This window comes from Oryctolagus cuniculus, chromosome 7, assembly GCF_964237555.1.
Source record: "Oryctolagus cuniculus chromosome 7, mOryCun1.1, whole genome shotgun sequence".
In the NCBI taxonomy this organism is placed as follows: domain Eukaryota; kingdom Metazoa; phylum Chordata; class Mammalia; order Lagomorpha; family Leporidae; genus Oryctolagus; species Oryctolagus cuniculus.
In genome coordinates, this window is record NC_091438.1 from 93,353,281 (window position 1) to 93,497,459 (window position 144,179).

Below are 144,179 nucleotides of genomic sequence, written 5' to 3' on the forward strand. Positions count from 1 at the left end.
TTATTCTTTAAACGTAATTTCCTTAGGACACCTTTGCAGAATAAGGAGAATATGAAGGCAGGGGTAGAAGATGAACAAGAATGGGTCAAAAGGGGCCGACACAACGGCGTTGGTGGTATAGTGGTGAAAATAGCTGCCTTCCAAAAGGGGCCGACACTCTGGTGCAGCAGGTAAAGCCTCGCCTGCAGTGCCAGCATCCCATATATGCGACGGTTTGAGTCACAGCTCTGTGCTATGCCCTTGGGAAGCAGTGGAAGATGGCCCAAGTCGTTGGGCCCCTGCACCCGCGCGTGGGAGACCCAGAAGATGCTACCAGCTCCTGGCTTCAGACGGGCACAGTTCCAGCCATTGCAGACAGTTGCAGGGCGAACCAGCGGATGGAGGACCTCTCTCTCTCTCTCTCTCTCTCTCTCTCTCTTTCTCTCTCTCTGCCTCTCCTTCTCTTTCTGTGTTACTCTGATTTTCAAATAAATAAATCTTTTTAAAAAAAAAAGAATGAGTCAGAAAACATGATGTAAGTTACCAATTTGTCTTCCAACAGTTATTTACTAATATATTTACTAATTTAATAGGTGAAAATGAATCCTCATTTTTGGCTTAATTTTCATCTGTTTATTAGCTGTACCAAAGATGGTCTTGCATGTATACTAAGTCTTTTTTCTGCTCATGCCATTTAAAAATTCACATTGAGATCTCAGAACTTCTAACATCAATTTCTATCTACATTATATAAAATACTGCTTTATCATATCTGTCGTATTTTCCCTTTCTCCTTATCTTTTAGTTTTTAGATTTTAGTACATAAATACAGCTTTGATACTTATGTATTCAAATCTGTAAAAGTTTCCACCTTATAGCAGAATATATTTTTAAAATGAAAGTTTGTTCTATCCCCTAGCTCATCTGGGCTATGCAATGAGAGATCTTATTTTCTTTGACTTGGACAGAGTAATTTATCCTAAAACACAAACTGCAGAACTAAGTTCAAATAGTAGAATAGAAAGTATGGGCTTGAATAACAGCCATCTTTCCAGAGCAGTCAGTTAACTAAAAAGTACTACTTGGAATCAGAGAAAAATGCATGCCTAGTACTTTCCAAATCTAAGAATCTTACCACTATTTTTTCTGGGAAATCTTGTACTTCCAAAAGACCACAGACCACTTGTAGGCCTTCCTAATAGTAGAGACATGATGCCAACCAAGCTTTGAAATTCATAGTATATAAATACAGGAGATAATAATCAGAGCAGGACAACCACAGGCCACAATCAACATGCTTACTCAATTGATTACCAGGAAGAAGGCAAAGCTATTCTAGAGTCAAGGCCAATCCATTCTTCTTGCCTTCTCTCCTATTACTTCCACCTACTAAATCATTCAAGGCCAGGTCATTAGCCCCTCTTTCTTCCATGACTGGTCTGTTAAATATAATCTCTCCTTCTGAAAACCTTATTGTGCATTCCATCTATGTGGTCCTTATCACAGAACCTAGTTGTATAGCTTTCTCTACATGTGCCCCAGTCTCTCCTGGTCATGACACACACCATTACCACCAGCAAAACCCTCATCAATACCAGACTACAGCAATGGCAGCCTACAAAATATCTTGCCCCTTGAATATAATGCCCACAAAATATTTTCTGAATATGTGAATTGATAACTTTGTCAATAAAGAGACTACAAATAGAACATGACATTTAGAGCATGATAATAAAACATGTTTCTTTAGCACAAAAGAAGTTCTCTGGGTAATTTTTTGTATCTGTAGTAACTGCTAACTCATAATTAACCATAAAAGGATTCAGAGCTTGATTTCTCCCCTACTCCTATATCTGCTAGAAGAGTAGATTGTACTTTTCTGGTATGAATTATTACAGAAAGCAAAATTTTTACCGGAGTGAGCTAAATAACAGAGAAGTGAAAATTATTCGTGTAACTTAGCAAGCATTTAAGCTAAAATTCATGTCTTTCAGCCTTTCCTTACTCTTTGATCCTGCTGCACAGCAGACCTTCCTTAAACCTCAATGCCAGGGCCAACACTGTGGTACAGTGAGCTCAACTGCCACTTGCAACACCCATATCAGAATTCACATTGGGGTCCCAACTGCTCTGCTACAGATCCAGCTTCCTGCTAATGCACCTGGGAAGGCAGCAGAAGATGCCCAAGTATTTGAGCCTCTGCCACCCATGTGGAAGACAAGGATGGAATTCCTGGATCCTAACCTTGGACTTGTTGAGCCCCAGCTGTTGCAGTCATTTAGGGAGTGAAACAGCAGGTGGAAGATATCTCTAGCTCTTCCTCTCTCTCTCTCTCTCCCTCTCTCTCTTTCCTCTCTCTCTCTTTCACTCTCTCTTATTCTTTCTCTCTGTGTGGCACTCTGCCTTTCAAATAAATAAATCCGCTTTTCCAAGTCAGACTGTATCCAGCTTTATTAAAAATTCTTTTCATAAACAACTGTGGTAGTGGTATTTCAGGTAGGACATGAGCAGAGAACCATGAACAATATACAACTTTCAAGTCCCTTTTGGCAATGGGCTGCCAAAATCAGAAAGCCACTATAAAACCCAATGGAGTCTTCGTTTTATGCTCTGAAAAGGGAAGGTTTTGAGTGAGAGCTGACATTTCACATTCAGCCTGTTGTTTAACAACTTTTCACAAGCCAATGCTGACTTTCAGGAAATGAGATGAAAATGGCAGAATTACCAATCTGAAGATCCACAAACTAGAAAGGAATTGCTGCTCTTGGGAGAGCTAGCATCTCAGTGGTGTCATTGTGAAGTCCAGATTGCCTGTCATGCTGGGAACGAATTTTGGAAGGTCAGGTCTCAACAGGTCTCTGGGTTTAAGGAAGTCTATGCTGAAGGCAGACAGGGAGGAGGAAGAGGACATAAAATCAAATACAATTTTTCCACACCACAAGGTTGTGTGCCCAGCTGGCAGTGTGTCCAAGGCAAGGGATCCCTCCTGGGAGCCTAGAGGAAATCTCTCAGAACTACAAGGAGGTGTTTTCCCCTCACATCAATCCAACCTCAGAAGCCATCTGTTAGCAACCTACACCCCTGATCCCAAAACAATGAAGTGTTCTGTGTGCTAACAACATAGCTTAAAAAACAAGTAAAACAAACTTCTGCATTTTTATAAAACTTGATTTAAAAAAACAGTATTTCAAACTCTATAGTCACCAGAAGTCCAGAGTTATCAAAAATGCACATACTTCCCTTGGCATCTCCTGCACCTGCAGCTTTCTGAGCCTGGTCTGTGTTGGCTTCTCCATTTTCTGCAGAGTTAATCCCATCCTTGCCAGCATCAGTTTTTCCTTTTCCCTTTGGGTACCTTCTCTCCCTTTGTGCAGGAGCATTTTTAGGCTGGCTTGTGCTCTGGGTTTGGAGGAACTGGTTAGCAAACAACCTGGTGGAGCTTCTCTGTGGTTGTCTTTCACCTTGGCCTTATCTCCTTTAGCATCCCCTTCAGGGCTTCTCTTGGAGATGTAGGTGGCAGCCAAGGCTGGGTGCGGGATGCAGTTTTGCATGGGCTTTGGTCTGTCCATGGGTCTTTCTTGCCTCTTTTTCTTCACCTTGCCAATAAATCCTTTTTAAAAAAGAAAAAAAAAAACCCTAAATGCTTGATGCAATTGTCTTCCTTGCTATGTAATTTTCTGTCTTATACCTAGATCACATATTTTTTCAGGTTTCTAGAATCTTAGAGAAGTAAAATTCTTCTCTGACTCTGCTCAGATCCTAAAGTCCTTCTTCACTATTTTAAGTTCCATAGTTCTTAAAGTAAATATAACTTTAATTTTCTCAACTTTTTCCTGAAAAGCTTTTATATTTTATGAACTTACGGCCCCATTCATAAGTAAATAATTAGCTTACCTAATTACTCTTCTTTAAACAAATATTTATAGAGTATCTACTATATTCTCGGGACTACCATCCACTGCTCTCATTACCAGTGGGACCAGCCAATCTTGAACTGCCGATCTTCAAAACCATGAGCCTAAATAAACCTTCTTATAAACAATATAAGTAACGTCTCTCGGGCACTGACAGTCTAGTTATACTAATGGTGATGAAAAGTGTGGGGAGCAACTCTGGACTAGACTAAGTTACTGGAATTAAGACTTATTCTATGCATCTGCTCTCCCACAATATGGTGCTGGGAGAGGAGGAAACAGCTTCTACACAGCTGCCTCCAGTTCAACCAATAAACAGCAGGACCTGCTCCTGATTGGAGGAGAGCAGCGTACTCGGCGTGTGGGTAGCAGAGTTGGGATTGGTGGAAGAAGACTATAAAGGAGAAGAGAGACAACATGCACCAGGAACATCTATCTGAAGGAACACCTGTGCAGCCCCCGAGAGAGCCGGCCGGCGGTGTGCCGCTCCCCCGCGGAAGTGGGGAAAGTGGCTAGGGGGAACCGCCCTTCCACGGAGGTGGAAGGGTCGGTAGCCAACCCGGGAAGAACCAGCAGCAAACCCGGGAAGGGCCGAGCAGACGAAAAAACAACGCAGGGTCCTGTGTCGTTCCTCCACGAAGATGGGGAGCGACAAAAAGCTAATAGAGTACACCTCTTACAAGAGCAGGACTCTGTATTCCAGAATTTGGAGCTTACTTGTAGTTCACGTTTCAAAATATTGGTCAGGGTAAATATGTTGCCTAGTAACTAAGAAACTGCTTAAGATCTGCCTCCTGACTACAGCTTCTTGCTCTTAGGACTTGTTAGGCCTTTGGGATGCAAGTGGTTAACTATACACCTGGTAAAACTGGGCCCAACTAAAATGACCCTAAGGACAACACGGTGGTAATTTTATTTGCCTAGGATTCTGCCAGTTTGACTATAACTTTTGCAGCCCCTTGTTAGGGACATCCTGGGCTGATAAAACTGTACATTGTAAATTATTGACTACAATAAACACCTGGCAAGAGGACTTTTGCCTGTTCATGCCCACTTTATCATGGTGGATGTGAGTCTCTGCAGATATGCACGGCCCTTTCCCAGACAAGGAGTATAAAAGCACAACTGCCCAACACTCAGTGTGAGGCTGAACTTCTTTTCACTCCACCCCTTGCAGTTTTAGTGTACTCTTTACCTCCTGTATTCCACTGTCCTGTTGGGTTACTGCCACCCACATGGCAGACCTAGATTGAGTTTATGGTTCCTGGGTTTAGCCTGACCCAGTCTATGCCATTTTTGGCACTTGGAGAATTAACTAGCAGATCAGAGTGCGCTCTCTCTCGCTCTCTCTCTCATAAATACATTTTTAAAAAGAATAAAAGAGAAAATACAGGCCAAGAGAAGAAACCAAGTCCAATAATAGAAGAGGGTGACAGGTAGAATAGATGTTTCCCAGAGAGGGGAAATGGTCCAAACAAAATGTTTATGTGTGTGTGTGCGTGTGCATGTGTGTGCATGCACGCGTGTGTGTGTGTGTGTGTGTGTGTGGAGATGGCAGAAGAAGAAAGTGGAGGGGAACAGAAGGAACATGAAAGGGAGAGAGATCATTAGAATCAGTTCATCCTAAATACCCTGGAAGTAATAGGGCACTTAGATATGGATGACTGCAAGAATGCCTAAGATCTAGGCACTATGCATTTGGCTTCAAGGACCCAGCAGAAACTCTGCCTTTGAAAGGAACATGTGTGATCTGGTCACAAGCCTCTCAGGAGTGACCATTACAAACTCCTGACCTCACCTCCATTTGTCCATACTACAGAAGTTCCCACTAGGGAACCCAAAGGAGAAAGAAAGAATCTCAAAAAAAAAAAAAATCTGAAATTGTCACTCTTGCCAACTTTAGAGCAACTAGAAGTCAGACTTCATCAGAAACAAATACGAAATGTCTTAGACCCTTTCTATCACGAACAATTCTTTTTATTATGTCAGCATTTACAACCAACTGTGTGAAGTGAATTCAGTTTAAGAACTAAGTTTTAACTAGTATCTCCTAGATTCTCTCATCATTCTAAATTCTTTCTTCACAATGCCATCCTCACCAGTCTCAGTATCCCATAGAGCTGGCCAAAATTCATTCCTGCCATTCCCACTAACAAATTTGAAACACTAATACAGCTCCAGCTCCTTCTTTCTTTTTTTTTTTTTTTTTTTTTTTACAGGCAGAGTTAGACAGTGAGAGAGAGAGACAGAGGGAAAGGTCTTCCTTCAGTTGGTTCACCCCCAAAATGGCCGCTATGGCCGATGTGTCACGCCGATCCAAAGCCAGGAACCAGGTGCTTCCTCCTGGTCTCCCATGCAGGTGCAGGGCCCAAGCACTTGGGCCATCCTCCACTACCTTCCCGGGCCACAGCAGAGAGCTGGACTGGAAGAGAAGCAACTGGGACAGAACCAGCGCCCCAAGCAGGACTAGAACCCTGTGTGCCTGTGCCGCAGGCAGAGGATTAGCCAAGTGAGCCATGGCGCCAGCCTCAGCTCATTCTTTCAGCCCTGATAATTGTAATTGCCCCCCTTGTATGTCTACTTGTTTTCATAGTGAGTTGCTTATTTCTTCTAGCAAGGGAACACAGCTTTCCGTAAACAAAAACAATGAAATCCTTTTCTTGCTTATTAGTTGATTACTTTCGGTAGAACACAAATTTCATAAGAAATGTCCATGAAGGAGGAAGAAGACAGGAACACAGTCAGCCAGATCAGACAAACTCACTCTGGTGAGCCATGTAATAGCAATTACTGGAGCCAAGCTAACCTTAAGTGCTGTGAACAAACCTAAAATATTTTATTTGAATGCATAACAGGCCTCTCCAGCAGTTTGAAATCCCAGATAACTGAAAGGAAAATTTGTCTTCATAATTACATAATTACCCCCAGAATGTCCATAGTGATGTAATCTAATAAGCTATCCATTATCACAAGTCATCATTGACAACGTCACTCATATGCTTATTTTCATGCTTGTCACCAGCAACTTATCATGGCAAATCCTTAGCATGTATTCAACTAGTTATTGGCAGCCCCTGCCCTGCATTTTGAACCTTTAATCTAAGCTTGGAGCTAAAGAATTTACTAAAAGGTATTGATATTTTCACCTAATCATAGGTTGTTTTGCACACTAGCCTCCAATAACATTTTCTTCTTTTTTTTTTAACTTTTATTTAATGAATATAAATTTCCAAAGTACGATTTATGGATTACAATGGCTTCCCCCACATACCGTCCCTCCCACCCACTACCCTCCCCTTTCCCACTCCCTCTCCCCTTCCATTCACATCAAGATTCATTTTCGATTATCTTAATATACAGAAGATCAGCTTAGTATACATTAAGTAAGGATTTCAACAGTTTGCTAACATTTTCTTCTGAGCAACATTGAAGTGAGGGAAATTTAGTAACACTACTACATTTAGTAAGTATAGAAATTATTTTCAAATCATCACTCATTTATCCTCTTTGCTATCATTATTTCTTTGTGAAATAAATGGCACAGAGAAGAGAAAGAGTAGGAAGAAAAGAAATCCTTGGGAAAAATGTGTTCTGTTTTGTTCTAGACTATCTGATTTTAATCCTCACAAAGATTAACTTCAAGATTGTCACCTCCCTTTTTCAACTGAAGACATTCAGGGTCAAGGCCTTTAAGCAGATAAAAGTGGAGCCCAAAGTCAGTAAATTCTCTTACTTTTTCCCCTTCACTTACTAGTCTAATAAGTGGTTGGAATAGAAGTTGGAAGCCAGGTTTGGACACTTCAAAGCTTACATACTATATGTTTGGATACCTCACAGAGGGCTGCTGTGGGAAACAATCCTAATTCTAGAACTTTCCATGCTTTACCATATACTTGAAAGTATCATTTTCTTATATAGATATTTGAAAGTATCTTTTCTTACCTAGATTTGATCAAATTTTTAGTATTGTCTCCACATCATTTCTCTTTTCAACACAAAAATACACACCAAAAGAAAACAATTTTTACCGAGAGTTTTGAAAGAGTTTTGAAAAAAAGCCCCACTACCTCACATGCAAAAAAACTGCCCTGAATCCTCTCTTTAGTTTTGGCAAACTCTAGTGTTTTAGCTGAAACCGTAAAGCAAACAGATCCCTGTGATGAACAACCTCCTAGAGCTATTTGTCACTGATAAGAGGCTTCTATAATAAATGACTAGAAACCACTTTTCCATTATAAAGCATTACATAAGTATCTTTGGACAAGAATGCAAAACTATGCCAAACTACAACAGAATGGCCCTTAGGAACAATGTAAGCAAAGACAGGATAAGCACAACCAGCCGCACTTTTGTGTATCTTTCCCAAATACCTAGTGGACTAACTAGGACTGTTGAACATTTTAAAGAGAATTTTAAAACCCATACCCTTCTTGGAGGCTTTAGATAAGGCTCCTTGATTCTTAAAAAAAAACAAACTCTAAGGAAGGTGAGATGAGAGGGATGCTTTGGACACAGATTTTACTGCCTAGAAAAGTAAGACCTCTTGGGCAGACAGTGCAGCTACAGTCAGAGGAAGACACACTATCAAAACATATAATTCAGCCCACAAGTTTAAAATGTTCCAGAACTTTTTCACATCTGTTCCAAGACAGACACTATTTAGATTTTTTTTAAGTTCTCCAAATAGGCAACCATGGAAAGAGGGATAAAAAACAATGCATTTTCCCCTATTTTTTGAGACCTAACCAAAAGCCAAAACAAAACCATCTTTTTTCTGTACAGGACTAGAGAAAGTGAGGCACTGAGCCTTCTGAGCTGGAGAACACAAATATATTTACTCCTTCAAGGACTGTTAATGAAGCATGTACTCTACACGAGTCATCATGCTGATGGCTGAGAAAACAGCTGAAAAACTTCATCCAGTGATCCAGCATTTCTGTCACCACCACCATTTTCTGCAGAAGAGACAGAAGTTCAGAGGTATTGAGGAAGCAGCCCAGGTGTGCCCTCCCTGGGATGCTGCTACTGTCCAGACTATGCAGAAAATTAGACTTCCCGTCAGGGGCACTGGAGGAATTCTAGGGGGATGGCAGGCCAAGTGAAGACCCAAACATGCTGACCTCCCCTGCAAATGAATAAATTCCCAATGACTTCTCCTGCAAATCAAGCCATTCTGAGCTCTACTCGAACACTGCACAACCACCAAAATAACTTCACATCTGAAGTCAAACCTAGTAAATTTTTTCATTGCCTTATTTATCACACTTTCGGCTCAGGTCCTTCACTCCACTTAGCTTCCACATTATCTATCCCACAAGCTCATGTCAGTCACTGTCTGAGTGGGTCCTCCCAGTCATTAATATACAATAGGCCCCTCTCCAGTCTTTTCTTTCATGCTACTTAACACAGTGTGGAATTTTATATTTATTTATGTATCTATGTGTTACTTATTTATATTTATTGAACATCTGTTTCTACTTTTGAATGAAAGCTCCATGCATCCAAGGACCATGATTTCGTTTTTTCCAAGCTCTTGACACAGAGACTAGACTATAGTAGAAGCTGAATTACTATTTATTTGTTAAATGAATGGATGTATTGAACTTCTATTCTACAGCAACAACCAAATATAATCACCACCCAACCACCTATTTAATGTGATACCTTAGTGGTAGAGGTAAAAATATCCTTTTGTCTATTTTTGTTTTTTTCCATGATTCTCACTTTCTAACCATAACATAACATAATTCATTTGTTATATTAATCACTTTTGGTCGTTTCCCACCACCACAATGTAAGCTCTACATGACCGAGGATGTCAAAGCCTACAACTGTGCCTTTCTCAGACGAGGTGCTAAACAATTATTTGCTAAATAAATAAAAGGATGGATAACCTCTCTTAACATTAAGCATTCAATGATACACTGTTTTGAGCTAATTCTATTGAAGTATTTATCATGTTACCTGAAGAGTTAAAATAAGGAGCATCAAAACACAGATATTTTCTTAATTCTAAAACCATCTCAATTATTAACTTGCCAAAAGAAACTTTTGCATGAACATTTGAATATCTCTTCTTAATCTATGGTCCTTATTATTTCTAAAACTGCTTATAGCTATTTAAACACGACTCAACTTCCAGGTTTATTTTTCTAATTAACTGATCTAGATACAACTTCAGATTTTTATCTTTATCATTTCCTTTCTATTAACTAAAGCATTATAATTTTAGAACAGGAAGAAGATTGTACTGGTCATCTGGTCTCTCCATCTCAATATCCAAGTAAGGGTACCAAAACTCAGGGAGTTCAAATTACTTTGCCAAGAGCATCCTGATGGTTGTTGTGCCAGAACTAAACTTCTAGACCTGCACTCAACAGCAGACTTTCAAAGGAGGTCCTGGGTATTCTGAACTATGCATGATAATCTTTTCTTGTCTCACTAAACTTTTTCTACTTCACTGTCATTTTTCAAGTTCTTTTTAAATATCATAAGGGTTTCTTTATTCTTCTTGAGATATCTTGCATAGCTAATGTTATCAAAGATAGATTCAACTCCTAGGTAAGCAGCTTTTCTCAAAGCATTTTGCTTCTGTGCTTAGTAGATGGAAATTTTGTAATGAAAATATCAAAATTTATGATGTCTAGAGTTTTGTGGCTTACTAAAGTGCAGAGTAGCTCAACTATGAGACTATTTCTTGAAGAAACTTCAATTTGACTATTAGCTTTAAAATACCATAAGCAAAACATGTACATGAACAGTATGACTTTGGAATGGCTTTAATATGTATCTTTCCTCACTGGGATTACTAAAACACGTCTGATAAGGAGTGAAGTTCACTTGATTTCATTCTCAAGCACTCAGGAATACTACAAAATTTGAATCTTACTAAGCTAATGCATTACTTTAACCTTTAATGCTGCAATGTATAACATTATTCTCATATATTTATATCCTACTCATGTTGATGTCCTTCTTTATTGAATTATGTTAACAAAAATCATTTTCAAGTGTACTATTCCATAGTTTTTAGTATATTCAATTTTGAAGCCGTCAGTACTACCTAATTCCATCATTTCATCATCCAGGAAGAAATGACATCTAAATAATCTCCTAAGTAAAATTAAAGGTATAGCTCCTAAGCCATTCCCTAACAGGAATTTGTCATTGTTGCTCAGTTGGTCTTTAGCACACTTGTTTCAAAATATCCCCGTAAGTTTAACTGTGGTTTTGGAACTTCTGCTAAAATAAAAGTTTTGCAAGCATTTTTTGGGAAGGTAAGTGTAAATGATTATCTTTCCCAAGTCACTTTCAGTTGTTAGGAATGTGGGGTTTTATATCCTAATAAATTATCCCGTACTAGTCATCCATTAACCCTAATATTCATTGAATAACTACTGGGTATTATGTGTCCTGATGAAATATCCAAAGTAACAAGATCAGTATGGGCAAGAGATATACATATATCAGCTGCTAAATTAGCATAAAAATCCAAAGGAAAAGCAATCAACATAAAACTCTTTCAAATTATATCTTTAATATCTCTCTTGAGAATTCAAGTGATCTGTCACTAACCTAATATTTACTCTAAATCTGTATGATTATAATATTATTTTAAAATTACTGTATAGATGGAACAATCTTGGTCCCAAAGACATTGATTGAAGTATACTAGGAAGCAATGTGAATACTGTGAATATTAAGTAAAGTGAAAAATGCCATTGTTCATGGTGTAATAGTTCCTAAATGAAAAAACATTGTTTTTGTTGTTTTTTGTTATTACATCTTATTTATTTCATATGGACTCCCTCTAAATTAGTACAAAATTATACATAGAATCTCATTAAGAAGAAAACAAAAATGTAACTCATTCTACCAGCGATATCAATTGAGTACTGAAATAAAAATACATTCAGCATCTTTTCCTTCAGGCAATCACTCTTACTCATTCCATAAGAATCTTGCCCAGTACATTCTTCCAGGAGAACCAACCTTACTCCTATCCTTCCCCCAACAGACCCAGGTCTTCCTCCATGAGATTACACTGTCATGAACAACTTGAACCACCATGAGTAATTTGGGTGTTCTTCACTTTTTCAGTAAATTCCAAATTTCTGAAAGAGTTTCTATAAGTAGCATAAAAAGAGCTGCTTAAAACAGCATAAATATATCAGTAACAATAATAGTATATAGACCTATCAAAAGAAATTTCTATTTAATGAGATTACCAAACTGCATCACCATCAAAGAATCCAAAGTACTTAAGGGCAATCAGCATGGAATGCTGAGCCAAACTTCTCCAGTGCTTGGGAGAACAAACAGCATGTTGAATTGCTTCAGCTCTCGCCACTTGATATGTATTCACAAACATCTAGCAATTCAGACAGTTACACAAGAGACAACAGAGGGATCATTTCTTTCTCAAGGATATGACAAGATTAACAAGGTTGCAACATAAGTTCACACAAAAGCAAGGCTAGGCCATGAACTGTTTCAGCAAGACAGAGTATGTGTTGTAGATTAGTCTTAATCAACACCACTATACTCAGCAAATGAAATAAATGTAATTATGACTCTAATAGAAGTTGACAAATAGAAGATAACTGGCTTCAACTGCTTTCATGTAGAGAATGCTTGATTGTTGTGTACTCCCAGTATGATTATTTTCTAAGTAGGGATGGGTTTTAAAATGTTCTTTCCCTTCTACAGCCTTTTGATTGATAATTTCCCTGTGTGAAGAGAAAGAACAGAAGACTCATGATGGGGCGTGATAAATAATTCTGCCTCTGCCCCAAGCCTGTACCTCCTCACATATATGGATGTGATCAGACAGATGGCAGACTCCTTCTTCAGCCATCTCAGCATCCACTTGTACCAATTGTGACTGTCATGTTGAAATTCAGGTGAGTTTGTAAAAATTTTCAGACAGATCATTAACATGCAGCACCAGGAATACTGGCAGCGATTATGAGGCAGTCAAGAAATTAGGTAGCTTGAAAGAAAATATTTTCTGAAAAGAATTGAAACCAACATAACATTATCAGTTTATTAATAAAAATCAGTCCTTTCATTTATGCTGCATTTATATGGATTAATGAAAGAACTAAGGAAAAAGACTTACAGAGTATATTTTACATAATTATAGGTGTATATATAATCAAATAAGAAAAATACTTTTGTATAAATGTAAAAATAAGGTAGACATTTGGTGCAGACTTGGGCTGCCACTTGGGATATCCCCATTCATTATCAAGTAATGAAGTTCAAGTCCTACTTCTGCTCTCCATTCCAGCTTTCTCTGCTAATGCACAACGTAGGAGGCAGCAGGTGATGGCTCAAGTATTTCAGGCCTTGTCACCATGTGGGAGACTCAAATGGAGTTCCTGAATACCTGCTGTGGCCTAGCCCCAGTCCTAGCTGTTGTGGGCATTTGAGGAGTTAACCAATGGATGGGAGCTAGCTTTCTGTTTTTCTCTCTCTATTCTCCCCCTCTTGTCTCTCTACCTCTCTCTTTATCTCTCTCTCTCTCTCACTTTATCTCTCTCCATTTCAGATAAACAAAATAAATAATTTTTAAGTAGAAGAGAGAATATTTCGCTTGCTTCATTTTTATTATAAAGTTTACTTCAAAACTACACTTAATTCTGTTCCATTCCTCTGACTCTACTAGTGAATTCCCAGAAATCTTGATACTTTTGAGCTTTAACTTTAGCGTATTTCTTAAGTCTCCTCTTAAAAAATGACGATGGTTTCACAAATGTGTTGTGTGTATATAGATATCATATATACAAACATATGAAAACTTATACATGTGTACGATTGAAATATGTGTAGTTAATTTCATGTCAATAAACATCAACAAAACTGATAAACTCTGGAAAAAAATAAGAAATTACCTTGCAGCCAATGCTGTGGCTTAGTGGGTAAAGCCGCCACCTGCAGTGCCAGCATCCCATATGGTGCTGGTTCCAGCCCCAGATGCTCCACTTCTGATCCAGCTCCCTGTTGATGTACCTGAGAAAGCAGCAGAAGATGGCCCAGGTGCTTAGGCCCCTGCAGCCACATGGGAAATTCAGAAGAAGCTTCAGGCTCCTGGCTTTGGACTGGCTCTGCTCCAGCCATTGTGGCCATTCAGGGAGTGAACCAGTGGATGGAAGATCTGTCTCTCTCTCCTTCTCTCCTTCTCTGTAACTCTGCCTCTCAAATACATAAATAAATCTTTTTTTAAAAAATGACCTTTTGTATGTTGATAATTTGTCCTATTATTTTCTTTAGTAAACTTTCTGTTATCTATGGAAACAGCAAAACTTTTAAATCACCTCTACAACTGAAGGAGCCATGACTTCCTTTCTTTACCAGTGACTCAAATAATGCACTGTTTGACTATTGGTTACAGAAATAACAATTGCTAGTAATAGTAATCTTGTTAATAATTTTCATTATAGTAATATTACTTAAAATTTCAGTTTCTGTTTAATCTCCACTGGCTCACTGGACAACATTATACAGTCCTGTTTCATTTACTTATTCAGTCATTCAACAATTGGAAACATAATGATGATCAGAAAATATGTTCCTACTTAGAAACAAGTAAGCAAATAACTGGAATAAGAGAAGCAGGTATCACGGTAAAGGTCTCTGGAGACCAAAGGGCAGAGAACAGAAGCACCACAAAAGTGATGGTCATTTACTCTGGGTGAGTGTGAAGCCCTACCTGACGAACAAGACTTCCTTCAGGTCATCACTCGCCAGGAGACTGGAAGGGAAGAGCGGAAACAACATGAACAAAAGATGACTTTAATTACCAATCTTGAGTTAAAGTAACACCATATGGAATTGATTGCCACATTGATTGCCACACGTTCATTCCAGCACTCAATGACTTGATGTATTTGGTATAACATCCTTTAAGACATCATTGCTGGCATTGTTGGTAATCACTCGTATATCCTCAATCCAAGTAAAAATTGGTAACAGTATGTTGGAAGTCTTATCACATTTTTAAATATGCACATCCTGTGACTCAGCCATCAATTTCCAAAGAATATTAAAGAAATAGCAGCATGGTTGCATAAATACTCATACATGAACAAAGATGTGCCGTGGATCAAAAATGTATAAATAGGGCCGGCACTGCGGCTCACTAGGCTAATCCTCCACCTGTGGCTCTGGTACTCCGGGTTCTAGTCCCAGTTGGGGTGCTGGTTCTGTCCTGGTTGCTCCTCTTCCAGTCCAGCTCTCTGCTGTGGCACGGAGAAGGCAGTGGAGGATGGCCCAAGTGCTTGGGCCCTGCACCCGCGTGGGACACCAGGAGGAGGCACCTGGCTCCTGGCCATGGCGGCCATCTGGTAGGTGAACCAATGGAAGGAAGACCTCTCTCTCTCTCTCTCTCTCACTAACTCTGCCTGTCAAAAACAATGTATAAATATAAAATTCTCATTCTGTCTTATTTTAATGCAAAGATTTGAAGAATTAAGAACTGGAATTATTATCACAAGTGTTCTTTCTTCCCAGGTACCCACATCAAGACCCCTCCCAGATAACTATTAATAGTTTGGTGATCCTGCTACTTATAATAGGGGGAAGAAAGGCAAATAAAATTGGAACAGAGATTGATTTACTTAGTGAATAAAAAAGCAAAAACCAAAGATAATATCATTTCCTGATTTCAAAATTTGCTTCAACTCTACAGTAACCAAAATAGCTAGCATACTGACATAAGGATTGTCATATAGATCAATGAAATAGAGTTAAGAGCCAAGAAATAAACCTTTATATCTATGGTCAATTGATTTTTTTAAAAAGATTTATTTATTTGTAAGTCAGAGTTACAGAGGTGGTGGGGAGGAGAGAGAAAGAGATCTTCTACCCACCAGTTCACTCCCCAAATGGCTGCAATGATCTCATCTGGGCCAGGCAGAAACCAGGAGCCAAGAGCTTCATCTGGGTTTCCCATGTGGGTGCAGGGGCCCAAGTACTTCCACTGCTTTCCCAGGCATATTAGCAGAGAGCTGGATTGGAAGTGGAGCAGCCAAGACTTGAACTGGTGCCCATGTGGGATGCCAGCACTGCAGACAGCAGCTTAATCTGCTGCGCCACAGTGTTGGATGCAGTCAATTGATTTCTTACACGGTTGTCATCACCAACCAATAGAAAAGAGCAGTCTTCAACAAATGGTGCTAAGACAACAAAATATCAAAATGAAATGGGACCCCATATACGAAATGAACTCAGCCAGCGCCGTGGCTCAATAGGCTAATCCTCCACCTTGCGGCGCCGGCACACCGGGTTCTAGTCCCGGTTGGGGCGCCGGATTCTGTCCCGGTTGCCCCTCTTCCAGGCCAGCTCTCTGCTATGGCCAGGGAGTGCAGTGGAGGATGGCCCAGGTGCTTGGGCCCTGCACCCCATGGGAGACCAGGAAAAGCACCTGGCTCCTGGCTCCTGCCAGGATCAGCGCGGTGCGCCGGCTGCAGCGGCGGCCATTGGAGGGTGAACCAGCGGCAAAGGAAGACCTTTCTCTCTCTGTCTCTCTCTCTCACTGTCCACTCTGCCTGTAAAAAAAAAAAAAAAAAAAAAAAAAAAAGAAATGAACTCAAAATGGATCAAAGACCTAAGCTTAAGAACTGAATAAAAGTCTAAACTTTATTTAAATCTTTATTCAAGCATAAAATTCTCAGAAGCAAATATAGTGACAAATCTTTATTACATTGGATTTGCCAATGATTTCTTAGATGTATCAAAAGTACAAATAAGGAAAGAAAAATGGGTATTGGACTTCAAAATTTAAAAGTTCTGTTCATTAAAGGACACAATTAGAGTAAAAAAAAAAAAAAAGAGAGCCCACACAAAGAGAAAAACAAGTACAAGTAAAATATGTAATAAATGTCCAATATCTAGAATGTGTAACAAATTCTCACAAATCAAAAACAGAAAGGAGAAAGACCCAATTTTTTTTTGCTTTATTTTTAACTTTTATTTAATGAATATAGATTTCCAAAGTACAGCTTATGGACTACATTGGCTCCCACCCCCATGACTTCCCTGCCACCCGCAACCCTCCCCTTTCCCGCTCTCTCTCCCCTTCCATTCACATCAAGATTCATTTTCAAATTTCTATATATACAGAAGATCAGTTTAGTATACATTAAGTAAAGATTTCAACAGTTTGCACCCACATAGAAACACAAAGTGAAAAATACTGTTTGAGTACTAGTTATAGCATTAAATCTCAATGTACAGCACATTAAGGACAGAGATCCTACATGAGGAGTAAGTGCACAGTGACTTCTGTTGTTGACTTTACAAATTGACACTCCTGTTTATGGCATCAGTAATCTCCCCATGCTCCAGTCATTAGTTACCAAGGCTATGGAAGCCTTTTGAGTTCTCCGACTCTTATCTTATTTAGACAAGGTCATAGTCAAAGTGGAGTTTCTCTCCTCCCTTCAGAGAAAGGTACTTCCTTCTTTGAAGACCTGTTCTTTCCACAGGGATCTCACTCACAGAGATCTTTCATTTAGGTGTTTGTTTTTTTTTTGTTTTTGTTTTTGTTTTTGTTTTTGTTTTGCCAGAGTGTCTTGGCTTTCCATGCCTGAAATACTCTCATGGGCTTTTCAGCCGGATCTGCATACCTTAAGGGCTGATTCTGAGGCCAGAGTGCTGTTTAGGACATCTGCCATTCTATGAGTCTGCTGTCTATCTCGCTTCCCATGTTGGATCACTCTCCCATTTATTTATTCTATCGGTTAGTATTAGCAGGCACTAGACTTCTTTATGTGATCCCTTTGACTCTTAGTCCTTTCATTGTGATCAATTGTGAACTGAAATTGATCACTGGGACTAGTGAGATGGCATTGGTACATGCCACCTTGATGGGATTGAATTGGAATCCCTGGTATGTTTCTAACTCTACCATTTGGGGCAAGTCAGCTTGAGCATGTCCCAAATTGTACATCTCTTTCCTCTCTAATTCCCACTCTTATATTTAACAGGGATCACATTTCAGTTAATTTTCAACACTTAAGAAAAACTGTGTATTAATTACAGAATGAACCAGTAGTATTAAGTAGAACAGACAAAAAAAAACTAAGAGGGATAATGTATTAAGTTGTTCATTAACAGTCAGGGCTGAGCTGATCAAGTCACCGTTTCTCATAGTGTCCATTTCACTTCAACAGGTTTCCTTTTTGGTGTTCAGTCAATTGTCACCCATCAGGGAGAACATATGATATTTGTCCCTTTGGGACTGGCTTATTTCACTCAGCATGATGTGTTCCAGATTCCTCCATTTTGTTGCAAATGACTGGATTTCATTGTTTTTTACTGCGGTATAGTATTCTAAAGAGTATATATCCCATAATTTCTTTATCCAGTCTACTGTTGATGGGCATTTAGGTTGGTTCCAGGTCTTGGCTATTGTGAATGGTGCTGCAATAAACATTAGGGTGCAGACCGCTTTTTTGTTTGCCAATTTAAATGAAATGACCCAATTTTAAAAACAGGTAAAGTGGCTGGCATTGTGGCATAACAGGTTAAGTTGCCACCTGCAATGTCAGTCTCCTTCATGGGAGAGGGTCCCTGCTGCTCTACTTCTGATCCAGCTTCCTACTAATGTATCTGAGAAAGCAAGAGAAGGCTGGCGCCGCAGCTCACTAGGCTAATCTTCCTCCTTGCGGTGCTGGCACACCAGGTTCTAGTCCCAGTCGGGGCACTAGATTCTGTCCCGGTTGCCCCTCTTCCAGGCCAGCTCTCTGCTGTGGCCAGGGAGTACAGTAGAGGATGGCCCAAGTACTTGGGCCCTGCACCCCATGGGAGACCAGGAGAAGCACCTGGTTCCTGCCTTCGGATCAGCGCGGTGCACCGGCCGCAGCGCACCAGCTGCGGCGGCCATTGAAGGGTGAACCAACGGCAAAAAGGAAGACCTTTCTCTCTGTCTCTCTCTCTCTCACTGTCCACTCTGCCTGTCAAAAAAATTTAAAAAAAAAAAAAAAAAAGAAAGCAACAGAAGATAGCTCAAGTTCTTAGGCCCCTGCACTTATGTGGGAGACCCGGATGAATCTCCTAGCTCCTGGCTTCACGTGGCTCCATGTGGTCCTTTGCAGCCATGTAGGGAGTAAACCATCATATGGAAGATTCTCTCCTCTCTCTGTAACTCTTATTTTGAAATAAATAAATAAATCTTAAAAAAAAACAGATAAAGTATTTGCATAGACATTTCTTCAAAGAAATTTTAAAAATAGCCAACAAATATATGAAAAGATGCTCAGTATCATTGGTCATCAGGGAAATGAAAATGCAAACCACATAAGGTACCCTTTCACCCACTGGGATGACTTTAATCAAGTAAATGTAAAATAGCAAGCATTGGGAAAAGCAGAAGAAATTGGAACCTTCAATAATATTGCTGGCAAAGATGCAAAATGTTGTTGGTGTTATGGAAAACAACGTGATAGTTCCCTAATAAGTTAAACATGGAAATACCATATGATTTAACAAATCCAACCCTGTATATTTACCTAAAAGAATTGAAAACCATTTTCCTAACAAAAAAAATGTAAATGAATGTTCATAATAATCTCATTCACAACAGCCACAAGGTAGAAACAACCCCAAATGTCCATCAGTTGACAAATGGATAAAGAAAATGTGGTAAATTCACACAATGGGCTGCTATTCAGTCAAAACAGTGAATGAAGTACTAATATATGCCACAATATAGATGAACCTCAAAAACATGTTGAGTGAAAGCTAAGTGAAGCCAGACACAATAGGCCATACACTGTATGAATCATTTACACAAATATCCAGAATAAGCAAATTCATAAAGCCAGAGAGATTAGTGGTTTCCAGGAGCTAGGAGGATTGGGTGCCTGGAAAGTGACTGTTTAATGGATATAGGGTTTCCATTTGGGAATGATGAAATTTTACAGAACTATGTAGGGGTGATAGTTGTACAACATTGCAACTTTGAAATGCAACTGTATTGTACACTTTTAAATGATAAAAGCAGTGATATTTTGTTATATATATTTTACTGCAATGAAAATTAAGCTAGAAAATATTGTAATTTATTATAGATCACAAAAAAGAAATATATAATTTATTAAATAAAAAATTCCTTAGTGTGAGACTGTGCATCTAACGTTGAAAAACTGAGGAGTCGATTCTTAATTTGTGTATGTGACAGACTCCTAATTATTTAGATACTCATGGAATAGAGAATAAGAGCCAGAGCAAGCCAGGCCGGCGCCGCGGCTCACTAGGCTAATCCTCCGCCTAGCGGCGCCGGCACACCGGGTTCTAGTCCCGGTCGGGGCGCCGGATTCTGTCCCGGTTGCCCCTCTTCCAGGCCAGCCCTCTGCTGTGGCCAGGGAGTGCAGTGGAGGATGGCCCAGGTGCTTGGGCCCTGCACCCCATGGGAGACCAGGAAAAGCACCTGGCTCCTGGCTCCTGCCATCGGATCAGCGCGGTGCGCCGGCCGCAGCGCGCCGGCCGCGGCGGCCATTGGAGGGTGAACCAACGGCAAAGGAAGACCTTTCTCTCTGTCTCTCTCTCTCACTGTCCACTCTGCCTGTCAAAAAAAAAAAAAAAAAAAAAAAAGAGCCAGAGCAAGCCAAAGAAGGATGCAGGAAAAGGTGCTATATCATGGCCTTGTGTGCTGCCTTGGACAATACCATCTGTTGGAGTATGAAACTTCAACAAAGCATAATTCAAACCTCAAACAAGATTTTCTGACTTCATTTTCTCATTCTTATACTTTCCATTATACATTCATTTTCTTTCTTTTTTTCTTTTTTTTTTTATTTGACAGATAGAGTTAGACAGTTCTCCCTCACTGTCTAACTCTATCTGTCAAATAAAAAAAAAAAGAAAGAGAGAGAGAGAAAGGTCTTCCTTCCGCTGGTTCATCCCCCAAATGGCCGCTATGGCCGGCACTGCGCTGATCCGAAGCCAGAAGCCACGTGCTTCCTCCTGGTCTCCCATGTGGGTGCAGGGGCCCAAGCACTTGGGCCATCCTCCACTGCCTTCCCGGGCCACAGCATAGAGCTGGACTGGAAGAGGAGCAACCGGGACTAGAACTCGGTGCCCTAATGGGATGCCGGTGCCACAGGCGGAGGATTAACCAAGTGAGCCATGGCGCCGGCCCCCATACATTGATTTTCAAAATGAGAATTACTTGAGAAGCTATTGCTATTTCCCCAGATTTAAATATCAGGAAGAAGAAATCTTTTCCTTTTAAATTATGAATCTAAGACATCATGCTATGGCAAAATAAAGGTTTCACATTTTCATTACACAGTCAGCCAGCTAAAATGTCTTCTACCACCTATACCTTGTCCCAAAGAGGTTCTGATTTTGAATATTCAAGGATATGCAGTGAATAGTCTATTGTAGGTGGCAAAACTTTTAGTGAAAGGAGTAAAATGAAGTTTTAATAAAAAATTATGGGGGCTGTCACTGTGGTGCAGTGGGTTAAAGCCCTGGCCTACAGCACCAGCATCCTATATGGGTGCCAAACCGAGTCCTGGCTGCTCCACTTCTGATTCAGCTCACTGCTAATGCACCTGGGAAAGCAGCAGAGGATGGCTCAAGTCCTTGGGCCGCTGTACTCATGTGGGAGACCCGTAACAAGCTCCTGGCTCCTGGCTTCAGATCAGCTCAACTCCAGCCATTGTGGCCATTTGGGGAGTGAACCAGCTACTGGAAGACCTCTGTTTCTACCTCCCTCTGTAACTCTGTCTTTCAAATAAATAAATCAAATAACTAAAAAACAAGTAAAGAAAAATCATGGAGTGGGCATTTGTTACAGTAGTTAAGATATCTCTTGGGATGCCTATATCCCTTATGAGAGTGCATGGGTTTGAGTCCAGGCTCTGCTTCCTATTCTAGCTTCCTGTGAATGTGCACCCAGGGATACAGCAGTGAGAGCTCGAACAGTGGGTTCCTGCCACCTCCATGGGAGTACATGATTAAGTTCCTGGCTCTTTGCTCCTGCCTGGCTCCACCCTGAATATTGTGGGAATTCAGGGAGCCTCCAGATAGGAGATTTCTCTATCTCTCCGCTTTTCAAATACAATGAAAATAAATTTTAAAATTGGGTCTTTTTCAGTTTCTGCCTTCTCTACTTACTTTCTGACCTTTAGCAAATCATTTACCCTCTCCTTCATTTCCTTATCCATCAAATGAAGAAATAATAGAACCCATCTCATATTATTACTATGATAATTGAATTAGTATACATAAAGAACAGTTTGGTATCTTTTTAATTTGGTGGTCATTATTATTGTTATTTTTGTTTACCTCAGAACCATAGAATTGGGAAGATAATGCAGACTTTTAGAAGGCAGATGAAACTATGGTGGGGACCTGGAGAATGAGGGCTTAGAATAGGTGACTTTGATCAGCTCTGCTGTAGGCAATAGGAGACAAAGGTAAAGTTATCCTTGAATTTCCCACACTGTTCAAACCAGACATAAGGGAGGAAGATGATTCATGGATTTGAGCCAAAGCCCAGGTTATGCATAAAAGTGAAATGCATTTTCCTGAGCTGTTTTCCCATCCTGAACAACCTAATGTATATAAGGCCAAAGATTTGAGATTTAGGCCCTCAAATGTCTTCTTGCCTACAACAAAACTTCTTGGCCCACTCCCAGGTGGTTAGGAGAGTAGAATGGTGTGCAGGAAAGCCTGACCGTTGCAGAAGTTGGCACTGGCTCTGTATTGACCACTACATGTATTGGTGTTATTTCCATTCTCCCTGTGTTTTTCTTTTAAGGCAGCGACTTTCCTCAAAATCACTGAAGATTTTTAAGGAAGTACAAGCAAAGCAATTAATGGGTTTAGTTCTCTGTGGAATCAGAGTGTTGAATATGTTTAATATGTTCGAAAAAGTCGCTCATCATTTCTTAGCTTCGCTTTTTTAAATTTTTTATTTTTTAAAATCTTAATTAGCTTTTAACAGATTCAATATTGTTTGTAGATACAATTCTGCCTTCCTCTTTTCTTCTCCCTTACTGTCTTTTTTTAATTTTTGAGATAACATATCTTAAATTTACATTACAATAAATAGGCTTGCTACTTCACTGAATAAGAAATTTTAGCAAATGAAAAACAAAAATACCCTAGTTTAGTGAGAATATAGACAATAGATATAAGCAATAATTGAATGGAAAAATGAACATTGCACCCATATTCAGTAAATTTTAAAGTAATCACAAGTCAGTAAAACTATAGTAGTATAACATTTTTAACCTTTGGTTTGACAAAGGTATAAAACAAAGTTTCACAAAACTGTATTTGCAGTAATACTGACACACACAGGCATTTCTTTCTTTCTTTCTTTCTTTCTTTCTTTCTTTCTTTCTTTCTTTCTTTCTTTTTTAAATTTTAACTCCCATATATAAGGCAGAACATGCAGTAAGTGTCTTTCTGTGTCTTGCTTATTTCACCCAACATGTTTCATAACATGAAACAAGATGCACCAATCTTGCTGCAAATGGTAGAATTTCATTCTTTTTATATCAGCTTCACTTCTTTTGCCTACAGTTATCTGTAACTATATGTTTATAAAATGATGTTCTCCTTTGAAACAAATACTTTGTAAATAGTAATTATCTGAGATCCTTCAATTTCTCCCATTTCTCAAACACAAGGGCATAATGGAAAAATAAAGCAAGTAGAGATTTGCATTTCAGAATGAGCAAATTTTAGTTCAAATCCGATCCGCTGTCAAGTAGATATGATACAGGAGGGGGTTGGATAACTTCTGTGCTTCTGATTCTTTATAGAAAATGCAGACAATAACAATTGCTAGGGGCTGGCACTCTGGCGTAGGAGGTTGGGCCATTGCCTGCAGTGCTGGAATCCTATGTGGGTGCCTGTTCAAGACCCAGGCTGCTCCATTTCCAATCCAACTCCCTGCTAATGCACCTGGGAAAGCCGATGAGAATGGCTCATTCTGTGACACCCACATGGCAGACCTGGCTGAAGTTCCTGGTTCCTGGCTTTGGCCTGGCCCAGCTTTGGATGTTGCAGTCATTTGGAGAGTGAACCAGCAAATAGAAGATCTCTCTCTCCCTTTCTATCTCTCAATGTAACTTTGACTTTCAAATAAATAGATAAGGGGCTGGCGCCATGGCGCAGTAGGTTAATCCTCCCCCTGTAGCACCAGCATCCCATATGGGCACCAGTTGTAGTCCTGGCTGCTCCTCTTCCAGTCCAGCTCTCTGCTGTGGCCTGGGAAAACAGTGGAGGATGGCCCTAGTTCTTGGGCCCCTGTACCCATATGGGAGACCAGGAGGAAGCACCTGGCTCCTGGCTTCGGATCGGTACAGCTCCGGCCATTGTGGCCATTTGGGGAGTGAACCAACGATGGAAGACATTCTCTCTGTTTCTCCCTCTCGCTGTCTGTAACTCTACCTCTCAAATAAATAAATAAATAAAATCTTTAAAAAATAAATAAATAAATAGATAAGCCTTGTTTAAAAAAACTGCTTTGCATAGCTTTTAAGTTTTTTTTTAACTTTTATTTAATATAAATTTCCAAAGTACAGCTTTTGGATTACACTGGCTTCTTCCCCCCATAACCTCCCTCCCACCCACAACACTCCCATCTCCCGCTCCCTCTCCCATCCCATTCACATCAAGATTCATTTTCAATTATCTTTATATACAAAAGATCAGTTTAGTATATACTAAGTAAAGATTTCAACAGTATGCACCCACACAGAAACACAAAGTGTAAAGTACTGTTTGAGTACTAGTTATAGCATTAATTCACACTGTACAATACTTTAAGGACAGTGGTTCACTCTTGAAATGCCCACCATATTCAGGACTGGGCCAAGCCAAACCCAGGGGCCAGGAACTCAGTCCTGGTCTCTGATGTGGGTAGTAGAGACCCAGATACTTGAGTTACCCCCTGCTGCCTCTCAGAGTGCACATTAGCAGGAAGCTGGAATGAGAAATGGAGCTGAGTCTGAAAACCAGACACTCTCATATGGGATGCAGGTATCTTAAGCAGTTCCTTAACACACCGAATATCCGCCTCTCGTGGATATGTATATGAATAGCTCAGGATGTAATAAGTACTTAATATATTTTAGTGTCATTTTCAATTACCTTCATATACTGAAGATCAACTTAGTATATACTAAGCAAGGATTTCAACAGGCTGCACTCACACAACCGCACAAGGTATAGGGTATTGTTCGACTTGTAGTGTTGTTTTTAAGTTTCATAGTAAAACACATTAAGGACAGAGATCCTATGTGGGGAGCATGTACCCAGTGACTCCCGTTGTTGATTTCACAATTGGCACTCTTATTTGTGACGTCAGCAATCACCCAAGACTCTTGCCATGAGCTGTCTAGGCTATGGAAGCCCCTTGAGTTCACCGACTCTGAACTTGTTTAGTCAAGGCCATATCACAGTGGAGGTTCCTTCCTCCCGTCAGAGAAAGGTTCCTCTCTCCTTGATGGCCTGTTCCTTCTGCTGGGGTCTTGTTCACCAGGATCTTTCATTTTATCCGCCTCTTTTGGATATATATGTGAATAGCTCAGGATGTAATAGGTACTTAATATATTTTAGTGTCTACTGTTGATAATAAATGGTTTTCTTGTCTTCCTTAATATTGAGACTTGCATTACTCTGTGTAAGCCCTTGTACTTCTTTTCTTATACAAAAATGAGTATCTTTGACAAATATAGATACTTTGAGAGGGCTATGTATAATTTTGTGAAATGTATTTCTGTTATGCTTAGACAGAAGTATTGTGTGTGGTAATAGATTTTTTTTCATTTGAATACATAACAAAAAAGCTGCAGGTGGGTGATTTTTTTGGCAAAAATCTGAATGTTAGAAGCTGAATTATGGGATCAGGCTGCAAGATATTAAATTGTGAAGAATGAGCTTTTCATAAAATATACTAAAGAGAAAAAATAGCAAATCTGCAATTGTTAGAAACTTTCTCTGTAAAAGATTAAGCATGCAAAAGATAAACAAGTAATTTTTTCTGAAAACTTACTGCTGGATGATCTTGCTGTGGCCCGGAAGGGCAGTGGAAGATGGCCCAAGTGCTTGGGCCCTGCACTTGCATGGGAGACCAGGAGGAAGCACCTGGCTCCTGGTTTCGGATCGGTGCAGTGCGCCTGCTGTAGCGGCCATTTGGGGGGTGAACCAACGGAAAAGGAAGACCTCTCTCTCTTATCTCTCTCTCACTGTCTAACTCTGCCTGTCAAAAAAAAAAAAAGGAGGAGGAGAAAATACTCCACTGGACATCATTCCCCTAATTTTATTTATAAGCTTTTATGTTCAGGGCTGGCACTGTGGCATAGAAGGTTAAGCCTCCTGCAGTGCCAGCATCCCATATGGGTGCCAGTTCAAGTTCTGGCTGCTCCAGTTCTGATCCAGCTCCTCGCTAATGCACCTGGGAAAGCAGCAGAGGATGGCCCATGTACTTGTGCCCCTGCCCTCACACAGGAGACCTGAAGAAACTCCTGGTTCCTGGCTTCGGCCTGGCCCAGCCCCAGCTGTTGCAGCCATTTGTGGGGTGAACCAGCGCATGGAAGATCACTCTCTTTCTCCTCTCTCTGTATCTCTGCCTTTAAAATAAATACATAGATTTTTTAAAAATTATAAACTTTATGTTTGTGAATTTTTTAGGTTTTAAGTTGTATAATCGTATCCACTGATGACAAACTCTGCAGCTGAAAATGCTGAATCAAGTAGCAGAATTTTAGCCAACTCAGCACCCTGTGTGTAAATACAGAATCCAGTGGTCTTACATTAAAATGGTCTTCATACATGGCCTTTTCCTTGGGTAATCTGAACAAGGAGATGGTCACAGAGATTAACTTTCATCCATGGTGAATTAATCTCGCTGCATTGACTGTCACTGTTTAACCAGTGTGTGATGGTGATAAGGTGTTTTCTCTGGTGAGACAAAGCTTCTGAAGCTGCTGACACCGAACAATTTCATCAACATTGAAATTTTATGATTGTGTAGCAATGTTGAAATATGCTAGGAGCAAACTGCAGTCACTACACTTCCCCTACACAGGAAATGTGAATACATGAAGTGGAGGAGGTAGCTGGCAGCCTTTGGACAAGTCTGATGACGCCCAGCAACCACAGTGCTCCATCAGGTGACAAATGAAAGATGTCTAGAAGCACATGGCAGATGCAGACTGGGATACATTTGAGAATCACTTATTGGTGTTGTCATTCAAAGAGTTCCACATTCATTGTAACTTACACAGCGCAAACTGAAGAATTCAAGAATTCTGAGCTGTCGGTACAGCAGTATTTCAACATTTGGAGGAAAGTTTAGAAGTATTTAGAAAAAAAAGAATTTGTATTTCTCATAACATCTACTGTGGACTAAATTGTATTCATATATTCAAATTCATATACCAAAGCCTTAGAAACGTGATGCTTGGACGGTATCTTCTGGTATTTAGAGATGAGGCTTCGGGGAAGGATTTAGGCTAAGATGAGGTCTGAAGAGGGAGGCTGGGTTTTCATGATGAGATTAGTGCCCTTACAAGAAGACACACAACAAAAATCAACTCTCTCTCTCCATCTCTTCATCTCTCCTTCTCTTGCCTCCTATCCCTCTCCCTTCCCCCTTTCTCATCCTCTCTCCCTCTTTCCCTCCATCTCATCACCATGAGAAGACACAGTGAGAAAGCAACTATCTACAAACCAAGAAGAGCCCTCAGCAGAAGCCAACCATGCTGATCTGTGAGAAATTCCATACTGTCAGAAAACAAATGCTGCTGTTAAGCCTCCCAGTTTATGATATTTTGTTATGGCAGCCGGAGTGACCAAGTCAGCACTTTCCCAAAGCATGCCCCAATTTTTAGTTCCCACCTCCACAAATAGTCTTGCTTCATCTATTGTGTCAGGCACAGTGCCCTCCAACCCCCACCAATCAGAATGCTGGGACCTTTCACCTCCTTTCTACCTGAAGATTTCTTTTTATTCTTTCTTCCCCTTTGAGTCCTGCTTTCTACCTAAAATGATACCCACTTATTTGATCATCATAACCTCTCAAAGTACTTAGCAGCTAGTAATAAATCTCCTGTTTCTAAGAACTTTTGCTTTTTGACCAGGAACTACCACAATGACTTTCTCCAAGAAGAAATTCCTTAATGGTGCAATTTTAGATATTGTGACAATTTACCTGGGAACAGATGCTTGGGTAAAACATATGTGCAAATGCCCATGAAGTCATACTTCACCTATGCACAAGGCCAACTTTAGCTGAACTGATACTCCTAGATAAGAAATTCATGCCTGAATATTTTCTTCCTTGAATTTTTACCTCCTTGAAAGATCCATTATAGGTCTACATTTAGAATTAGAGAAAAGAATGAAAATCATCTTAACACTTAAAGAGAGCTTTCACAGTCATTAATCTTTTTAAACCTCACAATCATTCAAATTTGAATAATACCATAACCAATGTGAATCTCATAAGGAAATTTACATCAGGAAATAGGGAGTTAACAAGGAAATGGATAAAATGAATTGGGTCTAAAGAGAGTATAGTGCTGGCGCAGAGTAAACATTTGAATACATATTGAAATAATGAATTAATACTCTCAAATCCTGTTGGGGTCTAATAGTAATACAGAAATCTACCTGTCAAAAGGCAAAGAAATGGAGAAGTGTAGGCAACTAAGGCCTCAGTACCAGAGCAGGAAGATCCATTTCAGGTGAAAACAAGAACAGAAACAAGACTAGTCGCAGTGGTTAGGGATTGACCACTAGTATCAAAAACTAGGTATCAGAAATCAGAAGTCAGGCTGCAGTACCACCAGTTGACTTAATTAAAAACAAATACCAAGACAGAAGAACAACTGAAACTTGAGCCCCCAGAATAAAGGTTAGATAGAAAGGCTGAATTGCAAACCTCACCCAGTGCTCCTTATATTAAAATTCCCCAAACCCAGATACAAGTCATGGAGCCCCATTATCAAATCACTCTCAGTAACTGAGAGGAAGTTCAAAACCAAGATGCAGAATATCTTCTGATTGGTATTGGGGGAACAGAGCAAATAGAGAGCAAGTTATGGGTAGAAGCAAGATGGAATATCAGTACTCTCATTTTGAAGAAGATGAGGCTAGGGTTTAGTAAAATTAACTGACTTGTGTAATACCACACAACCAGAAAGTGACAGATCCAAAAAAATACAACTCCAAATGGCAATAGTCAAATCCTAAAAGATTTGTTTAGCACAGGGGAACCTGTTAGCAAGTTTCAGCAGTGATTATTCTTTCAGTCCACAGTCATTATTCCAAAACCATACACACTGGCTACTCATGGTGTGACCCATGAATAGTAGCAGCAACCCGAAAACTCATTAGGAATGCAGAATCTTGCCCCAACCCAGAGCTACTACAACAGAACCTGGTTCAAGCAAGATTCCAGGTGAAGTGTGTGCATATTAAAGTTTGGGAATCACTACCTCACATTTCTCCTTTGCACATCAGTTTCTCTCTCCTCCTCCCATCTCCTTGGAGGAATAACACATGGCTTGGAAATAAAAATCACAAATCTGTGTCATAGGAGGAAAAGAGAAACTCAGAGCAGGTAGAATTTAGAGGAGATAAAGAACATCCAGCTGAAGAGAGTTGGGGGAGATGCATCTGACCTGATCTTTGAAGGAAGGCTTAGATCCACACAGGCAGTAGTGGGGGGTGTGGGATGTTCTTTGAAAAGGAAACAGAGTAAATGAAAACAACTCAGATATGAGAGTGTAGAACACATGGGGAAATGGCGATGGTTCTGTGTGGCTGGGAACAGGGTGTACAACAAGCAATAGAAATATGAGCATTCTTCAGAAAGCTCATGGAAAACTGAATTAAAGATGAGTCTACTTTGGTGCAAATCTTTTTAAATCCATGCATACATGGAGTCCTCAAAAAGTTATAGAAAATGCATTTTATGAGAAAACTGCATAGATTTTTAAAATGCTGTGGCAACAAATTAAGGTAACCCTTTTTTATTATTTGATAAGCAGATATAAAGAGAAACTGATAATCAGAGAAAGAGAGAGAATTCTCTTCAGCTGGTTCATTTCCCCAAATGCCTGCAACAGCTGGAGCTGTGCAGGAACTCAATCCAGGCATTCCACATGGTAGAAATTCAGCCACTTGGAACATCACTTGCTGCCTCCAATGTGCACATTAGAAGGAAACTACAATGCAGGCATGTCAAGTGGTTTAAACACCACACCAGACACCAATCTCTAAATTTACCTTTTAACTACATTTTCCACAAACATTTTGAATACACATTTGAAAGGAAAGCGGAGCATAGGAAGTTGATTAAATCACAGGATTTCAGGCTTTTTTGGCTAGGCAATGCGATACAATAAGGTTTTTGAGCAGAGGACTGAAAGTTTCTGAATTAAACTTTAAGAAAGTTAATTTATATCAGGTTATAGAAATAGAGGTGAAAGGCTAAAAAAGAAAACTTAGAATTCTTGTGGTAGATGAAAAATAAGAGACAAAACTTGGCTGAAGAATAAAGAGAAGAAGGAAGATTGAAGAGTCTTGGTGTGCTGATTACGCAACTCCTTTAGCATTTATGTATTCTTGCCACAGCACCAAATATAGGCAGAGACATAGAGTACAACTGTCTTTAAAATATGAGCATTTAAAAGCAACAGAATTTGCAGTGTCTGGCCCATTGTAAATTTTGCACTGAATATTGTCAGAAGGGTGTCTTTCTAAGCAACAGACTATTTGAATTGGATAACCAAGACCAGGGGAAAAAAAAAAAAAAAACCTACTCTTTATTTGATAGGTTTCTTCAACCGCAACTGCGCTTAACCCAGAAGAAACACAGAAATGTATACTCACCTTGAAAGTCCTCCAATTTAAATGACTGCCACAGCAAAGTTCCTTCCCTGCCCATTCATGAATGTAGAAACTCATTAAGATGTGGCTAGTGCCGAAGCACATCAAGTTAAGCCACTATCTGCAGCACCGGCATGCTATATGAACACCAGTCAAGTTGTGGCTGCTCCACTTCTGATCCAGCTCCCTGCTAATGGCCTGGCAAAGCAGCAAAAAATGGCACAAGTGCTTGGGCTCCTGCACCCAGGTGGAAGACCTGCATGAAGCTCCCGGCTAACCCTGGACATTACAGCCATTTGGGGAGTGAACCAGCAGATGGAAGATCTTTCTGTGTAACTCCGCCTTTCAAAAGATAAAGAATTTTTTAAAAAAACTCATTAAGAACAATTATCAGGATTACTTCTTAGCTATCTCTAGATTAGAGGTAATACTGATCTCCTTTGGGCTGCGTAATTCTTTTTTGGGATAGAGCTGTTCCAAAAACTACAGAATGTTTGGCAGTATCCCAAGCCTCTACCTGCTGGATGCCACTTGCAACCCATTACCATCCTACCCTCCAGGCCCTCCACAAATTATGATAACCAAAAATGCCTCTGGACAATGCTAAGATCCCACTGAGTGGGAACAAATTACCTCTGCTTGAGAATCCCTGCTGTAGAGTAGACCATATTGAAGGCATGTGACTCATATTGTGATGACGTGGATGCAAGAGGCCTGGGGATCACTTAAAAATCTGTGAATCCTGACATGTATTCCTTTGTGTTTATTATTTGGAGCAGTTTAACTTATTCAAACCATAAAACCACTAAATTCTACTATTTAGTTGATAATATCCACTCTGATGAGTTTTCCGAAGTGCCCCACAAAATTACACAGGATTTCAAGTTATCTCGGAAAATATCCACTTAGCCTTGGAAAATAGTATTGGAGTTCCCTGCCTTCAGGACATAGAGTACCTTTTTAAGGCATTGTTTGAAATGGCTCTACATATATAACAAATTAAAAGTTCCTTTAACAAGAATTCCAGAATGGTGAGTAAAAGCAGAAACAGGAAGCCTGCATTGTGGCACAGTGGGTAAAGCCACTGCCTGTGACCCCAGCATCCCACATCAGTGCTGGTTCAAGCCCCAGCTGCTCCATTTCCAATCCAGATTCCTGATAATGGCCTGGGAAAAGCAGCAGAAGATGGCCCACATGGGAGAACCGGATGAAGCTTTTGGCTCCTGGCTTCAGCCTGGCCCAGCCCTGGCTATTGCAGCCATGTGGGGAGTGCATCACTGAATGGAAGATCTCTCTCCCTCTGTCTCTGTGTTTCCCTCTCTCTATAACTCTGACTTTCATATTAATAAGTAAGTCTTTAAAAAAAAAAACAGGAATCAAGACTATATCCAACATAGCGGGAGTTATAGCTACAACAGGGCTAGAGAACTTGAGGAGAAATAAGTCCCATAAGAATGCCTTTTCGGCCGGCGCCGTGGCTCAATAGGCTAATCCTCCACCTTGCGGTGCCGGCACACCGGGTTCTAGTCCCGGTCGGGGTGCCGGATTCTGTCCCGGTTGCCCCTCTTCCAGGCCAGCTCTCTGCTATGGCCAGGGAGTGCAGTGGAGGATGGCCCAGGTGCTTGGGCCCTGCACCCCATGGGAGACCAGGAAAAGCACCTGGATCCTGGCTCCTGCCATCGGATCAGCGCGGTGCGCCGGCTGCAGCGGCAGCCATTGGAGGGTGAACCAACGGCAAAGGAAGACCTTTCTCTCTCTGTCTCTCTCTCTCACTGTCCACTCTGCCTGTCAAAAATAAAAAAAAAATAAAAAAAATAAAAAAAAAAAAAGAATGCCTTTTCATCAGATATGATTCACATAGCCTCACAACTGAAGAGTTTCATCCAAAGTTTTAAACACAATTCAGCAAGAGCCAAACCACACAGCTGAAACATTGAACTTCACATAAAGTGAAACCGAGAGAAGTTTTGCCAGCTCAGGCCAGTGCTACACTTACAAAGATGGTCAGATCAATTGGAAAACAAGCACAGAAATGGGCTTTTCAGCAATTCTGCATTATCTGGCCCTGGTTATTGGTCTTGCCAGGTCTTTGGTCTCATACTCAAGCACATGAAGACAGAATCCTTTGGGATTCTAGAGCGTCATTCATTTGCCTGTTATTTGGGGATGCTGAGTAAATAGCACAGCAAATCTTTCAAGTTATCTTAATGGTGATAGACATTAGAATTTGGGGAAAAAGAACAGTAACAGATCATTTTTTTCTAAAGAACTTAGTTGCAGTATTGTAATCTGTTTCTCATTATATTTGTGCTGTTCAAATCATGCATAGCCCATAAAATCTGAGAACAAGCCACACGTAACAAGAGTTGAAAAAGCATAATGGAGTTCCATACTCTCAAATTGATCATAGAAGGCAGTCGCAAAAACATACAACTCTTAATTGTCTCCCTCTGGATCAATATCTATCTATATTATTACAGATTTGTCTCCCTATCCAATTAGAAAAAATGGCAAATACTCAGAAAATAAACAACTATTATACTTGGACATTCAAATGCACAGATAAGGTGGATAGGTGACAGCCATAACCTTTTGGTATGGTCATGGCCACAGATAGGATGAGGCATAGAGTTACTAACCCCTCAAGTTCCATTAGGGGAAAAATACACACACACACACACACACACACACAAACACGCATACACACACGCACAGGACAGAGATATTAGTATCCCCTTGGCAGATTTTCTTTTCTTTTTTTTAATTTTTTGCCAGGCAGAATTAGTGTGAGAGAGAGGGAGACAGAGAGAACGCTATAGACAGTGAGAGAGAGAGAGACAGAGAGAAAGGTCTTCCTTCCGTGGGTTCACTCCCCTAATGGCCGCTACGGCCGGCACTGCACCCACCCAAAGCCAGGAGCTGGGTACTTCCTCCCAGTCTCCCATGCGGGTGCAGGTACCCAAGCACCTGGGCCATCCTCCGCTGCCCTCCTGGGCCACAGCAGAGAGCTGGACTGGAAGAGGAGCAAGTGGGACAGAACCCGGGTTGCCAGTGCCACAGGCAGAGGATTAGCCAAGTGAGCCACGGCACCGGCCAGATTTTCTGCATTATAAGTTTACTGTTTATTAACTTGAGAAGCATTTCTTGAATACCTACTGCATGTGAGATATGGTTCTTGGTTTAATGGCTAATGGTATAAAGGAGAAATAATAGATTCATTACAATGATTTAGTAGATGAGTATAAGAACATTAAGCACAGTAAGATGTGTTAGATAAGTTACTTTGGGGGTGTATAGTAAAAATTGGTTCCTGCTGTGGGATTAAAAGGAAGTTCCACGGAAAAGATAATTTTTGAGTTGGAATTTCAGGACCTAGTTCCAAAATATTCCAGTAAGAAGCCATCACCATTCCTATTGTCAAAATACTTCCAAGAGACATTTATTCCAAACTCTAACTTTTGCATTGCCTGTGTCCCCCATAGAGGGAAGCTCTTTGAGGGCTGGAGGGTGTCTGTGTTCTTTGTATTCCCCTGTCGATGCCCAACACAATACCTGTCAAAACTACTTAGTGAACATTATAGATTTAATCTGATCTGGAAATTGAGATGTTGTATTGACCATTGCTATTATCTGTGTGACTCCACGGAGTGAAGCTTGCTGCCCTTTGCTTCTTTTTTTAAAGATTTATTTTATTTATTTGAAAGGCAGAGTTACGGAGAGAGAGACAGAGAGAAAGAGAGAGATCTTTCATCTGCTGGTTCACTCCGCAAATGGCCACAACAGCTGGGGCTGGGTCAGATCAAAACCAGGAGCTTCATCTGGGTCTCCCACATGAATGGCAGAGACCCAAGTACTTGGGCCATCTTCTGCTGCTTTCCTGGGTGCATTAGCAGGGAGCTGGATCAGAAGTAGAGCAGCCAGGACACGAACGGGCACTCATATGGGATGCCAGCATTGCAGGCAGCAGCTTTACCTGCTACACCACAACACTGCCCCTGCCCTTTGCGTCTTAACTGGCTTTGGAGTTCCCACAGTCCGTCATGAACAATTGAGAACACAATCCCTGGCAATTGTATTGAGAAGGGGACATGGTTGCCCCACACCTCTAACACTCCATAAACCATTCTTACTGGTTTTCTTCCTTCACTCACTTCCCCTTGGGGAGATGAACTCGGTTATCAGCCTGATGGATTGGGGAATGACTGGGCATTCTGTCCGTTTTCTTCCTGGGAGCAGCCTGTTGGCACAGGCCTGTGCACATGAGAAGAGGCTTGTCTTCCTGCCGAGTTGCCAGGAATGTGTGGGGAAATCTAATTAACCCCAAGGTTCAATTCACAGGTAATTGGAGTCTCACACTAATCTTCCAGTCAACTTTTGTTATGTGTTAGTATCATCCTTTGTATTCTGTCTATTGCTGATAGGACATAAACATCACATAACTAGGAATATGTGTCTATTTTGTTCAATGATTATATCCCAGCTTTTAGAACAGAATCTAGTACATAATGTACAGTCAGTAAGCATTTGACTATTTGTTGAACAAATTTTTCATAAACTGATCAGGAAAGAGGAAACTGTTCATTGGCCTCCATCAGAGATGCCAAAACAGCCTCAAAAAGATATTCATAAATGTTTGTTGAGAACATAAATGACCCCCTCACTAATCACAGCTACTGTATATGTGGAAAAAAACTTCATCTTGCTCAAGGTATTTTCTAAAATATATGGCTTAATACATGAATGTTTCAGTAGTCTAACATAACATTTTTATTTTGCTAAAGAGGATATTGACCAGCCGGCGCCGCGGCTCACTAGGCTAATCCTCCACCTTGCGGTGCCGGCACACCAGGTTCTAGTCCCGGTTGGGGCGCCGGATTCTGTCCCGGTTGCCCCTCTTCCAGGCCAGCCCTCTGCTGTGGCCAGGGAGTGCAGTGGAGGATGGCCCAAGTGCTTGGGCCCTGTACCCCATGGGAGACCAGAAGCACCTGGCTCCTGCCATTAGATCAGTGCGGTGCACCGGCCGCAGCGCGCCAGCCGCAGCGGCCGTTAGAGGGTGAACCAACGGCAAAAAAAGGAAAACCTTTCTCTCTCTCTCTCTCTCTCTCTCTCTCTCTCACTGTCCACTCTGCCTGTCAAAAAAAAAAAAAAAAAAAAAAAGAGGATATTGTCCTTTGTCTAAATTATGTAGCAAGTGCTCAGAGTGCTAAAAGTCTAATTAGTAGCCAGGCTCTGTTCCCATTTCTAACCTGTGAACTATATTTAGCCAGGGATATCTATTCTCTTGTTCAGCCAGTCAAATGTATCTTCATGTGCTACCGGAGAATATATTATCAAAAAAAGTGAGAGTGCTTTCAACAAATAGGGGTCTTAATACTATTATGACATTCTGATCTAAAGGTTTCAATTTTGAACATAAGTAGCAAGAAGACAGGAACATGTACTTCTCAAACCTGATTTTCAGTGAATAATGATGTGAACAACCTTGTTATCTTGTTATCTTTTTGCTTTTATATAATTTGTTACTTAAGAAAAATTAGAAAAATGGAGATAGAAGGAAAATTACTTTTTTTCTTCTTTAGAAATGAATCATAAAGTAATTTTGTAAATTAAGACCAAAGTATCCAAGAATGAATTATCAGCAAAAATTTTTAGGAAAATTATTCCTGTTTTAACACACCTTTTTTTTTTAACATATTTAGACAAATTTAAGATCATTAAGTATTATTTTAAGCTTAGACTAATTTAAGATGCCCAAGTGGTCAAGAACTCTGATGCAATTAACCAAGGATCCTTAATGTCTTCATAAATTTAAAACTGACAAGGAACTCCAAGGTACAGATTTCCAGCTAAATATATATATATATATATATATATATATATATATAAAAGACCTAGTATAAGCTGCCTGATGGGACCGGCGCTATAGCACAGCGGGTTAAAGCCCTGGCCTGCAGCACTGGCATCCCACATAGGTGCCAGTTTGAGCCCTGGCAACCCCACTACAGATCCAACTTCCTGCTAATGCACCTGGGAAAGCAGAAGAGGATGGCCCAAGGCCTTTGGCCCCTGCACCCATGTACGAGACCCAGAAGAAGCGCCTGGCTCCCAGCTTCAGATCAGCTCAGCTCTGGCCACTGCAACCATTTGGGTAACGAACCGGCAGATGGAAGACCACCCCCTCCTCTTTCTCTAACTCTGGCTTTCAAACAAATAAAATAAAAAAAAATTAAAAAAAAAAGCTGCCTGATAACATAAATGATTCTAACAAGAAACTTTTTGGCTCAAAGTGAAAAGATATTTTCATTATTTTTTCCTTATGATAAAGCATTTTAAATGCATCATTTGTCTTTTCAATATATTCTTTGAGAGTCCAGATAGATAGCCAAAGATTTTTACCACAGCTCTAATATATTTAAATTACAGAGAGTTTGTTGTGGGGACTGAATGAATGGAGATCAAATAATCATCAGTTTGGGAAATGAACACTGAGTAATAAATACAAGGGGGCAAAATTAAAGCCATAAATTGAAGGGAATAAAATCATTTTCTAAAGTAAGACAAGACAAAGCCTAGGAAGGAAGATGAAGGACAAAGTAACTACTTCTACAATAGTGAGTCTATTGACATTGACCTGAGAAGACTGCTTCCCTGTCCTTCCCTCTGTCTCAGCAACAGCAGTAGCATTCCCTGATGAGCGCAGTGAAAATCATTTATAGAATCAGTAGCTTGCTGTATCTGGATTCATTCTTTTGGCTCAGCTATTCCTTAGTGTGTCTCTCCCTCTGCACTATGAGTAACTTTGGCCATTGAGCTCAGTAACACAAATAGGATTAGGCTTTGGCTGTGGGTGGATTAAAGATGTCCATGAATTCTTTGACAGTCCCTCCCCTAGAGAGGTGGGCTCCATGTCCCTTCCTCTTGAATAGTAAGTGTGTTTTCTGTCTGCATTGACCAGTAGATTCTGGAAGTAATTCTGGGACAGTTTCCAGGCCCAGGCATAACAGACTAGCAGCTCAATTTCCCACATTTTGGAACACTTACTCTTGGAACCCAGCAACATGCTTTCAGAAAACCCAAGTATCCCTATGGAGTGTCACAACCCTCATGGAGAGGGCCAGAGCCTCCAGCCTTCTTTCCCATCTGAGCTACCAAACAGCCAGCACCAACTTGGTAACCATGGGATAAGCCATCTTGGAAGCGATCCGCCAGCCCTAGTCAAAGTGCCCCCCGCTGACATCATGTCATGAGAAAGAGAACAGTCATCCCCACCAAGCCCTGCACAAATTGCAGATTTGTTAGCAAAATGAATAGTGTAGTTTTAAGCCACTAAGTTTTGCTGTGGTTTATTACACAACAATAAATAACCAGTACAGCTTTCTAGCAGAGTGAGCACATTTCATGTCAAGAAGGCATTTCGGAAAGTAGGTAAAGGTTGAAGGAGAAAGGGAAGCTTAACTTCTAGATGAAGTGAAGACATTCTACCCACCATCAACCTATCTATGTATTTCTCTGACTGATCTCTAGCATCTTGTCCTTCAATCTTCTGTTTTAATATTGTGAAAGAAAAAAAAATAGCCTTCAGCCAGAACCTTGTGTCCCTGGTTACATGTGGTTCGTTGAGTCATATGGCTGCTTAGACCTCAAAACATGAGAAACAATGACTAAGCTAAGCAACTGAAGAGAGGCTCACATATACCAGTCAATTTGTTCCCAGGATGCCTGTTTGCCATTTGTAGCGAGAGCCTCCAGAAAAGTTTTACAACAGAGGTGCTCCTTCAGAGGATGTTTAAACTGACCTATTTCGGTTCTAAATACCCAAAGACATTTATATGAGCAACTTACTAGACATTTGTGCATAGCTCACTTTCAGTGGCAAACAGACAAGAGTCAAGGTAACTCGGTAAATTCATTCAACTGCTTGTTTGGCATCTGCTTGTAGAAATAAAGGAAACTTCAAAAAGTTCCTGGAAAAATGAAATTAAAAAATAAATTTATTTTGGTGCAAAAAATTTTTGAAACCCAGGCACTTTTCTCATAAATGCAGTTTCCAAGAACTCGTTGAAGACTTCTAATGCTTGCCTCTCCTCCCCATTCATACCATGTTCTGAATTTCCTTTGACATGTCTTTTCCCACACAGCCCTGTAGCATGCACTTTTCTAGCCTCTGTATTTGTCTAAGCATGCCTGGAAAGAAAGAGCCAGGCTTCATAGACTTTGTATTCCTGGTTATTTTTTTTAACAGACATAAAAATTTAGGCTTATTTGTAGGGTACTATGTGGCGTCTCAACACATGAATACATTGAGTAATGTCCAATTAGAGTCATTGTATCTGTCTTCTCAAATATTTAACATTTCTTTATGGTAAAAACCACCCAAAATCATAACTTCTAGGGTTTTTTTTTTTTTTTGAGAGAGAGAAATACAGAGAACAATAACATTTTCTGTAGTAGGATTGCACTTAGACTTTATTTTATTTTAAAATAAATTCTTAATTGATAGGCTTAATATATTTACATCTATCATGATTACTGACATATTTGGAGTGATTTCTACCATCTTATCTTTCATTTTCTATTTGCCATCCCCTTTCTTTAATACAGTTTGTTCCTCTTGTCAGCTGTCTACTGGTTAGAGATTTCTATCATCCCTTTTCTCTTCTGAAACTTTCAAAGTTATGGATTATATCTTCTTATTGGATATTATTTGTAATTGTTAAGACATACTTGCGATAGAGACTAACTAACTGTTCATAGAAACCAGTACCCAAGGTGTCAGTTGTGGCATGGTGATTAAGTCACCCCTGGATGCCTACATCCCATATCAACAGTGTCTGGGTTCAAATCCTGCCTCCACTTCCAATCCAGCTTTTTGCTAATGTGTACCTGTGAGGCCACAAGTGACTGTTCACATGCTTAGATCCCTGCTTCTCCCATGAGAGAACTGGATAAAACTCTTAGCTCATGCTTAGCCTGGTCCAGCACCAACTGTGACAGGAATTTGAGTAGTGAACCGGAAGATAAAATATTCTCTCTGCATCTCCAGATTTATCCATTATCTCTCTCTCTCTCTCTCTCTCTCTCTCTCTCTCTCTCTCTTGTTCTGCTTTCAAATAAATAAATAAATAAACTTTTTTAAACAATTCTCCTCTCATGGTCACACTGCTAAGCTACATTTCTAAGGTTTCCCTGAAATTGAGTAGGTATGACTATGTGACTGAGCTATAGCCAAGACAACAGGATGTGTGTGTAGAACTGAGCAATGTCGGGGACGGCGCTGTGGCTCACCTGGCTAATCCTCCACCTGCGGCACCAGAATCCCTTATAGGCCCTGGGTTCTAGTCCCGGTTGCTCCTCTTCCAGTCCAGCTCTCTGCTGTGGCCCCGGGAAGGCAGTGGAGGATGGCCCAAGTGCTTGGGCCCTGCACCCACATGGGAGACCAGGAGAAAGCACCTGGCTCCTGGCTTCGGATCGGCGCAGCGCACCTGCCATAGCAGCCATTTGGAGGGTGAACCAACAGAAAAGGAAGGCCTTTCTCTCTGTTTCTCTCTCGCTCTCTCTCTCTCACTGTCTAACTCTGACTGTCCAAAAAAAAATTAAAAAATAAATTTAAAATGGCCAGCACCGCGGCTCACGAGGCTAATCCTCCACCTTACAGCACCGGCACACGGGGTTCTAGTCCCGGTGGGGGCGCCGGATTCTTTCCCGGTTGCCCCTCTTCCGGGCCAGCTCTCTGCTGTGGCCAGGGAGTGCAGTGGAGGATGGTCCAAGTGCTTGGGCCCTGCACCCCATAGGAGACCAGGATAAGCACCTGGCTCCTGCCATCAGGTCAGCGCGGTGCGCCGGCTGCAGCTCACCAGCCGCAGCGGCCATTGGAGGGTGAACCAACGGCAAAAGGAAGACCTTTCTCTCTGTCTCTCTCTCTCACTGTCCACTCTGCCTGTCAAAAAAATAAATAAATAAATAAATTTTAAAAAGATGTGTATCTTTATGAACAACATGATGAAATGTTTACTGTTCCCTCTCCATCATGCCCAAGATATGAATCACCTTTTTGTCTAGTATAGTCACACTATTTACACTATCTGCCCATTGTAGCCATCTTGGTAATCAGATCAACTGTTGTAGTATCACCATGCTGATGTTCAAGTCATCATTATTTTGCATAGTAAAGTCTCCACAGTACAAAGATAGAGATTCTCAAAATTTTATTATCATATTTTATTATTAGCTATCATCACTTATCCCTTACTATGTCTAATTTATAATTTAAATGTTATCATAGACACCTACTTCAAAAAAGTACATGGGATTGAATTGGAATCCCCTGGCACATTTCTAACTCTACCATTAGCAGCAAGTCTGAGTGAGCATGTGCCAAACTGTGCATCTCCTCCCTCTCTTATTCCCACTCTTATATTTAACAGGGATCACTTTTCAGTTAATTTTAAATGACTAAGAATAATTCTGTGTTAATTAAAGAGTTCAACCAATGGTATTAAGTAGAACAAAAAAATTCAATACCATCAAAGTGGGATGTACCATTGCCATCTTACTAGTCAAAGTGATCAGTTTCAGTTCATAATTGATCATAATGATAGGATTAAGTGTCAAAGGGATCACATAAACAAAACTAGTGTCTGCTAATACTAACTGATAGAATTAAAAAGGAGAAAACAATCCAACACGGGAAGCGGGATACACAGCAGACTCATAGAATGGCAGATGTCCTAAACAGCACTCTGGCCTCAGAATCAGCCCTTAAGGCATTCAGATCTGGCTAAAAAGCCCTTGAGAGTTTTGCAGGCATGGAAAGCTAAGACACTGAGGCAAAAAAATAAATAAATAAAAATAAAAAATGACCTAAATGAAAGATCTCTGTGAGTGAGATCCCAGTAGAAAGAACAGGCCATCAAAGAAGGAAGTACCTTTCTCTGAAGGGAGAACTTCCACTTTGACTATGGCCTTGTCTAAATTTGTGAACAAACTCAAGAGGCTTCCATAGCCTTGACAACTCATAAGAGCCTCGGGTGATTACTGATGTCATAAGTAAGAGTTTCAATTGTTAAATCAACAACAGGAGTCACTGTGCACCTACTCCCCATGTAGGATCTCTGTTCTTAATATGTTGTACTTTGCGAATTAATGGTAAAACTACTACTCAAACAGTACTCTATACTTTGTGTGTCTGTGTGGGTGCAGTCTGTTGAAATCTTTACTTAGTATATACTAAGTTGATCTTCTGTATATAAAGAGAATTGAAAATGAATCTTGATGAAGAATGGGATGGGAGTGGGAGTGGGAGATGGGATGGTTGCTGGTGGGAGGGAGGTTATATGGGGGAAAGCCACTATAATCCAAAAGTTGTACTTTGAAAAAAAATTTTTTTTCAAGTATCACAATGTTTATTGATAGATACAAGTATATAAAATCAGGGCATGAACATGACTTGATAAATTAAGTAGACTTAATTTCAATACTATAATAAGAGGGACCAACTCAAATTCTCACCATTTGTTTCACACCCACAAAAACCACTTCAAGGGCATTAACGATCTCTCAAAACTGATCAGTTTTGTGCAAGTAAACCATGTTTCTTTTAAAAAGACTTGTGCACTTGCCCAGGCTCAAGGATATTAAAATCTAGCACATAAAGCCCATGACTAGAGGTAGAAATACAGGCAATATACTATTACGGCAACAACCATCAATTACAGTTAAGAATTTTTCTGTAACAACCAAATGGATAATCAAATATTGCAACAACTCAAGTATTACTGAGCAAAGTGCATTTCTACAGTTTTCAGTGTTGCTATTCAGGTTTTTTAGCTAACTTAAAACAGCCTATGGGAAAATTTATATTTATTAAATAAAAGTTGAAAAAAAGGTAATAGCCACCATCACTATAAGCCAAAATATACTTTTCTTTTTCCCCCCAAAAAAAGTACATGTAAAGGTGGAATTAAAAGATAATGTGCACTTTCCACAAAATTTTGGAAGTACTCTAGTGTTTATTGGGGAAGAAACATATTATCCAGTATGCAGGGATTGAAGCTAACTGTGGTTCTAGGCATCCACTGAGGTCCTGGGATGTATGCCCTGCAAATAAAGGGGGAAGAAAGACCAAACAGAGTTAGATCCACATGTGTTGAAGATGTTTGAAAGTATGTACTTTCTCACTACACTTTTTAATGTTGTACTTATGAAATTCATATTCCTTAAAAATTAACCAACAACCGTCAGGACAAGAGCTAATCAAGTCACTGTTTCTCATAGTGTGCATTTCACTTCAACAAGTTTCCCCTTTGGTGCTCAGTTAGTTGTCACCGATCAGGGAGCACATATGATATTTGTCTCTTTGGGAATGGTTTAATTCACTTGATGTACAATGTAATACTTTATCCATTTTAGTATTTTTTTGTTCTAGTACCATTGGTTGAACTCTGTAATTAACACACCATTATTCTCAGGTGTTTAAATTTTAACTGAAAAGTGATCCCTGTTAGGAATTTGGAAAACATTATGTTGAGTGAAATAAGCCAATCCCAAAGGGACAAATACCATATGTTCTCCCTGATCGGTGACAACTAACTGAGCACCAAAAAAGAAACCTGTTAAAGTGAAATGAACACTATGAGAAACGGTGACTTGATCAGCCCTCACCCTGACTGTTGATGAGCAACTTGATATGTTATCCCTCTTAGTATTTTTTTTTGTTTGTTCTACTTAACACTTTTGGCTGAATACTGTAATCAATACACAATTCTTCTTAAGTGCTGAAACTTAACTGAAAAGTGATCGCTGTTAAATATAAGAGTGGGAATAAGAGAGGGAAGAGATGTGCAATTTGGGACATGCTCAAGCTGACTTACCTCACACGGTAGAGTTAGAAACATACCAGGGGATTCCAATTCAATCCCATCAAGGTGGCATGTACCAATGCCATCTCACTAGTCCCAGTGATCAATTTCTGTTCACAATTGATCATAATGATAGGACTAAGAACCAAAGGGATCACATAAACAAGACTAGTGTCTGCAAATACTAGCTGATAGAATAAAAAAGGGAGAGAACGATCCAACATGGGAAGTGAGATACACAGCAGACCCATAGAATGGCAGATGTCCTAAACAGCACTCTGGCCTCAAAATCAGCCCTTAAGGCATGTGGATCTGGCTGAAAAGCCCATGAGAGTATTTCAGGCATGGAAAGCCAAGACACTCTGGGGGGAAAAAAAAAAAACTAAATGAAAGATCTCCACGGGTGAGATCCCAGTGGTGGAAAGAACGGGTCATCAAAGAAGGAGGTACCTTTCTCTGAAGGGAGGAGAGAACTTCCACTTTGACCATGGCCTTGTCTAAATATGATCAGAGTCGGTGAACTCAGGGGGCTTCCATAGCCTTGGCAACTCTTGACAAGAGCCTAGGGTGATTACTGATGCCATAAACAAGAGTGTCAATTTGTAAAGTCAACAACAGGAGTCACTGTGCACTTACTCCTCATGTAGGATCTCTGTCCTTAGTGTGCTGTACATTGAGATTTAATGCTATAACTAGCACTCAAACAGTATTTTTCACTTTATGTTTCTGTGTGGGAGCAAACTGTTGAAATCTTTACTTAATGTATGCTAAACTGATCTTCTGTATATAAAGAGAATCGAAAATGAATCTTGATGTGAATGGAAGGGGAGAGGGAGAGGGAAAGGGAAGGGTTGCGGGTGGGAGGGACGTTATGGGGGGGAAGCCATTGTAATCCATAAGCTGTACTTTGGAAATTTATGTTCATTAAGTAAAAGTTAAAAAAAATTAACCAACAAAAAATACACACAGAAAAAAAAGTTTACAGAATTTTGGCTACAATATGTGAACCATTTGAAACAAGTGGGTGTGGGGAGCAACTCGGACTAGGTTAAGTTACTGGAATTAAGACTTATTCTATGAATCTGCTCTCCCACAATATGGCGCTGAGAAGGGAGTAACAACTTCTACGCAGCTGCCTCTCGCCAATTTGATTGACTGAGCTGCAGGAGCTAATCTTGCTCCTGATTGGAGGAGAGCAGCGTACTCGGCGTGTGGGTAGCAGAGTTGGGACTATAAAGGAGGAGAGAGACAACATGCACCAGGAACATCTATCTGAAGGAACACCTGTGCAGCCCCCGAGAGAGCCGGCCGGCGGTGTGCCGCTCCCCCGCGGAAGTGGGGAAGGTGGCAGGGGGAACCGCCCTTCCACGGAGGTGGAAGGGTCGGTAGCCAACCCGGGAAGAACCAGCAGCAAACCCGGGGAGGGCCGAGCAGACAAAAGAACAGCGCAGGGTCCTGTGTCGCTCCTCCAGGAAGACGGGGAGCGACAGTGGGCTAGAGCCTAATTATGAGAACACTTTTATGGACAATATTCCTGTCTCACTACATTGAGAACACTGTTATCTCAGTTGATGAACGTGGTTTAAAAAAAAAAAGACATGAAGACAAAGAAATAAACTATATTAAGAAATAAACTATATTAAGCCACTGAGTTTCAACAGCAAGCTATTTAATTAATACTTTACTTTTCATTGTTTTCAATTTTCATTGAAAAACTGGACCTCTGGAGTATCTCTTTTTGTATATTACACAATAACTGAACATGACTTTTAATTGGACTCATTTCTCATCACATTATTGTTATTTAGAGCTTGTAGTCACATTCTTTTTAACACAGAAAGTTATTTCATAGTCATTCATTGTATTTATTCACAGATTTTAGCAAATTCTGTTTTCACTGTTGATCCTATATTCTTTTCCTGGGTTCACTTTTCAACTTATTAAGGTATAAATAGTTCCTTTCATGAGTGTCTATTGATAGTATCTTTCTTATGTTGTCTTTACCCTCAATGATGGCTAAGCCAATATGAAATATAGATTCACAGCCTTTTTTCTCTCAAACTTTTAGAGATATTATTCCCATCATCTGGGATTGTTGCTGATAAGAATTCTTCCAGTGATTAAATCTGCCTGCCTTACAAGACCCTACTTTACGCACTTGTCCTACCTTTGCTAGCCAATTTCCTCTTTGTAATTCTCCAACTCCAGTACCAAGTTTTATTTGAGCACACCAAGCCCTCTGTGCCTCACATCTTTTTCCCACCCAATCTCCATTGGGAATGTTTTCTTAGCCTTTTTACAGTTGGTTTCTCCTCATTATCCAACTCTCGTTTCAAATATCACCTCCACAGAGTGAGCTTTCTCATAGAGTTTCCAAATTGAGCGAAAATACAGGATCTCCAACTTATATTTAAATTTCTTATAACTAATAACTAGTATTTCGTATAAGTAAACCTTGTACAATATTTGAGACATACTGCTGCTAAAAGAAATCATCATTCATCTGAAAATCAATTTTAACTTTTAACCCTTTATTTTATCTTGTAACTCACTTTCTTGAAAACCTGATTAAAAGTATCCCCCTTGCAGTCCCAGCCCCCTTCCATTAAATCCCCTAGTTCTATGTTCCCAGCTACTTTGCTGAGTATTTTCATTGTTTGCTCATTGTTTTCTTCCTCTATATATGTTTCTATACTGATATCATATTCAAGCTCCCTATCTCCAACAAATTTCTTTCTATCATGTATATTCTTTCCAGGCTTCTTCCAGTACAGTCTAGATACTTTACTGAGATTGAGTCAAACACATCAATCTATAACCTACAAATCTGTTCATTCTCCCAGACTATCCAAAGAAAACCAAAATTAGAGGTTTTTCCCCCCATTCATTGATAAGTGTTTATCAAAAAATGACAGGGAGACGGGCCTTCTACACATGGCACCACTGAAAAAAATCATAAAGTGAATTTCACAATTAAAATAAAAACCCCTGTACATCAGAAAATACTATACAAAAAAACTTAAGCTAATAACAAACTTTGGAAAATATTTGAAATTTAATATCATAAATATTTGATATCTACACATACATGCTTAGAGTTCTTAAAATTAGTTGAAAAATATAAATAGGAAATGTGCAAGGAATAGGAAATTGGAGCCAGCACTATGGCAAAGTAGGTTAAGCCTCTGCCCAAGGCACCAGCATCCCATATGGGCACCTGTTCATATCTTAGCCGCTTCTCTTTGATCCAGCTCTCTGCTAACAGTCTGGGAAAGCAGTGGAAGATCACCCAAGTGCTTGGGCCCCTAAACCCATGTGGAAGACCCAGAAGCAGCTCCTGGCTCTTGGCTTCAGAGCGGCCCAACTCCAGCTGTTGAAGCCATTTGGGGAGTGAACCAGGAGATGGAAAACCTCTTTTTCTGTCTCTCCCTCTCTCTCTCTGTAACTCTGCCTCTCAAATAAATAAATAAATCATTAAAAAAAAAGGATAGGAGGGGCCCATGCTATGAGCATAGCAGGTAAAGCTACCCCCTGCAGTGTTGGCATCCCATTTGGGTACCAGTTTATATCCTGACTGCTCCTCTTCCAATCCAGCTCTGTGCTAATGGCCTGGAAAAGCAGTGGAAGACGGCCCAAGTGCTTGGGCCCCTGAACACACGTGGGAGACTCAGAAGCAGCTCCTGACTCTTGGCTTCAGATCAGCCCAACTCTGGCTGTTGAAGCCATTGGGGAGTGAACCAGCAGATGGAAGACCTCTTTTTCTGTCTCTCCCTCTCTCCCTCTCTTCCTCTCTCCCTCTCTCTCTCTCTTTCTCTCTCTCTCTCTCTGTAGCTCTGCCTCTCAAATAAATAAATAAATCTTTAAAAAAAAAAAAACAGTGGGAGGGGCCCATGCTATGAGCATAGCAGGTAAAGCTGCCCCCTGCAGTGTTGGCATCCCATATGGGTGCGGGTTGGAGTCCCAGCTGCTGGACTCGCCCACTGAGAGTTACTTCAGTGAGCCCAAGCTGTTGATAATCAGGTATATGTTGCCACAGCCTCTCCTGCCAGGGATGACAATGCCTCTTGTGTTGCATGGGAAACAGCACCATTGGGAACACTTGGGGAGACGTCCTAGCAAAAGCTGGAAACAAAGGAACTATCCTGTATTCAGACATAGACTTGCAGAAATTAGCTGAAATACCCCAGCAAATTCCCAGTTTTAGACAGAAGCAGACCTCTATGTGGAGGTGAAAAAACGTTACGGTTTACATTTCCAACATGTCATGCAGCATGAAGATATGATTCTGAAACACAATCAACTCCCTGCTGAAATCATTAATGGATATCCTTTTCCTTCCCAGAGTGCTCTCTGTTAAGAGGATGGAGCCTCAGCATACTGACATCTTCCACACCATATTAAATAGTTGCAAGACTCAGGCTGGCTTCAAAGAGCAGAAGGAAGAAGGGCTGGCTCAGAAGCTTCTTCCAAGGTTATGTTACCTCCGAGCAGTTGACTGAAGTATCTCAGAAACCTAGTGGTTGGTTCACATGATAGAAATGTATTTATGTCATGAACCTTTTATCTTTCTTGTTGGAATTGGAAGCCATTGTCTAGAAAACTTTGGTGCTGTCATTTTCCAAGCAGTATCTTAAAGTCACATTTTTTGATCCCTGAGTAGCTACAAGAACCAAGGTGATAGGTTCTTGGAGTTTGCAAGAGGAAGTGGTAGGCCCTCCTTTCAAATCCTAGAAGGAGCTGGTGATTCAACCTGGACCCTCTGCTCTTGCAGGAAGACTGAGTGAACAGTGAGCCCCATGGGAGAATGCCAGTGTGGCCTTGGGTGAAAGCAGCTTAGTAGGGATCTCTGGAAGAGATTTTGTTGATAGAGTTGAGTGTATGAAAGTCTTGTCTTTCTTTTTGGTTTTCTTTCTGATAACACTTTCTACCTCCATGAACAGAAATCATTGATCATAGATTTTCTTTTTTGTTCTGAATCTTTCAACACAATTAAAAATTAAGTACTATAATGAGTTTTTATATGCATATGTTACATTTGGTGGTGGACTAGAAAAACCAACTGTCTGAGAAAAAGCCCTGATTTTGTAATAGCTTTTGTTGATTTCTGTGATGGTACTACTTCACCCTGTAGTACGCTATCAGCCTGACACTTCTCAACACAGAGTTGGGAATAGAAGAATAGATGTGTACAGTTGGCTCTTGTGAGCTCATGCAATCCTGCTGTAGTGTCCTACTGCTTTTATATATACATAGAAACATTTACCATTTTAGAAAATAAAACTGATAAAGTTTTAAGATAAAAGATGCATGAGTACGCATTGCATCAGCTATAAGAGTGAAGATACAGGTGCCATTTAACTTCTGAAAAATGACACTGTCTTCACAGTGAAAATGACAAATGACTTTTTAAAAAAATTTATGTATACAATTTGATAAAATTTGATACACACACATGGATGAACATGGCTACCACCCCTTACAGTTGCCTTGTACACTTTTATAATCTCACTGGTTATTCGTCTATCCCAAGTTAACCACTGATAAGTTTTATCACTAAAGATTAATTTGCATTTTCTAGAATTAAGTAAAAATGGGATCATGCCATGCATAATTTTTCATGCCTTCTTTCCCTCCTCATAATTATTGGAAAAAACATCTGTGTATGCATTAGTAATTCATTCCTTTTCATTGCTAAGTTTTATTCCATTGAAAGGCTATGCCATAATTTGTTTATCCTCTTACTTTTATGGGCATTTGAGTTGTTTCCAGTTTGCAAATGAAACATCTAGAATTATTACAAATAAAACATCTAGAAACAAAAAAATAAGTTGGCTGTACAAGCATGGATTGATTTCTGGAGCTCCTATTCTGTTCCATTTGTCTACTCATCTGTTTTTTTGTTTTGTTTTTTGCCAATACCAGGCTGTTTTGATTATAACTGCCCTGTAATATGTCTTGAAATTTGGCATTGTGTTGCCTCAGGCTTTGTTGTTGTTGTATAAGATTTTTTTAACTATTCAGTATCTCCATTTAGATCATTAACATTTATTTTAAAAGGCCAGGCACCCTGTAATTGGGTGCATATATATTTATTGTAGTCACATCTTCCTGATGAGTTGATCCCTTAATCATTACATAGTGCCCTTCTTTCTCTCTTTTAATGGTATTCATGTTAAATATTTTTTCTGATATCAGAATGGCTAGATCTGCTCTTTTTTGGTTTCTGTCAGCTTGGAATATCTTTTCCATCCTTTCACTTTGAGTCTGCATGTATATTTGTTGCTGAGATGTGTTTCTTTTAGACAGAAAATAGATGGGTCTTGTTTCCTAATCCATTCAGCCAGTCTGTATCTTTTAACTGGACAGTTGAAGCTACTTACATTCAAGGTGACTATTGATAAATAGCAATGTGGTCCTGCCATTTTTTTGTAAATATTCCTATGGTTCACTTTGTATTTCCTTTGTACTTTTACTAAGAGATTTTCTGCCCTCACCTTCTTTCATAGTGATGACCTTGTTTCTGTGTTTCTGTGTGGAGCACATCCTTGAGCATCTGTTGTAAGGTTGGATGAGTGGTGACGAATTCTTTCAATTTCCTTTGTTATGGAAGGTCTTTATTTCACCTTCATTCATAAAAGAGAGCTTTGCAGGGTACACTATTCTGGGTTGACAGTTCTTTCTCTTAAGACTTGAACTATGTCACCTCATTGTTTTCTAGCCTGTAGGGTTTCTGATGAGAAGTCAGCTGTGAGTCTAATTGGGGATCACCTGAAAATAATCTTGCATTTATTTCATGCACTTTTTAGACTCTTTCTTTATGTTTCACTGTGGAAAGTTTGACTACAATGTGTCATGGAGAAGATCTTTTCTGGTCATGCCTATTAGGAGTTCTATGTGCTTCCTGTACTTGAACATCCCTTTTCTTTCTCCAAATTGAGGAATTTTTCTGTAATTATTTCACTGAATATGCCTTTTAATTGATTCTCCCCTTCCACATCTTCAGGAACTCCTAAGACCCCTATCTTGGTTCGTTTGATAGTATTCCATAAATCTCCAACACTCTTTTAAGTTTTTCTAATTTCTTCTTTTGTTTGGTCTAAAATTTTCAGAGATTTTTCTACTAACTCAGATATTCTTCCATTGCCTCACCGAGTCTATTGTTAAGGATTTCCTCCACATGTGTTGGGAGGCTGGGGTACCTCACAGTCCTATGTGACTGCACAGCCCTCTGTCAATCCTCCCCGCCAGACTCAGGCATCTCATCTTTGCTGTTTGCTGGGCACACAGACACAAGCTGGTGCAACTATTACATATTCCAAAATGGCACTCGCCCATCTCAGCCAGTTATAGGGCACTGTTGTCAAGGGGATGGGAGAGAAATGTGCCACTTTTTTCCTCTAGGTTGGCAGGGCTCCAGCCTGGACTCATGCCAGGCTCTCCCCACAGCTATATCACCAGTGGCTTGGGCAGCTGGTCTCACCTCACTCTCCAATGCTGGCTCTGAGACTCTCAGCTTCTGGGGTCCTGTGTTGTTTCCATGCTCATGCTGCATATCCTCATCCTCCACATAGAACCACAGCATCCCTCTTCTTTCCATGGAGTTTCCACTGCCATTTTCTCCATAACTCTTACCTGAGATGTACTCACTCCATTTTTTTAAAACTATCTTCCCCTATCCGAGAGCAGTAAGTACCCTCCCTGTTCTACCATATTGGACTCACCAATAATTTTTTTTTTTTTTTTTTTTTGACAGGCAGAGTGGACAGTGAGAGAGAGAGACAGAGAGAGAAAGGTCTTCCTTTTGCCGCTGGTTCACCCTCCAATGGCCGCCGCTGCAGCCGGCGCACCGCGCTGATCCTGGCAGGAGCCAGGAGCCAGGTGCTTTTCCTGGTCTCCCATGGGGTGCAGGGCCCAAGCACCTGGGCCATCCTCCACTGCACTCCCTGGCCATAGCAGAGAGCTGGCCTGGAAGAGGGGCAACCGGGACAGAATCCGGCGCCCCAACCGGGACTAGAACCCGGTGTGCCGGCGCCGCAAGGTGGAGGATTAGCCTATTGAGCCACGGCGCCGGCTCGGACTCACCAATAATTACTCTAAACAATCCTTACTTACACTTTTCTTTCTATAATAATCTTTTTCATAGTTTTACTTGAACAGATTTTTTCCCTCCTGTTCTATAGATCTCAAATTCTTAAGATAAAGGAAATTATTCCAGTAAAAATAAAGGAAAAAGGATTCTAAAGAGACTGAAAAACTTAAAATTCAAGCTCAAGATGCAGTTGAATAGACATTTTTGTGCCAAATTAAAAGAAGTGAAGTAACTCTAGTGTTGGAATGATTATATAAAAATAAAATACATGAAAGATTAATCCATATCTTCCAAACAGGAGCCAACAATAAGAAACATGAAACTTGAAGGAGACCACATCTATAAGGATTAAAGGAAATATTCCATTACCATCCCAAGATAGAAGTAACAAATCAAGTTAGCTGATAAATTTCTACTGAAAAATAAAGAAGTATCTGGAACCATATGGCAGAGATAACAAAAGAATATTTTATAGTACTAAGACAGTTATTGACATGTATCAGATAAACAAAAACTAAATCCTACAATATTTCACAAAATATTTTGCATCATTATTTCATCTTTCAAAAACCAGGTAAAGCATGTTACCTTGAAATAAAAGAATTTGTTGGGTTGCTAAGACTAAGCTTTCAGTATAGAACTCTGTCCAAGTTTAGCTAACCTAAATCCTGTGTTTATGACATCACATTACTATCCCAGACCATCGCTTGGAAATCAATATTGATAAATTGGTAAATGAGTTTTTAATCTGGTCCCAAGTTTCTTACCCACCACCTCTCCCATACAATACTTCAGTTGTAGGTGGCACACACACACACACACACACACAGGGAAATCAGTCAGAATGAAAAGTGGTCTCAAAGTTGACGTGGTTAATCTTGGACGCATGATGGGTTTTGTTGCATTTTTTCCTAAGCAAGCCAGTTCTTTTGGTAAGAAAATTCACAATCAGCTTTCTTGCTAAAGGTTCCAACATTACTCTATATTATTCAGGCTCTTGGATAATCTGAGCCAAGCACTTCATGAATGAGTCTTTACTGAATTTATTATCCAGAAAGTGGACATATTTTTGCCTAAATAATTAAATTACAGCCCAAAGATATCACATTAAGTATGACCATGAAAAACATACAAGTCAGTGTTTACATCATGTTCATTAATGAAGTAATGAAATAATATATAGTTTAACTTAGCATAAGTAACATTGGTTTTAAGACTAATATCTTATTAGTTCTATGCCGATTTCAGACAAGGTCATACTGTCTCATTGGAGTGTTGATTTTTTTTTAATTTGTAAGGAAAGAAGTTATGTGTTTCAGGGCCATGCTACACTACATTGTCTGAAAAAGCATTATTTGGCCAGCAGGTTATGCTGTCTCTTGTGTAACACTGCAGAGTGCCTGGCAGAGAATGTTCTGAGCCCTGAGTTGAAAAGAAAGTTGACAGCAAGGACATCTGTTCTTGCTGAGTCTACTTAGGCAGCAGAAGACAGCCATGCTCTGCTTTTCTAGCACTTGCCTTGTCCTATCAGGATGATCTGAGATTTTCATCAGAGCCCAGCTCCCTGGAACCTAAATTCAAAATTCTAAATCTCTGTGGAGAACCCCAGGCTTCGAACAAAATTTCTAATACTGTTATGCCAAAGAAAAGCTGTTTTTAATCTAGTACTTTCACAAACAACATTCCTTTTATGTGGTGCTGATAAAGTGCCAAATTCTGTACTTCTGAGTACTGTTTTTGCAATATACAGGATCAGATTCTGTGGTGAGGAAAAGCTCCTTTTTACTTTTGCCATGACTAAGGATATTTTTCCTTAACTAAATTGTATATAAAATTTTTCATTCCTATAAAAATTTTCAGGTCCTTTCATCCTGCCCCACCCCCTGATATGATATAGGGAGAAGAACACTAGACTTAAAATCAAGAGTCCTGGATTCTGATACCTGTTCTTTCATTAAGTAGCTATGTAACCTTAGAAGTCGCTTAACTTTCCTTGCCTCCCAATAGACCACCAAGAGAGTTCAGACTATATCCATGGTTTTCAAGGAGTTATCCTTATAGAGGCCATGTGCTCTGGAGAAGTAAAGGCTTGTCTTCCATGAAGAAGAGCCCGTCAGGAGGGGAGGAGGGAGAATCAGAAGGAGAAAAGTAGAAGAGGAATAGAGGGAGGAGTAGAAGAAAAGGTTAGAGGGGAAAACAACAAATAAACAGGAATAGGAGAAGGAAGAAATTATGCTACCTAAGGATTTATCTATTGCTTTTATCTCTGTTATGAATTGATACGGTTCATAAGGTTGTACATAAAATTTTATTTTGTATTATAGAAATAGTCTGGCTGATGAAAGAGGGAGAATGATCTCTGAAAGTCTTAATGGCTTTGAAATTCATAAAGATCATGACAGCAACCTTCAGTTACCTTTTATTTCCTATCACCTATGTGTCAGGCAATGGGCCAAGTCCTTTCTGTCTGCTATTTCATTAAATCTTCATGTCAGCTCTGCAAACTGTATATTCATTGTTTCCATTTCTCTTTCTTATGGCTAGAAGCTCGTGAGATAAGTGTCAAGGAGTTATACCATCATCTGTCAGGCACAAGGACCATACATTTTCTATCCTACCTACAGAGTTCCACATTTGAGTTAAGTTAAAATCAACCTTTAAGAAGTTAATTGGAATATTAGCAGGATGTGGCAGGCAGAATAATACCCTCCCACAAATGCCCATACTTGCACAGGTTCTGGGGATTTAAGTTTTCTGAAGGTTCATGGTTGCCATAAAATAACTAATGTTGCAAATTAACCCAGGATAATTTAATTAGACCCTTTTTTTAGATTTGGTTGTTAATTAATGACTGCTGCTGAAAATTTTCAGGCAGGTAAGTGTTAACTATTTCCCCAGTCTTGCTATAGTTTGTTATGAAATAATCAACATGTTTTAGACCAATTTGGGCCATACAAAGAGACATTTGTTAAACAAACATTTATTAATCAGCTGGCACAAAATACTTCATACATCCAGTACTGATGAAGTTTGGGTTTCTGAAGTTTTTGATGCTCTGATACCACTTTGCAAGAATGGTTCTGTCAAGAAAAAAAATGAAATTTTGGAGGCAGGGTTCTGCTTTTCTTACAGTTGATAAGAGGCAACTAGAAATCCCCCTGGGTCTGGCACTGTGGCATAGCAGGTAAAAGCTGTCAGCTACAGTGCTGGTATCCCATATGGGTGCCGGTTCGAGACCTGGCTGCTCCACTTCTGATCCAGCTCTCTGCTGTGGCCTGGGAAAGCAGCAGAAGATGGCTCAAGTGCTTGGGCCCCTGCACTCATGTGGGAGACTTGGAATAAGCTCCTGGCTACTGGCTACAGATCGCACAGCTCCAGCTGTTTTGGCCAACTGGGGAGTGAACCAGTGGATGAAAGATCTCTCTCTCTCTCTCTCTCTCTCTCTCTCTGTGTGTGTGTGTGTGTGTGTGTGTCTCCTTCGCTCTCTGTGTAACTCTGACTTTCAAATAAAATAAATAAATCTTTAAAGAAAAGAAATCCCCAATAACTAGACAGAAGACCGTTTGGAGGTGAAGCCATGTTGAAGGGCTAAGGCTAACAGTCTCACTAGGTTCTTCTCTGCTGTCCAAGAGCAGTGGCGGTCTCTAAAACATTTGAACTGATCCACATATCTTGAATACTTTAAATTCATCATGATAATATATCTCTAACATTCATTTGGCTATCAAGCCACTGATTTCTACAATAAATTCCTGTTTCAACATGAATTATGATAACCAATAAAATGCCTGTGGATGATCAGTGATACTGGTATCAGAAGCACTTATAGGAGGATGCGCAGCTAGCTGGGTAATGTCATTTGGTCTGGCCCCACCAAGATAACTACGGAGAGGACTTGAAATTCAGCAAATCCATAGCAGGCTGATAATATTAAGCTGATAATTTCATATGGCTAGTGAGGGATGTTATAAATATCCAAATGGCCCTTGGCAGAAAAAAGTTCCCTAAACCTGAAAGTGTACCTGGCTCATAATCTGACCTAATATATGCACTACCATGCTGTCTTTGTTAAAGCCATTTAAAGAGTTACAGACAACTACTCAATATTACCTTGCTTATTAATTTCCTATTGCTATTATAAAAAAATTACCACACACTTAATGGGTTTAAAAATGCAAATGTATTATGTTATGGTTATGTAGGTCAGGCAAAATGGCCTCACATGCTAAAATCAAGGAACTGGAAAGCCTGAAAACATTGTGGAGGTTTCATGGGCGAATCTGTTTCTTTGTTTCTTTCAGGTTCTAGAGGCTACCCTCATTTCTTGGCTCTTTATCCCATTCCTCCTCCTTGAAAGCCAGCCAATGGCTGGTAGAGTCTTTCTCATGCTGTATCACTCTGGTTCTCTGCTTTCTTTCCATCTCTTTTTTTTAAAGTTCAAAAAAAATTTTTTAAATTGTAAATTGATTTTTAACAGATTCAATATAGTTCATAGACACAATTCTAAAAACATAAAATAACTGAAAATAACTCTTTGTAAAAAATAAGAATGGAAATGACAGAGGGAGAAGGAAGGAGGGCGAGGGGGAGTGTAGGGTGCAAAGTATCACTATATTATTGAGTCTGCATATACAAAATACGTAAAATTTGTATACCTTAAATTTTAAAAACTAAATAAAAAATAAAAAAGAATATAATGATATTCCCTTTTTCTTTCTTTCTTTCGTTCTTTCATTCTTTCTTGTTTTTGTTTTTTTCTTTAATTTTCCCCATCTATTCCTCTGAATTTTTCTTTGTAAGGGAATTTGTGATTACATAATATTTACTGAGATTATTCAGAATAACCACCTTAACTGAATCACATTTGTAAAAATTCTTCCACAGGTTCTGGGGATTAGAGTCTTACTGCTCATTTGCCACAGTAAAGATGTGTTGAGTTACTAATAAGATATACAATGGTAAATGGTGAAAGGCTATTATTTATTAGCAATGGAAAGATATCTGGACTTTCTTTCACTGAACTACATTTTAGTGATTTCAGGGGAAGAAATGTGTCATAGATCTTCATCACAAAACAAGCACCTCTGAAAGTATCCCCCAAAACTGTAAATACAACTGTTTAAGATTTAACCATCTACTATTGGAAGTAGTGAGACCATCAGGATTTGGCCAATGTTCTCAGTAGAAAGTTTCTACACGGTTTACAAGCATAAAAATCAAAAATACACAAAACGTTGTCAGGGAGCATGAAGGAGGTAAAGAAAAACAGACAGCCAAGAGCTAAGAGATAGGGAAATCTGGCACATGTGAAGATTTGCCGGATTTTAAATAACCACTTATTCTACCAGTCTCATGCACTTCTGAGGGAAAAAATCAGAAAGGAAAGCCAAGTAGGATAAAATATATTTGACAGAGCCTTCATCAGTGTGAAGGCCTACTGACATTTAAGAAAGCATGAACATGGAGTAGATGGTAGAGGACATGATAAATCAGATTTTCACACACATTTGAAAACCACCCTAACAAATATTTCTTTGCAACATGCTGTTTCAATTCTCCATTCTCTGTAATATTTTTGAGGGGAAGTTTCCAGGCAAAATGCCTTATGATGGCTACCAAGAGGCCATATGGAAATGATGAACAGAGTGTCTCTGTTTGCTTCCACACACATGAACCAGTCTAAATGATTTGATTAATTTTGTCAGACTTCTCAGTGGAAAGGAGAAACTGTAGAGTCAGTTGCTTCTTTGTTTTGTTTCATAGTATGTTAGGGTAGGAGGAACCTGAAAATCCATCTTTTCCAGCCCCTTTATTTTACCAAGAAAATAATTTGCCCAACATCACATGAACAATTACAGGCAAAATGAAACAATCATTGAATATCACCATTGTTCTATCATATTTATTTGATGTACTTATACTATTTGGATATTTGCCTTTTATTAATTTACATAAAACGGTTGGTATATAAGATAGCAGCCCACAGAAAAGTCATTTCCTAATTCATTGGCATTTCAAAAAAACAACAAAGGATATTTCCATTGTTGAGACAGCTCTTTTCTTCTATTCAAATATTACAAGTCACATGATGTTTCCCACTTGCCTGCCTTTGCCTTTAATCTTCTATCTGCCTGGAATTTCAGGAACCCAGTGCTCTGCCTGACCTACTCCCTTCCCCACAAAGGCCCAGGTCACTCATCAGCCCCTATGAGAAGCCTTCCCTGAACAGCCCCAGACAGTGAAACAACTGCACACCCTCTCCCTGCCCACATATAAGGGAGAATATGCGGTATTTCTCTTTTTGTGTCCGACTTGTTTTACTCAACATAATGTCTCCCAGTTTCATCCATTTTTATGCAAATGACAGGTGTCTCTCCATTCTATTGATTATTTCCTTTGCTGTTCAGAAGCTTCTGAGTTTGATGTAATTTCATTTGTTTAGTTTTCATTTTGTTGCCTGTGCTTTGGGAGTTTTATCCAAGAAATCATCAACTATACCTATATCAGTTACATCACCAATATCTTGAAGTGTTTCTCCTGTATTTCATTTAGAAATTTCATACTCTTGGGTCTTAAATTTAGGTCTTTGATCCATCCTGAGTTGGTTTTTGCATATGGTGAGAGTAAGGATCTAATTCATTCTTCTGCATATATACATCCAGTTTTGCCAGCACAATTTATTGAAGAGAGTATCCTTCTCTGATGTATGTTCCAGGAACTTCTATCAAAAATCAATTTACCACATGTACAAGGATTTGTTCCTGGAATCTCTATTTTATCCCGTTGATAGAATAATGTCTCATCCCCAGGACGTTAGCAAGGAGCTGGATCAGAAATGTAGCTGGGACATGAATCAGTACCACACTGGATGCTGGCTTCATGTGCAGCAGCTTTACCTAGTACACCACAATGCCAGCCTCCTGTTTTGTTCTTAGGAGAACAAAATGCTTCCTTGTTTCTTCATGTTTCCTGTGTGTCCCTACATCGACATCTGCACATCTTGTATAATAGCCCCTTCTATGTTATGAAATATTTTTGTTAGTAAAGTTTTTTGTTTAGATAGAATGCAGACTATCACTTGCCTTGTTGCTTTGCTTTGGCTTTCATTGTAAGTGTCCCAGAAGTGTAACCTCTGAATGATGTCTTTAGTTTTAATCAATGTCAGCAGTAGCTATAAGTGCCACAAGTTATTTGGTCTGCAGCATTTCATGGAGGTAGAAGTATGACTTTGAAATAGATGTAAGCTCCCTAGGGTGTGTATCTTACATTCCCATAGAGTTAGGTGTCATTCACTAGGGTTTGGGATATCCAGAGACTTGTTTTTGATGCTGAGGGACACAGAGGGTACTGTCACCTTATAAATTCACTGATCAAGTCTGAGTGACACTGGGGTTTGTGATACCAATATCTATAGCTCTATGACTGTGTTTTGTGGATGCCACCTTCCCCAGGTCATGCTGAGAGAGTATGGCTGGTCCTTGTGGCTTAAGGCACCAAAAGCCCTGGTACCAGAACTGGAATATGTGAAGGGAATCCTACTTCCATCTTACAGGGTTGACTACTACAAGATATTCTGGGGATTTTGCCCTGGCAGATGTGGGTCTAGAGAGACGGAATGTGCAGGCCAGGTCTTCCCTAAGTTCCACAAGGTAAATTCCAGTGACTCTGAAATCTGGTACTAATAATCACAGTCCTGGTGCTGTAGGATGCTGTGGAATCATTACCCAGTTCTCATAGGGTAAGAGTCAGTTGTTTTGTGGATTGCGGAATGGTAGCCACCAGCCTGAAGCACAGGAATGCAGGTAGAGCTCTCCAGATACCACAAATGCATGCAATTTACTCCAGTGATTGTAACACCAAAACATCAACAGTCCCAGAATTGCAAGGCACGGATGGAACTACCCACAGTTCCCTTACAACATGCAAGGATGATGCTTGGGCTTGTGCCCAAAGCTCCCAGCACCATGAGCTGGGAGGTACAGAGAGAACTTCCTCAGTTCTGATTCTCTTGGGTTTTTTATTGGCTGCTGCTGGTGCTAGCCCCCAAGAAGCCAAGGAGAACCCCCAGGATCAAGCAGAGTGAGCAAACAAACATAGTTCTAGGGCTTGTGACCAGAATTCCCACTGCCACAGAGCCTAGGGAGTCTATTCTCTACCCTGGGAAGTGCCTTCTCTCTGACTCTGGTAGCTTCTGATTCAGTGAGGCTGCTTTTTATTCCTTAAGTCAGAACAGAGTTCAGCAGCGGCTCTACCACAGCAAATTGGAGTCTGGCGCTTTGGGGAGATTGAAGCAATGTGGGTTCTGTTTTCAGAGCAAAGTAGTCAACTCTCTAAGCTACATTTGAGGACAGTGAGGACTGTGGAATTCTGCCACAGCTAGGATTGCCAGTCCATATTGCTGGTGAGCAATGGCACTTGCTTAGCTTTTGCTGAGAAGTTGGCATTCTTGGCTGGGACCCAGTAAGGTAGGAGTTGCAGCTGCTGACAGTGGTAGCAGTATCTCTATCCTCTCTCTCTCTCTCTCTGCTGGCTTATGGAGTCTGTGTACCCTTTGTCACTTCTTTGCTAAAAATTCCCCCCAATAGGTCCTGTGGATATTCAGAACTTCCTTTGTTCTTCTGGTATTTTTCTGGGGCCTTAAATGAGTGTGGCTGCTTTCTACTCAGCCATCTCGGATTCTCTATATCTTATTATTAATAATATATGCTTTATTTTAATAAAGAAGCTATATACCCATGTGATTTATTCTTTTTTATGTCTTTATTTCTACATTTACTTCAATGGGTAATACAAAGATTTATATTGTGATTCAATGCTACTTGTTCTGATATAATTTTCATTGATTTTCCCATATTCATTTATGCCTAACAAATATAAAAGAGGAAACTGAAACAACTTCAGGAACTATAATATCATCTTGCTTTCCTGGCTGGTATTGTAAAAATGTCCCCAAAACTTTTTGAGACCCTGTAACCATCCTATTAAAACGACAAATATTTTTTTTTTCTAATTGAAAGCACGTATATAACTTGTTTGCCTTCAAGAGGAATGCTGTGGCCCTGGCTCCTCAACCAAAGTACATAATACGAGATTGTGAATTATTGGAGTCCTGACTACAAATGTCCGTCCATCATTCCCTGAAAGCAACTGAATCAATAATGCCAATCACTTCGATTTCTGGGCTCTGAATCCCAACATCAAGTTATGTTGATCAAAAAATTTAGAGGCCAATGTTGTGGCATAGCATATGTGTCACTGGCAATCCATGCTGGAATGCCAGCTCTAGTCCTGGCTTCTCTGCTTCCAATCTAGCTCCCTGCTAATGTGCCTGGTAAGGCAACAGAAGATGGCCCATGTATTTGGGCCACTGCCACCAATGTAAGTGTTCCTTAGCTCTTAGCTTCAGCCTAGCCAGCCTCAGCTGTTGTGGTCATTTGGGAAATGAGCCAGCAGATGGAAGATCTCTCTTTCTCCCCATCTCTTCATCTCTATCTGATGTTCTACCTTTCAAATAAATAAAATAGATTTTAAAAAATAATACTCAGTCTTCATCTTAAAAGTATGTAAAAAGCTACTGTCATTTGACATTTAAGTATTAATATTACCTGTAACATATTATTAAAGCTCAGTTGTCATAACAAAGTACTGTAATTGGGTGGCTTAAGCAGAGAAATTTATTAAGTCTGTCTAAACCAGGAAATCTAACATCAAGGTCTGGTATTATTCAGTTTTTTATAAGGGCTCCCTTTTTGGCTTGCAAATTGTTGCTTTCTTGCTATGTCCTAACATGGTGAAGAGGGAAGGAACAATCTCTCTGATTTCTCTTCTTTTTTTTTCAAATTTATTCATTTATTTGAAAGAGTTACACAGAGAAAGAAGGAGAGGTGGGGGGTGGGGAGCAGTCTTCCATCCACGGGCTCACTCCCCAATTGGTTGCAATGGTTGGTGCTGCGCCGATCCGAAGCCAGGAGCCAAGGAATTCTTCCAGGTCTCACATGTGGATGCAGGGGCCCAAGGACTTGGGCCATCTTCTACTGCTTTCCCAGACCATAGAAGAGAGCTGGATCAGAAGTGAAGCAGCCAGGACTTGAACTGGTACCCATATGGAATGCTGGCACTACAGGCAGTGGCTTTTACCCACTATGCCATAGCACCAGCCCCGATATCTCTTCTTATAAAGACACTAATGCCATACTGAGTGTCTCATCCTTGAGACCTCATCTAATATAATAACAAAGACTTCATCTCCAACTACCATCACATTGAAGGTTAGAATTTGAACACATGAATTTTAAGACTCAAAAATCAGCCCATGACAACCATTATCAACTGCCTCAACATCAGTCTTTTTGTACTATCCAAATCCAAATCAAATAAGTCACTGTCAAATCTATGTCAGTAGTGTCTTTCCAAACTAATATCAAGTCCATCCCCTATTGCCGATGTTTTAGTTCAAACTCTTGTCTTCTCAGATCTCTAACTTTCTGATGTACTCCATTACCCATACTACCTCCAACATCATCTTCCTTCTCTATTTTGAAACTTCACTTGGCTTCAGGTTTCCTATAGATTACTCATAAAATTATTCATCAAAGCATTCAAGACACCCCACAGCTTGGAACCAACCTGTTTTCCAGCATTACCATACTTTGTTCCCTACCTCTTATCCTCCAGCCAAACAAAACTTCCTATCATAGCTCCCAAACAAATCACACTTTTACTTTCTCATTCTTTTGTTCTTGGTCTTCCATATCTATGCATTCCCCACCTATCAATTCCTGTCATCCTTTTAAACTTGGCTCAAAATGGACATCCTTGAAATGTCATCTCTAGTATCCATAAGTATCAAGTTCCTTTTCTGATCCCTCAGGTTTTTGCTCAATACTGTTGCAATATTTGTCACAATGAATGGTAATTATCATTCGACATGTTATGTTAATGAAATACAAAGAATTTTGCATCTCTGTATTTGTGCTGGACTCCTTTATACTGACACTAAATACAAAAAAAAATACATCTTTATTCTACTTTGTGTGAAACATATATTATAGACTATGTAATGGAATGTCCTAATGAACAGACACCAAGCCAAAGATAAAATTTATACTTTTTCGGTTTTCTTTTTCTCTCCTTTAGCAAAATAAGTGTCTGCTGCAGCAATAGTGTGTGTGTGTGTGTGTGTGTGTGTGTGTTAAATAATATATAGGTCAAAAAGTTTTGAAGGTTACTAAAGATAGCTTCCTTTGAGAGGTGGGAATAAATGGAATAAAATAACCCAGTAGACTAAGGGAAGGAATACTAGTTTTCAAGGGGTTCTATGAAAAAATTGTCACAAATTTGGTGGCTTACAACAGGAATTTTTTATATCAAAATCTAGGAGGCTGGAGTTCTGAAATCAGTTTCATTGAGTCAAAATCAAGGTTACAGCTGAGCAGCACTCCCTCCAAAGACTCTAAGAGAAAATCTGGTTTTTGCCTATTCTAGCTTCTGGGGGATTCTGGCATTCCTTGCCTTGTGGCCACATTACTCCAAATTCTGCTTCTATGGTCATATTGTCTTTTCCTCTGTGTGTTTCTTTTAAATCTTCTCCCTACCTCTTACATGAATATATGCAATGACATTTAGGATCCTGCTGGATAATCTAGGAAAATCTTCTTTTCTCAAATCACTAATCATACCGGCAAAGACCCTTTTTCCTTATAAGTTAACACTTACAAGCTCCATGTATTTGAATCTTACATTTTTGTGTGTCATTGTTCAGTCAAATATAGAATTTTTTAATCCTTGATTAATAGAGAAAAGTAGAAACAGGTGTCATTACCAAAAATTGCAGACTAAGGAATTCCAAACTTCTATTGCTCTGCAAAATCAATGAATAAGCTATCAAAAACGTCAGAATCACCTTTTTGGTACTCTTGAATGTAATAAAAATGCATAACATACAAGGAATGCTTAGTGAACAAACGAAGCTGCTAAACTTCAGTGTTTAAGGAAACCTCTGTTAAATCACTAGCTGATACTTCAGTGCTCACACATAACAAAGAACAAAGCTAGTACAAAATTAGTTTTAAAAGTCACTGAACAAATAACAACAACCCACAAGTCACACAGAAAGAAAGGGAAAAAATTTGATTTCTGGAACTGTTACTTTATATTATTAAAATGTTGAGCTTTCAGTATAAAATAAACCACAAGATATTTAAGACAAGAAAATAGGGCTCATTCATAGGAAAAGGTAAGTTAATAGATACAGTCCCCATAAAGCCCAGATGTTGGACTTGCTAGACAAAGGCTTTAAGTCAACTGTCTTAAATATACTGAAAGAGCTAAAAGAAATATTCACAAATAACTGAAGGAAATTAAGAGAATGATGTCTCTTCTAAATCAGAATACCAATAAAAAGATAGACATCATCAAAAGGAACAAAAAAGCAATTATGAATTTTAAAAGTACAATAACTAAAATGAAAAATTCACTAGAGAGGTTCAAGAGCAAACCTGAGCTAGCAGATAAAAGAAGTAGCAAGCTTGAAGATAAGTCAATTGAGATCATCCATTTGAGAAGGAGAAAGGAAAATGAATGGTGAAAAATGAAAAGGCCTATGAGACATCAGCAAGCATACTAACATACACATAATAGGAATCCCAAAAGAAGTGGAGAAACAGAAAGAGGAGGAAAGAATATTTATGAAAATAATGGCTTAAAACCTCCTGAATATGATGAAAGACCTGAATCTGCGTATCCGAGAAGCTCAATGAACTCTAATTAGAGTAAATTCAAGGAGAACCATACCAAGGCTTATTATAAGCAAATTGTCAAGGAAAAAGACAAAATTTTGAATGTAGCAAGATGGAATAATATTGGCTTTTGCATTTACCTATATAACTACAATTACTCATGCTCTTTATTTCTTCATGTTTTTGAGTTACTATCTAATAACCTTTAATTTTTTTTAAAGATTTATTTATTTACTTGAAAGAGAGAGAGATCCTCCATCTGCTAGTTCACTTCCCCGAAGGCCCCAACATCCAGGGCAGGGCCAGGCTAAAGCTAGGAGCTAGGAACTTCTGGGTTTCCCACATGGTTGCAGGGGCCCAAACACTTGGGCCATCTTCCACTGCTTTTCCCAGGTCATTAGCAGTGAGCTGGATCAAAGGTGGAGCAGCCAGGACATGAATCAGAGTCCATATGGGATGCCAGCATCATAGGCAATGGCCTTATCAGCTACACCACAACACTAGCCCCTTTAATGACCTTTAATTCTCCTGGGGCAGTTCTACTGGTAATGAATTCCTTCAGTTTTTGTTTACCTAAGAATGTAATAATTTTACTTCATTTTTGAAGACTAATTTTATCATACATAGACTTCTAGGGCTATAATTTTTTTCTTTCAGAACCTAGAATTGTCATTCTGCCCTACTCTGACCCTCATGTTTATGAGACTATCACATCTTCTATGGATCTATGAATCTCTTTTTGACATTAGCAATCACCAAAGTCAAATTGTCCTATTATTAAATGTAACTAGAGGGACCGGCACTGTGACACAGCAGATTAAAGCCCTAGCCTGAAGCGCCGGCATCTCATATGGCTGCCAGTTCTAGCTCTGGCTACTCCTCTTCCAATCCAGCTCTCTGCTATGGCCTGGGAAGGCAGTGGAAGATGGTCCAAGTCCTTGAGCCCCTGCACCCACGTGGAAGACCCAGAAGAGGTTCCTGGCTCCTGGCTTCAGATCTGTGCAGCTCTGGAAGTGGCGGCCATTTAGGGAGTGGACCACCAGATGGAAGACCTCTCTCTCTCTGTCTCTACCTCTCTCTGTAACTCTATCTTTCAAATAAATAAAATAAATATTTTTTTAAAAAATGTAACTTGAGAAATAGAAACTTAAGAGAGAGAGTAAGATAAGTCTTCAATGCTTCTTTTATCCAGCCACCAGTTATGTAAAAATTGGTGTAACCAGTAACCTCTTTCTATATAATATAGAGGAAAAAAAAAAAAAAAAGGTTGTGGGAGGAGGTTGGTGAAGAAATGGCTCAGTGTTCTGTTTGTCCACATGTCATTATCATGCTCATCCACCAGGGAGACACAACTGAGATTAGGAGCCATACCCTCCCAAATTCAGGAAGAACCCCTACACTGCCTGTCAAATTGCTTCCACTGGTTCTTCCTCCTCTCTCTCTTCCAAGAGCAATCTAAAGTTTTGCCTCTTGGTTTTCATTGCTTTGCTTCCCTATTTTTCTTGGTGGTAGTAGCGGCGATGGTGGTGGTAGCCTGACAAAGTAAATATAAAGGTGATTTGACAGTAATTTTGGTATTTATCTCTGGTTTTGATAAAAAAAAAAAAAAAACTAAGACATTTCTTAAAGGCTAATATATAGAGCACAGGAGTAAGAACTATATGAAGGGGCCAGCGCTGTGGCACAACAGGTTAAAGCTGCCACCGGCAGTGCTGGCATCCTATATGGGTGCCAGTTTGAGTCCCGGCTGTTCCACTTCAGATCCATCTCTCTGCTATGGCCTGGGAAAGCAGTAGAAGATGGCCCAAGTCCTTGGGCCCCTGCATCCATGTGTGGGACCTGGAAGAATCTCTTGGCTCCTGGCTTCAGATCGGCACAGCTCCAGCCGTTGCGGCCATCTGGGGAGTGAACCAGCAGATGGAAGACCTCTCTCTGTGTCTCTACCTCTCTCTGTATATCTGTCTTTCAAATAAAAAAAAATAAATCTTTAAAAAAAAAGAAATGTATGAAATGCCTACCATTTATGTAGATTCCAGGACTACCTCAGGCCTATTAATCATCCTGTCTCTATAACTGCTTTGGTTTGAACCAGATTTAGCTCTCAAAGTTACACAGCTGTTTAAACAATAGTCATAGATTAACGGTAATAAGAGACTGAAAACCTAATCCTAAAACGGTGTTTGGGAGGAGGGCCTGGTAGAACGGCATTAGGTCAGTGGGAGCATGCCTTCAGAAGGTAGTTCCCATGAGAGGTTTGGTTATAAAAATGGAGTTGGGCCTCTCTCTCTGTCTCTCTTTCCTGGCTCACCGTGTGACCTTCCTTTGCCTGGACTAATGCCCCTTTGTCATGTAACACTGCACCACCTCGGGACTCTGCCAGCAAGAACACAGTCACCAGATTCCAAACCAAAAGGACTACCCAATCTTGGATGGTGGGCCTCCAAGACTGAAAACTGAACTAAACCTCCTTCCTTCATAAGTACCTTGTCTTAGGTATTTCATTATAGTAATGGAAAGCTGACTGATAGATTCTGGAATCAGTATACTTTCTCTTACTTCATAAGTCATCCTAGTAAACACTAAAATTTGAATCTAAGGCAAAAGGCAGAAAAAAAAGGCAACCTTATAGACAGCTTTTTTGTTGTCCAATCATCAATCAGACCCATTGGGTTTTAAGTTCATAAAGAACAAAAATCAAGTATTTATTATATTATTCACTTACCACTCTTTCATTGATGAGTCAATTCTTCATCCAAAATACTTTTGTTAAGCACTTACTATGTGTCAATCATTGAATTAAATTTTAAATAAAGAACAATGAATATAAGATAATCATGTTTATTTAAATGATAAAAATTGAAAGTCTTGAAAGCCAACACATAATATTTTTATTAATATTAATAAGTCAACTACTTATATATCATTCCAAATAAGGTAAATAAAAATAGTAATTAAATAAGACCATATAACAGGTCTTATCAATGTTTCATACTAAATTCCTAATAGAAAATGAGCATATTTTGTAAATAAAAAAGAAAATGAGCATGCTCCATTTATGAAATCAGTGATCACCCTAAACACATCATAGGGATAATGCTAACTTGCTCTGCACCTTATATTGTGAAAGATAGTTGCTTCTCACCCAGAGATCTTCAACCACTATTTCTGGACTACATAAAGCCCACTTATTTCCAATATTATCCTGCTGGGAGTCATTATCCTGCTCCCCACCCTACTTCCACTGAGAATCACATGTTCATGGGTTAAATTTAATGGAAAATATTATTCTTTCATTAATATTTTTCACTTTAATTCCTAGAATGCTCCAAAAATTGATTCATTTTTTAAAGAAATTTTATTTATTTATTTGAAAGGTAGAGTTACAGACAGTGAGAGACAAAGAGAAGTCTTCCTTCTGTTGGTTCACTCCCCAAATGGCTACAATGGCCAGAGCTGTGCTGATCCGAAGCCAGGAGCTTCCTCTGTGTCTCCCACATGGGTGCAGGAGTCCAAGGAATTGGGCCATCTTCTACTGCTATCCCAGGCCATAGTACAGAACTGGATTGGAAGAGGAGCAGCCAGGACTAGAACCAGCGCCCATATGGGATGCCCATGCTGCAGGTGGAGGATTAAGCTACTGTGTCACAGCACTGGCCCCAACACAAATTGATTCATTTAAGTGAAGCACAGTCTGTGGAGGAAATCAGTGGCAACTTCTTCTACAATATGGAACGTTGATATTGATTTAGCAATTATATTAAGCTAAGTGCTTTACAAACATTATCTCATTGAGTGCCCAAACATCTCAATGAGATAAGTAATAGGAATATTACTAAACCCACAATATTGAATTTATTCTAAGAATCATGAGATAACCTATAACAAAGCTCAGTTAGAAAACAGAGAAGCCAAGATTTAAAGCCAGATTATTTTTAAGTCATAAATCATAACCATTCCAGTGTTTCCATAACTAATTCCTTTAACTGAAGCACACAGTATTAATTATTATCTACATTTCACTCAACACCAAAAAAATTTTTGAAGAGTAAATAGAATATCACCAGGTTTGGTGTATATGCTAAATAAATTTCAGTATCCTTTTTATTTTTTTAAAGTGCATCTTTTTAATGTTTTTTACACCTTAAAATAATTCCCTTGCTGACTGCAGACATGAAGGCTGTTTGGCAGTATTCAGAAAAATCATAGTAATGACAGTTTTCCCACTTAGTCTGTAGTCTTCAATAATGATTAGAAGTTACTGCTGTCAAACAAGTAAGACTGCATTTATGCATCCATCATTTTCAGGATTGTGTGTAACCTGGGCATATTTCCCCCATATAACCTTGCCTCCTTGTGTCACAAGACCCAATTCACTCACATTCACCTCAATGACAGTACCTTTGGTAACTACACCCAAAGTTGTGTATAATGGGATGATGGATTCTTTTTTACACCAAGTATTGGCAGACAGAAGGTGGCTTTCAGTTCTGTATGTGTTACATGGGTCTTCTTAAAACGTAAGCCCACTGGTCCAATTTTCTTGTAAAGCCATCTCCAACAAAGCAGACTTTGGTAACCATCCTCTTCCATGCCTTCTTTTTTTCTTTTTCCTATGCAAATAACTTTTAATACTTCTGTTTCTCCTGGGGCATGAACTTTAGGAAGAGGGACTTCCCATTTTCCCGCCTTCTCTTTTCATTTTTGTTTAATCATATTGGAAAGTACTTTAGCTCAGGACTGTCCCTCTCTGTCCAGCAGATAGGCAGGCACTGCTCCCTTGGGAGTCTTTTCATCATTCTTTTGTTTGGTGTTTCTCTTCTCATGAAACTTGATAGTCTTTTTCATCTGTATTTTCTCAGCATGGCGCCGCTTATGGTAGAGCTTGGCCTTCAGACCAATCATCTTTTTCGCTTTCTTTGAACGTTCATGCGCCTCCAGACTTTCCTTTTTTCTCTTTTTCTCATGGTAATCCAAACGGTACCCATAGCGTTTATGGTGTAATTCAATATATTTATTTTGTGGCTTGGTGATGGCATTAGAACCGCCAGGTACAGACTCCTGGGTGCAAAGAAGTTCCCAACTTTCAGGGCTCAGAAACCCACGAGACAACTCCCGTCAGTATCCTTTTTTTTTACTTTTTTTTAATGAATATAAATTTCCAAAATACAGCTTATGGATTACAATGGCTTCCCCCCCATAACATCCCTCCCACCCGCAACCCTCCCTTTTCCCTCTCCCTCTCCCCTTCCATTCACATCAAGATTCATTTTCGATTCTCTTTATATACAGAAGATCAGTTTAGCATACATTAAGTAAAGATTTCAACAGTTTGCTCCCACACAGAAACACAAAGTGAAAAATACTGTTTGAGTACTAGTTATAGCATTAAATCTCAATGTACAGCACACTAAGGACAAAGATCCTACATGAGGAGTAAGTGCACAGTGACTCCTGTTGTTGACTTAACAAATTGACACTCTTGTTTATGGCCTCAGTAATCACCCCAGGATCTAGTCATTAGCTGCCAAGGCTATGGAAGCCTTTTGAGTTCTCCGACTCTTATCTTATTTAGACAAGGCCATGGTCAAAGTGGAAGTTCTCTCCTCCCTTCAGAGAAAGGTACCTCCTTCTTTGATGACCCGTTCTTTCCACTGGGATCTCACTCATGGAGATCTTTCATTTAAGTTCCCCCCCCCCCCCCAGAGTGTCTTGGCATTCCATGCCTGAAATACTCTCATGGGCTTTTCAGCCAGATCCGCATGCCTTAAGGGCTGATTCTGAGGCCAGAGTGCTGTTTAGGACATCTGCCATTCTATGGGTCTGCTGTGTATCTCACTTCCTATGTTGGATCATTCTCTCCCTTTTTGATTCTATCAGCTAGTATTTGCAGACACTATTCTTGTTTATATGATCCCTTTGGTTCTTAGTCCTATCATTATGATCAATTGTGTACAGAAATTGATCACTGGGACTAGTGAGATGGCATTGGTACATGCCACCTTGATGGGATTGAATTGGAATCCCCTGGTATGTTTCTAACTCTACCGTTTGAGGTAAGTCAGCTTGAGCATGTCCCGAATTGCGCATCTCTTCCCTCTCTCATCCTTTTTAAATAAAACTTTAAGTCTCAAATTATTCAAAACATAGTTGTCTGATGAGTATCTAAGTAAAGGAAAAAATTATCTTACAATAATCATCATTAAGCCTACTTGAAGGTATATTATTATTGAACTACTTAACCACTACAATAGCTTTCTCATATGCGGTGTGGTTTATTACCATAATTACTTGAAATTTTACTACATGAGGGAAAGACCTGCTAAGAAAATTTTGAATTATAAATACAATAAAGAATAGTATTTATTTTATGAAGAAAATTCACAATAAATAAAGAATTGTTGCAGACAAAATCTTAAGTAAACCCACAGTGATGTTCTTTAATGATCATATTGGAAAATTTTTAAGCCATAACCATCTTTCCAGTGTTTTCTAGAAAAACTTCTGAAGTGGCTTCTTTCACCATCACATGATGACTTCTCAGAGAGATGCAAAGCTCCATTTATTTTTCAAGCAGTTATCGAGCATGTAAATATGCCAGGCACTGTGTTAGATGCTGATGAAACGTGATGGATATGATTGGCATAATGTTTTGCATGTTTCCAGAGAATTTACCATTTGAACAAGATCTTTCTATCTGAACAAGAGGTCATTCCTTCCAGCCTTTCTTTTCCATGAATCACAAAACTTTCTGTGGGCTAGTGTTGTGGAGTACCGAATAAAGCTGCTGCCTGCAACGCCAGCATCCCACATGGGCTCCAGTTCACATGGCTGCTCTATTTCCAGTCCAGCTCCTTGCTAACAGATGGGGAAAAGCATTAAAAATGGCCCAATTCTGCCCCCAGCATGGGAGACCCAGATGAAGCTCCTGGCTCCTGGTTTGAGCCCTGCCAGGTGCTGGCCCTTACAGCCATCTCTGCGTAAACCAGCAGATGGAAGATGGATCTCTTTCCATCTCTCTTTCTCTCTCTCTCTCTCTCTCACCTCTCTCTCTGCTGCTCTCTCTCTCTGAAACTCTGACTTTCAAACACATAAATCAATCTTTAAAAAAATGTCAGAAACTATCTACCCAAAATGTTAACTAACATAGAAGAAGCAAGCCTCCCTTTAACTGACCCTGAACTGCAAAGCCAGGCAAGAAGGTTGTCAGATGATCCGATAGTCTGCTTAAATGAATCACTTGATTTGACTCAGCCTTCCGAGTGAGTCATTCTTACTGTAACAAGTCATTCTATAATGTCATATTTCTTAATTTGCTCAAACTTTATAATAATACCACTACCTTTCAATTTAAATTGTTTGAGGACACAGAATTGAGTCAAATTGTCCAGAGAAAGAAGTTAGTCATTTAAAGCAGCTACTTCAACTTTTCCAGGCTCTCAAGATACTCGTCATAAGTATTCCTCTTCTTTTTTTCCTCACTCTTTGCTTGGTCAACCTTTTCTGCACCTGTAGTTTCAGCAGTAATACCCTGGAGATGACTCCTTCTTTCGAAGAACTCGCTCTTTATTTTTCTCCTGAGCATGGTGGTGGTTGCATGCAAAAGCAGCTTGAGTCAGAAGAAAACTGAACCTGAACCTACCTTCTAATAGCTTGGAAGCTTTGTGGTGATGTGGTGATGTGGCCCCAGAAAAGCAAGGCACAGGCATGTTTTAATGGTTACAGACAGAGCAAAGTCAAGCAAACTGAAAGCAGGCATTAGTAGGAAACCAGGAAGAGCTGGCAAGACAAACAACTCAACAAGCTAAAAAGATGCACTAAGCTTGTCAGTACTGGAGGCAGAAACAAATTAGGGATGACTCCTAATGAATATAATTGCCCACTTTCCTTTCTTCCATGAGCAGTTAAATTCGTTTTTTTAAAGATTTTATTTATTTCTTTGAGAGGTAGGGTTACAGACAGTGAGAGGGAGAGACAGAGAGAAAGATCTTCCATCCCCTGTTTTACTCCCCAAATGGTCACAATGACTGGAGCTGGGCTGATCCAAAGCCAGGAGCCAGGAGCTTCCTCCAGGTCTCCCACATGGTTGCAGGGACCCAAGAGCTTGGGCCATCTTCTACTGCTTTCCCAGGCCATTAGCAGAAAGCTGGATCAGAGGAGGAGCAGCCAGGACTAGACCTGGTGCTCATATGGGATGCTGGCACCACAGGCAGAGGATTAACCTACTGTGCCACAGCACTGGCTCCCTACAGTTCAATTCTAAAGTCACTTCTGGAGACATAGCAATATGGTTTTTGCTCAAAACTCAAGTAGGGAGAACAATCAGGTGGAATGGAGATAGGGTGGGTAAATCTTCTAGACTGGAGGGAGATTCAGAGTGAGATTTCAAAGCTCAAGCAAGGTTTCAGAGATATATCTTGATTCCTACGTCTTCATCTAATCAATACATTTGTCAGTCATAGCATAGTGTTGACTGAATGGCTTCAACTGTTCTGAATCTTCCTCCTCAGTCCTATTAAAGTCTGACACCATGGAGGGCCATGGAGTCTTTCTCAGGAGGCAGCAGAGAATAAAAGTGAGCTGTGTAATTCTGAAATCTGTGCTCTTCATTCTACACTAACGCTGAATTTCCAGCACAAGAGAGGGAGTAAAGGACTTAAGAACAGGACCGGCTCAAATGCACTATTCCTGTCCCTGGAAATGGCTTTCTTTTTCTGCCTCATTTAACTGCTATCACTCTCAGTTCAAGTGTTTCTTTTTTTTTAAAGATTTATTTTATTTATTTGAAAGACAGAAGTACAGAGAGGTAGAGTGGTGCAGTGGGTTAAAGCCCTGGCCTAAAGCACCAGCATCCCATAAGGGCACTGGTTCTAGTCCCAGCTGCTCCACTTCTGATCCAGCTCTCTGCTATGGCCTGGGAAAGCAGTAGAAGATGGCCCAAGTCCTTGGGCGCCTGCACCCACATGGGAGACCTGGAAGAAGTTCCTGGCTCCTGGCTTTGGATTGGCACAACTCCAGCCATTGCAGCCATTTGAGGAGTGAACCAGCAGATGGAAGACCTCTCTCTCTCTCTCTCTCTCTCTCTCTCTCTCTTCCCCCCACCTCTCTGTAACTCTGCCTTTCAAATAAATAAATCTTTTATTAAAAAGATTGATTTGTTTATTTGAAAGTAAGAGTTACAGAGAGGGAGAGGCAGAGGCAGCAAGAGAGAGAGAAAAGAGAGAGGTCTTCCATCCACTGGTTCACTCCCAAATGGCCACAATGGCCAGGGCTGGGCCAGGAGAAGCCAGGAGCTAGGGGTTTCATCTGGGTCTTCCTTATGGCTGCAGGAGTCCAAGTACTTGGGCCATCTTCTTCTGCTGTCCCAGGCACATTAGCAGGGAGCTGCATTGGAAGTGGATCAGCCAAGACTGAAACCAGTGCCCATAAGGGATGCTGGTGCTGCAGGCTGCGGCTTTACCTACTACGCCACAGCGCCATCTCCCATGATGTTTTCATATATGAATATGTTGTGGAATGGCTAAATCAACTTATTTAACATAATGATTCTCTCACATACTCATCATTATTTTATGGTGAGAACACATTAAAATCTCTTTTAGCGATTTTCAAGTACCTGCTATTTTGTCATTAACTACCATCAACATGATGTACAGCATACTTCTTGAAGTTATTCATCCTAACTGAAATTGTGTGTTCTTTGACCAACACTTTCCCAGTCCTCCAAACTCCAGCCCCTAGTAACAAAGGAAGATCTGTCTTAAATCCCATCCTAGGGCCCTCAATGACCAAAATACCTCAGGATATATAGACACCTTGAGCAATTTGATGTTGCAACATGGACAATCTGCCAAGCAAAGTTCAGTTTCTATGTGAGCACAGGAGATATAATAATGCCATAAACAAACATGATTAGGTATAGGCAGAATCTATACAATTTCAAGAAACTTGTCCTTATCCCAAAGGACTTCACAGAAGTATATTTGTGTAATTCCAGTGACTGTCAATGTGCTAAATCTGTGATCAAACTTCGTTGCACCACTTTCCATTGTTTGAATTTAATTCTTGGGTTCTAATTCTTACTCTACTATTAAACAGGGGTGGAGAAACTTTTTTCTACCAAAGGCCATTTGTATATTTGTAACGTCAATTGTAAGCCATACAAAATTATCAACTTAAAAATTAGCCTGCTATAGATTTGTTGAATCTTAAGTTCCACCTTTGGGTACCTTGGCAGGGCCAGACCAACTGATTTCAAGGGCATTAGATGTCCCATAGGCTAGACATTCTACATCCTTGATTTAGGAGGTTATATGTTTCAAAGATTTCATTTCTTCTTTTGTATTATGCATAGCTTGTACTAGAAGATCTCTAAGGTGACTTTCAGTTTGCTATGCAAGATATATGACTGCAATTCCCATTTGCCTCACAAGTATTTACTTATGCCAGTGCATGAACCAGTTTTTGAATGATGAGGACAAATCAATTTTACATAACATCTTTAGTCACAGGGTCATAGCATCTTGGAATCAGTAAAGTTTAATGACCATCTCATTCAACCGTGAATTCTGGGACTGAGTTCCAGTGGCAGCTAAGAAACTACCTTAAGGTTGCCAGATTTATGTAAGGGGAAGGACAAGAATATGACAAAGCCAAGTTCAAGACATGAGTTAGAGTTAGATAAAAGTTATATAGGCAGTCTGAGTACTGATCTTTTTAGGGTTATGGGACAACTGAACATGCATAAAGAGAAGATGGCATTGGAGAAGACAAGGGATGATTATTGCTAGAATTAAAATCTAGAGGAGAAGGATATGGTTAACCATGGAAAGAAAAGAGAAATTCCTTTCTTGGAAAATCACAATAATTAAAAACAGTAACTAAAACAACAGAAACTAGTCCTTCTAACTTGCACACTTGCTTCATGCAAAGTTCCATGCTCTTTATGTATATGTGATCCTCACATCAAGGTTGTTTGGTAGATATTGTCATTGTCTCTATTTGAAAGGAAAAAAAATGTATGAACAGAGCTAGTAAGCAACGTGCCTAAAGCCACACATGCCTAAGAGCCTGGAGAGCTGAGATGTTCATTTCAACTGAGAGTTCCTGCTCTTAACCACTTCCATAAAGAAGAAAGTGCATTTAACTTCAGAAATGAAGAGAGCAGATACGCAGAACATGCTCTTCTGATGGCCTTAGTGTTCTGAGTAAAAGAAAACATCATCTGCTCGGCTAAAGGTCAAGGATGAGGCTGGAGATTGAGAAAATGAGGAGTGGTTTACAAAAGTCTTATAAAACTGGAAAAAAGGACCCTGTTGTAGATGAAAAAAAAAATTGCTAAGCATCATTAGTGGCCCAAGTGAGTTTGGAATACTTGTATTGGTAATGACACCATCGGTGTGGTTATGCAACTTTCTTGAGCACTTCTCAGAAACTCAGAAGCATGAAGCAAGAAAACAAATCATTAATCTATAGCTGGGGACTGGGAAAGGGAGTTGGACAGACAGTAAATGTCTTAAAGGATTGAAGATGATCACTGAGAATTTAGTTGAAATAATTGATCACTGGGTCCAGGCCAAATTGGAAAGTAAGCCACACTAATGAATATATATTGAGTCAAATGACAAGAATGAAAGACACTTTCTTTTCAATACACAGGAACTTTTGACATTTGTCTTAGGCATTTTATTTTTGACTTTTATATAAAGCAAGAATAAGCTACCTTACATTTTATCCTTCAGTTTAAAATCACATATATCTAATAAATATTAAGTTCATTTTATTAAGAATAAAGAATTATGGAACTAGTCCCAAATCTGTACTAATGAACTTTGTAACCAACTCAGTAGCTCAGCCACCTTGTGTTTCAGTTTGTGCCTTGATTTATAAAAAAGAAAGTTGATTTAATTATTAATCTATGCTTTATTTCTTCCCTTTATTCCATGATAGAAAGAAAATTGCAGAAAACCCTATGCTAGCTTTCCAGAATCAACACAATTGAAAACACTGTCCTGAATATATATTCAAACATTTTTTAAACCAAAGAGTTGCATATCCTTCAATATCAACCTCATAGTTCCAACAACTAGAGACTGAAATGTTCTACAAAATACAATGTCATTAGCTCCTCAACGTCACCACTTTCAGGGTCTCAATAGTCTTTTTTTTTTTTTTTTTTTTTTTTTTTTTTGACAGGCAGAGTGAACAGTGAGAGAAAGAGACAGAGAGAAAGGTCTTCTTTTGCCGTTGGTTCACCCTCCAATGGCCGCCGCGGCCAGCGCACTGCAACCAGCACACGGTGCTGATCCAATGGCAGGAGTCAGGTGCTTCTCCTGGTCTCCCATGGGGTGCAGGGCCCAAGCACTTGGGCCATCCTCCACTGCATTCCTGGGCCACAGCAGAGAGCTGGCCTGGAAGAGGGGCAACAGGACAGAATCCAGAACCCCGACCGGGACTAGAACCCGGTGTGCTGGCGCCACAGGCAGAGGATTAGCCTATTGAGCCACAGCGCCGGCCTCAATAGTCTTTTTTAAAAAATATTTATTTATTTGAAAGTCAGAGTTACACAGAGAGAGAAGGAGAGGCAGAGAGAGTGGGGTCTTCCAACTGCTGATTCACTCCCCCAGATGGCCACAATGGCGGGAGGTAAGCTGATCGAAAGCCAGGAGCTTCTTCCAGGTCTCCTATGTAGGTGCTGGGGCCCAAGGACTTAGGTCATCTTCTACTGCTTTCCCAGGCCGTAGCAGAGAGCTGGATTGGAAGTGGAGCAGCTGGGACTCAAAGCAGTGCCCATATGGTATGCCGACCCTGCAGGTGGCAGCTTTATCTGCTACTCCACAGTGCCAGCCCCTCAATAATCTTAAAATGAAATGACAGGACTGGCAGTTTGGTCTAGTAGTTAAGATAACTACTTCCCACATTAGAGTGCCTGGATTCAATACACTTTGGTATAGTAGGTTAAGCCTCTGCCTGCCTCACCAGCAGCCCATATGGGTGCCAGCTCCAGTCCTTACTGCTCCTCTTCCTATCCAGCTCCCTATTAATGTGCCTGAGAAAGCAGTGGAGGATGCCCCTGCACCCACGTGGGAGACCCAGAAGAAGCTCTTGCCTCCTGGCTTTGGTCTGGCCCAACACTGGTCATTGCAGCCATTTGGGGTATAAACCAGTGGATGGAAAACCTCTCTGTCTCTCTGTCTCCCTCCCTCTCTCTCTGTCTCTCTCTCTCTCTCTGTCTCTCTGGAACTCTGCCTCTCAAATAAATAAATAAATCTTTAAAATAAAAAGTACTGGTCTCTGGCTCCTAACTCCAGATTCCTGTTAGCACAGACCCTGGGAGGTAGTGGTGATGGCTCAGGTTGTGAGGTTCCTGCCACTTATGTGGGAGACCTAGATTGAGTCCCTGTCTCTTAGCTTCAACATCATCCCAGCCCCAGCCATCAAGGACATTTGGGGAGTCAACCAGTTAGTGAGAGAACTTTCCCTCTCTGTCTTCAAATATATATATATATATATATATATATATATATGAGACAATCCATGTAGTAGCTTTTAAAATATTCTGCAGTTTCAAAGTAGACTAGGTAACAGTGTCGGCACCATGCCCAAAGAGTTTGTATTTATTTTATTTTTTTCAATTATTTACCTGCAATGACTTGCCTTTTTTTCTGTATCTTCTTCTCTCCTTTATGTCATATGTTTCTTATCATCCAGAACTACAATTTACTAACCAATATTTACTAAACGTTTTCTGAATTCAGAAGTATGTTAAACTTGGAATTAATTGATTCCTTAAGGAAGGTGCTCATTGAGTCTATAGATTCCTGGTTTGTGCTGGATCAAAGAGGGAGAACATACCCCCTGGGATACACACTTAAAGACCTTTCACATCCCTCATAGTTGTGTGGATAACACCTAGTATACTTGGTAGAGCACATGCACTAAAGCTAGGTATACCTGACTTCAAATCTTAATTTTGTTGCTTTCTAGTGGTGATAAACCTAACTGAGTTGCTTTACTGGTGAAATATGGGACAATTTTCCCTGATTATTAGAGATTCAGGTTTCTTATCCACTGCAATAGAGAGAGTTTGATTCTTTATGGTGTTAAACCAAAAGGATTAAATAGATAATGTATATTCTAAAATGTGTACCAACTACCAGAAAATAAATACTGTTCCCTCACCAATCCTTCATGAAAGCAGTGATAGAATATAATATCTATAAGCTGAAGATTTACAGAAAAGGAGTTGACAGAGCTCTTAAAGGGAGGGCTGGGATCATAACCAGACAAAGCTTCAGCACAGACTGTGCTGCCTCTAGTGGACTGCCCATGGAATTATTTCACTATTTCACAACGGATTAAAATGTTGGGAGGTGAAATGGATTTTACAATGAGAAAAAAAAAAGTATTTCTAACAGGAAAAGATTATCAATTGATTTATTTAATCAACAAGTGTTCATGAAGTTCCTAATATGTGCCAAAGACTGTCATTCACATTGAAGATTTAAGATACAGACATAGTTCTGCTCTCAGAAAGGCCTCCAGAAAATCACGCTGGCATTCCCATTCATACATTTCTAACAACTGTCAGGAGTCCCAGCTTGGGAACTCAAGTTATGTTCACTTATGAATATAGAAGTGTTTAGGATTCATTTGTGTATGAAGGATTAGGTTGACTCAACAGAAGTCTCTTTACATTAGGGAAGCAAGGAGCCTTGTAAGAGGAAAATTCATCTGAGTTGCCAGTACATCTGGTCCAGGGACGCTGACTCAAGGTTGGAGAAATTGTCATCTTGAGTTTATAGCTGAGTTTATTTTTTATCCTCAGAGCAGAGTCCAAAACTTAAAGTCAAAGGAAAAAAGACATTTAAAAAGAGCAATTGATAAAATAAAAGAAATTATCTCACTGAGCTCTCCTTGGGATATTTTGAGGGAAAGAAAGTACCACTGAATTCAAAAGTTTTGAGGGGGAAAACTCTCTTGACTTCCTTGTACAAATGTAGATTCAACACCTAGCCCAGTTTCTAGCACACAGTGTCTCATAAACAGAATTGAAACATGAATATTGAGTTCCTTCCTTTATGTTTTGTCAGCAAAAAAAAAAAAAAGTATAGCACAGTCTCTATCATTGAGAGGTTAGATAAAAAACACTTTTTAAAAGTGTTTTTGAAAATAGTGATAGAATCACAAAGCTGGGAGAAATTCATTTATTTGGTGGGTTTAGTGTGGACTTTAAGAGACAAATTTACAGATGAGGAATGAAGGGTGAGAAGATCATGACAGATGGGGCTTCCAGATCTTGAAAATTTTGAAAAAATGGGAGCAATAATACCTTAATAATGGATACTGATGAAAAAGACCTCCTTCTTGTTGGTGGAATGAAATGAAAAACATATTGTGATTGATATAAGTCACTTTTAATGTTTTCTCCCACTGTCCTGATGCAGTATTTGTCATTCCATTACTATATAAATATTCTAAAATTTTGAACATACTAGGCACCATATAACCCTCCCTAAAACACGTTACACATGTTGAACCAAGTCAATTGCTTCCCAATTCTCTTTCCTTTGGAAAAGGCTCTTTTCTAGGAAGTGTTTTCATCACTCAGGACGGTAAGCACTTCTGCATCCCCTTAACATTGTCTCCAGTAAAATCTCTATGAATGGGTAGGTGAGGGTCACCTGTTTCTTCATGGAACAGTCCTAGCAACGTTGTTAGCACAACTGACTCAAAAATAAAAGAGAACTGGAGGCAAGCTAAGCAAAAAAATATAGGGAGGAAGAGTGGCAGAGAGAAAAAGAGGAAGGAACCATGGGAGAAGGAGGTGGCAAAAGGACAAAAGAGAAAGAAAGGGAGAGTTAAGGATGATGCAAAGGGGAAGAAGGGAACAGAGGGCAGGAGTAATGGAAGAAGGAAGAGAAAATAAGTGAAAGGAAGAGATAGAGATGGAGAGAGAAGAGGGAGAGGGGTTAAAAAGGAGAGAGAGAAGATAAGAGAGAAGATTGAAAGAGAGAAGGGGGACCGGTGCCATGGCTCAATAGCCTAATCCTCTGCCTGCAAAATATTTTGCAAAATATAATCCCGGTGGGGGTACTGGATTCTGTCCCGGTTGCCCCTCTTCCAGTCCAGCTCTCTTCTGTGGCCCAGGAGTGCAGTGGAGGATGGCCCAAGTCCTTGGGCCCTGCACGCATGTGGAAGACCAGGAGAAGCACCTGGCTCCAGGATTCGGATCGGCGTGGTGCACCAGCCACAGCGGCCATTGGAAGGTGAACCAACAGTAAAGGAAGACCTTTCTCTCTGTCTCTCTCTCTCACTGCCCACTCTGCCTGTCAAAAAAGAAGAAGAAGAAGAAGAAGAAGAAGAAGAAGAAGAAAGAGAGAAGGGAAAGAGAAAGGAACAAAAAGATAGAACAGAGAAAAGGAGAGAATATGAATGAAAAGAGAGAAAGAGAAAATAGAGTTAACCTGATGAGGACTGGTAGAGCTGCCTTTTGTGAGCAATTTCAGTTTAATAGAAAACAGAGGATTTGGGAATTCATTTACTAGGAAAATTCAGTGCTATTCTAGTATTACACACTTCCCCTGTCATTATATCATATTTTAGTAAATTTAAATTTTTGAACACATTCTCAATATTAACATATTTCACTTTTGGTAATATGCTAACCTTTCTTTGTCTTATATTTTCTTATTACATCTCCTTAGGAGAAATATCAATTTCTATTTCAAGAATTTTACAGAAAAGATTTTTGTCAGATTAATTTGGGAGTAAATTTTTTTCTTCTTGTACCTTGTTTCAACAACTTTTCAGAGTTCACACTGGAATTTTATAAAATTTGAACATTTTTGGAGAGCTCTGTCTATACCAGAGAATCTATCTAATGGATGTGGCCGGTCTTTTTCTATGTATGGTTGATAATTATGAACTAAAAACTATCCACAGACCTCAAAGAGATGATAGTGAACTAACATTTCATTGCAAAATATAACTGTTCCTTTACTAAACTATTAAACAGAAATATTCTCCGAAATCCGGGACATTCTGCTATATTTCATTTAAAATCTACTTCAACACTATGAGAAACAATGACTTGATCAGCCTTTGTCCTGACTGTCGAGGAACAACTTAATACTTTATTCCTTTCAGTATTTTTTTGTTCTACTTAATACCATTGGTTGAACTCTTTAATTAACACACGATTATTCTTAGGTGTTTAAATTTAACTGAAAGTGATCCTTGTTAAATATAAGAGTGGGTATAATAGAGGGAGGAGGTGTACAGTTCAGCACATGCTCAATCGGACCTACCCCTAACGGTAGAGTTAGAAACGTGCCAGGGATTCCAATACAATCCCATCAAGGTGGCATGTACCAATGCCATCTCACTAGTCAAAGTGATCAGTTTCAGTTCATAATTGATCATAATGATAGGATTAAGTGTCAAAGGGATCACATAAACAAGACTAATGTCTGCAAATACTAACTGATAGAACTAAAAAGGAGGGAACAATCCAACATAGGAAGTGGGATACACAGCAGACTCATAGAATGGCAAATGTCCTAAATAGCACTCTGGCCTCTGAATCAGCCCTTAAGGCATTCGGATCTGGCTAAAAAGCCCATAAGAGCACTTCAGGCATGGAAAGCCAAAACAATGTGGCAAAAAAAAAAAATGACCTAAATGAAAGATCTTTGTGAGCGAGATCCTCGCGGAAAGAATGGGCCATCATAGAAGGCAGTACCTTTCTCACTTTGATTATGGCCTTGTCTAAGTAAGATGGGAGCTGGCAAACTCAAGAGGCTTCCATAGCCTTGGCAGCTCATGACAAGAGCCTCGGGTGATTACTGACATCAAAAATAAACGTGTCAATTGTTAAATCAACAACAGGAGTCACTGTGCACTTACTCCCCATGTAGGATCTCTATCCTTAATGTGTTGTACTATGTGAATTAACAGTATAACTAGTAGTCAAGCAATACTTTATACTTTGTGTTTCTATGTGGGTGCAGTCTATTGAAATCTTTACTTAGTATATACTAAATTGATCTTCTGTATATAAAGAGAATTGAAAATGAATCTTGATGAAGAATGGGATGGGAGAGGGAGTGGGAGATGGGATGGTTGCAGGTGGGAGGGAGGTTATGGGGGAAAAAAGCCGCTATAATCCAAAAGTTGTACTTTGGAAATTTATATTTATTCAATAAAAGTTAAAAAATAAAATAAAATAAAATCTACTTCAAAGCTAATGCACAACTTTACTCGTAAATATTTAGGAATTAAAATTAGAGAGTTTGTTAAACATTGTAAGTTTTAAAAAAAGACTCAACTCAGAGCAACTTACTTCAATTTAATTTAAAAAACTCAAATATTATTTATCTATCAAATAATGATCAAATTTTTAATTTTGACCAGGGTAGATATTTAAAACTTCACATTATGGGGGCTCATGTTTTGGCCTATCAGGTAAAGCAGCTGCTTGCAATACTGGCATCCCATTTGGGCACCAATTTGTATCCTGGCTGCACCACTTCCAAACCAACTCCCTGCTAATGCGCCTGAGAAAAGCAGCAGAAGATGGCCCATGTGTCTGGGCTCCTGCACCCACATGAGAGACCTGTATGAAGCTCCTGGCTTTGTCTTGGCCCCAGCCTGGCTGTTGCAGCCATTTGGAAAGTTAGCCAGCAGATTGGAGATAACTTTCTCACTCTCTCTCTGTAACTCTGACTTACAAATAAAGAAATTAGTCTTTAATTTTTTTTTACCTTTTCATGTTGTTTTAAGGTCTACCTTAGGGAATATCAGATGTTCTATTTTCATGTATATTTTCTTTTTTTTCTTTTTTTTTAACTTTTATTTAATGAATGTAAATTTCCAATGTACAGCTTATGGATTACAATGGCTTCCCCCCCATAACTTCCCTCCCACCCGCAACCTTCCCCTCTCCCGCTCCCTCTCCCTTTCCATTCACATCAAGATTCATTTTCAATTCTCTTTATATAGAGATGATCAATTTATTGTATATTAAGTAAAGATTTCAACAGTTTGCACCCACATAGAAACACAAATTGAAACATATGTTTGAGTACTAGTTATAGCATTAAATCACAATGTATAGCACATTAAGGACAGAGATCCCACATGAGGAGCAAGTGCACAGTGACTCTTGTTGTTGACCCAACAAATTGACACTCTAGTTTATAGCGCCAGTAACCACCCTAGGCTCCTGTCATCAGTTGCCAAGGCTATGGAAGCCTTCCAAGTTTGCCGACTCTGATCATATTTAGACAAGGTCATAAAAGACAGGGTGAGAATAGTAACCAATGATCCTAAGAGTGGCATTAACCAGGTCTGAACAATTATACAGCATTAAGTGGGGAAGAGGACCATCAGTACACACAGGTTGGGAGTAGAGCCATTGGTGGTAGAGTAGAGGTTATGATTACAAAGGAATGAGGCCCAAGTGCACTAGACAGGGTCTAGAACAAAGGACAGAGTCATTATTAGAGGAGCTAAGAAAGGTGCTGTCTACGCTGCAACTAAGTTTTCTGATTGAGAGGCAAATAGAACCTGACAGAAGGGGATTGATAATCTGTTGGGCTTTAGGCCTTGTAAGTTAAGAGGCCCAGACCTATCTATCTCTTCACATGGGGTACATCCTAAGGGAGGTGTGAACATCCTGGGGGAAGGCACCCTATTGACTTTCATTACTTAACTGGCCTGGGAGAGGAGAGCTGGCCAGGTAAAGGCAGGTGGCATCTCTACAAGAAATTTACAGTTCTGCCTGCAATGTTGCTGACCGTGCTTGGCCGTCCCCTAAGCTGCGGTGGTCACTTTGGAAGTTGGGCTGAGTGAAGAGCTTTTCAGCTTAAAGCCAATAATATCTGTGGCTCTGACCTGGGCATCCTTCAACTCCAGGTCCATTTCCAGTGATCCAACTCTTGGCAGAGCTGCCAGGGCTCTTCACAAGCTGACTTCTGCTGAAGCCCAGGCTTACCACATTGAAAGCCACTGCAGTGGACGGGCCTGTTGGGTCTCCTTGAGGGCAGATCACTGCACAGATCAGCCATAGGCCTGCCACCCATTGCTTCTGATGCCTACCTTTCTTTTCCTCCTGGTTTTTGTTAAAGCAGACCAGAGAGTGCAAGTCAAGGGAGTGCCCAAGTCCCACCTCTAATCTTCGGTGGCCTAAACTACAAGTCTATAGTCACAGGCATGTTCTGTAGTAGTTTTTCTAAGGTAGACAATGCCCATGAGGAAAATTATATTCTCACTTTAAAACTTTCTTTCCCTTTAGTCTGAAAGGGAGGTTTTTTCTACTTACTGTTTACCTCGCTGATGGCGAAGTAAAGCTAGCTATGAAATTATAATTTAAGCTCTTATTTTGGCTATGCTATTAGAGAAAAATGTTAGCCATCTCTTTTATAAGGTCTAAAGATTAAATTGTGCATCCTACAGAGTCCTTCATAATAGAATTAGTTTCCTACCTTGAAGAGAATAGAGAAATGAAAGAACAAGTTGGGCTTAGAATAGAGAAATGAGGGAGCAAGTCCTAGATCACTTGCTTACAGTAGCAATATCACATGAATACTTAACAAACAGTTTCAACCATTAGATAACAACTTAAGAAAACATTTACCAGAAGGTCCAATGCCTTCTATAAATTTTAAGAATCATGTGTTTGGGAACACTTCTTAAATATCTAACATGGTGTAGTTTGTTTAACCAGTAAACTTAAGCACAAACATATAAAATGTTTTTAGTTTCTTTCTACCAGCAAGTATAAAACATATGATACAGAGATTCAGGTCACACAAATTAAAACATATCTTTGATTAATTTTAGCAGCTTAAATTTATGGAAAATCATATCTAAAAGCCAATTAAAATAAAACTCTTAATAAAATTTTACCATGTGGACATACAATATGTACACACATATAACATAACATAATAGACCAATATAGCAATTTTAATAATAGCTTTTAAAATCTTTAGCTCTTTTTGTAAATTGCCAATTGATTTGAATTGCTTTTTGTTTTTAGTAACCTCAGTTAACCACACTTTCTCTCAGATGGTACTGTCAATACATTATTGGCTTCATCTGTTTACAGAGCCATCCCAAAGTACTGAATACAATAGAAGTGGCTGGAAAAAGTTCATAGGAACCTATAGGAGGACAGCTAAACACAGAACCAACAACGCTTTAGTTTTATGAGCAGCAGATCATATATAACTGTGGATGACAAAAGACTTTAAGTTGCCATGTTTAAAATTATAAACTCATCAACCAACAAGAGGCACTTGCTTACTTCACAGTATTTTTGAAAACACCTGTAGGATTTTACAAGTTTTTAACCCTTTAGGCCTCTAGGGCTTTCTCGTTAAGATAATTATCATGTCTAGTAACACAAGATCATTAGACTTTTTAATTCTCAAACATTTGTATTAATAGCATTTTCCATTATAGAAACTTAAAATTTAGTACCACGTCACATCTTGACAGTACTTCTAACATAATCCAAATAGCCTGATTAGTTGGTGTCTCTATAAGATGAGAGACATAGGTCCTTCGATTTTTTCAGTTGGGCCCAAACTGGAAAAACCAAAGTCCAAGATTTACTGGAAATTTTAGAGTCCAGATTGTTTGAAACTTTGATTTTTTGAATGCCTGCCAAGAATGCCAAGAAGGCTCAAAATCCAAAATATCTGGTTGAAATAAGATTCCTTAAAATCATGACATAATATAGACCAAATTTGATCATTGTTACAAGGTGATTATTCAAATCTTTGAAAATAAACTGTATATAGTTGAATCTCAAAAAATATAATGCTAGTGAAAAGTACTAGTCACAAAAGATCACATATTGTATGATCACATTTCTTCTAAATGCCTAGAGCAGACAAATCTATAGAAAAGGAAAATAAATTCATGGTTTCCTAGGGCTGGGGCAGTGAAGACAGGGAGTGAGGGGGTGTGGAAGAGTGGTTGCCAATGAATACAAGACTTTTTTTGTTCATAATGAAATGTTCCAATAAGATTAAGGAGATGTTGCACACCCTAAAAATATACTAAAGCTATTTAATTATACTGTTTAATTATACTATTTAATTATACTCTAAACTGACAAACCTTATAGTACATAAATCATATTCAATAATACCAGATTTATTTTTTAGTTTTATGAAATATATTTCATCATTTTATTGTATAAGTTTTTATTCACCATAATTGTACATATTTGGGGCTACAGTGTGAGACTTTAATACATGTCCACAATGTGTACTGGTCAAATCAGGACAATTATAATACTGTTTTTAAAAAGTTAATATTATATGACCTTCACAAATAAGAAAAGTGGGCTAATACTCTTTAAAGAAGGACTTGGCTATACTTCCAAAATTTACACTGCTAATCTCTTTATCCTTACTCAAAAGGAACTCTGGTTGAGAATAAATCATTAGTGAAATAATAATCCTATACTAAGATGTAACTAGACATTGGCTCCATTTTGGCACTAAAATCCTGGAGATTTCAAATGTCAATGTGGTCCACCAGTGAAAGGAGGGTCTTCCCTCTCTCAAGTGATTAACAGAATTTGGGCCTGGGATTTATCATTTACGAGGTATTGTGAGTCCAGAGTTCCCAAACCCACGCTATGGTTATTTCTCCAGTTTGAGGAATGCATAGGTGGAATAGAAATCATAAGAAACTTGTAGAATCCTACCATTAGCTGCCTTCACCATAGATTGAGTACTATTATAAGGAAAACCCAAATTAAAGCCTAAGAAAGAATACCATATTTCTAATGTACTTAAAGGAGATTAATTACATCATAAAATATTTGAAGAGCACACAGAGAATAAATCACATCACATCTTCACTTAACTCACCTAACTTGACCTGGACAGAATATAGGTGGACCTCAGAAAATGACAGTGGATTTTCATTTTCTCAGGTTTAATCAGGTAATAATTCTAAACACAACTGCCATTCCAGATGTTGTGTCTTAACTGAAGTAATTCAACTATCTTCTCTTATACAGCTATAGATGTTTTTATCCCTATATCTGTTAGTAAGACTATAAGAATCAGTGTTCTTTCAGTTGGCAGGGCTAGCAATTTGCCTTCTTAGTTCTACCTTGGAAGAGAAATAATTAGAAAAAAAAAATCTATGGAAGGAAATTTTGGGATTGCATAGACTATTCTCCAGCATGGCAGAGGGTATATAAATATTTGTGTCCCCAAAGAGCAACTGCAGCAGAAGAAAATCTTAGCAGTTAGATGAGCCAGATGACACATTCTGTGAATCTCAAGCAATTTCTTCCCACAATGGAAACATGAACAAAGGAATGAAGGTTTTTGAGTTCTACAGTATGGATTTTCACTCACCAAAGCACAGATGCAAAAGCTGTAGAAATGCCACACTGCTCTCTCAATACGCTTTCTATTTATTTAACTGAATGCCACAAACTAGGTAATTTATAAAGAAAGAAGGTTCATTCAGTGCATCCTTCTGGAGGGTCAGTCACAGGTCTGAATCTGGTGAGGGCCTCATTGCTGGTCGGAGGAAGGAAAGGCGGACTCTGCAGAGTCCCAGTGTGGCACAGGGATCACATGCTGAGACAGGCAAGCAGCTTGCTAACTAGGGTTTCTCTTCCTCTCCTTATAAACCGTTAGTTCAGTCATGGCAGTCCCACCCTGCTATGACCTCATTTAATTCTGATTACCTCCCAAAGGCCCAACTCAAATTCCATTAACATATGGCTTTGGGGATTAGGTTTCAATGTGAGTTTTGGAGGGGACAAATACACAGACCTTAGCACCTGCGAACAGAGAGAACAATACTGACCTTCCAGCATGTCACCATTGCCCAGAAAAGCGAATGCACACGTGGTATCACAGTTTACTACCTTGGACTGATTCTACCAAGGAAAGGTCAGAACTTCATTCTCACAGGAACAGGCTAACTATAAATTTACTTCAGTCCTCAGTGATTTTGCCAATAGATGTTACAGAGTTAAGAAAGTTAAAGAGTTAAAGAAAGTTAAGCACCATCATCGTATTCTACCCTTCATTGCTTCAGATTAGAGAATTCATTGCACAGTAAATGAATTATGCCAATAGATTCATGTTCACAGCATTTAACATCCATACCCTTTTCACCTTCTCTCTGAAACCTCTGGCCTAATATAGCTGTGGAGTGGTTTTGTGAAGATGTAGTTATGGGACAAGCTAGATGGCAGCACTTAATGCTTCACAAGTGATGTCATTCGGGATGCAGTATTTTCTTAACTCACTAAGCAGCATATGATCATATTTTTCCCATAATCATGACTCATAAGTCTGAAATTCAAGGATAAAATTGGAAATGATTCCTCTAACTATTATCTCTAGTGACCCACTAACAAAAGTTTGTTTTTTATTCTTGCAGTTTTGCTGCTTTAGAGATCTGAGTCACCCAAAAGGGGTTGTGCTTCTGTCAAGGAAGACATCAATGGTTCCAGTGAAGTGGAGACTGAAACTGCCACCTGACCACTTTTTGTTCCTCACACAAGCAAAACAACAGAAAATAAAGATAAGTGGGGTGATTGATCCTGACTTGTGCAGAGAAATTTGGTGTACTACTACCCAATGGGAGCTGGAAGGAATATGTCTAAAAATGCATGATTTCCTTTGGAATGCATCTTGGTAGTTCAGGTCCTATGATTAAAGTCAGCAGAAAACTACAACTCAATGGAAGTAGGGCTGCTAATGGTCCAGACCCTTCAACTCTGAAGATCTAGGTCACCCCAACAAATAAAGAACCAGGATCACCTGAAGTGTTATAAGCTTTCTTTGTTTTTATTTTTCCTTGTTCTCAATTCCCTAGTACTAAACAAGAGATGTGTTAAAAAGAGTAATTTTATATTTCTGTATTTAAGATGCAAAATATTGAAAAAGTGTGTAGTTCACACATAAGATGGGTGAAGATAGAAAGATAAAGTTTGGATGTGTGTATACCCTGCTAGGGAGAAAGAAGAATGACCACATTGTGTTAACTGGAAGAATGGTTTTGTTATTCAATTTATTTGAATGCTAAAAGGCATATGGATAAATGGCAATGTGCTTGTAGTTTTGTCAATTTGGTTAAACTGCAAATTCTGTTTTTCAGAATCCTCTGCCCAACACAGTGAACAAAAGGGAACTTGTATAAGAATCAGAAGGTAGAAGCAGAGTAGGAGCCATTACTTTCAGAAGTTAAAGTACGGATGGGGAAATGCTCGACCTGTAACTCACCCTTATCTATTTCCAGCTTGTCTTCCAAACTACTGATCCTGCTGACCAATAGCATTCCCAGGTCCAACACCAGAATCTTGGCTGTGGACATACAAATAAAAGTGGACCTCTCCACAAGCTCCCACTTTGAGATCCTACTTTGACCGCTGGATATACTCAGCCTCTCGGGTCTTCTGTAAGCTGTGACTTCTCTCACTCTGATGCTTCAGAAGCAGTGTTAGGGACTTGTTCTGCGATGTTCTACCACCATCTTTCAGATCCTCACTTAGCTGTCCCAAGTCTCGCCTGAAGTCTAATTCATAAATTAAATTCCTCATTCCCATATGTTCATGTAGTTTGGCTTCCCTGATGAACCCTGACTCTTCTCTAACTGATGCAGTTTGTAGCCACAGGAGCCTAATTGTTCATAAGCACTTCCAGGAAATATGTTAGATGGTACAGGGACCTATCTGTTCAGCTCTAAACAAGCTATTCCAGCTGTGTGTTCATTAACATGTTTAGAAATATTTTAAAATCCATATCCATGTTATCACACTTATCTCCACTCATGTAAGAAGGTGTCCCCTCAAACCACCACCATCTTTGAAGAGAGAACCATTTTTGTCCAGTACCTAATGCCACTGGATGATTCATGTCTGGAATGTTATATGAGGTAAATCTGGGTATACTGTTTGATTGACTTTTCATTAGCATTCCAAATTCAGGAGGTTAGGTTGACTCATTTGGTTTAAATCTTCTACATTTATCAACTCCAATTAGAAGCTTAGTGATGGTAATGCCTAAAAAAACTCTTAAAGTCAATTAATTTAGCTCAAGTATAAATTTCATGAGCTGTATTTTATATAGCACAACCACTATCACCTGAAAAATGAGATAATGGTAATTGATTTATTATATTTTATACTTGATATTTTGAAGTGCTGAAATCCAAAATCATTTCTGGAGGTCTCTAAATTAACTTACACCAAGTCAATAACAATTTATATGATTTGGAATAAATACTAATTAGAGTGCATATATGATTTTGTCTTGTTTCTTTTAAAGTATTGTTATGAAATGGAAACTATGAATGTTAATAGTTGGAAGTCAACACAAAGTGTATCTCTAAAACAAGCATTTCTGATAAGAGTATCCCACAAGTCAGTATACCCATGGCTCCTTTCTCTTCTCAAGACTTGTAGCAATGACAGGGCAGTTACAGAAGCCAAGGTAAGTAAAAAAAAAAAAAAAAAAGAGGGCTGGTTTATATTCATCTGACATTCAGGAAACAGAAAACAATGCAATATAAAAGGTCCGGGTGGACAGACAGTGCCATCTGCTCAGGTGCAGACAAGCTGGATTGATTGAATGAACAACATTTTTACATTGATCACAGACCCATGTACAACGTCAGGGTGACCTGGGATATAGTCAAACCCCCCAAAAGTGGAAAAAGCCAGTGAGGCTTCATTTGAGATGATCTGAGGATGTATTTCCAGAATACAAAAGGAGTTTGCAATCCAGAGCAGCAAAATCCCCTTTAGGAAGATGGCATTATGGGTTAACTCAAAAGAGAGGCAAGAAAAGAGGTTGCTGTTTTCAAAATTCAAAAGGGAAACGAAATGGAAAGTATGATAGATTTAAGTGATTTGGGATTTTATCTTCACAGAAAGCATTTGTCCTTCTTATTTGCCATCTGAAGACTGAGGAAGAAAAAGGAAGAAGCTGTAGGAAGTTCTACTGGGCTAGCCTGGGCTGGTCAGGAAGGAAACTGATATTCCAAAACTCATGCTAATCATTCTTGCCTCTGCTCATATTCAAGTCTGAGGAAGCTTTTCTGGATGCTAACTATACCATAGAGCTGTCTCACTACAAACATTTCCAACTTGAGATTTCAGTGTGCATTTATTTAGGGTCTATTTGTTTGCAACTTTCCACATCTCACTAAATTGAACTTCAATAGAAGGTTAAAGATCTGGTTGGTGGGAACTTGTTAGGGTCTTGGCCTACATCAATACCCATGTGAAGGAAGAAAGTGTTGTAAGGTCACAACCCTTGAGAAGACAGTAAGAATCTTCTCAGGTTTTCTCTCCTATTCCCGGCTTTAGGTCAAAGCATAAGTCATCACACTACTCACACTAAAGCAATCAACAGGCAAATGTTGAATGATCAGAGGATTTAAATTTGAGGTGCTGTCCTTCAGAATAGCCTAGATAATAACTCTGGGACATATAGACTAGCAATTGCTACATTAATTTTCAGTGTGATATTTCTGGAGGAACTATCAAATTAATTACATCATAAAGGACTTCAAGGATGCACAGATGGTGAGTTCCATTACATTTTCATTCAACCTGTACAGAAAACAGATGAACCTCAGAAAATGGTAGTAGATTTTCATAAACTTAACAATGTTGTGACTCCAAATCCAACTGCTGGTCCATATATTATTTCTTTAGTGAAACAAAGCAATACTTTGCCTAATATGCAGCTACCAACCCACTCGAGTGATTTCTTTTCTCTAAACTTTTTAGTGAAGGCCATGAGAAGTGATTTTCTTTCACTGCTAAGACCAGAAATAACACCTTTATGGTCTTACTTTGGAAGAAACAAAATTGGAATATCTATGAAAGGCACGTCTGAGGATTATATACAGAGATGTCTCCAAACATGCACAGAGTGTGTGAATATCCGTGTCTCTGAATGCACACCAAAGAGCAATCTGAGTAGAGGAGAATCTTAATGACCAGATGACCAGGACAAACACTCCTATGGATCTCAGACAATCTCTTTTCCAACTGGCAAACAAAAAAAAAAAAGTGGATGTGCCTTTGTTGTTCCACGCTTATGTGAGTCTTTTCCCCATTCCAACCCCATCAGTATTGCCCAAGATATAGCACTATATTGTCAACATTTTCAAAAACCTAGCATTTTATTTTAGAAAACTTCACTGCATATCTTTCATGCACCATTTATTTATGCTTCTATCTTTCTTGTGGCTTTCTGGCTGGTCTCTTTGGGTTTTCTCTTTTCTGATTTCTTGAATTGAATGCTAATCTTTTCCTTTTTTGACCTATCTTATTCCTACTGGCTCTAGTTAAAGCTATAAATCTCCCTCTAAGTTAGTACTTCTTCACTGCTTCATTGAGATTGCTAGACACAAATCTTAACGTGTAGTTTTTTCATTGTCATTGAGTTCTGGGTATTTCTTAATTTCCTCTATGACTTGCTTTTCAATTCAAGAATCGTTTTGTAATACATTATGTAGTTCCCAAATATATGGTGGGCTTTGGGGCATTTCTGTTTTTGTTTTTGCCTTTATGAGCTTCACTTTTGCTAATGATTTCTAAATAACAAATTGGAATCAGAGAACATAGCTATTATTATTCTTTTAAGATTTATTGAAATTTCCTTTATGGTCTAATAAAAGCTATATTTTTGTAACAGTTCTTGATTGCCCAAGAATACATACTCCAGCTTCTTGTGTTTATACTTTGCAAAATATTTACTAGAATAAGCTAATAAATTGTAGTCTCGGGGGATTTAAATAGATTTTCTCTTTTTATTGTTAATATCTTGGTTTCTGTTTCTGATATTTTATTTTATTTATTTGAAATTCAGAGTCACAGAGAGAGGAGATACAGAGATCTACCATCTGCTGGTTTACTCTCCAAAAGGCCACAATGGCCAGGACTGGGTAAGGCTGGAGCCAGCAGCCAAGAGCTTCTTTCAGGTCTCCCACATGGGTGCAGGGGCCCAAGCACTTGGGCCATCTTCCGCTGCTTTCCAGGCACAGTAGCAGGGAGTTGGATTGGAAGTGGAGCATCAGAGACCCAAACCGGTATCCATATGGGATACTGGCTCTGCAGACAGTGACTTAACCTGTTACACCACAGCACTGACCCCTGATATCTTAGTTTCTTTTTCTTTATTTAAGGTATACAAATTTCATGTGTTTCCTACATAGAGATTCAGGAACACAGGGATACTTCCCACTCTACCCTTCCTCCTGTCCAAGATATCTTAGTTTCTAAGAGGAGTGTGTTAAAATCTCCACCTCTTGTGGCTGGCGCTATGGCATAGGGGGTAAAGCAACTGCCTGCAGTGCTGGCATCCCATATGGGCCCCAGTTCAAATCCCAGCTGTTCCACGTCCAACCCAGCTCCCTGCTATGGCCTGGTAAAGCAGTAGAAGATAGCCCAAGTCCTTGAGCCCCTGCACCCACATGTGAGACCTGGAAGAAGCTCTTAACTCCTGGTTTTGGATGGGCGCAGCTCCGGCCATTGCAGCCATCTAGGAAGTGAACCAGCAAATGGAAGACTTCTCTCTCTCTCTCTCTCCCTCTCTCTCGCTCTCTCTCTCTCTGCTTCTGCCTCTCTATAACTCTGCCTTTCAAATAAATAAATAAAAATCTCCACCTCTAATTGTTGATTTATCTGCTTCTCTAAAGCTCTATCATGTGTTGCTTTTTACATTCTATTTTGGAATTTAAAGTACATACAGTTATGTACATACACATAAATTTTATTTTTATATATGCATGTATTTAATTTGCTTTCCCTATTACCTGTTCATAATGTACTTTTTAAGAATATGGTGTGTGTTGCCCTAAGTTCTACTTTGTCAATTATTAAATAACTTATACCAGATTTATTCTGACTTATGGTTAGCCAGTCTATTTTTTCATTTTTTATTCTCAAATTCTTTGTGTCTTTTAGGTGTTTCTGATGTAGATAATATATTCTTGCTTGTTTGATTTTCGTTTTTCAGTTTTCTAAAACATTTTATTGGACACAGTATATATATATCATGAAATGCGCATGAGTTTTTGGTTCTCTGATCACACTCATAAACAACACCCAAATTAAGAACAAAACATTACCAGTACTACAAGAGTCCTTACTATCTGCCATTCTCCTTTTTTTTTAATGTGGGAAAGAAAAGTTACTGTTATTTACGTGGTATGAGTCAGTGAAGCAACATTTATAACTATATACCAAATGATGTGACATCCACAGAATTTTTATAATATCTCAACATATTAACTACCACAAATAAGATAAAATTTGTGATATTTATCTTTTTGGGTCTGGCTTATTTCACTTAGCATAATTATTTTCATTTCCATCTATTTTGTTGCAAATGTCATGATTGCATTCTTTTTTATGGCTGAATAATAGTCTATGATACATGTATACCACATTTTCTTTATTTAATCATCAGCTGATGGGCATCTAAGATGATTCCATATTTCAACTATTATGAATTGAACCTCTATTTTTAAAAAAATGGATGTGTAAATAACTCTTTTTATATGCTGATTTCATTTCCTTTGGGTATATTCCTAAGAATGGTTCATATGGTAGACCTTTTTTTAGTTTACTGAGGAATATCCTTACTGTTTTCCAAAACAGTTACACCAATTTGCATTCCTACCATTGTGCTGGAGTACCTTTTCCCCTACATCTTCACCAGCATTTCTTATTTTTTGATTTTTGGTTAATAGCCATTCTTACTGGTGTGAGGTGATACCTCATTGTGTTTTATATTTGCATTTCCCTGATGGCTAGTGATCCAGAAAATTTTTTGTGTGTCTGTTGTCCATTTGCATTTACTCCTTTGAAAAATGACTTTTCAAATCTTTTGCCCATTTTGTAAAGATTTACTTATTTATTTGAAAATCAGTGTCACAGAGAGAGGGAGATCAGAGAAAGAGCAATCCTTCATCTACCATTCACTCTCCAGATGGCCACAACAGCCATGGCTGGGCCAGATCAAGGCCAGCAGCCAAGAAATTCATCTGGATATCCCACATGGGTATCAGAGGCCCAAAAACGTAGGCCATCCTCCACTGTTTCCAAAGGCCATTAACAGGGAGCTGGATCAGAAGTGGAGCAGCCAAGACTCAAACCAGCTCCCATAAAGCATGATGACATCACAGGTGGTGGCTTTACTTGCTGTACCACAATACCAGCTCCATTGCCCATTTCTTATTTGGATTATTTATTTGATTGTTGTTGAGTTTATTGAGCTCTTCATATATTTTGCCTATTAATTCTTTATTGTATGCAGGATTTGCAGATATTTTCTGCCATTCTTTCAGTTGTCTCTTCACTTTGTTAATTGTTTCTTCTGCTGTGTTAAAGCTTCTTAGTTTGATGTAATCCCACTTGTCTATTTTTGTTTTCATTGTCTGTGCTTCTGGAGACTTCTCTAAGAAGTCTTAGCCTAGGCCAATGTCTTATAGCATGTCTTCTATGTTTTCCTATAGTAATTTGATGGTTTCAGGTCTTAAGTTTAGATCCTTGATGCATTGTGAGTTGATTTTTGTATACTATGTAAGGGAGAGGTCTTCTTTCAAATTTTTGTATATGGAAATCCAATTTTTCCAACACCATTTGTTGAAAAGATTGTTCTTTCTCCAGTGAATGATTTTAGCTCGTTTGCTAAAGATTAGCTGGTTATGAATGTGTGGATTAATTTCTGGGGTTTGTATTTTATTCCATTGGTCTACATGTCCATTTTTGTGTGAGTAGCAAGCTGTTTTGATTATAATAACCCTATAGTTCATCTTGAAATGTGGTATTGTGATGCCTCCTAAGATTGCTCTGAGGGGCGATCACTGTGGCAAGGTGGATAAGGCCACCACCTGCAGAGCCAGCATCCCATGTGGGCACTGGTTCAAGTATCAGCTGCTTCACTTTAGATCCAGCTCCCTGCTGGTGTGCCTAGGAAAGCAGAGGAGGATGACCCAAGTGCTTGGATTCCTGCACCCACGTGGGAGACCCTGAGGAAATTCTTGGCTTCTGCCTTCAGACCTGCCCAGCTCCAGCTGTTGCAGCCATCTAGGGAGTAAGCCAATGGATGGAAAACCTCTCTCCTTCTCTCTCTGTAACTCTGTCTTTCAAATAAAATTTTTAAAAAAGCTTTATAGGGGCTGGCGCCGTGCCTCAATTGGTTAATGCTCTGCCTGCGGTGCCGGTATCCCATATGGGCGCCGGGTTCTAGTCCCGGTTGCTCCCCTTCCAGTCCAGCTCTCTGCTGTGGCCCAGGAGGGCAGTGGAGGATGGCCCAAGTGCTTGGGCCCCTGCACCTGCATGGGAGACTAGGAAGAAGCATCTGGCTCCTGGCTTCGGATCGGCGCAGTGCCGGCCATAGCAGCCATTTGGGGAGTGAACCAACAGAAGGAAGACCTTCTCTCTATCCTCTCTGTCTCTCTCTGTCTATAACTCTATCTGTCAAATAAATAAAAAAATAAAGCTTTATAAAAAAATATCACTTTGACTATTCAGGGTCTTTTCTGTTTCCATATGACTTTTAGGATTGTGAGTGCTGGGTAAAGCCAGGAAGCTCTGGCCACCATTTGTGGGTGGGTCAGTAGTTCAGGGTGACACCAAAAATGTGCATGGTGGAGTGCCTCTGTCTATTGCCCATGGCAGGAGGGAACGTTGCAGCCAGCTACTGTGTTCCAGTCCTTTTCTGTGCCAGGGTGAACCAGCTGATTCACAGCCTAGAATGAGCTCAGGGTGCCAGCACACCTCACCCTCCCAAGCACACACTCCATTAAGAACTCCTAACCCTGTCCTGAGATTTTTGCTCCAGCATATGGGGAGTTCTAAATCTGTGAAGTCACAGTCGGAGGGTGCATGGGAACCCAGCTACAACTCACAACCCTATCAATTCTGTGTTCTATTCCCTAAACTCCCACATTCACAGGGTGCAAGGAGTCTGCTCGACATCCCACCAGCTGCTCTATTCCTGAGCCCAGTGGTCTCCAGCAATAGCAGGATTGCCTACTGTTCCTCAAGTCAGAACAGAATTCAAATGGTCAGGGGAGTGGAGGCAGTGGGAAACAGTATAAACCTCAATTCTGATTGGTTAGCCTCATTATTTTCAGTCTTATGGAGCTTACAATGCAAGCTGCCCCTATTGTCCATTGAGCAGTCAAGAGTGCTGTAATGGGCCTGGATTATGGGGCTCCCACTGTTCTGTTGGAACCAACTGGAACTCTGGGGTTCAGTCTGCCTAGCTAGAATGCAGGACTATGCTGAACTTCAAGTTCTATGCTGAACTTAAAGCCAGCAAGGAACTGTGAATTCTATTGCTACCTGGGGTTGTGGCATCTTTTTTTTTTCTTTTTTTTTTAACTTTTATTTAATGCATATAAATTTCCAAAGTACGACTTATGGATTACAATGGCTTCCCCCACATACTGTCCCTCCCACCCACAACCCTCCCCTTTCCCACTCCCTCTCCCCTTCCATTCACATCAAGATTCATTTTCGATTATCTTAATATACAGAAGATCAGCTTAGTATACATCAAGTATGGATTTCAACAGTTTGCTCCCACACAGAAACATAAAGTGAAAAATAATAAAAAATGATTTTTTTTAAATGATGATGAAATCAGAGCAGACCTATTGTCATGTTTAATCCCAGTGAGAGTCAAGTTGGGAATTGACAATTTCTTTTTTTTTTTTTTTTTACAGAGGATCAGTTTAGTATGCATTAAGTAAGGATTTCAACAGTTTGCACCCCCATAGAAACACAAAGTGAAATATATTGTTTGAGTACTCGTTATAGCATTAAATCTCAATGTACAGCACATTAAGGATAGAGATCCTACATGAGGAGTAAGTGCACAGTGACTCCTGTTGTTGACTTTACCAATTGACACTCCTGTCTGTGGCATCAGTAATCTCCCTATGCTCCAGTCATGAGTTTCCAAGGCTATGGAAGCCCTCTGAGTTCTCCGACTCTTATCTTGTTTAGACAAGGTCATAGTCAAAGTGGAGGTTCTCTCCTCCCTTCAGAGAAAGGTACCTCCTTCTTTGATGACCTGCTCTTTCCACTGGGATCTCACGCACAGAGATCTTTTGCCAGAGTGTCTTGGCTTTCCATGCCTGAAATACTCTCATGAGCTTTTCAGCCAGCTCCGAATGCCTTTAGGGCTGATTCTGAGGCCAGAGTGCTATTTAGGACATCTGCCATTCTATGAGTCTGCTGAGTATCTCACTTCCCATGTTGGATCACTCTCCCCTTTATTTACTCCATCGGTTAGCATTAGCAGGTACTAGACTTGTCTATGTGCTCCCTTTGACTCCCAGTCCCTCCACCATGACCAACTGTGAACTGAAACTGATCACCTGGAACAGTGAGATGGCATTGGTACATGCCACCTCGATGGGATTGAATTGGAATCCCCTGGTATGCTTCCAACTCCACCACTTGGGGCAAGTCAGCCTGAGCATGTCCCAAATTATACATCTCTTCCCTCTCCCATTCCCACCACCATGTTCAACAGGGATCACATTTCAGTTAATTTTCAACACTTAAGAATAACTGTGCATCAATTACAGATCTAAACCAGTCATATTAAGTAGAACAGATAAAAAAAACTACTAAGAGGGATAATGTATTAAGTTGTTCATTAACAGTCAGGGCTATGCTGATCAAGCCACCGTTTCCCATAGTGTCCACCTCACTCCAACAGGTTTCCCTCTTGGTGTTCAGTCAGTCGTCACCGATCAGGGAGAACATATGGTATTTGTCCCTTTGGGACTGGCTTATTTCACTCAGCATGATGTGTTCCAGATTCCTCCATTTTTTACCCTTTTTTCCCAGAAAGATGGCTTCCACAGGAGTAGGCGAAGTAGAAGCCGCAGCTACCACAACACTGGCCATTGAAGCACATCTGTATTCTCTCTCCATTGATTTATAATGTTTCTATGTTGTTCTGTTACCACTTTTAGTGAAATAAGCCAGTCCTAAAAAGACAAATGCCATATATTCTTCCTGATCTGTGGTAACCAATAGAGTACCAAATATAATGCATAGGAGTTAAATTGACAGTTTGAGATTCGATTATTATTTACAGCCCTTGTCTCTGCTATCGAGAAACAATGAATTTTTTCTTCTTACTATTTGTTGAACTTTTTACATAGGGTAGGTTTAATCATATGAGTATAAAGTAAATTGAAAGTAGATCATTGTAAAAATTAAGTGAGGGAATTAGAGAAGGAGGAGGAGGAATGGTAGGTACATGGGCAGGAGGGAGGGTAGGTAGGAAATATCACTATGTTCCTAAATCTGTGTTTATGAATTACATGACATTTTTACCTTAAATAAATTTTTTTTAAAAAGAGACATGGGCTATGATAGCTCTTAACCAGAGTTATGAGGAATGAAGAAAAAGTGAGTGTTTATATGAGCTATTGAATGTGGAGGTGAAAAATAAAGGAATGTATATAAGGACAGAAATGTCCATAAAACATTCTGGGGACCTCTAGATATGTATCTTAAGCCTCTGGACACAATATGATTGGTCATTCAGGTCCTTCCAAATGCTCTCTGTCAAAGGGTTGAGGTAAACAAAGTTGACATTACCAAGCAATAGTGGATTGTGTGTAAGTCTTGCCACATAATATCTTCCACCTCCATTTTGAAAAGCTTTTTCACTGTTGCTTTCATTGTAATTCTCCTTTTATTTTAACATAGGTAAATTCTTCAATATTATCTTATTCTTCACTAATTAATTCTTCTGTTATGTCCTTGATGATGTCTGCCCAAATTCTGATATAATTTATTTTACTGTTATGATCTTTGCTCTTGATTTGTTCCCTTGACTTTTACTTTATATAACTTCTTATTCTTGCTTTACATTGCTAATAAATATACTTCTCAGGCATATTTTAAAGCCTTGGTACATCTGTTTCAGTAATACTACTTCAAATGACATAGATTGCTCAGTTTGCTATCTTCCACAAATATGTGTGTGTGTGTGTGTGTGTGAGAGAGAGAGAGAGAGAGAGAGAGAGCTGTGTTACTCATCTGTTAAGAGAAATAGACAGTATCTGTAAAGAGGTTAACATAATGTTTATTCAGAGGAGAATATGAGTGACATAGTCACAGGAGACACAAGCCAAGTGACTTTCAATCAGTCTTGGAATGTATTCCAAAGTGCTCAAATTCTAGTCAGAAGTCATGCATTACACAGTGAGCACATAATAAGTTGGCTCAAAGAGGGAGGCTTTATGTGAGCAGGGGTGCCTTTCTCAAGTGGCTCGAGATCACTTTCTTTAGAAGATTATTGCCTACTAGCATCTTCAGAGACAGGGAAGTTATTATCCCTGAAAAGAGACTGAAAAAAAGCACTGCTTAATCTTAAAGAAGGACATTTCTGAGAATAGATAATGAGTGTATAGGTAAAGAACAAAAGATTTCTGGTGGTTGCTCCAAATAGCTAAGATAAAACAGACCTATGTCCACATCACCCAAGTAAAATTTACCTAGTAGGTAAGACTAATGGTTCGGTCCAATAATTCCTCAGACAAGTTGCAGTAGGTGCAGTTCATATCAACAAACTTTCACTAAATTCTAAATGCAAACAATTGAAAAAAATTTGTAGGTAAATCTAACAAGTATTTAATGGACACAAATATAAACCATGTCAATTTTATCAAAGAACACAAGATAAACATAATCTTAGGGAACAGATAAAACTAAAGTAAACAAAACCTTGTATAATAATTATTGATTTGGCAAGAGTGTAATAGGGGGCTGGCGCTGTGGTGTAAGGAGGCTAAACCACGCTTGCGGTGCTGGCATCCCATATAGGTGCCCATTCTAATCCTGGCTTCTTTGCTTCCCATCCAGCTCTCTGCTATGGTCTGGGAAAACAGCAGAAGATGGCCCAAGTACTTGGATCCCTGTACCCACATGGGAGATCCAGAAGAATCTCCTGGTTTCAGATGGGCTCAGCTCTGGCTGTTGCAGCCATCTGGGGAGTGAAACAGTGGATGGGATCCTCTCTGTCTCTCTCTCGTCTGTCTGTACTTCTACCTCTCAGGTAAATAGATAAATATTTTTAAGAAGAATGTACTCAAGCTAATATATTTTAAGGTATTTTGCTGTTTATGAGACGAAAGATCTATAGATTGTCTTCTATCACTAAATAAAATGTACATATTAAAATGAATGTGACAAGCATTTAATAACACACCAATAACATTAACATGATATATAAATGCCAGCATGTAAGTTTGTGGAAAATGAAGTTATGATCTGTTTATTTTGGTGCAGGGAATTTTGAAATCTCTACATAACTACTTTATAACCACTTTTCTATGAACTTTCTGAAGTATCCTTATACATAAAGCAAAAATGACAACACTACAATGAGAAAATAAAAAAAACAATTGATGGACAATTTCTAACAACTCTATATAATATTGATATTAAAGATGACAAAATGTTACCCAAAAAAAAGAAAAGAAATATTCCTTTCTAGGAAAGAAGATACCTACAATTGTCTTAATCCCTGGGTGGCATGAGAAAGAAAAATATGTCATAGGCCTTGAGAAACAAGGAAAAAATTACAGTGGTGGCCCACAATGAGCCAACTTCCTAGAATATGATTTGCTGCTTTGTTCAAGACAAAGTTTAAAGTGTTATATAAGCAGAGTCTTGAAAAATGTTTTCATATTGAGGATTATCCTTATGTAACACTCCTTATTGGAGTACAGCTGCCATGAAATAAGAAAGTTAGGGTGATATGGCTAGATTGACATGTCATATGGAATGCCCTGGAAGATGAAATACAGTTTGAATAAAGAAGCCACAAGGAAATTATGAAGGCTCAAGGCCATTTTAGAACTTCCGACCCAGATATCAGAAAAGTTCAGCCATATGATTGATCTCAGTCAATAACATTTGGGATACACTGATGGTTAAGCCACTATTTGGGGATAGTTTGGTAAAGATCAATAGATAACTGATAGACTGGTTGAACTCTTAGCAAACTTTTAATCATGATACAGCATGAATGATGAATTAGTATCATAAGAAAGCTTAGCTGAAAAACAGGTCTGAACTCAGCCACACAGTTTTTTCCCAAAGGCATTCACCAAATGTATAAAAGTGGAATACTAGTGGCTAGCAGCAGTATGGAAGAGCTAAAGGAGATCACCCTGAAACATGTAGAGTATTTTCCAAATGTAAATCCGTGCAGCTGGGCAAGAATTGTGAGATAATAACTACAACAAGTGTTGAACTTACATTGAGTATAGGGCTGTCTCTAACAAAGGTTGGATAAGACAAAATAGATACCTTTAAAAAGAATAAAATCAGTGACTAAAGATTCTTTAGAAAAAAGCTGGAATAATAAGGGTAAAGTAAACCCAGAGAAAGGCAAAGTACAGAAATAAAAAAGTTCAAACATCAACAAAATAAAAATGAGGTGAAAAAGTAGAAAAGCAATGAAATCCAGTCATTTGCAACAAAATGGAGGAATCTGGAAAACATCATGCTGAGTGAATTAAGCCAGTCCCAAAGGGACAAATATCATATGTTCTCCCTGATCAGTGACAACTAACCAAGCACAAAAAAGGAAACCTGTTGAAGTGAAATGGACACTATGAGAAACAGTGACTTGATCAGTCCTTGTCCTGACTGTTGATGTACAATTTAATACTTTATCCCTTTTAGTATTTTTTTGTTCTAGTTAATACTATTGGTTGAACTCTGTAATTAATTATTTATTGTATAAAAATTAATTAATTATTCTTAGGTGTTTAAGTTTAATTGAAAAGTGATCCCTGTTAAATATAAGAGTGGGAATAAGGAAAGGAAGAGATGTACAATTTGGGACATGCTCAATCAGACTTGCCCCAAATGGTGGAGTTAGAAATGTGCCAGGGGATTCCAATACAATCCCATCAAGGTGGCATTTACCAATGCCATCTCACTAGTCCAAGTAATCAATTTCAGTTCACAATTGATCATACTGATAGGTCTAAGAGTCAACAAACAAGACTAATGTCTGCTAATACTAACTGATAGAATAAAAAAGGGAGAGAACGATCTAACATGGAAAGCGGGATACACAGCTGACTCATAGAAGGGCAGATGTCCTAAATAGCACTCTGGCCTCAGATCGGCCCTTTAAGGCACTGGGATCTGGCTGAAGAGCCCATGAGAGTATTTCAGGCATGGAAAGCCAAGACACTCTGGCAAAAAAAAAAAAAAAAAAAAAAAATCTCTGTGCGTGAGATCCTAGTAGAAAGAACGGGCCATCAAAAAAGGAGGTACCTTTCTCTAAAGGGAGGAGAGAACTTCCACTTTGACTATGATCTTGTCTAAATAAGGTCGAAGTCGACGAACTCAAAAGGCTTCCATAGCCTTGGCAACTCATGACTAGAGCCTAGGGAGATTTCTGATGCCATAAACAAGAGTGTCAAATTAAGTCAACAACAGGAGTCACTGTGTACTTACTCCTCAGGTAGAATCTCTGTCCTTAATGTGCTGTCCAATGTGAATTAATGCTATAACCAATACTAAAACAGTATTTTACACTTTATGTTCTGTGAGGGTGCAAACTGATGAAATCTTTACTTAATATATACTGAATCGATCTTCTGTATATAAAGAGAATTGAAAATGAATCTTGATGTGAATGGAATGGGAGAGGGAGCAGCAGATGGGAGGGGTGCAGGTGGGAGGGAAGTTATGGGGGGGAAAGCCATTGTAATCCGTAAACTGTACTTTGGAAATTTATATTTACTAAATAAAAGTTTGAAAAAAAAGAAAAAGTAGAAAAACATTAACAAACCCAAAATTTGATCATTTGAAAGCATCAGTAAAATTGACAAATTTTGAAATGTTCTAATCAAGAAAAATCAGATACTGAAAGAAAAGTAAAGAGAAATAAATATAATCCACTACTATCAGGAATGAAAGATAAGCCATAAAAAATCCATATTCAAAGATCAATGAGGGCCGGCGCCGCGGCTCACTAGGCTAATCCTCCGCCTTTTGGCGCCGGCACACCGGATTCTAGTCCCGGTTGGGGCGCCGGATTCTGTCCTGGTTGCCCCTCTTCCAGGCCAGCTCTCTGCTGTGGCCAGGGAGTGCAGTGGAGGATGGCCCAGGTGCTTGGGCCCTGCACCATGGAAGACCAGGAAAAGCACCTGGCTCCTGGCTCCTGCCATCGGATCAGCGCGGTGCGCCGGCCGCAGCGCGCCGGCCGCGGCGGCCATTGGAGGGTGAACCAACGGCAAAAGGAAGACCTGTCTCTCTGTCTCTCTCTCTCTTACTGTCCACTCTGCCTGTCAAAAAAAAAAAAAAAAGAAAGAAAAAGAAAGAAAAAAGAAAAGAAAAAAAGATCAATGAGAGAATGTTATGAGTAACATTATGCCAAAAAGTTTATTGGCATATAGAACTTTTTTTTCCCTCTTGGGTCTAGCATCAGTTGTTTTGTTCTTGTGCTTGTTACCAGAGGGTATTAGCTATTACTCTGCCCAATATTGTATATTGAGCATGGCTTGAAGGCCAGACTCTGGTCTAGTATGTCAGTCACAGTAAGTAAAATTGGAGGAGATAAAAGGAGGGAGGATAGAGATCCCGAAGCTCCCAAAGCCACAATTAACGCTCCCTGTGCTGCCACTACACCAGGCAGATCATCTGATTTGGGTTTTACCCTTAAATAATTATGATGAAACACCACTGGGAGAGAAGGAAGTCTTCCTACATTGTGACTCCATTATATCTGGACCTTTAGAAGGAGAAGGGGCACAGGAGTGAAGATCCAAGGGCAGTTGGCCATTCTACCCCTGCTCTCATACTTCTCACGCCAGCAGAGATTTGGTGCTATTATGTATTACTATTCCTAGGCATTGCGGCCAATTTCTTTGGTGAAGGGATAGGTGTTGGTTGTCCCAAGGAAACAGGAAAGAGGTAAGCCATAGCTTAAAAAGGTCCTTCTGATCGGTGACAACTGACTGATCACCAAAAAGGAAACCTCCTGAAGTGAAATGGACACTATGGGAAACGGTGGCTTGATCAGCATAGCCCTGACTGTTAATGAACAACTTAATACATTATCCCTCTTAGTTTTTTTGTCTGTTCTACTTAATATGACTGGTTTAATTCTGTAATTAATACACAGTTATTCTTAAGTGTTGAAAATTAACTGAAATGTGATCCCTGTTAAACATAAGAGTGGGAATAAGAGAGGGAAGAGATGTATAATTTGGGACATGCTCAAGCTGACTTGCCCCAAATGGTAGAGTTAGAAACATACCAGGGGATTCCAATTCAATCCCATCAAGGTGGCATGTACCAATGCCATCTCACTATTCCAAGTGATCAATTTCAGTTCACAATTGATCATAATGAAAGGACTAAGAGTCAAAGGGAGCACATAAACAAGTCTAGTACCTGCTAACATTAACCGATGGAATAAATAAAGGGGAGAGTGATCCAACATGGGAAGTGAGATACTCAGCAGACTCATAGAATGGCAGATGTCCTAAATAGCACTCTGGCCTCAGAATCAGCCCTAAAGGCATTCGGAGCTGGCTGAAAAGCCCATGAGAGTATTTCAGGCATGGAAAGCCAAGACACTCTGGCAAAAGATCTCTGTGCGTGAGATCCCAGTGGAAAGAGCAGGTCATCAAAGAAGGAGGTACCTTTCTCTGAAGGGAGGAGAGAACCTCCACTTTGACTATGACCTTGTCTAAACAAGATAAGAGTCGGAGAACTCAGAGGGCTTCCATAGCCTTGGAAACTCATGACTGGAGCATAGGGAGATTACTGATGCCACAGACAGGAGTGTCAATTGGTAAAGTCAACAACAGGAGTCACTGTGCACTTACTCCTCATGTAGGATCTCTGTCCTTAATGTGCTGTGCATTGAGATTTAATGCTATAACGAGTACTCAAACAATATATTTCACTTTGTGTTTCTATGGGGGTGCAAACTGTTGAAATCTTTACTTAATGTATACTAAACTGATCCTCTGTTAAAAAAAAAAAAAAAAAAAAAAAAAAAAGAAATTATCAACTCCCAACTTGAATCTCACTGGGATTAAACATGACAATAGGTCTGATCTGATTTCATCATCATTTAAAAAAAATCATCTATTATTTTTCACTTTATGTTTCTGTGTGGGAGCAAACTGTTGAAATCCTTACTTAATGTATACTAAGCTGATCTTCTGTATATTAAGATAATCGAAAATGAATCTTGATGTGAATGGAAGGGGAGAGGGAGTGGGAAAGGGGAGGGTTGTGGGTGGGAGGGACGGTATGTGGGGGAAGCCATTGTAATCCATAAATCGTACTTTGGAAATTTATATTCATTAAATAAAAGTTAAAAAAATAAATAAATAAATATTCTTAAAGAAAAAAAAAAGGTCTTTCTGTTCTCTTACTGCCTCCAGCAACCTGCCACCTGAGTCTGCAGCCACCAAGCCCAGCAATTCCAAATAGCCTTAGCCTCACCCTCTCATTTTATAGTTTATTCAGGTTGATTTCTACATCTTAACAAGAAGCAAAACACAATTTTAATTCTTTCTGTTAGCCCTGTACTTCACACCCATATTATTCTTGATCACTATGCAAAGGGTAACTCCTTCCTGTCAGCTCTCCTCTGTCACAGTCCTATCCCTATTTGAATTTGGGTTTCTTTCCTACTGCTCCCTTCCCTCTAAAACTTGTTGGTTGTGTCTTGGAAAAACTCTTCTGGGAGCTTTACAATATCCTCAGTATCTTCCAACTCTTTGCCTTCACTAAAGCCCATTCTCCCACAAATATCAGGTTTAGGAGTTGGAATCAGGCTTTTCCTCATTCTCCAATGCTGCTGTCCTACTATTTTTACCTTCTCTTTTAGGTAAAAATGTCTGTTCCCTTAAGGATCATGCCTCTCATATTCTTCATTACTATTGGTGACCAGTGTCCAGCCGCCTATTCCTGATTAGCTAAAGACATTGGCAAGAAGGTCAGTCTTTCCACCTGCCTCCTACTATCAAGCTGCGTGACTTTAATGTCCGTGTGGACAGTCCATTCATCACACTTCTTTCCTCAATCCCAATGCCTTCAACCCCAGGCCACTTCAGTGATTATTCCACTAACATAATAACAAAAACCATTTTTATTAAGTGCTTACTCTGTGCCAGGAGATAGAATTAGTATTTTATGTGTTTGTCTTACTCAAGCCTGATAACATTACTATGAAATAGATACTATTGTTGATTACATTCATTTTCCAAATGAGAAAACTGAAGTTTTGAGAGTCTGAATGACTAGTCCAAGATCATTGACACAGTTCATAATTTTTTTTTTTTTTTGACAGGCAGAGTGGATAGTGAGAGAGAGAGACAGAGAGAAAGGTCTTCCTTTGCCATTGGTTCACCCTCTAATGGCCGCCACGGCTGGCACGCTGCGGCTGGCGCACCGCGCTGATCCAATGGCAGGAGCCAGGTGCTTCTCCTGGTCTTCCATGGGGTGCACGCCCAACCACTTGGGCCATCCTCCACTGCCTTTCCGGGCCACAGCAGAGAGCTGGCCTGGAAGAGGGGCAACCAGGACAGAATCCAGCACCCCGACCGGGACTAGAACCCAGTGTGCCGACGCCACTAGGTGGAGGATTAGCCTATTGAGCCGCGGCACCAGCCGACACAGTTCATAATTAAAAGGACCAGATTCAGGATGATTCAAGCAGGAGGGAAGGAGAGGAAACTTAAAAATGTCAAACTCAAAAACATTAATTTTTATTATATAACCTGCACTCTTCCCTGCTTATTTTGGCATTGAAAGAAAGGTAAAGAAGTGATGTGTCAATAATCTGGAATCTTCTGTATCAAAAGCAACTAAATATGTTGTTAGGTTGGCAAGTATATCACAAAAAATTGTCACAAATCAATCTGTTTTAGGCTTTGTTAGAAAATAACGCTATTTGCTAAAAAAATTCCTATTACTGACACAGTTATTACCAAAATATTTATAAAAGTTGAGCAAAGTTGGTCCCAAGATAGTTAGAACAATCTAACAAAAGTGCTTTAAAAAATGTCTTTCAAACCTTGGTTCATGAGAGGAATCAAAGATACTTTAGCCTTTCTTCTTTTTTCAAAAATAATGATGTTTAATCTTATTCCAAGAATTTAACTTCTTATTTGTTTCTAATCACTATTCAATCACCATCATCTATATAATATTTACACATAAAGAGACAAAGAACCAGAACAACAAAACTATCAGTATGCCTTGCTTTGAAGATGTCCAAAACAACATATATTTATAAATACTTTTTATATTTACATGTGTGTGTGACCTTTTATTGCTTCTGTTCTAGAGTACTCTGATTAATATACATATCATACATCACATATGTGTACGTGTATAAGTCTTAGTTCATTTTGTGTTACTATAAAAATATAGCTGAGGCAGAGTACTTATATGGCAAAGAAGTTTACTTGACTCATGAGTCTTATAGCTGGAAAGTCCAACGGCATGAGCCCTGGCATCAGGCAAGGACCCGCTGGGCTGTGTCACAACTTAGAAAGACAACTTAGAAGACACAGAAAGGGTAACAGCCTTGTGCAGAGGTGTTCAGTGTTCTTCAGACACATCTAAGTTTTCATACATAGCCAAGATAAATATATATTATTGGGTGGTCCTATTCATATCTTTGTCCTCATCAGTTGCAATTTTTAAAACTTTACAAATGTTCCCAAGCATTTCTTCAATATCACAAAAAAATATTTCTAGATATATTTGTATTTGTAAATATTTGCCTCTATTTAGGATATAATATCCACTGTACTTAGTAGATAATCATAAATTCAGGAAACCAGGAGTTTTGATGCTTCATAATTTTTTTCAATTAACACATAATTGCATTTTATATTCTCTGCAATTATTTATTTGCATTTCAAAACAAACTGCATAGAAATTTTAGTTTCTTTAGAACATCTTTAGCTTTTTCTGTATTATCAGTTATCTACCTTTTGTCAGTCTTAGTCTTAGAAGGATGTGTCTCCTAATGGCCTTCTTTAGTTGCATTCTTTCAAAACCAGCGTACAGTGAATATTAAAGTAATGAAATATCTTTCTGTTACATGCACACACATAAAATATTCCCTATTTCTCTTTCCCATTTTTCTTGACATGTGTAACCTTCTTAGTCTATCAGTTTGCTTTGTCACTGATGCCAGGGACAAGGACACAATAAATGTTTCATCTCTTTTAACACATGGTGACTAGAGTTCAGTCTCAGTGTCAAGGAGACCTTACATAGAATCAGAGTTGGGAGCACTCCAGTATTCACTTCCCATCAATTGTTGTGACCCAAAATCATGGTTCCAGTGTTGTTGTCAAAGGGCCTAATGTTTCATGAGAGGCCAAAAATACACCCAAAGCTTTGAAAACACAATTTTTAAAGTTGGCAAATATTTCAAACTTTTCTAACACTAAAGCTCAAATAAAACATGTTGCTGGTCAGGTATAGTCTATAGTGGATCCATCTGAGACTCAAAAAATGCTTTAGTGTTTTAGTTGTTGATACGATCTTATCAAATTCAACAATAATTTAAAATACATAAATTTAAAAAGCACCCAAAGAAACACAGTGGCAAGTAGTTGAATTCTGGATTCCTGAGACCTGCAAAGAAGTACATGTTCTCCTTTTTAATTGGCAAAACAACATACATTTGGCACACTGTCAGCACACGCTCATTCTAGGTGGTATTAAATGGAAAGAGAAGTGGGAAAACTTGTTACCTTTCTCCCTTCAGTATTCACATACACTGAGGCTCCTATTTTCCCCTCCCCCAGCCCTCCACTTTTTCTGCTTTATCAGATCTGAATGTGTGTTGATCTTGTGTCACCTTATGGCTTACCAACAGTAAAAATGCCAGATTATCCGAAATTGACAGGTAAACAACAAAGAAATATCCTCCTATCCAAAGGAGATAAGGAAGATGATTAACTTAATTAAATTCAGTAATGATATAATTTTATATGGTTGTGCATAATGACCACAATGTTATGAGTTATTAGTAGTCATTTTTATATGGTTGTACATAATGACTACCATTTTATGTGTTAATTAATAGTCATTTAATGAAAAAGAGGTTAAGATATTAGCAATTCTAGCTCTAACTTTATTGTAATTAAGAAAATTTACTCATCAACATTATCTTTCAATTTTTAATTATCATTACTTTTACAACATGTCCATCATCTATTTCACCAAATTAATCTTTCTGATATAATGAAAAATACAAGGTGCAAGTCACGGAACAACTACATCTAGGAAATTACAGGATGTTGGAAAGTTCTTAATATTATTTCTTAGGTTAAGGCTCCTCATTAGATTTAAAAGCTCTTAATTCACTGGCTAGCACAGACCAAAAGGACTGAATAAAGTATGTAAAACTAATATTGATGTCTCCAAATAATATTTTCAGGATAGGGCCAAGGAAACACCATAGTTTCACCAATTTATTCTTTGGTATTACCACTGTGCAACAGGTTTGCCCTACCATGCACACTCCCATTCAGAGAAAATAAAAACAAAATGGTGGAAGCCAAGTCTTTTTTGCTTTGTGTTTTTGGGATTTGTGATGAGTTTTCCTGTGTTTATATATGTTTGTTGAAATAAAATATAATCTATAATAAAAAACTACTACAGGTATTATGCACTGGTTACAGCTTTAAGTATATTAAAAAATAAATCAAGTCTTTTAAGAAAAAGAAACTTTATTACAACAGCCACGTAAGCAGATCCAGGCAACCCAAATAGTTCTCCCCAGTCCAAAAGGGTTGTGGGAATTTACAGAGTTCGAGTAAATAAGGTGAACCTGGATAATGGGACCAGGCAGGTGAGGAAACAAGGGGTATGGACGGTCCCTTGGGCTTGTGCATTAGCAGATCTGCTGTGCTTGCATCCTCAAAGATGACTGTGAAATCAGCATCGGGATGCATTGTTCTGTGTTAATCTGAACCCTAAGGCAATTCTCTGGTCAGCCTGAGTGGACCTAAACAGAATGTAGCTGCTATCTTGGCTATAGCTAGTTCTGTCTGGTTTTATTGGAGCCTCTAATAATAGCTCAGCAAAAGTTTAGCAAAGATAGCTACTATGGGATGACAGGTTGTTATACAACCAAGTGCACATAAATATTATAGGTTTTGTGTAATAGGCAGCTAAGGGAAGCTTGCTGTTAAGCAGGGGAGAGGGATTCTTTATTGTCCCACAGTTTCATATACTACCAGTAGTTATTCATCTCACAAATGTTAGTTAAGCATCTACTATGTGCCTGCAAAACACATTGTGTTAGGTGCTAAGATAAAATAATGAAACAGTTTCCAGAAAGCTTACATAATTACTCTTTATTGACATTAGGCCATATGTAACACTACTATTAGAATAATTTCAAATGCAAAAGTAAAGCATTGGGTCCAGCATTCTGTTGTAGTGGGCTAAGCTGCCATCTGCAGTGCCACCATACCATATGGGCACCTGTTCATGTCCCGGCTGCTCCACTTTCTATCCAGCTCCCTGCTAATGGTCAGGGAAAAGCAGCAAAGAATGGCCCAAGTGCTTGGGCCCCCATTACCCATATGGGAGACAGGAAGAAGCTCCTGGTCTCTGGCTTACTTAGGCCATCTGGGGAATGAACCAGAAGACAGAAGACCTGTCTGTCTCTCCTCTCTCAGTGACTCTGACTTTCAAAAAAATAAATAAATATTTTTTTAAAAAAGTGAGGCATTGCCTACTATGAATAATTTTGCAGTCTTTCTACATTTTCTGCCTAAACATTTGGAAGTTTGAAGTGTGTAGAAATGACATCTTCTTTTTTTTTTCTTTTTTTTTGACAGGTAGAGTTAGACAGTGAGAGAGAGAGAGAGAGACAGAGAAAGGTCTTCCTTCCATTGGTTCACCCCCAAAATGGCCACTATGGCCAGCGTGCTGCACCGATCCAAAGCCAGGAACCAGGTGCTTCCTCCTGGTCTCCCATGTGGGTGCAGGGCCCAAGCACTTGGGCCATCCTCCACTCATAGCAGAGAGCTGGACTGGAAGAGGAGCAACTGGGACAGAACTGGTGCCCCAACCAGGACTAGAACCCTGAGTGCCGGCGGAGTGCCGGCGCCGCAGGTGGAGGATTAGCCTAGTGAGCCGTGGCGCCAGCCTGACACCTTCCTAATAGCGTTAAATACATATTAGAGGTATTCATACATAGATATATTGAGCACTTGAAAGCCCTAGAGATTCATTATTTAATCAAGTGCTGCCCCAATCAGTTAGTATATTATTAACCAGCCTCTTTACTCAGTCCCAAGCAAAATGCTTGCGTACAGAAAGTAGCACTAAGCTTGAAACAGCCCTGGGAGCTATTTTAGCTCAATAAAAAGTTTATATCTGTGTACACACACATTATATATGGATGTCCTGTCTACTGAAGAATCCTAGAAACCGACCAACACAGGAAAACTTGCATTACCACGATTAACTGCCATTAGAAGAATCCAGCATTTCTTTGAGGATTTGCAAATTCCAACCTGAGGCAAAAATGTGAAAGGAGAACCAGGACTATCTTGACATACTGGACAGCAAAGAAGCTATCAGCAGGACTCAAAAGCCAATTTGAAGAAGATACCACTGGTCAAAGATTTGGGACAATTTGAATTTCAATAAAGAAAAAAATTATAGTGAGTTGAAATTTATCAACTACATTTAAAACCATGAGTCCATCACAATATTTTTTAGATTTATAAGATGATGACAAACCAATTTATTATCTTGAATTATGGTTGAAAGAGAAATGGCATTTATGCTATCTTTCTTAGAAGCTGAAACAGTGAGCAGCCAAATAGTTAAGGGGAAGCATTTCTTTGCATAAGATGATAGTGAAATTATAGAATTAGAGTATATCCACATGAATTAATAAGTTAAGTCATTGAGCATCAAAAACCAGAAGTAAATGTGATGCATTCCTGATGAGGAAAGCACCAATAGCCCTGCCAAAGGAATAGGCCTCATCACTGCACTGAATCCAGCTGTCAGTTTGCAAAAAAAGACAGGGAACAATGCGGTACACTGAACTGCACCATGAGTAATCAGTAACTCATGTAATCAGTAAACTCCAGATGGTGGGAAATGCTAGATGTGAAGAGCAACAACCCAAGTCCTTACAAGATAATTTATAAGGGAAAGGTAAGAATGAAAGAGGAACTTGTAGATTAGAAGAGACTCAAAAACACATCACTATTTTTTGATTTGACAGGACTGAACTATTTTATCTAGGAATGCACCCTGAAAGACAGAACCATCCAGAACTGCAAGAAAATGATTACTATAAATGTTGGTGGTGACTTTAGCATAGGGAGGGAAGCTGTAATTGAGATGTGGTGCACAGACAGGTTCTGATAGGCTGGAAAAATGCCATTACTTACCCTGAGTGCTGCTCACAAGGGTCTTGACTCATTCATCCATACATTTGTCTAGTGGAATTTTTTTGCATTGGTTCTCTTTTAGGCATTTCTCAGCAGAACATAAATATCATAGTGTTGAGGTAGAATTATTCTTGAATTTAAACTGCTCATATGCTGTTCAGTACTCACTTCCTGATGATGTGAAGTCATTTGTAAATGACTTTGTAAATGACATTCAAATGCAATTTGAAAATGCATACTAAAATGGTGTTTTTCAAGCAGTTTTAAGCTTCTCTCTAAGTTTACATTAAAATAAACTGCCTGAGCATCACTATGTAATGAGCCGTTCTTTGTTGATTTAATTACTATTTATGGTGTACCTTTTAGCTGCTGGGCACTGTGTCGAACATACAAGGAGGAACAAGACAGACTTGTTCCCCAAATTCAACTCCATAGAATCTGAACTCATTAACTGCATAGGTGGGGCCAACACTGTAATACAGCAGGTTAAGTTCTTGCTTAGGACACTGGCATCCCATATCGGAGAACCACTCGGAATCAAAGTTACTCCAGTTAGAAGTCAGCTTTCTACTATTCTCCTGGGAAGGCAGAGGATGATGGCCCAAGTACCTGGGCCCTGGTGCCCTTGAGGGAGACCCAGATGCAGCTTCTGGCTTCTAGCCTTTAACAGGCAGAAGAAAGGTATATATTTCTCTTTCTCTTTCTCTCTCTCTCTCTCTTTCTCTCTCTCTCTGTGTGTGTGTGTATCTCCCTCTCTCCCTGATGCTATGCCATTCAAATAAATAAACCTTTTTCAAAAGTTTAAATAATTAAGTGGTGTAATATAACAGGTTCTCAATAAGGTGCTTAATGTGTAATTCTATTTCCATCTCCAAGAATCTCTATTTTATACCTGAAATAATTGAAGTTTAAAGAGATTCCGTAACAGGTCCACTTAAAAAGAGATGGATTCAATATTAAAACTCCGTTAAGTCTAATCCCATAGTCAATAGTCTCAAGTGCTTGCCAAAGTTTCTTTAAAATGGGATTCTAATTTACACAGGGATACTTGAGGATATACTAGAGCTTCAAAAAAGATACCAGGATAAACATAAGGTATTTTTTCAAAGCAATAATTGTGCCAAATTGCAAATAATTTAAAACATGTTTGGGTTGGTGTTGTGGCATGTCAGAAAAAGCCACCACCTGTGATGCCAACATCCCATTTGGGTGCTGGTTTGTGTCCCAGCTGCTCCACTTATGACCAAGCTCCCTGTTAATGATTTGAGAAAAGCAGCAGCAGATGCTCCAAGTATTTAGAATCCTGTAACCTATGTGGGAGACCCAAATGAAGCTCCTGGCTCCTGGCTCCTGGCTTCAGCCTGGCTGTTGTGGCCATCTGGCTAGTGAACTTATGGATGGAAGGGATGGAAGATTTCTCTCCCTCTCCCTCCTCCTCCTCATCCTCTTTTCCTCCTCCCTCCCTGCCTCCCCCCCTTACTCCCTCCCTCTGGCCCTTTCCCTCTAACTCTGACTTTCAAAAATAAATAAAAATTTGTTTTAAAAAGATACTAAAATGTAAGTATTTTTGAGCTTTTCTCAAGACTCAAATACTTTGTAAGTTAGAATCTGAGATTACAACAAAGTCATTTTCAATCTAGAAGTCTTTCTTACTCATGAAACTGCATGGGTTGTGCCAACGACTTGTAGTAGAGGCAGACATTGTAGTGTAGGGTGTTAAGCTCCCGCTGTCCATATCAGAGCACCTGTCCAGTACCTGTTCCAGCTCCTTGCTAGTGTATCTGGGAAACAGCAGATGATGAATAAAGTACTTGAGTCCCTGCCACACATGGGGAAGACCCAGATTGACTTCCTAGCTCCTGGTTTCCACCTGGCCCAGCCCCTGCTATTGCAGCCATTTGGGGAAGGAACAAGCAGATGGCTCTCTCTCTCTCTCTTTCTCTCTCTCTCTCTTTCTCAACTCTCTGTCACTCTGCTTTTGAAATAACAAATCTTAAAAAAAAAAAGTCCATGTGGTACGTGAGGTGGGGGAATGAGTCACCACTGCCAGGACAGCCATCCAAAGAAAAGTCTGTGCCAGAAGTGAGCAAATCATTAGCTGGGAAGTGATGCAGAAGGTTCCAGAGCCAAGAGAGTTTAAATGAGCAAGGACTCAAACTGGAAAAGTGAAGCAGACAGAAAGTTGGGGTCAAAACTGGGCAATCGGAGATGAGATCAGCTTAAAAAATGTTGAGACCAGTGTAGAAATGAATTTAACACAGTCCAGCAGAATCATACCAAACAATAGGCAAGAACACCTAGTATTTTAAAACAAAAAAAAAAATTTCTGTAAATATGATTTGGACACTAGAAGTAGCCTCAAGTCTTTAACCAGCATGACTAGTGAAAAGGACTCTTCTTTTGGGAGAGACTTAAAAAAAAAAGGCAGTGATCCAGTATTGCTGTATTGGGTATAACCACACTAACTTGAGCTGCTCTACTATATGAAACAAAAAAAGGAAGGTCTGACTGGTGGAAATTTCTAGCTAAAAAGTGGGGAAAAAAACCTAAAACCCCATGGAACTAGAGGAGAGAAGACAGAGACAGTGCTGCAGGCAGCCACTTGGTTGCCAGCTGTGAGCCACCATCTCAACACACCAAGGTAGGGAGAAATTCCCACACAACCCACCACTCACAGTTTTAGCTGAGAGGTAATTCCACAGTCACGCACTGACTATACCTTCAGCCTGTAGAAGCCTCAGAAGTCTGAGCAATTGCCAGGCTTGGAGCAGGGAAGATGATTTGCTTGCTTCTTCTCCCCCAATTTTGCAGAATGCCAAACATGCCATGGAAAATCGCACAGTGCACTATGTTCACTCTGTTCACCTCTGTTCACGAACCAGCGTAATAGAGTCAGGGCAACATGTGGGGCAAAAGGCAGATCCCCAGCATCCTACAACTGTGGGAGTTTGGGGGCATTAGCCCCAGAGCTGTGCTCACGCACTGTACATGAGCAAGGGGAATTCACCTTGACTTCTGGGGGCTAATATCAGAAGCAGCCCACAAAAAAGTCTACTTCCACCCTGAGAGATCTGGGTAATGAACCTGCTATACCCCTGCAACACTAGGATTGTAACATTTCAGTGCCACTGGACTCTACCCAATGGAGCTAGGGAAAAATCGACCTGCATTCCACCTCTCTATACTCAGAACCTCCAGAGTAAAATCTCCTGTATACCTGTAGGACTGGAACAGGATTTAGTTCACATTCTGTAGTCCTAGGACTAGGGCTGTTGGTATTTTAAGCCACAGCACCAGTTGGATTCTCATAGCAGGAACTTAGGAAGAGTCCATCTGTATCACACAGCCCTAGAGCCACAGCAATTAGTGCCACAAGCTCCAGCATCACTCAGGCTTGCCTGTAGAACAGGAGAGCAACCACCCTTGACCACCTCAGTATGAACAAAAGGCCTTGAATCTCACATTCCTCAGGGACACTGACACTGAACTCTCTGTGGACCAAAGATACACACCTTATTCATCTCAAAATCATACTTCTATCCGTATGAACTGTAGCAGACTAGTGGACTATGTCACTTATAGACAGCTAACATTGCTTAAGACAAAAGAAATCACTCAGAAACTACACTGCTGGGCTCACTGAGAACCAAAGTCAAAGAAGCAAACCCAGCAATATCCTGCTTTCCAGCTAAAACATAAATTATTTTACAATAAAACCTACCCAATAGAGAAGAAAGAACAATTACACCAGATGGGCAGATGTCAATGTACAGACACAGGAGACTAGAAGCAAAGTAGTGTGATACCTCCAAAAGAAGACAATACTCCTCCAGAATTAGATCCGGAACTGAAGGAAATCTATGCAATGACAGTTATACAAATCAAAATAATGATTGTAAGGAAACGCAATGAGATGCAAGAGAATGCAGATAGATTAAATAAATGAGGAAGTCAATGAGTGACATGAATGAAAATATTACTAGGGGGATGGAATTCACTAAGAAGAACCAAAAAATAGAAATTTTGGAGATGAAATCTTCAATCAGTGAAATAAAAAATACAATTGTGAGCTTTAATAGCAGAATAGACCAACAGAAGGAAAGAATTTCTGACTTTGAAGATAAGACTTTTCAAATAGTCCAATGAGACAAAAAGAAAAAGAAAATAATTAAAAAAATAAAGTCTACATAAAATATGGGATACCATTAAACAACCAAATATTCATATTATAAGTATTCCTAAAGGAGAAGAAAAGCAAAAATGGCATTAATAACCTGCTAAATGAAATAATAGTTGAAAATTGACCTGGTCTTGAAAGATAAATGGATATCCAGATATAAAAAACTCAAAGAACTCCAAGCAGACTCAATCAAAAAACTCTTCTCCAAAGCATATCAATTATCAGTTTATCAAATTGGCAAAAGTCAAAGACAAGGAGAGAATCCTAAAAACAGTAAGAGAAAAACATCAAATTTCATATAAAGGAAAAGCAATTTGAGTACCATCAGACTTCTCAAGGGAATGCCTATAGACCAGAAGAGAATGGGATGATATATTGAAAGTCTTAAAAGAAAAAAAACTTTCAACCAAGAATGTTACATCTAGAAAAGCTACAAAGCTATATCTATAGATATATACAGAAAATACTATTAGACTTAAACAGAAAGATAGACTCAAATACAATAATACTGGGTGACTTCAACACCCCTCTCTCATCAATGGACAGATGACCTAGACAAAAAATCAATAAAGATACATCAGAATTGAACATACTATCAAGCAAATGAACCTAACAGAGACTTACAGGACATTTCATCCAAAAGCTACAGAATACACATTCTTCTTATCAGTACTTGGAATACTTTCTAGGACAAACCACTTACTAGAAAACAAGTTAATTCTCAGTAAATTTTAAAAGGTTGAAATCATACCACGTATCTTCATGTATCTTTTCATGCCATAAAGGATTAAAACTAGAAATCAACAACAAAGAAAAACAATAGAACAGTCATAAATACATGGAAATTAAACACAATACTGAGGCCGGTGCCGCGGCTCACTAGGCTAATCCTCTGGCTGAGGCGCCGGCACCCCAGGTTCTAGTCCCGATCGGGGCACTGGATTCTGTCCCAATTGCTCCTCTTCCAGTCCAGCTCTCTACTGTGGCCCAGGAAGGCAGTGGATGATGGCCCAAGTGCTTGGGCCCTGCACCCACATGGGAGACCAGGAGGAAGCACCTGGTTCCTGGCTTCAGATTAGCGTGCTGCGCAGTGCTCCGGCTATAGCGGCCATTTGGGGAGTGAACCAATGGAAAAGGAAGGCCTTTCTTTCTCTCTCTCTCTCTCTCTCACTGTCTAACTCTGCCTTTCAAAAAAAAAAAAAACATAATACGGAATGATCAATGGGTCATTGAAGAAATTAAAAGAAATTCAAACTTCGTGCAATAAATGAAAATGAAAACACAACATTTCAAAACCTGTAGGATACAGCAAAAGCATTATTAACAGGTAATTTTATAGCATTAAGTTCTCACATTTTAAAAAAGAAATGTTTCAAATTAAAGATCTAATGATGCATCTTGAAGACTTAGGGGGAAAAAAAAACAAATCAGAAGGAGGTGAAAACTACAAAGAAGCAGAGCAGAAATAAATTAAATTGAAACTAAAAAAGCAATGCAACAGATCAACAAAACAAAAGGTTTGTTTTTTTAATAGATAAACAAAATAGATCAACCTTTAGCCAAATTAACATTGAAAAAAAGGGAAAACACTCAAATAAATAAAATTAAAGAGAAATAAGGAGACATTACAACTAAAACCACTGAATCAAAGGTTTGTAAAAAACTGCTACAAAGAACTATATGGAATCAAAAAGGGAGAGAATGATCCAACATGGGAAGCAGGATACACAGCAGACTCATAGAAGGGCAGATGTCCTAAATAGCACTCTGGCCTCAGATCAGCCCTTAAGGTACTCGGATCTGGCTGAAGAGCCCATGAGAGTATTTTAGGCATGGAAAGCCAAGACACTCTGGAAAAAAAAAAAGAAGACCTAAATGAAAGATCTCTGTGAGTGAGATACCAGTGGAAAGAACAGGGCCATCAAAGAAGGAGGTACCTTTCTCTGAAGGGAGGAGACAACTTCCACTTTGACTATGACCCTGTAGGAATAAGATCAAAGTCAGCAAACTCAAAAGGCTTCCATAGCCCTGGCAACTCATGACTAGAGACTAGGGAGATTACTGAGGCCATAAACAAGAGTGTCAAATTGTTAAGTCAAGAACAGGAATCACTGTGTACTTACTCCTCATGTGGGATCTGTCCTTAATGTGTTGTCCAATGTGAAGTAATGCTATAACTAGAACTGAAACAGTATTTTACACTTTGTGTTTTTGTGTGGGTGCAAACTGATGAAATCTTTACTTAATATATGCTAAATCGATCTTCTGTATATAAAGATAATTGAAAATGAATCTTGATGTGAATGGAATGGGAAAGGGAGTGGGAGATGGGAGGGGTGTGAGTGGGAGGGGAATTATGGGGGGGAAGCCATTGTAATCCATTAACTGTACTTTGGAAATTTATATTTACTAAATAAAAAAAGAACTACATGCTAATAAACTGGAAAACCTGAAAGAAATGGATAAATCAGTGTCCTGTGCTATGGCATAGCAGATAAAGCCCCTGCCTACAGTGCCAGCATCCCATATTGGTGCTGGTTCAAGTGTCGGTTGCTCCACTTCCAATCCCGCTCTCTGCTATGGCCTGGAAAAGCAGTAGAAGATGACCCAACTCCTTGGGCTCCTGTGCTCACAAGGGAGACCTGGAAGAAGCTCCTGGCTCATGGTTTTGGATCAGCACAGCTCCAGCCATTGCAGCCAATTGGGGTATGAACCAGTGGATGGACGACCTCTTTCTCTCTCTCTGCCTCTCCTTCTCTCTCTGTGTAACTCTGACTTTCAAATAAATAAATAAATCTTAGTAAAAAAATGGATAAATTAATGGATTCATATAACCTGGGTGTGTTACCTCAGACATGCCATTCACCTGTTCACCCTGGAGAACTGAACAGAGCTCCCTGTCCACTCCCACCACACACCTATAGGTATTTCCTGGAAGCAGACACTGAACTAATCTACTCATAATCCAGAGATAAAAGCAGCCACAGCAGAAAGAAAGAAAGAAAGAAAGAAAGAAAGAAAGAAAGAAAGAATCCTCACAAAGGCTGAATAACAAATGCACCAATCCAAGAAATAAGAATAAGGAAGACAACATAATACCCTCAAAAGAATACAACACCTATTAATAGATTGTGAAGATGATGAGATTGAAGAAATGGAATTCAAAATATGATTATAGTATTACTTAGAAGTAATCAGAAGCAAATGCACAAACTAATGAGATCCATACATGACATGAAAGAAAATTTCTCCAACAAAATTGAGATCTTAAAATGAAATCTTGGAAATGAAGAATTCACTACAACAAATAAAAAATACAGTGGAAAGCCTTAACAATAGAATCAGTGAAGCAGAAGAAAGAATATCCAACTTAGAACACAAAGCACAAAGGAAATTGTACAGTCAGCCCAAAGACAAGAAGAAATTAGAAAACTAAAAAACACTTTGGGAATATACAGGATACTATCAAACCATCCACCATATGCATTCTAGGAGTTCCTCAAGGCATGGAAAGAAAGGATTACAAGGCAATTTTAATAAAATATAACAGAAAATTTCTGAAATTTGGAGAAAGAAAGGGGCATCCAAGTACAGGAAGCACATAGAACTTCTATGACCAGAAAAGATTTTCACCATGACACACTGTAATCAAACTCTCCAGAGTAAAACATAAAGAAGAGATTCTAAAATGTGCATGAGAGAAATGCCAGTTTACTTTCAGAGAATCTCAAAATTGACTCATAGTGGACTTCTCATCAGAAACTCTACAGTGTAGGAGAGAATGGTGAGATATATTCAAAGTGTTAAGAGAAAAAAAAAAAAACTGTCTACCCAGAATACTATACCCTGCAAAGCACTCATTTATGAATGAGGGTGAAATAAAGATCTATGACAAACAGAAATTCACAGAATTTGTCACCACATGTCCAGTCCTGCAGAAGATGCTTAAGGATGTTCTGCACAAAGGAACATAGACACATGATCAACATTACAAAAGAAGGTAAAGGAAGGAAAGCTCCCAGTAAAAGTACAAAGGAAATCCAAAGTAAAAAATAGTAGTATTTATGGAAAAACAGCAGGGCAAAATCATTACTTATTAATAGTCACCTTGGATGTAAATGGCCTTAACTACCCTGTTAAAGGACACAGACTGGCTGAATGGATTAAAAAACAAAACCCATACATTTGATTCCTACAAGAAATACATCTCACCAACAAAGATGCACACAGACTGAAAGTGAAAAGATGGAAAAAGATATTTCATTCTAACAAAAAACAAAAAAAGAGCTGGTGCAACAATCCTAATATCAGACAAAATAGACATAAAAACTGTTAAAAAAAAAAGACAAAGAGAACACTATGTAATGATTAAGGAATCAATTCAACAGGAAAATGTAACTTTTCTAAATATATATGCACTGAATTATAAGGTATCTGGCTATTTAAAAGAAATGTTAAAGAATATAAAGGGATAAAAATATTTAAATAGTAATGGGGCATTTCAATACCACACTTTCAGCAATTGACAGATCAACCAGACAGAAAATCTGCAAGGAAAGTTAAAGAGCATTATAGACCAAATGGACTTAACATATCTACAGAACTTTTCATTGTACAATTGCAGAATACACATTCTTCTCAGAAGTGCATGGAACCTTCTATTAGACTGACAACATGCAAGGCCATAAAACAAGGCTCAGCAAATTCAAAAATATCAAAATCAAACCATGCATCTTCTCAGACTACAACACAAAGCTGGAAATCAACAACTCGGGAATTTCTAAAACATATGAAAACACATGGAGACTGAACAACATGCTCCTGAATGAACAATGGATCATAGAATAAATCAAAAGAGAAATCAAAAAAATTTCTGGAAATAAATGAAAATGAAAATACAACATATCAAAATATATGGTATACAACAAAATAAGTGTTAAGAGGAAAATTTATAGCAATTAGTGTTTACATCAAGAAATTTGAAAGGCACCAAATAAATGAGCTATCAATGCATCTCAAGCATCTAGACAAACAACAGCAAACCAAACCCAAAACTAGTAGGAGAAAAGAAATAATTGAATGAGAGAAGAAATCAACAAAATGGAAACCAAAAAAAAAAAAAATACGAAAGATCAGCAAAATGAAGAGCTGGTTCTTTGAAAAAATAAAAAAAAATTGACATATCATGGACACAACTAACCAAAAAATGAAAAACAGTACCCAAAACAATAAAATTATAAATAAAAAGGAAATGTAACAAAAGACATCAAGAAATAAAAAGAAACATCAGAAATTAGTATAAAGAGTTGTATGCCAACAAACTGGGAAATCTATCAGAAATGAATAGATTCCTGGACACATAAACCTTCATGGCACATAAATTGAGCCATGAAGACATAGAAAACCTAAACAGATCCATTACCAAAATGGAAATTGAATCAGAGATAAAGACCCTCCCAATAAAGAAAAGCTCAGGACCAGATGGCTTCACTGCTAAATTCTACCAGAAACTTAAAAAACTAACTCCACTTCTTCTCAAGTTATTCAAAACAACTGAAAGGGAGGGAATCCTCCCAAATTCTTTCTATGATGCCAGCATCACCTTAATTCCTAAACCTAAAAAAGATACAACAGAGAATAACAACTACAGACCAATTTCTCTGATGAACATAGATGCAAAAATCATCAACAAAATGCTAGTCATTCAAATTCAACAACACATCAGAAAGATCATTCAGCCAGACCAAATGGGATTTATCCCTGGTAGGCAACTCTCACAAATCAATCAATATGATACATCACATTAACAAACTGAACAAAAGCCATATGATTATCTCAATAGATGAAGAGAAAGCATTTGATAAAATACAGCACCCTCTCATGAAGAAAACTCTAAGTAAACTGGGTATAGAAGTAACATTCCTCAACACAATCAAGGCAATTTATGACAAACCCATGGCCAGCATCCTATTGAATGAAATGAATTTGCAAAATTCCAACAGAGATCTGGAACCAGACAAGGATTCCCACTCTCACCATTGCTATTCAATATAGTTCTGGAAGTGTTAGCCACAACCATTAGACACACACACAAAAAAATCAAAAGGATACAAATTGAAAAGGAAGAAGTCAAACTATCCCTATTGCAGATGACATGAATCTATATACAGGGGATCCAAAACACTCCACCAAGACACTGTTGTAATGTAACAGGATATAAGATCAATACACAAAAATCAACAGCCTTTATATACACAGACAATGCCACAGCTGAGAAAGAACTTCTAAGTTCAATCGCATTCACAATAGCTACAAAAACAATCAAATACCTTGAAATAAACTTAACCAAGGATGTCAAAGATCTCTACGATGAGAATTACAAAATCACAAAATCTTAAAGAAAGAAACAGAGACAGATACCAAAAAATGGAAAAACATCTTCCATGTTCATGCATTGGAAGAATCAATATCATCAAAATGTCCATTCTCCCAAAAGCAATTTATAGATTCAATGCGATACCAATCAAAACACCAAAGTCATTCTTCTCAGATCTAGAAAAATTATGCTAATTTCACTTTGTAGGCACAGGAGACATTGAATAGCTAAAGCAATCTTGTACAAAAAAAAAAAAGCTGGAGGCATCACAATACAAGATTTCAAGACATACTACAAGGCAGATATAATTAAAACAGTCTGGTACTAGTACAAAGATAGATAGATATGCCAATGGAACAGAATGGAAACACCATAAATCAATCCAAACATCTAGAACCAACTTATATTTGATCAAGGAGCTAAAATCAATCATGGAGCAAAGATAGTCTATTCAACAAATGGTGCTGGGAAAACTGGATTTCCACATGCAGGAGAATGAAGCAGGACCCTTATATTACACCTTACACAAAAATCCATTCAAAATGGATTAAAGACCTAAAGCTATGAAGTGACATCATCAAATTACTGGGGAACATTGGGGAAACACTGCAAGACATATATTCACAGGCAAAGAGTTTTTGGAAAAGACCACAGAGGCACAGGCAATCAAAGCCAAAATTGACAAATGTGACTACATCAAATTGAGAAGCTTCTGTACTGAGAAATAAACACTCAGGAAAGTAAAAAAGCAACCAGCAGAATGGGAGACATCATTTGTAAGCAATGTAACTGATAAAGGATTAATAACCAGAATATATAAAGAGATCTAGAAATTCCACCACAACAAAACAAACAACCCAATAAGAACTGGGCAAAGTACTTAAACAGAACATGAAATCCAAATGGCCAAGAGACACATGAAAAAATATTCAGGACCACTAGCTGTCAGGGAAATGCAAATCAAAACCACAATGAGGTTTCACCTCACCCCGGTTAGAATGGCTTTCTTAGAGAAATCAACAAACAGCAAATGCTGGTGAGAATGTGGGAAAAGGGTACCCTATGCACTGTTGGTGGGGAAGTAAATGGTAAAACCACTATGGAAGACAGTATGGAGATTTCTCAGAAACCTGAATATAGCCCTACCACAAGACCCAGCCATCCCACTCCTTGGAATTTACCCAAGGGAAATAAAATCAGTAAATAAAAGAGTTATCTGCATCTCCATGTATATTGCAGCTCAGTTCACAATAGATAAGACATGGAATCAACCTAATTCCAGTCAATTGAAGACCGGATAAAGAAATTATGGGATATGTACTCTGTGGAATACGTCACAGCAGTTAAAAAAAAAAAAAAAAAAGGAAATCTGGTCATTTGCAACAAAATGGATGAATCTGGAAAACATAATACTTACTGAAATAAGGCAGTCCCAAAGGGAATAATACCATATGTTCTCCCTGATCTGTGATAATGAAGAGAACCTAACAGGAAATATTTAGAAGTGAAATTGACACTTTGGGAAGCAATGACTTGAATAGCCATTTTCTTGACTGTTGAAGAACAGGTTTGTTTTTTTTTTCTCTTCTTCATACTGCTGGTTGAACTCATTGCTTAACATAGAGTTAATCATACGTGTATATAAAGTCAATTGGAAATAGATCTCAAAGATGGCGGAATAGGGAGGGAGCTTACTGATAGTCCAGAAGAAGATAGCTTAATAAAAGTGGAGATAGTGTAGTCTCAGGGAATAGTTAGAGAAAAAACAGCAGAGGAAACACTTCCATAATTAGAGGGACATGGTGGACCTACATGGAGGGCATGGGTGCCACAGCTCAGGACTCTAGCTGCTGAGAGTCTCCACTGCACCAGCACTGGAAAGTGAGGTGAGATGAAACTGCAGTAGCCCAAGACACTGGCAGAAAAATGGCAAGAAGAGCCTAAAGGGAACGAGGCTTGAGCTCCATAGGAGAAAGTAGAACAGCTTACCTAGAGGAGAGAGAAAATAAAAGAGACAGTATGGACACTATTCTCTCTTTTCACTCACCTTACAAAGGCATATGAGCCAATATAGCAGGCGCAATTTTGGACATACATAACAGCTGCGCCAGTTCGGGACTGCACCCGGCAATCAGTGGCAGGGAGTAATGACAGGAGGTTAAGATCTAGTGAATGTGTGGAGCTTCTGAACCAGGAAAGAGCATGTGGGAGAACTCATGGTGTGGCTGAGACTTTGAGTAATCTTGGTTGGAGACGCCACAAGCTCAGGAAGCCTTGGCCACCCAGTGAGAGACATTGCAGGGGAATCTGAGCTTACACTGAGGACCACACAGATCCTTTGTGTGGTCCTTGGGACAGAGCAGACAAATATTATACCCACTGGGAAAGGCGCTCAGGCACTAGTCACCATCGAGCAGAAGAGCTCAGCTGAACAGAATTACTTCCCTTCTGATTAAAAGAAAAAAAGAGAGATAGAGAAGATTTACCATGCCAAACCTGGATGTGTCACATTAGGCACACCCTTAACCCTGAAGAAATGAACAGAGTTCTTTGGCCACACCAACAACAAGCCTCTAGAGATTCACTGAAAGCAGACAGTCCACTTATCTAGAGTCATAATACAATGAAAAAAGCTGCCACAGCAGAAAAAAAGAAAGAATAAATCAATGAGTGTCTTCACAAATGCTAAACAACAAATGCAACAACTGAAGAAACAAGAACAAGGAAGACAACACGATGCAACCAAAGGAACATGAAACTTCAATACAAGATTATGAAGATGACAAGATAGAAGAAATGCAAGAAATGGAACTCAAAAATTTGATGATAAGAATACTTAGAAGTAATCAAAAACAAATGCACAAACTACTGAAATCCATGCAGGACATGAAAGAAAATCACTCTCAAAAAAACGAAATTGTAAGGAGGAATCAAAGTGAAATGAGGAATTCTACAGAACATGAAATTGAGATATTGAAGAGAAATCAAAATGAAATGAAGAATTCAATAGAACAAATAAAAAACGCAGTTGAGAGCCTTAAAACAGAATCAGTGAGGCAGAAGAGATAATATCGGACTTAGAATGCAGAGCACAGCAAAATGTACAGTCAAACCAAAGGCAAGAAAAGGAAATTTGAAATCTAAAAAAATTTCTCAGGAATCTACAGGATATTATTAAAAAAAAAATTTTCGGGTTCTAGGAGTTCCTGAAGGCATGAAGAGAGAGAAAGGATTAGAAGGCCTTTTTAGTGAAATACTTGCAGAAAACTTCCCAGGTTTGGAGAAAGAGACATCCAAGTACAGGAATCACACAGAACTCCCAATAAAAATGACCAGAAAAGATCCTAGCCATGATACATTGCAATTAAACTCACCAGAGTGAACATAAAGACAAGATTCTAAAATGTACAAGAGAGAAATGTCAGATTACTTTCAGAGGATCTCCAATTAGACTCACAGCAGACTTCTCTTCAGAAACCCTACAGGCTAGGAGGGAATGGCAAGATATAGCCCAAGTACTAAGAGAAAAAAACTGCCAGCTCAGAATATTACAGCCTGCAAAGCTCTCATTTGTGAATGAGGTGAAATAAAGATGTTTCATAGAAGATAGAAATTGAAAGAATTTGTCACCACTCATCCAGCCCTGCAAAAAGATGCTTAAAGATGTGTTACACACAGAAACAAGAAACACAGTCATCAATACAAAAGAAGATAAAGGAAGAAAATCTCTCCATAAAGATCACAGGAAGTTCAAAGCTTATATTAGAAATATCTCTGGGAAAAATAGCAGAGCAAAGTCACTATCAATAGTCACATTGAATGTAAATGGACTCAACTCTCCAGTTAAAAGACACAGACTGGCTGAATGGATTAAAAAACAAAGCCCATCTATTTGTTGCTTATAAGAAATACATCTTTCCAACAAAGATGCATGCAGACTGAAAACGAAAGGTTGGAAAAAGGTATTCCATGCCAACAGAAACCAAAAAAGAGCTGGCGTAGCCATCTTAATATCAGACAAAATAAACTTTAACACAAAAACTGTTAAGAGAGACAAAGAGGGGCACTATATAATGATTAAGGTATCAATTCAACAGGAAGATGTAACTATTATAAACATATACACCTAATTACAGGTCACCGGGCTAATTGAAAGATATGTTAAGGGACTTCAAGGGAGACTTAGACCCCAATATAATAGTCCCGGGGGACTTCAGTATTCCACTTTCAGCAATGGACAGATCAACCAGACAGAAAATCAACAAAGAAACAGGAGATTAAGATTTAATCAACACTATAGACCAAATGATTCTAACATATATCTATAGAACCTTGCATCCTATACTTAAAGAATACACATTATTCTTAGCAGTGCATGGAACTTTCTCTAGGATTGACCACATACTAGGCCATAAAGCAATTCTCAGCAAATTCAAAAGAATTAGAATTATACCATGTATGTTCTCAGATCACAATGGATAATAGCTGAAAATTAGCACCTCAGGAATCCCTGGAGCATATGCAAACACATGGAGACTAAACAACTTGCTCTTGAATGAACAGTGTGTCATAGAAGAAATCAAAAGAGAAATAGAGAACTTTCTAGAATCAAATGAAGATAACAAAACAATATATCAAAACTTATGGGTTACGGCAAAAGCAGTGTTAAGAGGAAAGTTTATATCAATAGGTGCCTACATCAAGAAATTGGAAAGCACCAAATAAATGAGCTATTAATGCATCTCAAGGATCTAGAGAAACTACAGAAAACCAAACCCAAAACTTGTAGGAGAAGAGAAATAATTAATACTAGAGAAGAAATAAACAGAATTGAATCCAAAAATAATTACAAAGGATCAGCAAAACGAAGAGCTGGTTCTTTGAAAAAATAAAAAAATTGACAAACCATTGAAAAGAAGAGAAAAGACCCAAATCAATAAAATTAGAGATGAAAAGGGGAATGTAATAACAGACACCACAGAAATAAAAAGAATCATCAGAAATTACTACAAGGACTTGTATGCCAACAAACTGGGAAATCTATCAGAAATGGATAGATTCCTGGACACATGCAACCTACCTAAATTGAACCAAGAAGACATAGAAAACTTAAACAGAACCGTAACTGAGTCAGAAATTGAAACAGTAATAAAGGCCCTCCCAACAAAGAAAAGCCCAGGACCAGATGGATAAACTGCTGAATTCTACCAGACATTTAAAGAAGAACTAACTCCAATACTTCTCAAACAATTCAAAACAATTGAAAGAGAGGGAATCCTCCCAAATCCTTTCTGTGAATCCAGCATCACCTTAATTACTAAACCTGAAAAAGATGCAGCAGAGAAAGAGAATTACAGACCAATTTCCCTGGTGAACATAGATGCAAAAATCCTCAATAAAATTCTGGCCAATAGAATGCAACAACTCATCAGAAAGATCAACCACCAGACCAAGTAGGATTTATCCCTATATGCAGGAACGTTTCAATGTTCAAAAATAAAAAATGTGACATACCACATAACAAACTCCAGAAGAAAAACCATATGATTATCTCAATAGATGCAGAGAAAGCATTCAATAAAATACAACAACCTTTCATAATGAAAACTCAAAGCAACTTTGGTACACAAAGAACATTCCTCAACACAATCAAGGCAATTTATGAAAAACCCACGGCTAGCATCATGTGGAATGGTAAAAAGTTGGAAGCATTTCCACTGAGATCTTGTATCAGAAAGGGATGCCAACTCTCACCACTGCTATTCAATGTAGTACTGGAAGCTTTAGCCAGAGCCATTAGGCAAGAAAAAGAAATTAAAGGGATACAAATTGGGAAGGAAGAAGTCAAACTATCCCTCTTTGCAGATGATATGATTCTTTATTTAGAGATCCAAAGAATTCTACTAAGAGATTATTGGAACTCATGGAAGAGTTTGGCCAAGTAGCAGATATAAAATCAATGCACAAAAATCAACAGCCTTTGTATACACAGACAATGCCATGGCTGAGGAAGAACTTCTAAGTTCAATCCCATTCACAATAGCTACAAAAACAATCAAATACCTTGGAATAAACTTAACCAAGGATGTCAAAGATCTCTATGATGAGACTTACAAAATGTTAAAGAAAGAAATAGAAGAGGATACCAAAAAATGGAAAAATCTTCCATGTTCATGGATTGGAAGAATCAACATCATCATAAAAATGTCCATTCTCCCAAAAGCAATTTATACATTCAATGTGACACCAATCATACCACCAAAGAAATTCTTCTCCGGTTTGGAAAAAAAGATGCTGAAATTTATATGAAGGCACAGGAGAAGTCGAATAGCTAAAGCAATTGTGTACAGCAAAAACAAGCCAGAGGCATCACAATATCAGATTTCAGGACATACTGCAGGGCAGTTATGATAAAACAGCATGGTACTGATACAGAAACAGATGGATAGACAAACTGAACAGAAGAGAAACAACAGAAATCAAACCAAACATCTTCAAACAATTTATATTGGATCAAGGATCTAAAACCAATTCCTGGAGCAAGGACAGTCTATTCAACAAATAGTGCTGGGAAAACTGGATATCCACATGCAGAAGTATGAAGCAAAACCCCTACCTTACACTTTATACAAAAATCCACTCAACATAGATTAAAGATCTAAATCTATGACCTGACACCATCAAATTATTAGAGAACATCGGAGAAACCTTGCAAGATATAGGCACAGGGAAAGATTTCTTGAAAAAGACACCAGAAGCACAAGCAGTCAAAGCCAAAATTAACAATTGGGATTACATCAAATTGAGAAGTTTCTGTACTCTAAAAGAGTCAGGAAAGTGAAGAGGCAACTGACACAATGAGTAAAATATTTGCAAAATGTCCAACTGATAAAGGATTAATAACCAGAATCTACAAAGAGACCAAGAACTCCACAGCAACAAAACAAACAACCCACTTAAGAGATGGGCCAAGGACCTCAATAGACATTTTTCAAAAGAGGAAATCCAAATGGCCAACAGACACATGAAAGAATGTTCAGGATCACTAGCAATCAGGGAAATTCAACGAAAACCACAATGACGTTTCACCTCACCCAGGTTAGAATGGCTTGCATACAGAAATCTACCAACAAAAGATGCTGGCAAGAATGCGGGGGAAAAAGGACACTAACCCACTGTTGGTGGGAATGCAAACTAGTAAAACCACTATGGAAGTCAGTTTGGAGATTCCTCAGAAACCTGAATATAACCCTACCACATGACCCAGCCATCCCACTCCTCAGAACATACCCAAAGGAAATTAAATTGGCAAATAAAAGAGCTGTCTTCACCTCAATGTTTATTGTAGCTCAATTCACAATAGCTAAGAACTGGAATCAAGCTAAATACCCATCAACAGTAGGTTGGATAAAGAAATTATGGGACATGTACTCTATAGAATACTATACAGCAGTAAAAAGCAATGAAATCCACTCATTTGCAACAAAATGGAAGAATCTGGAAAACATCATGCTGAGTGAAATAAGCCAGTCCCAGAGGGACAAATATCATATGTTCTCCCTGATTGGTGACAACTAACAGAGCACCAAAAAGGAAACCTATTGTGATGAAATTGACACTATGAGAAATAATGACTTGATCAGCCCTTGTCCTGACTGTGGAAGAACAACTTAATACTTTATTCTTTTCAGTATTTTTTGTTCTACTTAATACTATTGCTTGAACTCTGTAATTAACACACAATTATTCTTAGGTGTTTAAATTTAACTGAAAAGTGATCCCTGTTAAATATAAGAGTTGGTATAAGAGAGGGAAGAGATGTACAGCTCAGCACATGCTCAATTGGACTTGCCCCAAATGGTAGGGTTAGAATCATGCCAGCGGATTCCAATTCAATCCCATCAAGGTGGCATGTACCAAGGTCATCTCACTAGTCAAAGTGATAAGTTTCAGTTCACAATTAATCATAAAGATAGGATTGTCAAGGGGATCACATAAACAAGACCAGTGTCTGCTAATACTAACTGATAGAACGAAAAAGGAGGGAACAATCCAACAGAGGAAGTTGGATATACAGCAGACTCATGGAATGGCAGATGTCCTAAACAACACTCTGGCCTCAGAGTCAGTCCTTAAGGCTTTTGAATCTGGCTGAAGAGCCCATGAGAGTATTTTAGGCATGGAAAGCCAAGACACTCTGGAAAAAAAAAAAAACACCTAAATGAAAGATCTCTGTGAGTGAGATCCCAGTGGAAAGAGCAGGTCATCAAAGAAGGAGGTACCTTTCTCTGAAGGGAGGAGAGAACTTCCACTTTGACTATGACCCTGTCTGAATAAGATCAGAGTCAGTGAACTCAAGAGGCTTCCATAGCCTTGGCAGCTCATGACCAGAGCCTCAGGTGATTACTGACACCATAAATAAGAGTGTCAAATTGTTAAGTCAACAACAGGAGTCACTGTGCACTTACTCCTCATGTAGGATCTCTGTCCTTAATGTGTTGTCCAATGTGAATTAATGCTATAACTAGTACTCAAACAGTATTTTACACTCTGTGTTTTTGTGTGGGTGCAAACTGTTGAAATCTTTACTTAATATATACTAAACTGATCTTCTGTATATAAAGATAATTGAAAATGAATCTTGATGTGAATGGAAGGGGAGAGGGAGCAGGATATGGAAGGGTTGCAGGTGGGAGGGAAGTTATGGGCAGGGAAGCCACTGTAATCCATAAGCTGTACTTTGGAAATTTATGTTTGTTAAATAAAAGTTAATGTTTATTGCAGCTCAATTGACAATAGCTAAGACCTGGAATCAACCTAAATGCCATCAACAGTAGACTGAAAGAAATTATGGGATATGTACTCTGTAAAATACTATACAGCAGTAAAAAAATGAAACCTGGTCATTTGCAACAAAATGGAGAAATCTTGAAAACATCATGCTGTGTGTAATAAGCCAGTCCCAAAGTGACAAATATCATATGTCTTCCTGATCTGTGACAACTAACTGAGCACCTAAAAGGAAATCTGTAGAAGTGAAATGGACACTATGAGAAACAATGACTTGATCAGCTTTTTGTGCTGACAAAGCACAACTTACTATTTTATTAATTTTAATATTTTCTTGTTCTACTTAATACCATTGGTTGAACTTTTTAATTAACACACAATCATTCTTACTTGTTTAAATTTAACTGAAAATTGATCCCTATTAAAAATAAGAGTGGGAATTAGAGAGGGAGGAGATGTACAGTTTGGTACATGCTTCTCAGACTTACCCCTAATGGTAGAGCTAATAACATGCCATTGGACTCCAAATTCCATTAAGGTGGCATGTAACAATGCCATCTTACCAGTTAAAGTGATCAGTTTAAGTTAATAATTGATCATAAAGATAGGATTAAGTGTCAAGGGGATCACATAAACAAGACCAATGTCTGCTAATACTAACTGATAGAATTAAAAAGGAGAGAATGATCCAACATGGGAAGATGGATACACAGCAGACTCATAGAAGGCACATGCCCTAAACAGCTCTCTGGCCTCAGAATCAGTCCTTAAGGCATTCTGATCTAGCTAAAAAGCCCATGAGAGTTTCTCAGGCATGAAAAGCCAAGACACCGTTGCAAAAAAATGACCTAAACAAAAGTCTCTGTGAGTGAGATCCCAGCAGAAAGAACGGGCCATCAAAGAAAGAGGTACTTTTCTCTGAAGGGAGGAGAGAACTTCAACTATGATTATTGTCTTGTCTAAATAAGGTTGGAACTCAAGAGGCTTTCACAGCCTTGGCAGTTCATGACAAGAGCCTTGGGCGACTACTGATGTCATAACCAGGAGTGTCAATTGTTTGGGAGTCACTGTGCACTTACTCCCCATGTAGGATCTCTGTCCTTAATGTATTGTACTATGCGAATTAATGGTAAAACTAATATTCAAACAGTACTTTATACTTTGTGTGTCTGTGTTGGTACAAACTGCTGAAATCTTTACTTAGTATATACTAAGTTGCTCTTCTGTATATAAAGACAATTTAAAATGAATCTTATTGAAGAATGAGATTGGAGAGGGAGTAGCAGATGGGATGGTTTGCAGGTGGGAGGGAGATTATGGGGGGAATCACTATAATCCAGAATTTGTACTTTTGAAATTTATATTTATTAAATAAAAGTTTAAAAAAGAATAAAAAAAATAGATATCAGTAAAATATAAGAGTAGGAATAAGAGAGGGTGTAGGAAGTTTGTAACTGTAAAGCTGTGTTGTTCTGCATACATCTCTATAGACTTACTTCAAAGGGTACAGTTTAAAAACTTGTCATGGGAACAAAATCCCATTAAGATGGGTGGTAAAAATGCCATATTAAAGTGACCATATTAAGTGTTAAAGTGATCATATATATAGCATTAAGTGTTAAAGGGATCATATAAGTAAGATCAAATGTCTGGTAATAATAATATATAGAATTAAAAAGGAAAGAATGCCCAACATGGGAAGCAGTCCACACAGCAGACTCACAGAATTACAATCGCTTTAAGTAACACTCTGACCTCAGAATCAGCCCTTAAGACTTCCTGGTCTGGCTTAATGGCCCATGAGAGCATTGCAGTCATGGAAACCCAAGACATTATGACAAAAAAAATGTCCTACATGAAGAATCTCTTTGAGAGAGACCCCAGTAGAAAGAAGTGGCCATCAAAGATGGATGTACTTTTCTCTGAAGGGAGGAGAGAACTTGAACTTAGCTTATGGCCTTGTCTAAATTCCAACAGAGACTGTGGATTCCAAAGACTTCCAGAGCCAGGACATCTCATGTCAAGAGCCTTGGGTGCTGGCTGGTGCCACAGCTCAATAGGCTAATCCTCTGCCTGCCGTGCCAGCACACTGGGTTCTAGTCCCGGTCGGGGTGCCAGTTCTGTCCCGGTTGCTCCTCTTCCAGTCCAGCTCTCTGCTGTGGCCCGGGAGTGCAGTGGAGGATGACCCAAGTGCTTTGGCCCTGCGCCTGCACGGGAGACCAGGAGAAGCACCTGGCTACTGGCTTCAGATCAGTGCAGTGCGCCGGCTGCAGCACACTGGTCACAGCAGCCATTGGGGGGTGAACCAACGGAAAAGGAAGACCTTTCTCTCTGTCTCTCTCTCTCTCTCTCTCTCACTGTCCACTCTGCCTGTCAAAAAACAAAACAAAACAAAACAAAAACAAAAACAAACAAACAAACAAAAAGAGCCTTGGGTGGTCACTGACATCTTAAATAAGAGTGTTAATTGTTAAATTAAAAAGAGCCAGATCAATGTGCACTTAACTTCCCATGCAGGACTTCCATCCTCAATGAGTTCTATTATGAAAATTAACTGTAAAACTTGTTCTCAGTTGTGTGTCTGTGTGTATGTGTGCACAAATTGTTAAAATCTCTACTTAGTATAGTGTTGGCCTTCTGTGTATAAAGTTAGTTGAAAATGAATCTGAATGGAGAATGGAATTAAGAATGGAAGAGGGAGGAGAGGTGGAGAGGGAGTGGAGCTGGGTGGGAAGGAATGGAGGGAAGAATCACTGTAGTCCTAAAATTGTACTTATGAAATTTTTACTCATTAAATAAAATATTTCTTTGGGAAAAAGGAATAAATTTAGCCAAAGAGTTAAATATATCTATAATAAAAATTATATCACTTTTGAAAGAAATATCAAGAACACAAAAAATAAACATATTCCTTGCTCGTGAATCAGAAGGATCAATATCATCAAAGTGTCTGTATTACCTAAAACATTTTTCAGATTTTAGATTCAATGCAATCCCTATCAAAATACCAATGACACTCTTTAAGAGTTAGAAAAACAATCCTAAACTTCATTTGGAATAGTCGAAGCAATCCTAAGCAAGAAAAACCAAGCTGGAGGCATTACAATACCTGATTTCAAAGCATACAGCAAAGCTGTAGTAATTAAAACAACTTGGTACTGGCATACAAACTAATACACAGATCAATGGAACAGAATAGACATCCTCCACAAATTAGCTATACAAGGAATTTTCTGGATCTTTTGTGATTCCATATGAGCTTTTTTAAAGATTTATTTTATTTGAAAGGCAGAGTTACAGAGAGGCAGAGGGAGAGAGAGAGAGGTCTCTTCCATGCACTGGTTCACTCCCTAAATGGCCACAAAAGCTTTAAATGCACCAATCCGAATCCAAAAGCCTGAAGCTTCATCCAGGTTTCCCACACAGGTGCAGGGGCCCAAGGACTTGGATCATCTTCCACTGCATCCCCAGGCCATGTCAGAGAGCTGGATCTGAGATGCAGCAGCTGGGACTTTAACCAACACCCATATTGGATGTCAGTGCTGCAGGTGGCAGTTTTATCTGCTGCTCCACAGGATCGGTCCCTCCATATGAATTTTAGGATTGTTTTTTCTAACTCAGTAAAAAGAATGCCATTATTATTTTGATAGAGATTGCACTGAATCTGAAAAATGCTTTAGCTAATATAGACATTTTGATGATATTGATATTTCCAATCCAAAATAGCCCAGAAATTAATCCGTAAACATGCAGCCAACTGATTTTTACAAAGAGCTCAGAATTTTTTCACACCTCTGCCATTTGCACCTTGCACAGTGATGGCTGCCTCAGAACCTCTCACTCTTTTGCTCCTTACTCAAGAGTCAACAAGAGGCAGAATTACTTACATGAATAATGGTTACAATGGGACTACAATAATTAGAAACTGCTGGTTTGTATTTTCATAGCCCGTGAACACATAAAATTAAAATGATTTCACATTTGACTGGATGTCTAACGTGACTTTTTTAATAGATTATACTAACACAAGAAGACAATATTTGGATAAAACATATACAAGAGAGCTGGGTTTCTTCACCAACACATCTTTGACCATCATAGATCTTGGAGGAAAAAATATTCTACATTACAAACATTATTTTTGGTTAGAGATTTAGAGATTTTTTTAAGACATCAAGAACCATCAGATTTGAATTCTTACTCTATCTTCTATTCTGCATGTCTTCCCCAAAAGTATTTCATTCTTTTTTAAAAGAAAAAATCATTTATAGGGACTGGTGTTGTGGCATAGTGGGTTAAGCCGAGGCCTGTAGTGCCAGCATCCCATATGGGCACTGATTCAAGACCCAGCTGCTCCACTTGTGATCCAATTCTCTGCTAAGGCCTGGGAAAGCATTAGAAGATGGCCCAAGTCCTTGGGTCCCTGCACCCACATGGGAGACCCAGAAGAAGCTCCTGGCTCCTGGCTTCAAATTGGCGCAGCTCTGGTCATCGCAGCCAATTGAAGAGTGAACCAGCAGATAGAAGACCTCTCTCTCTCTCTCTCTCTCTCTCTCTGCCTCTCCTTCTCTCTGTGTATAACTCTGACTTTCAAATAAATAAATAAATAAATAAGTCTTTTTAAAAAATAATTTATAATGAGAAGTGCAGGCAATTGGTAGAATAGTTAAGATACCACTTGGAATGCCCATATCCATATCAAAGTGTCTAAGTCCAAGTGTCAACTGTGTTTCCAATTCCAGCTTCCTGCTCCTATGCACCCTAGGAGATATCAGATGATGCCTCAAATAGTAAGGTCCCTGCCACCCATGTGGGAGATTTGCATTGAATTCCAGGCTTCTTGTTTTGGCCTGAACCAGCTCCCGTTGGGAGCACTTCAGAAGTGAACCAGCAGATGGAGGATCTCTCTCTCTCTCTCTCTCTCTCTCTCTCTCTCTCCCTCTCTCTTTATGTATCTGAAAGGCAGACTTATAGAGAGAATAGGAGGAGAGAGGGAGGGGGAGACAGACAGAGAGAGAGAGAGAGAAAGATCTTCCATCTGCTGGTTCACTCTCCAAATGGCAGCAATGGTCAGGGCTGGGTGAGGCCAAAGCCAGGAGCCAGGAGCTTCCTCCAGCTCTCCCACATGGATGCAGGGGCCCAAACACTTGGGCCATCTTTCGCTGCTTTTCTAGGTGCATTACCAGTGAGTTGGATTGAAACTGGAGCATCTAGAACATGAACAGCACCCATACAGGATGCCAGCATTGCAGGGGGAATCTTAAGCAGTTACGCCAAAATGCCAGACCCCCTCTCTCTCTCTTTCATTTTTTATACTCTCTCTCACTCTTCCTTTCTCTTTCTTTCAAATAAATAAAAATAAGTAAATAAATAAAAATTTATATAAAGAAGTATTATTGAAATCAGCATTTTTTTAAAATGAAAAGAAAAAAATGCTCTCAACTGTGGGAGGTTTAGATCTGGGAAAAACAGTGTAAGATATTTTCACAGCAGTCCCCTGTTTGTATGTTTCAGAGTAATAAATTCTAAGATAGCTGTGGAGAAACACATTACTCTGCAGTCAATCAGAAATCAACATGTTGAGAACATTCGCTTCCAGCCAAGATGGATTAACAAAAACCAGCTTTTTCTCCCATTTTAAACAACTAGAAGACCAAACAAAATATAAGAAAAAAGTGGTCTTCAGATATTGGACAAAGGCAGTGTAAGAATTTTCCATGGGAATACAGAAACAAATGAGGTGAGTTCTACTTACTGCCTATAAAAATTTTTAGGCTACAGCAGAGAGAGAAATGGTTCCCAAACAGAGACTGATATTTCTGTGTTGAAGACACAGAAATCGGACCACAGGTTTGCCAACAAAGCAGGAATCTGTGGGACCTGCACAGAGAGCACGCAGGGGTCCTCTCCAGTTTTTACAATTACAGTGTGACTATCTTGGCATGCACGAAAGGAAACTGCCCCAGGCCAGGCAAAGAAACAGTAGACCAAACAATTCCCTGAACTCAACAGACCTGGGAACATTTTGTGTTCCCATCATGCAGAATGGAAATACAGCCCTAACACCCACAGAATTGAGTAGAGTCCTCAGAAAGATATTACCTTAGAATTGAGACCAAATTATCCCTAGACTAAATACTGCTCTAGGCCCTAATAAAGCCTAAATGCAAGCCTCAAAAGAATCAAACTGACTCGAAGTAAGCTAACTAACTGTATGCCACAGCAAAGACCCACGCTATGTAAAGAAACATGACAAAACCTAGCAATTCACAACATAAAATAAGTCTGGCACGCAATCAACAAATTCCGGTGCAAGTTGGCCCTGAGTAAGACACTCCAGTGATTGTTCCCCCACAGACTCACCACGTTAGAAGCTATTTTTGCACCCAACCACCTTCACAAGAGTTAAGAAAGCCAGGTGAGGACCACAGTGCCTGGTTTTGGTTTATTAAGAAAGAATGTATTAAAGAAGGCAAAAAGGAAAGAGTTGCCACATCACCCCTCCCAAACCCCAAGCAGCACGTTATGAAGACTCAGTCCTCTTATGTGAGGGAGGGAAGAGGAAATAAGCAAAAGCTTAGACTTGATACCCACCACCAAAGCTCATCACACAAGGAAACCCAGTGTCAGACAGGCCTCATGGCTCCTGCCACCAGGCCAGTACTGCAGACTACTCCTCTGCAGCCTCCTTAGCCAGAGACCCCCCAAAGGACTGCCTCCACCAGCCATTCCCCAGCTCCACACAGACAGCAATGCAAGATTTCAGCCACTGGGGAATAAGGCAGGAAATTGAGTACAGGACTTTGCCTTGGAGCTCAGTGCCAGGGCCTACATGGTGAGACTCAGCACCAGATAGTGCCAAAGTCTTAAATCTCGAGCCCAGTGCTGGCAGACAGAGACTAGACTTCCTCCAGTATCCAATGAAAATCTGTACACTGATGAGACAGACTCATATTTCAGCCTGAATCAACACCAGCAACACCCTGGCCTGGGGTGCTTTCTGTTCCGGACCCTGCAGCTATGAGATTAAGGTGTGTCACAGCTTAGTGGCAGCCGGGGATAGTGTCAGTCAAAGGACTTTCTCTACCATACCTCTTCCAACCTCAGGCAGCCAGAGAGAAGCAAGATCCCAGTTACTTAGAGTAGAGCAAACAAGTGAACACAGGACTGTATCTTAGAACTCAGGGCCAAGCTGGTAAAATCTAACACCAAGAATATCCTAATGGCACCTTTCTGCAGGCCTGTACCCATTGGTGGTACAGGTCTATACCACCACAGTGCCAGGTAGAGACCTGAAGACCACGTTGATTGGATTACAGCCTGGTCAACATTGCTTGTGACTGGTTCTGGCATTCTCAGGTCATGAGAGCAGGACAGCAGCAGACTGCTCATAACAGTAGGGACCTTGGGCCTATTCTTATGTTGCCCTGGTCTTAGCAGGCTAAAGGCACCAGACATCATCTAGGATTACAGCACTGGTAGCCTTGAGACTGCCAATTCCATTCCTTTCCTAGCCCCAGGCAGCCCAACACCGAGAGAATAATTATCCATTAAGGAGAAGAAAGGGGAAGTATATTCCAAGTCTTTCCAAAGAGTTTGGGGCTGATCAGTTAAAAGGGAACCCACAACCTGGTAGAATCCCATGGTGCTTGACCATAGGTTGGTGACTGAAGATAAGGCATCTGGGCCTATCCCATTCCCAGATAAGGTCTTTCAGGTTTGGCTGTCCTTTTTAGGCAGCCCCTAGTCCATTCTGAACAACACACCAATGGCAGATTTGGTATATGCCAGAGTTTGGGATTCTCTCTAATGCTGAAACAGAAATAATACATCAATAGTAGACTTGCAGCAAACTAGGACTTCAGGTACTATCTAGTACAAAAGCAAATACTTGAAATTTCTGAAATGATGGACAGAAACAGCCCAATTACCAAGTCTGGAATAAATGCCTAATCATTCAGTGCACAGATGATGTTGTTTGCCAACAAGCACCTAGAACTGCCAGGAAACCATGACCCATCTAATGAACAAAATTAAATACTACAAAAATACTACAGCCACTGATACCTGCAAGCATTGGAAGGAGAATACAAAATAGTTGTTTTAAGGAAACAGAAAGAACTTCAAGAAAACACACAGAGAAAAGATTCAATACTGTAACTGAGAAACTTGAGAGAGATTAGAGTAATTTTTTTAAGTAAAACAGAAATATTTGAACTGAAAGACACACTAAGGAAAATTTAAAATGCAGTAAGATCAGAACTAAGAAGTTGACTGAATGAGAGACTCTGCTGACCACCTCCCTGCAGAGACACCAGTGTGAACAGCTATAAACACATCAAATCATCCTCACAAGAGCTATAGAAGCCAATTGAGAGATCACAACATTTCATCTTGTTATAATCATATAATCTTATAATTGAAGAAAGCAAGGGAAGAATTCCCCAGCTTCCAGGAGTGTGGCATGAATAGACACCACCCACTAGGCAGAGGGAGAGCAAACTCAAGCCCAGTGCCAAGTCTCTTGTGAAAAATTCAGTTGGACTGAGCACCCCTGTTCTAGCCCCCAGACCCATACTTCTAGAGAGGATATTTGGAGTTTCCACAATCAGATGGCCATGACCACCCCTCCCCAGCCACTGGCAGAAAGCAAAAAACTATGCAGAGAGGCTGGGAGACGGAGCATAGGACTATGTCTTGGAGCTCAGAGCCTGGCCTACTGAACTGAGACCCAGCACCTGATAAAGTCCAAAGGCCTCAAGCCCTCCACCACTGCTCAGAGACTGAGCAGCTAGACTTGACCAGCATCAGGCACTCGTACGTGCCACTGCCATCCTCAGGTGGACTTGGCAGACAACCCCAGGACTTTATAGGAACCTATGACTGCGATACCCAGATCCTACTAGCCTGGGGCCCATTTGGGTAAGCCATAGAGCTGTCTTTATCACCCTCCTCTAGCACTGGGCATACAGCAAGGGACCACAAAACTGTCTTAAGACTCACTGCTTGCCGCTGCCGAAGCTCACTATACAAATCCTCCGCCTTGCAGCACCGGCACCCCAGGTTCTAGGCCCGGTTGGGGTGCCGGATTCTGTCCTGGTGGGCCCTCTTTCAGGCCAGCTCTCTGCTGTGTCCAGGGAGTGCAGTGGAGGATGGCCCAAGTGCTTGGGCCCTGCACCCCATGGGAGACCAGGATAAGTACCTGGCTCCTGCCATCACATCAGCGCGGTGCACCAGCCGCAGCGGCCATTGGCGGGTGAACCAACGGCAAAGGAAGACATTTCTCTCTCTCTCACTGTCCACTCTGCCTGTCGAAAAAAAAAAAAAAAGACTCACTGCTGACAAAGTCCAGTTTTTTTAACTTTTATTTAATGAATATAAATTTCCAAAGTACAGCTATGGATTACAATGGCTTCCCCCCTATAACTTCCCTCCAACCCGCAACCCTCCCCTTTCCCTCTCCCTCCCCGCCTCCATTCACATCAAGATTCATTTTAAATTCTCTTTATATACAGAAGATCAGTTTAGCATATATTAAGTAAATATTTCAACAGTTTGAACCCACATAGAAACACAAAGTGAAAAATACTGTTTGAGTACAGTTATAGCATTAAATCACAATGTACAGCACATTAAGGACAGAGATCCTACATGAGGAGTAAGTACACAGTGACTCGTGTTGTTGACTTAACAATTTGACACTCTTGTTTATGGCATCAGTAATCACCATAGGCTCTTGTCATGAGTTACCAAGGCTGTGGAAGGCCCCTGAGTTCACCAACTCTGATCATATTTAGACAAGGTCATAGTCAAAGTGGAAGTTCTCTCCTCCCTTCAGAGAAAGGTACCTCCTTCTTTGATGACCCATAATTTCCACTGGGATCTCACTCACAGAGATCTTTCATTTAGGTTTTTTTTTTTCCAGAGTGTCTTGGCTTTCCATGCCTAAAATACTCTCATGGGCTTTTCAGCCATATCTGAATGCATTAAGGGCTGATTCTGAGGACAGAGTGCTGTTTAGGACATCTGCCATTCTATGGGTCTGCTGTGTATCTCCCTTCCCATGTTGGATTGTTCTCTCCCATTTTTATTCTATCAGCTAGTATTTGCAGACACTAGTCTTGTTTATGTGCTCCCTTTGGCTCTTAGTCCTATCATTATGATCAGTTGTGAACAGAAATTGATCACTGGGACTAGTGAGATGGCATTGGTACATGCCACCTTGATGGGATTAAATTGGAGTCCCCTGGTATGTTTCTAACTCTACCATTTGAGGTAAGTCAGCTTGAGCATGTCCCGAATTGCACATCTCTTCCCTTACTCCCACTCTTATATTTAACATCGATCACTTTTCAGTTAAGTTTCAACACTTGAGAATAACTGTGTATTGATTACAGTATTCAACCAAAAGTATTAAGTAGAACAAATAAGCAAAAAAATACTAAGATGGATAACGTATTAAGTTGTTCATCAATAGTCAGGATAAGGGCTGATCAAGTCACCGTTTCTCATAGTGTTCATTTCACTTTAACAGGTTTCCTTTTTGGTGCTCAGTTAGTTGTCACCAATCAGGGAGAATATATGGTATTTGTCCCTTTGGGACTGGCTTATTTCACTCAACATAATGTTTTCCAAATTCCTAACAGGGATCACTTTTCAGTTAAAATTTAAACACCTAAGAATAATTGTGTGTTAATTACAGAATTCAACCAATAGTACTAGAACAAAAAAAATTCTAAAAAGGATAAAGTATTACATTGTACATCAACAGTCAGGACAAGAGCTGATCAGGTCACTGTTTCTCATGGTGTCAATTTCACTTCAACAAGTTTCCCCTTTGGTGCTCAATTAGTTGTTGCCAATCAGGGAGAACATATGATATTTGTCCCTTTGGACTGGCTTAA

At 39.3% G+C, this 144,179-nt stretch overlaps 1 long non-coding RNA gene and 2 pseudogenes across 1 annotated transcript; 1 reads left to right on the forward strand and 2 right to left on the reverse strand.

Moving 5' to 3' along the window:
- Window positions 1-1,927: 1,927 nt before the first annotated feature.
- LOC127493692 (non-histone chromosomal protein HMG-17 pseudogene) lies at window positions 1,928-3,571 on the reverse strand (annotated as a pseudogene).
- An 11,441-nt stretch (window positions 3,572-15,012) lies between these two features.
- On the forward strand, window positions 15,013-89,261 carry LOC138850626 (uncharacterized). Its single transcript, XR_011390612.1, has 2 exons — window positions 15,013-15,241; window positions 88,874-89,261. It is a non-coding gene; the product is annotated as an uncharacterized lncRNA (long non-coding RNA).
- LOC100357870 (ribosome biogenesis protein NSA2 homolog pseudogene) lies at window positions 68,674-71,415 on the reverse strand (annotated as a pseudogene).
- Window positions 89,262-144,179: the final 54,918 nt, after the last annotated feature.